This window comes from Sceloporus occidentalis, unplaced genomic scaffold (assembly GCF_023333645.1).
Source record: "Sceloporus occidentalis isolate IW3139 unplaced genomic scaffold, rSceOcc1.0.p SCAF_134, whole genome shotgun sequence".
In the NCBI taxonomy this organism is placed as follows: Eukaryota; Metazoa; Chordata; class Lepidosauria; order Squamata; family Phrynosomatidae; genus Sceloporus; species Sceloporus occidentalis.
Genome location: NW_028317114.1, coordinates 163,210 through 307,388, shown reverse-complemented (window position 1 = coordinate 307,388; position 144,179 = coordinate 163,210). Strand labels below are relative to the sequence as shown.

The window sequence follows — 144,179 nt, the reverse complement described above, 5'->3', positions numbered from 1 at the left end:
TTTTGGTTCATTTGTTTAGAGGGGAGGGGGTAGTGAGAAGAATTAATATAATGTGTCGTGCTGGTGATATGAAAAAAAGGACTACTACTACAAATAATTTTCCTCCTGGTCAGCAGATCTCGCTGTTTCTAATGAAGCTAAATTAAGACAGATTAAGTTAAAACTGTATCTGAATAGTAATAGATCCCTGAAGATGGTTAATTTGTTTGGGTATATAACAACCCTATTTGTACTCAACAGAGTTCTAGTTGGTTATTGACAAGCTTAGAGAATCTTTCATTAATATAAGAGTGTCCAACTCTGTTTCCAACACTTTTTTTGATATGTTTAATATACATGATATAAAGCAATTAAGAGCAGACATTGCTAAACATTACAGGTGTGCATTTGCACTCGTTTAGTATGCTAGTGTCTGGGGTTGCGTGACTGTATTGTGTGGTCTTCATGTCTATATGGTAGAGTGACTGTGTACTGTATACTGTATAGGGTAGTTTGAATACGTATACGATAGAGTTACTGTGTAAAATGTAGGGTCACCGTGTATGGGCTAGTAAGCATGTGTATAGGGTAGTGCCACTGCAATGTGTAGTGTGATCATGTACAGTCTCATATTACACCAAGTTGAATTTCACCCAAACGGAAAGGTCAGGTAACTAAATTTGTCTGAAAACAAATTAGGTAAAAGTTTGTCCAGATGTATTTTGATCGCCATGCAAAAGTCTACCAAACATGACATGTATTCTTAAAATGTATTGTGATTGTGGCTATTAAGAACAAGAATTGTACATCATCTAGATTGTGAGCAGGGCTTTACCTAATGTATCAGTTTGTCTTAGTCTGTCAGTTTTACTTTTGTCATGTCCTTTGTATGTACTGTAAGAAGCAATGCCTAAATTGTTGGCGCTATGGAAATATAATTATAATAGCTATACTGAAAGAAGGCAGCAGAGTATCGTTTGAAGAGCTATAACTTCTTATTTCTAGCTTTTTGATGCTTCTTTGATCACCTCCTAAACTTTTAAAACGGGCGGATGTTGACGCCCATGGGGAGGAGCCAGACATGGCCCATGATGAGGCATTACAGCAACACAGTTTAAGCGAAGGTAATCCTTCCATGCGAAGATCATAGATTGTTTAATAAAATAACATGTCAGGCATGTCATAGGTCGTTAAATGATCGTTTTTCGTTTTTCGTGACGTGCCTGATCCGTCAATGGACATTAAGGTGTTACATTATTGATAATAATGTCAACTGCATAATGAACTGTCATGTGGGAAGCCTAAGCCGCTTTCACCATGATAGTCTAATAACATATAGCATAAAATCATGATGGATACAGGCAAAATAACACTCTGAACCCTCCCACTAGGTGAAAATGAAGTGTAAGCACATAAGTACCTGCAATGGCTTTGCACACGCAAACAGCAGTACAACTGGATGCCTGCTGGGTGGCAAGGAACAGCATCTTTCCAACTAGACCAGCACCTTTTCTAAGTGAAATACTGATCATTTAAGAGAATGGGGAACAATACTAAAACCATGTTAAAGGAGCATAAATTAATACATAAGATTGCTACAAATTATGCATCTGGAGTCCACCAGCATCCAACTTAAGGTTTTGTATTTAAATTACCTTATTATATGGAATTCACTTTTGTGCATTTATTTCATCCTACAGTTGGAATTTGTTTCAGAAGATTTGCAGCTTCCTATCAACATATAGTTTGTCTTCACAAAACAAGTTATGGGGAACAGTAATAATTATCGGCTGTAAATGGCTTATAAGGCAAATACGTTTTTGTAGATGCTGTTGAACGGTCATTGACTTAATTAAGACATTTTGTAGATGTGGAAAATTACATTTATTTTACCATTTTTCAGTAACAGGATAAACACTTGTCATTCTGCATAATCAAGTGGACAAAATGATGCATATTTATCTACAAACATATAATTTTCAAAATAGATTAATTTCTGGTTTGTGTTTATTTAAACAAAATAAGCCCAAATGACACAAATAAATTTAAAACAATATTATTGTAAACATTTACAACATCATAAACTAAAGTACATTTGTATATGTTTACAATGCCCCTAAAATGTTCCGGTTGCAGTTAAAATCCACAAATTGTGTTTGAATCATTAGCTGTATTACTTACATTTTAATTGAATGCATTATGATTTATGGAAAATACAAACAAACAACTTTTTTATTCAACATTTGGCAACATAAGAATAAATACCTTTTTAAAGGGGCAGTAATGTACAGATTTTTTTTCAGGGACTAGATTTGCTTTAATAATACTTGCTAAGTGCTGCTGTTCTCTCCTGTGACCACCAGGTCTATTGCAAAGATATTGAAGTGGTGGGATCACACTCTCATAATGCATTTTCCTATAATGACAGGATTCAGGTTTGAACAAGCTAGTGTGCTTAGAAGGTAAATAGGTGATCACATTAAAGGGGCCTTAGCCCCACACAGAGCATACAATACTACCAACAGTAAATACCAATGTACTTCCCCTAATTGTTGGGAGTTCTAAAACCTCATGGAAGGATTACCTTCTATTTAGAAGAAAAACAAGTCAACATTTTTTACAGTCATAAAGCTATTTAGAAACATGGAATAAGAACCATTCACACACCTAGTCATCTAAAATTCCTGTTCAGACCTTATCTTGTCCGTGTGTTATACTTATGATAGCCTCATGCCTATCCCATGCATTACATTCAAAAGATAAAGCTATAAAGTTAATTTGTAACACAAAACAAAATACATAAAGGAATAATCATGAGCAAAGATTTAATGCGTAATAAACAAAGCAAATAAAAGTTTTATCATTTCAAAATAACTTTCTGTAACACAATGTACAATATTTATGAGCACCAGCAACATTTTTCTTTGTTTTTTTGCTAGAAAATATTATTTTTAAAACAATTTGGGATACTCTGCTCATACGACTCAGATTATTATATTATTATTATTATAAAAGCAGTTTGATTTGGATTTTTTTTTACAGTCGCCCTACTGCAGCAGTACAAATTAATGTTCTCAAAAATGTAATAGATAATTAATGAAAAATTCATATAACTTATAGACTGATATATAAGTCCCAAAACCCAAAGAAGTATAAAACCCATGATAGGGATTTAATAACTGTGTACATAAAAATCAGTTTCTACAGAATTCAGCACAAAATAAGCTTACAACATGAAATAAAAACAACATCAGAGCCTAGGAAATTGAGATGCTGGTCTGTTTCATCTGAGGACCCAATATAGTTTTTGTTATAATAATGCAGATAGACTGTATGTACATAAATAAAAATAAACTTGAACCTAGAGGTAGAGGTATGCTGGCAAGGTGTCGTGTAAGCTATGACTCCCTGGGCTCCTCTAAAGGATGTTTTAATTTCAGTACCACATAAACCCACTGTTTTGGGTAACTATGTTTGTATCTATGTTTATGACACTCATCCCTGGCTTTAGTTTGCCAGCCATGATTGAAAGTAGTTTTGCCAACAAGAGTTTATTATTTAGCATTTCACACACAAGGAAGGGCAGTATGGAGAACAGAAAACATAAAATCTTGTCTTGTAAGTATGGTGATGTCTAACACTATTTGCTTTTTGTGTTCTACCATGATCTTAAAGCTCTAAATATGTACAATATGTAAATCTAGATATGCACATTTTGCAAGGTTTCCTGAAGTTATTTATGCATGCATTTGTTTTCTTTTCATTCTTAATTTCCTCTCTTGCATTTCATATTTAAAAATAAATTATCCTAATCACAGATAAAGTGGAACACAAAGTTCAGATAATCAATACAATACTTGTCCTATATCAAAGTACCAAATGAAAGTGGAATACATGACAACAAGTTTAATACATTTATTCCAAAAACATTACAAGCCATTTACAGCATAGTCATTTTAATGACTTGACTAGCAATGATACTGACAATGTGTATCATTTTCGAGGTGGTTGTAAGTGAATTTGTGATGGAAGTGTATTGGACAACTGAATAATATAAAACACGAAACAGCACAAACGTAACAGAATTCCCTGTCTGTCAGATCTATACAGTGTCTAAAGCTGCATTCTGTTTTGAATATTTAGTGTCTGACCTCATGAAGAGTTATGTCGATTTCAATTGTTACATGTCACAACCCATGAAGCTTGACCAATACTTTATGTGATATGACAGCAACATGTTCATTGAAACCAAGGGGACAGATGGAGAGCTATAGTGTAGTGCCAAATTATTTCTAACAGATTATAGAATGAATAAGGTTAATTTATAAAACCATTCAATCTTATAGATAAAGTATGTTTTAATAAGTCTTAGGATACATGCTTAAATGGTGGCACCAAGTATCTTAACAACTGTGTAAAAATCAATCATGTCAATCTTCATACATCCCAGGTGTCCTCCTTTTGGAACCAGAATAGTTAGGGTCTGGTCTGACCTAGTCCAGCCCACTCTTAGAGACAGGAACTGGGCAGGGGTTACAGCATGATGTTAAAAGCATGGTTTAAAAAGAAAACTCCAAAAAGGTAGGGGACGAGAAAAGGGAATAGGTGAGCGAGAGAGCGTAAGGGAGTTACAAGTTACATAGTTACCAATAGGTCACAAAGTCCCATAAAATGTCTGTGTAAAATCTGGCATATGGTCACAAACATACTCTCTAAAACAAATGTTAAGTTTGTTGCTTGTTAAATAAATTCCCAAATTGACTTATTTACTTATTTCCCAAATTGACTTATTTTACTCATTCTTCTTACTATAGTATAAAAAGGTTACAATTTTCTGTGTTGCAGCTTCCTGCAATATGGAAACCTGGTTATTTTGTTATAACAATCATTTCCCACAAAAAAACATGAAAAACACAGTTATGGTCTCCCAGTCTCTATAAAGCATTATGAATCCCACAAAAACATTCCCCCCTTCTTGGACATTTTCAAGAAAATTGTACATTAAACCTCCCGATTAGCACTATGCATTTTCCAAACCCAGTGAGATTCTTCAGCAAGTTGGCCCTTTATAACACATTTGGGATTTCAAGGAGCTGAAATGTTCAGGACTCCTGCAAATTTATGGGTTAGTGAATACAACCTATGGTACTTCTCTATGGTATCCTCAATTAAGAAATAGCACAGCCATGTCCACCAACTCTCTATGGTGCATGAAACAAAATTATAGAAAGGGTTTGTCATAACATAAGAAAAATAAATAAACGCTACTTCAAGTTGTCTACTAAATGCCTCATCTTTAGGATAAAGGAACAAATAGGAATAATTAGTAAATGATCTACTCTATTGTTTTAAATGTATTTTTCAATGTATGCATTTATGTCCTGTTTGAGTGACATGTTATTAGTAACAGCTGTAAGACACATAATTAAACATTCAAGAAAATCTAAATTAGTTTCCATGTCTGTTATTAAAAATATACTTCCATAATCGGTTTTTATCTGCCAACACATTCTATGTTTCTATGCTGCATTATTTAAGTCATCAGGTAGACATATCAGGATAGGGTTATATGTTTATTAAAGAACTAAAAACATGTAAAAAAAAAATATCATAAATGTATCCTATATATATATATATATATAATAAAAGATTTACCAACCCCAGCAACTGCAATTAAGGTTTAGTAATGCTGACTAACTCAGACTTCAACTTAGACTTTAGCCCTATCTCCATTACATGTTTATTGGAAACATGGTGGTTAGTCCCAAGGGATGTTTTGCAGACCACAATCTTAAAGACAGTCCATGAAATTAGTGCTGAGAACGGCTTCTTACTTACAGTAAAGTTACTTGGAAAAAACCTTGTCATCGCCCAGACGACTCATAAAATGAGTAACATTATCCAGTATCCATATTTACAATGAGATCATAGTAAAGAGAACTGATGACTAATTGTAGCTTACAGTATACAAGGTATGTCACTGTTTTTTGCCAACTACATTATAACATTTTATAGCTCAGGGAAATGTATAAATCCGATAAATTCAGAAAAAATTAATGTTCTTGAATGCAATGTAGTTTACGCTAGTTTTGAACTGTTTTCTATACATAAACTGAAGTGAAGCAATTTTATTCATTTTAATTAAAGCACACTAACTTATCTTGATATAATGTTAACGCTGTACATGGCCTATTAACGTAATAAGTAAGTATATCTGCATAACCAAAAATTGATAGATTCGTTTTCCTTACAATATAAAACATTACTACTAGTTTAAGAAAATTCAGAGTGCATGTGAGGAAACAGCACCTTTATATAGGTCAGCTTCAGGGTTTCTAATGCCCTAAGCAAACTATGTCTCTAGCGCCTACTTTTTTGCATGTGTAGGAAAGATCCATGGCAGGACTCTCTACCAGCAAAATTCCCTAGGCACTCCATTCGTTTGCCTAGGTAGTCCTGCATACACAATATAAAGTACTGTTAAAGTAAAGTTCAACCATTATTTCTGCTTAGTTTTAAAGTCACAGTTCAATACTAAGATCCAAATCTAACTCGAAGCAAAACTGATATTATGCAAAACAGACACTTATGTAAACATTCAATTCTAGAAATAAGTTTGTTTTCTGGTGCTCGCTGAGAATTTTTTTTCTCCAGTGCATCAGAGAAAATAAATATTTGTTTGTGGTTTAATTTTTTTCCGTTACTGTTGATACCATTTTATAAGAAGATTAAGTTGTAAATACATTTACAAGAAAATTGTTGTTTTACATATTTACCTCACTTGTTTGTAGTCTCTCTGATTAGGCTGCAAAAGTTGTTACAATGATGTAATCAACACACTAATAGGACCATTCACTAAATTGGTTTACAGGAAAGCTGAACATTCAAACTCCCTGGTATCACAATGTTGTAAAGAAGATCTTTTGGACACTTAAATATGTTGGTACTTTTTGTTTATTTAAAAGAAAAAAAAAAGTTTAAATATAGTCCTTGCTCAACTAGCAATCCATCAATAAACCTACCAAGTTTGTGTGAATTACTCTTCCTATAGCACTACCTTGCAGCTTTCATATATATTTATTGATCATATATTTTAATGATCTGCATACTTTCTTCTTCTCAACTTTAGTATTTATTTAACAGGCGCTCTAAACACTGACAACTGGGGGTGAATAGTGAATATTAGATGTGACACGTTACTCTAACCCTTTTACACAACTAAATAGTGAGTATTCACTATTTAGTTGCGTAAAAGGGTTAGAGTAACGTGACACATCTAATATAAATAATACATATATAAATAATAATATAAATAATAGTTTTTCATTGTGGAATTATCTTATCTAAGATGAAGGTCCAATCAGACTGCAGTGAGGGGTGGACAGGTTTGGGCCGCCAAATAGAGTGTGCAGTAGGTCGGGAAGGTAGAATATGAGAAGAAAAGAGGGGAAGAAGGAGAAAGTGAAGCAACAGAGGTTGAGAAGATAGAAATGAGGAGGTGAGTGAGGAAGGGAGAAAAGGTGTCAGAGAAAAGGGCTGAGAGAAAAGAGTGGGGAGAGATATAAGAAAAAGAGAAAGAAGTAAAGGAATACATTGAGGGGGAAGGGACAAAAAAGAGATGAGGATGAGAAGAAAAGGGGAAATGAAAGAGTGAGGGGAGAGAGGTAAAAAAGACTAGACTTGGGTGCTGGTGGAAAATTTTTACTTGTTTTCTCATTCGGGGACAAAATTACTTCGTATTTGACTATCCCTGTCTTTGGTTCAGACAAAATTCATCAAACATTTTCGGTTTCAGAAATTCCATTCGTCCATTCGGTTGCCATAGAAACAAGTACTAAACACATAGAAGTTAAATTAAAATAGCCAGATTCTCCACCTCACAGTGTAGTTAAAATAGCGGCCTCTGCAACAAACTAATGGATGCACGAGTGTATTGCGCACATTTATTTTTCATTTTTTTTGTCCAATGTTGCATTTGTTCATTCGTTATTTGGACAAAACAGTAGAATTCGGCACAAAAAAGTATCTTTATGAGACCCTGGTCCCAGAGGTTATTACACCTTATTACCTCCAATTAACGTAGATATAAATATTTTTAAATTAGTATTATAAATGAAGCCTGAATTATACCTGTTGGTTAATTAATAATCGAAAAATGAATTGATACTCAAATCTATCCCAAAACATAGCATTAGGTATTTAATTCTAGGAATATGGCTGAGCTTAAGCAGCTCTGTAAGCAAGAATGGTCTAAAATTCCTCCTGAGCATTGCACTGGTCTGATCTGCAGCTACCAGAAGCACTTGTTTGAGATAATTGCTGCCCAAGGAGGATCGATCTTGTCACGGTAACCCTCTGAAGCTGAGGACACATGGGGTAGATTTGAGTTTGGGAGGGGGCATTATGGATTCTTGAGGAGACTCTACGCCTACCTGCCCAGCCCCTTCTTATGTCTAAGACACCCTGACTGGAAAACCCAGTCACAAATCCATGTAACTGTGCAGCAGCAAGGAACCGCAGCAATGCCTGCGGAACCTTGGAGCTTAGTTGCTACAGATTTCTGTTGCCCTACCTTGTTGGTCTTTTGGGCTTTTATTTCGCATCCTTAGAACCAAGGTTTATCCAGCCGTGGCTCTTGAACTCTTGCCCAGCTACTTTACGAACTATCCCCAGGGATGTTTCCAGTGCTGTCGCTCAGGGTCTCAATGGCAGACCAAGTTGCTTTTTGGAACATAACATTTTTGGGCCCTGGGCTCACCATTGGTACTCCGGGTTTCCTGCCACTCCACAGGCACCAGGCTGTCTAGTAGTTGATGTTATTATACTCCTTACCTGATTATGTTTGTGTATAAATATCTGTTGTTTCAATAAACCTAGTTCTTTTAGAACCCTATATTTTGTCTTGACTAGTGCTTGGATGATTACAAAGATTTAATCCTTTCAGCAATTGAATTTTCATCAACAAGGAAGATCTCTAAGGTGGAGCTACTCAGTCAGAGTAAGGGTCTCTGCCACAGTTATTACACTGGCGGAGGTACTGCTACCTCCGCCGGTAGCGGCCACACCGCAAACAGATGCAGACAGGGGGGAGAAACTACTTTTACCATGTGGGAAAATTTACTTTCCAAGCTAAGAGCTGGGTACCCCAACTTGGACGGATTGAATTTAAGGAAGGCAATCTGCTCCATCAGATGAGGTACCATGCGTGAGAGTATTTCCACTCATAGAAAACATGCTGCTGCACAACCCATGAGAGTGCAGGCCACACTCTCTTCTTTTCATCCCAGTAGCTAAGAGGGGTCAACATTCGGCGCAGAAAGAACTTCACAGAGGTAAATTTTGACCATTTCAGAAGCACTACTCTTTTTTCTGATGCTAGCTCAGTGGGTCCGACTATATTCCCAAGTGCCTCTTCCTAAAACATAGCTGTTCCACTGAGCTGTGTTGTGCTGCTTGCGGCACTGCTACTGATGCTGCTGCTAGGAGTAGCAGACATCAGCATTTCTTCCTCCTACACCTCTCACTCCTCGGACAGCATTCCCTTTTACGCTGCTAGTCACGCACCTTAATCCTTGGATCTCAAAGGCACGCTAGCATCATTTCAGGACTTTCTTCCATTCGTTTGTGAAGGCGTACTTTTAGCAGATCCTTCAGCTTCCTGACAATGGCTGCTATGTCAGGATGTAGAGTGCCACCTTGAACAGCCTCACGGTTGCCTCAGCCTCAAGGAACACATCAATCTTGCTGCCTAGGTGAGAGAACACTGGAATTACCTGGCCTAGACTGGAAGTTTTTAAGCTTAAAATTTCAGTGGCATCCCTGAGTAGTTTAAGGACTACCACTAGCTGAGCGATCATTGTCCAATCCTTCCTATTCAATGAAGATGTAATCCCAATATTGTGCTCTGATGCAAGATTATGGAGTGCTCTGCTGGTCCGCAATCCTCTCCAGAATATCTAAAGTGGAGTTCCATCGCGTACTCACATCTTGTCATAGACAGTGTACAGGAAAACCTGCCCTCTCTCTTGCTCTTCCCTCAAAAGTTGTCTAGCCTTAACACTGTGGTGAAAGTGCCCTGCGATCTTTCTGCAGCATTACAGAACTACTGCTGCCACATTACTTCCTACTGACATTGCTGGCTTGACTATAAGATATGGGCTGCACAGCGCACACCAACAATATGACCATCTCACAACACTTTCACCATGTTTGCACCGCTTCTGCTCCCACCCAAAGGCAAAACATTTTCCTTATTGCATGCAGAATATTTTCGGACATTCTGCATGGAGAAGGATTGATTGGTAGCCTGCTGCAGCAGCTTCCTTAGACACACCGGGCTGCCACCAGTGTGCTGTCAAGGAAAGAAAGGCATGATGCCCACTAGGTGCACTCCACAAATCTGTTATGAAATGTACACACTAACCAGCAGCCTTGGAAAGCTCCTCTTTCACTGCCGAAACACAGGACCGATACAGTGAGGGGACAATATTCCTACTAAAAGTAGAACGGGAGGGAACTGTGTATTGTGGAGCCACAGCCGCCATCAATTGTTTGAAAGGCTCCCCTTCAATCATGGAGAATGATGCCCTGGCAACAGAAAAGAACTGCCCAATAAGTTATTTTGTTGACCTGCTGCTTCGACATTGACCTCCTGGAGTGGAATGCCCCGGATTCTTCCAGGGTGGGCTGGACATATTGCAGTGCTCTAAACTGCCTTCGTCTTTGGCTGCCAGCACTAGCTGTAGCTGCTATTGGCTCAAAAGCAGCTGTTGGGGTTTTTCCACTCTCTCTGGATATGGTACTAGTTGTTGTAATAGTACCACGGCCACCAGCCATGCTGTCTGCCCTATGTTTTTCTGCATATTTTCCCAATAGCGTTGTGTTGAGTGCTGAGGTGATGCTTCATGGCAGCACTGGTGAAATGTCCGGACACTTTCCCTGTGCTTATTAGTTTACCACAATGTTTGCACTTTCCATAGCGCCCATCTTTTACACTTTTATAGTGCTCCCAAATTGGGGCATGGAGAGCCTTGGCCTGTGCACTTTTGGGTGCTGCCTCTACTGCTCTGGGTGGATGAGCAGCAGCAGGACTAGTTCTGCAAACATTGGGAGATGGCACATTAATCTCACTCTCAGTCTCTAGGCTCTCTACACAGCTACTAACAGTGGTTGTTCTTCTTGGCACAGTTACAGTACTGCTGGTGGCACTGGTAACTGCCAGTGCGAACAAGAGTACTGGCCATAGAAATGCTAGCGGGACTATTCTCTCCTTCACTTCCTCTGGCAGGAAGAACAGAGCCTAACTATGCACTTGGCCTCTCAGTCTCATGCTCCTCTGGTATCTCGCTAGATGGCGTTCCACTATGTGTAGCCCTCTCTCTAACTGTCTTTACAAGAATATTGTAAGGAATTGGTGGATTGCAAGAGGTGGTGCTAGGAGGAAATGATGTGGCGGTACCGGTGGGGACAGCAGGCGCAGCACTAGTGGTGTGCTAGTGGTGTGGTCTGTCAGAGATCAGAGTTCCCCACAGCGGTGCGGGATACTCTCTATGACAGTCGGGGAAGGTCTGCGCGATGGATGCAGACAACCCCCGCTGCTAACCGCACCTCCTCCCGGCTGCAGCAGAAGTTGTCTACGTGAATTGCGTAGAGCTCTACATGCTGCCCGGACTACGCACCGGGGACTCAGAAGCACCGGTAAGTTGGGGGGGGCATAACACAGGAGGATCCAGGTCCTTTGCATCGCTGCGGGGGATCTGGATCTTAGTCTCATAGTCAGACCTATTTGAGGTCTGATTATAAGACGAGGGGTATTTTTCAGAGCATTTGCTCTGGAAAAAACCTTGTCTTATAATCGAGCAAATACGGTACTAATACAAACAGTTCAGCTTAACTAACTAAATTATTGACTGACTGACTGTCCTGAAATTATAAAATCAAGTTGAAAAAATGATTTTAAAAACTAAGGGAAGACAGGGCAGTAGGCACTGCCAGGGCAAGGCCACCCCAGTGCCAGTGAGGCACTGTGTGCAGCAAACTGTCAGCTCAACAGCACTACACAGTTGAGAGTTTCACAGAATCCTACTTCAGTAAGAGTACACTGTGAGGCAGGCAGGCAGGCTGAGGATTACCAGTCTCACAGAAAAATCTCTCTCTGTAACGCTCAGATTCAGCACAGCAGTGTTGCAAAAGCAGTCATAGCAAAAATGAATGAATTCCATGGAAGCTCTGCTCTTATATAGACTGTTTCCTATTTAAAAAAAAAAAGCAGCACAGACATAGTACAAGCCACCCGCATGATGTTACGAGAGTGAGCTGATTGGACAAACAAAGATCAGCTCACTTAATCTGTGTCCTCCTCTTCTTTGAAAAATGTGCGGGCTCGCCACGAAAACGAACACGAAGAAACGTAGAGTCTTTGTTTTGTGCGCCTTTGTGTACGTTTTGTCGTTGCCATGTTCGTTTCCTCGTTATTCGGTTTGAGCAACGAAAACAACGGGTTGAGCACTCTCTTCTGGCACAATAGACAGAATCTATGCGCTGTGGGTTGGGAAGTCACATTTTGCATTTTAGTTTTTTAATATAGCTACATCTTGTCCTGTGCTTTTCAAATCAACACAAAGTCACAGGGGCAGGCTAGCCCAAGAAGCAAGGGGGCAATTGCTTTGAAACAAAACCGGTCCACACTGGGCCAGCCAGGTGGGGGGGTTGGCTGAACAAAACTGGGGAGTAGGCAAAGGGGTGCATGTATTTGTCAGGAGGAGACCAATAAAGTTATCATACTCATAAAAATTCTGGCGTGTTCTTTTAAACCAAAATGTTTATTGACACGGCTGAATAAAAGTTGTCCAAATTATACTCTGAAAGGACACAGACAGGCTGGTTTTCCAGGACTATACATTTAATACACTTTGGGACTATGTCTATTAATGAGTTATTGAGATCAAATAGAATGTATTGCAGTATCAGATATTGTTTGTACAGTTTGTTAGAAGGAAATAACAAATTCTCCTTAACATGCCCACGTTATACATTTTCAAATGTACGGATGTCATATAATTAGTTGTGGAAAATAACATAATTAGATAATGAGGCTCTTTTAGTTTCTAAGCTCATTATCCATTGCAAAAACACATGAGAACTTCATACTTACAGACTATGTGGATAAAAACTGATGTTCACTTTCAGAAGCCTAAAGGTCATGCAACCTACTGTTTAGTACATTGTCAAACATTTCCAAAAACAAATCACAAAAAGGACTAAACTGAAGGATTTCAACTAGCTAGACCTTATTGGCATATTCTGACATAAACAAATTTGGAATTCAGCACATACCTAGCAGATACTATTCAAAAAACAAGACATAAATATTGGAGATTACACCACCCTACATGGCCATATATTGCTTAGCCTGCCACTTTGTGACAGTACCCCAATTTTGGCGAGTCCTAACTAATTTTACAGGGCTATATTGGAGGAGCTGAATCAGTGGGATTGCACTGCATTTTAACCAAAATGAGACACTCAAGCTATTTTAAGGCCTTTACTGGATATCATTAATGAAATACCTCTGTGGCAGGTAGGGCTGCTCAACCCAAAGGTTTGGTCAGAATCTGAAATTATCCACAACAAAAAAAGTATACAGAAAGGAGAGTGCACAACCTAAAAAGTATAAAAGATATATTTAGATTCCCGGATTTGCTGTTAGAATAATTACCAATAAATACACAAAACAAAGCAATAATCTAAGAGATAAATAATGGGGATTTCATCCCACTATATGGCCATATATTGCTACGTCATATATATTTTTTGTGTGTGTGAGTATTTTCAGGTTCTGACCAAGCCTTAGGGTTAAGCAGCCCCACCTACCACACACTTGCTTAAATTACTTGAGAGTCTCATTTGGGTTAAAATAAGACATGGGCACCAGGGAGGTCTTCGTGAAAAAAAAAATCTTATTCCAGTAATATTCGCCCGTTCCTGTCTTCTCTTCGGGCGAATATTCGTGTTCGTTTTTTCTTCGTTTTTTTCCAGTTGTGTATGAGGGGTTAATACGGGGTTAACGCGGTACGGACTACACAGCAGCTCTGTCGACCAATAGAGTTGCTCATATGGACATTTAAACTCCTGGTGCCGTAACTTGACCGGCAGAGACCACTGGTTGATGCCAGAAGAGGTCCCTGCAGGCGACCAATAGGCTCACTCGCACTGCCCTTGAACCCCTGACGGAGAACCTATGGATTTCCACTTCCGTCAACTCCTGCGATGCTGCAAAGATAAGGTAGGCTAGATGGAGAAGGGACCAGGGAGATTAGTAGACAAAGACGATCACGAAGATTCTTCGTGTTTCGTGTCTTTGTCTACATTTTACTGCCGATATCTTCTCTTCTTCATGTCTTCGGAACAAACACAAAATGCACTCTTCATGTTCGCTTTCATGTTCGCCCGAAGACGAATGCACAAGTCTAGTTAAAAGTGAGTCCCACTGACTCAGCTCCTTTGTAAGCAAAATAGCTGTTTAAAGTTAGATAAGATTTGTAATATATGGCCATTTAGTTTGACAGAATCTCCAATATGTATGCCTCAGATAAGTGTTTTTTGAATGCAGTGGATTCTTGATTTGTTTTGTTTATTTATTGGTCATTATTATTCTAGCAGCAACCCGGGAAAGTAAATGTGTATGCCTTTTATGTTTTTTTCACGTTGTGCACTCCCCTTTCTGTATAATTTTTGATAGGCAAATTATGCCTAGTGCAGCAGGTCCAGTGGGCTCCCAGCAAATCAAAATAGGGGCTCCTACTGGCTGATCATGCTCCTTGGTACACCACTTCTTAATGGGTTGCTTACATGGGAGATATCTGATCTTCCTACCTACCCACTTAAACTAAGAAGGACTTTGCATTCTATATCCTGGTATATTTTCTTATTTATTTATTGGAAAGTTATCAGCTATAAAGAACCCCCGCCAGCTTATTGTTAGTGCTAAAACATTTGTCTAATCTCAAAACCTTTGTTTGTTAATTTAAATATATGATTTTGCTGGGTTCCACACTAAAGTCTCATGTTGTTGCTTTCGTTGTTGATACCTTTCCCTTCTGGTGGTATTTCTACTTCTCTCATAAAAAAGAAACCACATAGTATAGAAAAACCAGGATCCCCACAAAAAATAAAAACAGATACTCCCACGCCATAATGAGCAACATTAACAGCATCCTATTCAGGAACAAGATCCATTGTTATTTTTAAAAACAGAATAGCCTATGCGACGCTGTGCTGTGTCACCATGCTGCCCCATTAAAAAGTGCCATTATTATTAGAGTCAAATAAACATATTTTCCAAGCAAGCTATTTGTTTAATTCTTCTTTAAGGATAGAAAATACAATTTAGAACACATGACCATTCTACCAACAAGCTATATACAACTTTAGCATTCTAATGGTTATTAGCTACTGAAATGCAGGTATTTCCTGTCTTTATGAACTTGCTTACTAACTATTAACCGCTACATATATCTACAAGTAATAAATAACCTTATTATTCCCTTCCTTTTTAATTACTGTGCCATATTGATTAGTTCTCATTTGCAGTAAATCTGTATTGGCAACTTCCTCATTATATTCCGTGGAATGTCCTATTTTTGTTTTTGCCATTCCATGAACATTTCCGGCCTCTACTTGATGTAAAAGTCAATAGAACATGCATATTAGAGGTAAAATCACTCTTTATGCACAGTACTTTAAATAAGTTCCCTTTCAATACAACGTAATATGTCACCATTACCAAGGAGAAATGCCAGAGGCTTTATATAAAACTGCCAATATTAGGTCCTTGACTTGGTTCAAGAATATTCATTCTTGTCAATTTCAGCCAGTTTAACAAGTAGCAAAAAAGCTAATTCCATCCTCTTTTGCAAATAGCAGCCTTTGTGAAAAAAAAGATACAATTTGTGAATTTGAAATGTACAGCTCATCTTCTACAATATTTACAGCTGATCCATCGCTTTTCCGAAACTGTACATTTTATTACTCTATACACTTGACAAACTTGTGTAATCATATTTACAGATTCAACAAGAAACACACGCAATACTTTTCAAATGATAGAGCCAAAGGATAAACATATACAATACATGGTATAAACTGTATAACGGATAAAAGTTATTTTTGCATCTTTTGGGTCGAATAGGCAAGTCCTATTTAAGTGTTGAAGCAGTATTTTTATTCTTGTGATCTTTATTATTGATTACTTGTTATTTGTATTTGGTATTTCTATTTCCAGTTTAACTGATTTTTCTGCATGCATTATAGTCTACAACATAACACTCTATCTTTATTAAAGAAACTGTAAATTAGTGCATATTACCATAGTGCAGAGAATATAGTATGATCTATACATTGTACATAATTACAGATAAATTAGTACATCAACAGAAAATAGGTTTGTTATTTGCTTACAGTTGGATTATTTAGCATATACTGCCAAATGGTGATGATGAATGATGGTTATTTAAGTGTTAAGTAATATTTAGAATTCTGTTGCAATAATGTGTAGAATATTTTATATGCGTATGATATGAGAAGAATTACTGAGGGTAACTTGATTGACAAGATGACTTTCTTATGCAGTTGCAATGGAAATCATGCAAGCCGAGTTAATCTAGCTGCAGAGCCAATTTGACCAAGTCCATCTGATTACTCAGAAGTAAGAGTTGACTAATAGTAATATTCATGAACATCAAATTAACAATATCTGGATGTTAGCTTGGATGTTAGTGAATAAACTGCCTACTCAAGTGACAGAGTCTCTTTTATTTTGGGAAATATCAGTAGAACTAATGGGCAGGGGGGACATTTTAAACCCCCACCCTCTTTGTTGTTGCATAATGGGAACATGGTTCCAGATACTCCCAGTGCATTTTCAATGCATCCTAGTTCAATATAGAAATGTAATTCTATTAAAATAATTCAAAACACAGGTTGATGCTGTGGTGCCCAATGGAATTGAAAGGATGCACCCCATTTCCTATGTGAAAACTTGAAAACCCTAAAAAGCCACAGTGAAATAGGGACATGATGCTCTATGGTGCTTTTTTGCAATTTTGGAGTTGCCCAACTAGCAGCAAATGGAGGTTTGGCTTTATGAGATTCACTGGGATTATCCATTGCATTGGATCCAATGGGATTTCATGGAAGAAAGGCTGTGTTGGTCAATTACATTTGTTAGTGAATGCCCTGAGATGAAAACCTTGGAGTGACAACAGCAAGGCATCATGCGGTGTCAACTCAGCCTGCCTTGCATGAAAAACTTTATGGTGTTGTGACCCTTCATGACTCTTTGGTAATACAATCAAGACAGCAGCCAATAAGGAACCTAAAGTAAAGCATTGACTGTAAAATACTGGCCTAGCCTGGCAGGGATATCCTAAAAAGGTGAGGTAGCCTTGCATGAGAAATTCAATTAAACTTTTAATTTAATGGAAACATCTCAGAAACGTAGGATTCATCCATTTGTATTAGTGTGAGTTCAGGGCAATAGCACAAATTATCAGAAACACAAAAATTACAATACAAAAAAAATGTAAAAAGGGAAACAATTTGTTGGCAGTTGGAAATGTGTCCCTGATAGTCTAGGTTCAAATAAATGCTTTTTGTGCCATTGTGGTTTCTTAACTGATGGGATAAGTGCACTGATTGCTCCAATCAGCTGTACCAAGGCCATTTCCCTCTGACGCAAGTGTAATAATTGTATGTGTGTCTGCATAGCAAACTGTAAGTAGTAAGAATAGCAAAGAACACTGCCAGCCAAAAACACGTTTGCTGAAAGGGAAAAGTACTGCTTCAGAGAAAGAAAAAAGCCAAAACAATAATGACATGTTCTGGTCTGTGGGGAACATGGTTTAGTATGAATAATAAGTACACTATTATCCTTAATACACATTTCATCAAAGACAAATACTATTTAGCAATTGGATGATTAATAATTGTTGTGATTACTCAGAGATAATATGGTATTGAAGGGACCCTAATAGAATAACACACACTGATACACTTGAAAATACTGGAAATGTGGAATTCAACTGAATGCTTTGCATTGAGACAAAAAATACAGATATTTATAGCAATCAAACACAGCTGAATTGATAATTCAGAATATTGTTGCCTTGAAAAGTATGCCAGTGGCAAATGTTTACAGATAATAAATTATACAGTAAACAAACTTTATTTTATTAATCCTACTACATTAAACACATACGTAGGCATGAAACTGAAATGCAAATATATAAGTTGTACAATTCAGTATCGCAGAGTTTCTAGAAGATAACGTGTCCTGAAGGTGTATGCTAAAGGTGATGGTTTTCCTCCTGTGTGCCATGGTTACATCACTTTCAAGCTATGGTGCTATGCAGATTTAGGCATACAATACACACTTTGGACCTAAACAGCACCAGCACCAAGCTACCAAAATTCAATAACAATACTAGATGTACTCTACTGAGTTACAGAGTACAGTCCTTTCATGGGAGTAACTGTGTCTGCGCTTATACTGTATGTACTGTACAGAAGACCCGGCAGTGCTTTTTACCATCAGCCACATGTACGCTAAATGAGCAGTGTTTCTCCGTGAACCACTGTTGATGTTGCAGTGAGAGGGATCAGTAAGCAAACATGGTAGAAAAGAAATAGACATTACTGTCCGTGAACTAATTCTGCCACTTCCAATATGGTCTGACCAGCTTGCCTGTTTGACACAGTAATGGATATGCTATGTAAACTCTATGTACCCGCTAATGTTAAAAGGCATACTATAACTTATTAAAAAAAAATTATATTTTAGCTTAAACAAAATGATATATTTCATTATGCACTGTGCTTGGATTTTGGCTAGTAACATTAACTGGACACTCCTATTCGTGTAAAATGAAGGTATCATATACAAGTAAAGTGCAAAACTAAAATATTTTTTCTAAGAACTAAGAAAAAAAAAACCATCGTTTACTAAAAATAAACTCTCCTTTTTCAAATCAATACAGCAAAAGTGCACAGAAGAACACTTTTTCAAGGAAGATATGATCTTGTTGTTTTAAGCCTGGCTTGAGTGAGACACTTCAGCATGTCAAGTGTTAAGCTGCAATAATGATCCTCTCTTTGCCATTCCCTGGCTCCACTAAGGCGCTAAAAATCCTACTGATTTTTTTACCATTTTTAACAGAGTTAAGTGACACTTCAAGCTATTAGAATGCTTGTGTTAATGTGCCATTACCCTCCATTTAACCTGTAATTTAATCTTTGCTAATACCTGTGTTATGTACTTCTGAGGCAGACCTCCCAATACATAGAAAACTATTGTGGGGAGGAGGGGTGGAAGAAAGGATATCTTTGTTTAGAAGACAACTGTTCCTTAAGGGCTTCTTAAGTAGGTCAGCTAAGCTGCTTGGTATTTTAAGTACCAAGCTTTATTCCTTAAAATACACTGTTAAAAATATTCTTTAATCTATAAGTGAAAATGTCTCATCCCTGGTCCCAAACATGTCAATTCAGATCTTCTAAGTTCCCATGCAGCACAAAATGGATGCGACCTTTTCATTTTTACTCAATATATAATCTGTCTTGAAAACATCTGGGTATCATCAGGGGTCATCTTACTATTAAATGCAAAGCTTTTCTTTGATGCTCAATGATTTTGTTTGGGTTGTAAATCTAATGTCTGAAACCTCGTGATTAAAACTTTAGTCCACTGGGACAAATCCAACCTGTTACAACAACAAATTTCAAAATTAATTTCTTATTTTCTTCCAGTAACCATAATGGTAAAGACAGAAAGTATGCTTCCCCTTACATAAAATATTTATGAAAACACGATGCGCCAAAACTTTTAACCCTTTGACTGCCAGGGGTCTAGACACATTTCACCCTTGTGAGGACTGTTACAGGGTCACCGTACCCAAGGCTGGGTACCCCTGTTTGAGGGCTCAAGAATGACCAGTCAGTCCCCTCATACGGATAGCTCCTGCTATCCAAAGAAAAGTCAGACTACAATTTGTGCAGTAAAACAAGAACAACTTTTATTAAAAACACATAGAACTTAAATAGAGACGTAATTCTATTAACATTCCTTTAACAGACGCTCTCAATGTACACAGAACCCAACTCCAAATCCCTTTAGCTCGGGAAGCACACAGGCAATGGATCAGGTGAGGGGATTAAGTGATACAATGGGTTTTCACAGCCTGTATTCTCACACTGTAGTGATTCTGGTATCTGGGCAAAAAGGGCTGTGTTTGCCGATTAGGAGCTCCAGCCTAGTTACAAGAATGTCCCCTTGAGGGGCTGGAGTGTTATGCAGCCTCACTCAGTCTCTGGGGTCGGTTATAACTTAAAACACCTTATAAAATCTTATTGGGTCATGGTATCAGAAACACGACACAATAGTGCTCCATGACGCAGCTAAGCTGCACACAAATCTTAAATAAAGAGTTCCAAAATATTTTCACATAAGAAATTGCCCTCAAACAACCCGGCTTAGAGTTTCACGAAAATGTCTGCTACTGCCACATAGTTTAATCAGTAAGGTGACTTTCAGGAACCCTCACATATTTAACTATGCTCAGACTTTATTGTAGAAGAAGCTCAGTGTAGTTGGTCATAATGTATAATGATATGAAATAAAACTGCAATTAATTTGCAAAATTAATTGTTGGAAAAAAAAACATAAGGTAAAGGGATTTTGTGCAGCTAATAGTGTGGCGATCTCACTATATTTTGGGCATACATGTTTTTCTATTCATGCATTAAAAAACCATTAACCTCCACAAAACTTCAAACATCAGATTTGGACCTCTATTAAAAGCCATGCATGGAATATGATGTATTATTATTATTATTGTTTTTTACAGCACCATGATATACCATACTACAACGGGTATGCAGGACAGTACATAATATAACAATTTGACAGAAACAAGAGGTAAGCAAGACACTGCTCAAACGCGCTTACAATCTAGAATGGTACAATGCTAATATATTATTAGCAGTACTTTGTAATAATTGTGACATTTTTGCTGTAGTATTACTCTCACATCAAGTAATACTGTACATACGAGATGTTTGACTGAGTAAAAAGTGTAGCTTAATACTTTATATTTGTAGTAGACCTCATACATGGCTGTCTTTTGTGGTAATGCTTCTAAAAGGTTCGTAATGAGTTTCTAAGTCATACAACACATCTTATATAGCTGTTAGGCAGTTATGAGTGAAGACATTTTCGTCCATGTTTCCAAAAAAAAATGGCCATCACTGTCAGCCAGTACTTGAAGCTGCTCCCCTTTTCACTGTACAAATGAGTTACAGTGAGCATTAAAGGATTTTTTCTATCAAATATTCTCTTTTTTAATGGTACTACAGCTACGATATTAGAGTAGAAAGACATAAGCTGTATACATACATCCTCTGTGACCGCTTGGCCCCTGTGTGAACTTTTGCCCCCAAACTCTGAATGTTCAGGAACAGGAAGAAGGGGAGGGCACTGGGTGTCATCAACTAAATAAATTTGGGAACCTACTCACAGATGAGCTTGTAGGTTTTTTAAGTAGGCGAAATTCCCACCCTCCCTTCCCTCTTTTTTATTTATGGTCCATTGCTGTGTGTGGTGTTTATGTTATGATCATTGTTAAAATGTGGTTGGCTGGTTCGGTGCTTGAGACAACTATCTAAGGTATGGTTGTACTCGTGGTGCACATGCCTAAGAGCGGAAGAGCAGAACACTCCCTGGGCGCGTTGCTCAGGTGATACGTTGGTTGATGTGTGGTTGCTGGGCTTTGGACGCCGGCAGCCTCTACAGGTGACGTGGATTAGTTACGCCCTTACCAGCCTTATAGATCTACTGTTTTATCCGGTTGGCTTTTAGCCAAATTTGTGGTTTATTATGATTTATAACGTTTAAGAAATATGATAATGAGTGTCACGGTTGAGGATAAAACTGGATTTTTGACCGTGGCCAAATTTATCCAAAATCGAATAAATAAAGCAATTTTAATTACATACGTTGTCTATTTGTCTTATTGGGGAATGGGGCCGAAGTTGACGATACTAAGGTCATGATAAGATCATCTTCCTGATGTGACTAAAAAACACACATTGATGGCAAGTGAAGGAAAGAGGTAGTGGGATGAGGTCAGGGCAGAATCAAGAGCTTGCCCCAATACAGCAAAAACTGCATGGAAAAGGCAAACACAAAACAAAGCAGGGATGAAGTTAAGGTGCAAGTGGCAAATTAAACAATCACAAATGAAAGCACACATAGAGACACACATTAACAAGGTCAAGTTGCACATATAGGCTTTTATAGATAGATTATTTCAAATTTCTTTTTATGTAATAAATAAGTACCAATCTTTTATATTTAGAAGGTCTCCATGTCAACTAATGCACATTAATGATGTTACTCCGATGTTTTACTGTACTATAACAAATTATGGCCTGCATTATTTGTTTTCCCACTTAAGTCAAGCCTCTATCAAAGATGGGAAAAATTCTACATTTGGCAAAGTTTACAACCCTGTAATTATGTAGTTGTAAAATGTTATTTCGTCACAAATGGCAAAAGCTTCCACTACTGTACTGAATAATGAAAAACATATCCATTAATATCCAATAGACTTGTGCATTCATTTTTTTGCAGATGAAACTAATGAAAACAAAATGCAAAAGTGCTGAAAATTAGTTTGGCTTCGTTACATTCATTGCCAGTTGGCGCCGCCATTACAAGCCATCTTGATGGGAGGTACTGTGTGTAGGAGGGTAAATATCAATGACTGATGGGTAGAAGCAGCTAAAAAACAGGATGGTTATGGCTGTGATTGATGGATCCAACAACCTATTGCAGTTTTTCCTTACTTTTTTCACTCTGGCCAATTAGCATTTACGAGGGGAAGGGACAAGCATTAGATATATAAATTTCCATTTTAATTTGTCAGCAGTAGCAATTACAGACTGATGAGAGTTAAAGTTAGGATGACCACATTTCTTTTCTGCCATTCAGGGACACACTATGAAGCATATCAGATTATACACACAGGTGTATATATATATATATATATATATATATATATTTATTTATTTACTGATTCACATATGCACACCATCAAATACACATAATATATATATATATATGTGTATATATATATATACTGCATACACATATACAGTTATATATTATTATATATTGTGACAGAAAGCAGGGGATGATAATGGAGGGAGTGTATATATCCCCTTTTATTTTGCAGGGTGGTTACCCACAATAGTTTTACTAGCCCCAGGGAGATGCACTGTTAATATTGGAATTATTAACGTCTGTTGTTGTTATTTGTGTGTTTTGGGTCCCTGGGGTGGAGCATTTGGAGAGTAGGGCGGGCCAGTGCTCCACTCCACAGTTTATGAGCAGCCGAAGACCAGCAGGTGGGAATCCAGTCCGGAGATTATCGGATACTCTCCTAGTACTCACCTGGTTCCACTAATTAATGGGAGAGGCAGTTAAGTAGCCTCCTGGTCTCAGTGCAAGAGAGATCATTTGGCTCCCTGAGAGAGAGCTGCCAAAAACACTCACTGCTGCAATTATTGCATATATTGTGTTATTTTGTTTTGTTGGAACGGATAAGCCGTCCAACTGCAGTTAGGTTGGAGTAACTTGTATTAGTTAGTGCTCACAAGAGCGAGGCTTTTTGTTTTGATTTATTTATTTTCTGTTATGCCTGTGACGAAAAATAAAAACAGGCCCAGCCTTTTATTTTACCCTCCTCGTGTCTGAGCCGTCTCTGCAGCCTGGAAGACTGTGTGTAAGTAAAGATTCCCGGACAGAGTACCAAAGTGAAGGGGTATTCTGTCACAATATATATAATATATTTATTTATATATTAAATATTAAGAAGCCTTTAAAACCATGTTGATTTCAGATTTAATAATATACAGAGCCTGTCCTGGTGTGTTGTGCTTTTGGGTGTTGGAGTGGCAGAGTCTGTCTTGGTATGTGTGTGTTTGGGTCTCGGTGTGGCAGAGCCTTTCCTGGTGTGTGTGTTTTCGGATGTCGGTGTGGCAGAGCCTGTCCTGGTGTGTGTTTGGGTGTGGGTGTGGCAGAGCCCATCGTGATTTGTGAATTAGGTCATCTGTTTCCTGGTACTTTACTTACTGTAGGAATAAATTGAACTATGTAATTTTTATTTATCTAGAGACAAAATGCCCTCCTGATTTTGTAGTGAGAGGAAAAGTAAAGGTTTTGTGATATTTACTCTATTTCAATCTGCATATTTTATTAAAAAGGATTAATCACACTAAATTGTACTCCCAATCCCTTTCTTTTCTTTATCCAGTACACATGGATGCCGAGGAGTTAAGATTCTGTGTATTCTGTCTATTTTATTTATTTCCATAAAAAGGCTGACCAAAATCCTCAGCACCAGGCCCATGATGCTCTTAATCCAGCCCTGGTCCTAACTCTAAGTAAAAGTAAACCTTTTTTTAATTTCTATAATGGAAGGAGAATTCAGAATTTGTCAGGGACCTCCCCCTTTTGGGAATGCCCTTGAATGTCGTTCTAAATATAAGACCTCTGGATTTTATCTGAAATGAATTGCTGGAAATTAAATTCATTGCCCGAAAACTAAACAAAAATTTTGTCCATATCGATTTTGCTCGCCATGCACATGTCTAATATCCAGCATACACATTACCCATGTTTCACTCAAAAATAGTCAATACAGGAACCCTAATTTGGAGAGGATGACACAAAAAAATAGGATGATTACAATCTGCCAGTGCATACATTGTGGAGTTACATTTCTGTACCACTACATTATCTGCAGTAGATACATGGTGCATCACTATGCTACAAGGTACAGCCACAGTTAACAAATTATTTGATCCCCTGATGATTTTGTACGTTTTCCCACTGACAAAGACATCAATCTATAATTTTAATAGTAGGTTTATTTGAACAATGAGAGACAGAATAACAACAAAAAATCCAGAATAACGCATTTCAAATAAATTATAAATTGATTTGCATTTCACTCTGGCTCCAAGGTGTCTTTTATACAGGTAACGAGCTGAGAAGGGAGTGCTCCTAATCTCAGCTTGTTACTTGTAAAAAAAGACACCTTTCCACACAAGTAATCAATCTGATTCCAAACTCTCCACCTTGGCCAAGACCAAATAGCTGTCCAAGGATGTCAGGGACAAGATTGTAGACTTACACAAGGCTGGAATGGGCTACAAGACTGTCCACAAGCAGCTTGGTGATACGGTGACAGGAGTTGGTGCAATTATTCGCAAATGGAATAAACACAAAATAACTGTCAATCTCCCTTGGTTGGGGCTCCATGCATGATCTCACCTCCTGGAGTTTCAATGATCATGAGAACAGTGAGAAATCAGCTGAGAACTGCACGGGAGGATCTAGTCAAAGATCTCAAGGCAGCAGGGACCATAGTCACCAAGGACTGAAATCCTGCAGTGTCTACAAGGTCCTCCTGCTCAACAAAAGCACATGTACAGGCCCGTCTGAAGTTTGCCAATGAACATCTGAATAATTCATAAGAGAACTGGGTGAAATCAAGCTATTTGGCATCAACTCAACTTGCCGTGTTTGGAGGAGGAATGCTGCCTATGATCATGGAGGTGGAAACATTATGCATTGTGGGGACAGGACAACTTCACCGCATCAAAGGGACGATGGATGGGGCCATGTACCTTCAAATCTTGGGTGAGAACCTCCTTTCCTCATTCAGGGCATTGAAAATGGGTCATGGATGGGTATTCCAGCATGACAATGACCCAGAACACATGGCCAAGGCAACAGAGGAGTGGCTCAAGATGAAGCGCTTTAAGGTCCTGGAGTGGCCTAGCCAGTCTCCAGACCTTAATCTCATAGAAAATTTCTGGAGGGAGTTGAAGGTTCGAGTTGCCAAACACTGTCTTTGTCAGTGGGCAAATGTACAAAATCAGCAGGGGATCAAATCAGGGGTGTACCTAGAGTATTTGGCACCTGGGGCGGATCCTGTATGTGGCACCCCCCCCACATACACACTTTAAAACTGCATAGCTTCTACCGTTATATACCGGCGCAGACACTGAAGGTGGTACAGCATAACACTTATTGTTATCATTATATACTGAGGCAGACATTGACGGTGGTACAGCATAACACTTATCACTACATACTGAGGCAGAAATTGACGGTGGTACAGCATAACACCTATCACTATATACTGAGGCAGACATTGACGGTTGTACAGCATAACACCTACCACTATATACTGAACCAGACAATGACGGTGGTACAACATAACACCTATCACTATATACGGAGGCACACATTGACGGTGGTACAGCGTAATCCCTATCCCTATACATTGAGCCAGACATTGACAATAGTGCAGCATAACTCCTATCACTATATACTAAGCCAAACATTGATGTGGTGTAGGCCTACCACTTCATTAGTAGTAGGGATGCACCGAAACGAATTCTGGACGGAAACTGAAAATGCAGCATTTACCTGGCCGAAACCGAATATGACCCCCCCACACACCATAAAAAAAAATCTAACACTTGTATTTAAAGTAAGTAACACACCAAAATAGGACAAAACATTTAAATAACAATATATATATATATATATATATATATATATATGATTGTTAACAGCAATCACATTCCTATCATGCCCAGGCATACCCAGATTCCAGGATGTACTCGCAGACTTGGCATGATAGGAGTATGATTGCCCTATCTACCCCTTCTCACTCCCTTTTGTCCTACCTTCCCCTTCTCACTCCCTTCTCCCTATCTACCCCCTCCTAACTATCTACCCTCTCCCCCTTTGAAGTTCACTTACCTTTCAGGAGTCCTGCGGTGGGGGTGCAAGGCCTCTGTCTCCCATCTCTGCCACTGTATGGAACAGTATAGAGTGATGGGAGTTATGATGTACTAAAGCATAATTATATAATGAAAAATACATTGGAAATGGTACAGCATAACACCCATCACTCTCACACACTTACCAATCCAAACATATACTAATCCACACACATACCAATCCATACACATACCAATCCACACATACACCAATCCAGACATATACCAATCCAGACATATAAAAATCCAGACATATACCAATCCAGACATACTAATCCACACATATACCAATCCACACATATACCAATCCACACACATACCAATCCACTCATATACCAATCCACACATACCAATCCACATATATACCAATACACTCTCACTCACTGAATGCTTTCCTACCTTTCCTCTTTTCTCCTTACAGCTTCTTTTCCTCCTCTTCGCTCCTCTTCTTCAGTTCTTCTTCCGGTTCAGTGGGCGCGGCTTCAGTGTTGTGCGCCGGGATCTGACAACAAATCCCGGCGCACAGCAGCTCTTGCCGCGCGGATCGCAAGGGAGCGATATCGGAGGTCTTTAATAGACTTCCGGCTCCCTTGAGTGATTTTAAGCCGTGTTCAAGGTTAAAATCACTCAAGGGAGCCGGAGGTCTGTTAAAGACCTCCGATACCGCTCCCTTGCGAGCCTGCTCCTCCAGCGGCGGACATTACTGTCCGTCTCTGGAGGGGGGCCGGGTGCCGGCAAGTTGGCACCCCCCTGATGAGTGGCACCCGGTGCGGACCGCCCCCTCCCTGCCCCCCGCTAGGTACGCTACTGGATCAAATTATTTTTTCTTCACTCTTCACAGTATTTACATAACAAGTTAAAACATGACATTTTCCCATTTTGTCTTCTTGTGAATCAATACCAGAGTAGAACTTGATAGAAATGTGCCTTATACTTATCTAATACTTAGAATTAACAAACAGTATTTCTACCAAATGAGTCTGCAACACATCTTGATCATTAAAAACAAGTAGTTGAAATAGCTTCTATAAAAATTTCCGGATATAATCCCAGTGCTTTCGTCTATGGTGCGTCTTATAGAAGATGATATTAATTAAATATAATGTATGGCTTTTGACATTTTGTAAGTAGCACCTTGGTCATATCAGGTCATAGAGATGTAGCATTCTTGATTTTTACGAGAATAGGGTCCTCAAGGACGTTTGCTGAAGACTCTTGAAGCGTATCATAATTACATCAAACCTGATCACGGCAAATTAGCCACTGCTGATATAGAACTGTATGAGGTATAAACTTCTGTAGATAACTAGAAAAGGTGACCTACTGAGTGAATAACTTATGAGCTACCCTCATCTTCTACTGGTATAAAATAAAATTTTGCCCTTTTAGTGTAAAATTAAGCAAATTTAATGGAAGTTCTAGTGAATCTCATTAAATGTATTGAATGTTAGTTAATCATCTTTCTCTGGTAAAGTTTCACATGCTTGGGCACGTTTGGGTACTTGCCCATACACACAGTCCATTCACACACTTATGTGGTCGAATGGTTCTTATTAGACTTGTGTATTCGTTTTCGTGTTCGTTCCGAAGACACGCCGAAGAGAAGACGACGGCGGTAAAACGTAGGCGAAGACGAAGACACACACCACGAAGATCTTCGTGATTGTCTTCGTCTACCATTTCCCCCCCCTTCTTACTTACCTTGTCTTCGCAGCATCGCGGCAGTTCCCGGAAGTGGAAATCCGCAGGTTCGCCGTCACGGGTTACAGGGCAGTGCGAATGAGCCTATTGGTCGCCTACAGGGACCTCCTCTGGCATCAACCAATTGGTTGATGCCATAGGAAGACCCTGCAGGTGACCAATAGGATCACTCGCACGGTCTTTGTAAGTTAACCCCTGACAGTGAACCTATGGATTTCCAGTGGCATCTGCAGGGTAAGTTGCAGCATTAGGGTTTTAAAACCCCAATGCTGCAACTTACCCTGCAGATGCCACTGGTCTCCCTCCCTGTTCAATTAGTTAAATGTCCGTACGGGCGACTTTATTGGTCGCTCCTACGGACATTTAACCCGGCACAGACTAACTAATTGAACAGGGAGGGAGACCAGTGGGATGTGCCAGGTGAGTTGCAGCATTGGGGTTTTAAAACCCCAATGCTGCAATTTACCCTGCAGATGCCACTGGTCTCCCTTCCTGTTCAATTAGTTAAATGTCCGTACGAGCGACTTTATTGGTCGCTCGTACAGACATTTAACCCGGCACAGACTAACTAATTGAACAGGGAGGGAGACCAGTGGCATCTGCAGGGTAAGTTGCAGCATTGGGGTTTTAAATGCAACTTACCCTGCCGATGCCACTGGTCTCCCTCCCTGTTCAATTAGTTAAATGTCCGTACGAGCGACTTTATTGTTCGCTTGTACGGACATTTAATTAATTGAACAGGGAGGGAGACCAGTGGCATCGGCAGGGTAAGTTGCATTTAAAACCCCAATGCTGCAACTTACCCTGCAGATGCCACTGGTCTCCCTCCCTGTTCAATTAGTTAAATGTCCGTACGAGCGACTTTATTGTTCACTCGTACGGACATTTAATTAATTGAACAGGGAGGGAGACCAGTGGCATCGGCAGAGTAAGTTGCAGCATTGGGGTTTTAAAAGTCTGCAACCCCAATTCTGCAACTTACCCGGCACATCCCACTGGTCTCCCTGTTCTATCAGTTAAAGGTCCGTGCGAACGACTTTATTGGTCGCTCGTACGGACATTTAACTGATAGAACAGGGAGACCATTGGGATGTGCCGGGTAAGTTACAGCACCAGGAGCCTAAAAGTCTGTACGAGCGACCAACAGAGTCGCTTGTACAGACTTTTAAAATCCCAATGCTGCAACTTACCCGGCAGATCCCACTGGTCTCCCTGTTCTATCAGTTAATAAATGCTAGAACAGGGAGACCAGTGGGATCTGCCGGACAAGTTACGGCACCAGGAGTTTAGCAGTCTGTATGAGCGACCCTATTGGTCGCCAGCAGGGGGCTGGCCTGCTGACGACCAATAGAGTTGCTCATACGGACATTTAAACTCCTGGCGCCAGAGCAGCTTTAACCCCGTATTAACCCCTTAACCGGAGAAAACGAAGAAAAAACGAACACGAAGAATGTCCACAAATATTCGCCCGAAGAGAAGACAGGACCAGGCGAATATTCGCGGAATACAAAGTTTTTTTTTTCCCGAAGAAGAGCACAAAGACGAACACGAAGAGCCCCCTGGTGCCCAAGTCTAGTTCTTATCTGTCGTCACTTGCTATGTTTATGGACACTTTTATAATTTTTGCATTTGTCACTGTTAAAGCAGTTTAATGCGATGATGTTGCTCATGCATCTAACATTTTGCTCCTCTTGGACTACTTAGTCCGGACACTGCTGAGTAGAGATGATCTTTTGTTGTGCTTTTCACTATTGTTTAAGGCTTACCCAAAGTTTAAACCATTTAGGAAAGCCGCAGATGTCCTTGGAAAGCTCATCTTTCACTGCTGAAACACATGACAGATACAGATTCAGTATTCCTACTGAAAGTGGAAAGTGAGGGAACTGTGTATTGTGGAGCCACTGCCACCAATAATTGTTTGAAAAGCTCCCCTTGCAAAATTGAGAAAAACATGATTTAGAAAGAAGCAAAAAAGAAAGAAAAAGAAAAATGGAAACCCCAAAAATTTAGAGGCAGGTTCTCTTCAGTGCTACTGATGAAAAACTATGAACAACTGCACTGTGCCGTTGTGTGAAGTCTGCCAAAGTGCTTAAGTTATTTAATAATTGTTTAACTAAAGCCACTAAATGGTGTTATTGACTCAAGTTTAACTATTATAATACATTAATTACTAGTAAAACTACTATTTTATATTTTAAATTTACACAGGCCTAAGAGCAAGATTGATCTATCAGTCTTTTTCTTCTACTACTAGGCTAAAGGTTTTTTCAGGCTCTATTTGCTTCCTATTCTAAGTCTACCCCTAGGCAAGGACGGACGCTCTCAAGCCCACTAACCTAAAGTGAGGTTATCTATATATTATATTTAATTAATATTATTAATTTATATATTATAGCTTATAAGTTATAATGACTCTATGGGGTTAAACAACTTTAAATCAGATACAAAAGCAGACAGATCTTAGTCTTACTACTTCTGCTAAGTCTACAAAAATTAGCTTAATTATTTTTTTTACCTATAGTACTACAGCTACCTTAAAGCTTTGCTTAGTACAGGTGTGGTCACACAGTCATAAAATTTAACAGCAAAACAGTTACACTTCAGTAAGAGTACTGTGAGAAATGGTAGGCTGAGGCTATTACCAGTGTCACAGAGAACAATCTCTCCTCTCTCTGTAATGCTCTGATGCAGTGTTGCAAAAGCAGTCACAGCAAAAATGAATAATAGATCTCATGGAAGCTCTGCTCTTATATAGGCTGTTTCCTATTTCAAAAAAATGCAGCACAGATATTGGACGAGCCCTCAGCAGGATGTTACAAGAGTAAACTTATTGGACAAACGAAGATCAGCTCGCTCAATCAATGTCCCTCCTCTTCTTTGAAAAATTGGCGGGTGTGCTGCGAAAACAAAGACGAACACGAAGAAACAAAGAATCTTCGCTTTGTGCGTCTTTGTGTAATTTTTGCCACCACCATGTTCGTTTTCATGTTCGTCTGTATACAAATGCACAAGTCTATTAGAGTTATATATTAAATGTATAGTCAAAGACAGTGACAGTGTTGCATATGACATAGAATTTACCATACACTAGAGTAATGTGGAAATATGACAGAAGTTATTTCAAGGATTCTTGGTCTCAATCATGTCACCACTAAATCATGCTGGGTGAACTCCAAGTTTTCCCATATATGACAAGAAAGGAATCACACATAAATCATCTCTTTCATTGTTACTCAACAAAAAAAGTAATTGATGTGATTAATCATAGTATGCCATGGGGCAAACATTGTCAGATCTGCGGTGCTAATAATTAACATACCTTAATATAGTATGCTCATGTTTCATTCTAAACTGGTTCCACACAGCATAATATACCATTAATTGCTGGCCACGAAGCAACATTAAATGGGTTTAAAACTAATGGGCCATAAGCTTGACAAATGTAATTAAATCCATTAATATATTCAGTTATGTTCAGTTTGGAGAATGCCTCTTTGTGCAGTGCACACCAGTCGTTGGACTAACTGTAAAGATCAGGCTTGCTAGTTACCTAACATAGTAGAATCAATATAAGCAAGTACCCATGAGGGAAAAGAAGCCTTGCCCAACTATCATCTTCATACAGAAGACTACATTAATATCAAGGGTGGAGGTGGGGTTTAAATATATGTATTTGACATACATTTGTGAATAAGAAGGTACATCCTCTTTGACTTCTACAGTTTTATATATCATCTATTCCCTTAGCAAGTCTAAAAACTAGGCAAATACAACCCCATGGTATATTACACTGTGTCATGACTTATTCAACAACAAAAAATGGAGAAGCTATATGTGACAAAATAAGTACACCCTTACTGCTTCCGTAAGAATTAAGATGCTAAGTATAGACAGGTGCTGCTAATCAAAAGCCCTTGATTAAATGATCATCTGCTTGTGTGACCACCTCCTATAAAAACAGCAGTTTGCTGGTCTGGAGCATTCAGGTGTGTGTGTTACACAATGCCATAGAGGAAAGACATCAGCAATTGTTTTAGAGAAGCAATAGTTACTGCCCCTCAATCTGGGAAGGTTTAATTTAAATTCCATCATTTTACAATCAGAAAGATTAGTCAAAAGTGGAAAATATTCAATACAGTCGCAATCTCCCCAGGAGTGGACATCCAAGAAAATTCACCTCAAGGTGAATGTTTAGAGAAATTGCGAAAAAGTCTACAGGCCTCAGTTAGCATGTTAAATGTTAAAGTCCATGATAGTATAATTAGAAAAAGGCTAAACAAGTATGGTTTGTTTGGAAGGGTTGCAAGGAGAAAAAAATAAAAATAAAATAACATGGCAGCACCGCCTAGGTTTACTAAATTGCATCCGAACAAACCACAAGACTTCTGGAACAATGTCCTTTGGACAGAAGAGACCAAAGTGGAGAAGTTTGACCATAATGCACAGCACCGCATTGACCAAACACAGCATGCAAGCACCTTAAGCAACTGTCAAGCATGGTGGTGGAGGGGTGAGAATTTGGGCTTGTTTTGCAGGCACAGGACCTGAGAACCTTGCAGTCATTGTGTTGACCATGAACTCCTCTGTATACCAAAATATTCTAGAGTCAAATGTGAGGCCATCTGTCTGACAGCTAAACCTTGGAAGGAATTGGGTCAATGCGATTAAACAACCTCCCTTGTCGGCACCGGAAGTTGTCTACGTGTATCGCGCAGATATCCATCGCCGGCCCAGCTAGACACCAGGAGTCTGCATTGGTAAGTCTGGGGGGGGGGGCAGAGTGGCAGCATATCTGGGGGGCAGAGTGGGAGCATATCTGGGGGGCAGTCAGAGTAGCAGCATATCTGGGGGGGTAGAGTGGCAGCATATCTTGGGGGCAGTCAGAGTAGCAGCATATCTGTGGGGCAGAGTGGCAGCATAGCTGGGAGGGCCGAGTGGAAGTATATCTGAGGGCAGTCAAAGTGACAGCATATCTGTGGGGGAAGAGTGGCAGCATATCTGTGGGGCAGTCAGAGTGGCAAGATATCTGGGGGGGCAGAGTGGCAGAATATCTGGGGGGAGTCAGAGTAGCAGCATATCTGGGGGGCAGTCAGAGTGGCAAGATATCTGCGGGGGCAGAGTGGCAGCATATCTGGGGGGGCAGAGTGGCACATCTTGGGGCAGAGTGGCATATCTTGGGAGCAGAGTGGCATATCTTGGGAGCAGAGTGGCATATCTTGGGAGCAGAGTGGCATATCTGAGGGCAGAGGGGCATATTTATAAGTAAGGTGCATTAAAATGGCTATTGGTTTTCTTTTTGTATGTAATATATGTCGGCTAACTGCATAATAGATACCAAAAACGTTAAAATACAGTATGTTTGATAGAATACTGTTTTACTATTCCACTAAAATATAAATTTTTCTTTAGAAAAGCAAAAAAACTTTTAGGGTGCGGCCTATAATTGGGTGCGGCCTATAATCAAGCCAATACGGTAATTGGTTTTTTAAAATGCAAAGTATAAATATATTTTAATTAGTTTTAAACAAGCTTATTTAAATACCTGCAAAATGCAGTTCTGAACGGTATTGGTTATGTAAACCAGAACAACCAGGAATTAATAAATTGCATGTACCTCTTCATGGCAAAACTAGAGCTGTTCAGGCAGTGGAACTGATTAGCAATTTACAAACCTTTACATAAACCACTCTGTACAGACCACTGCACACTTGTAAATTACAACTGTCAGTTGCAAAACGAAAATTAAATGCATCAAATAACACCAGAAATTAGGATATCTAGCATCTTGACTAATGAACACCAAAATTAATTGCTTAAGTTATGGAAGACATTATTATGCTAGTTAAACATTCTGAAACATATACTGATGCAAACTCCTTTTAATTCTTGACACACGATGTATAGGCTTTTCATAATAACAATATGCAGATGATTGGGGCGCAAATACATACAGGGAAGAAAATAAGACAATAATAGTGCAATATGTACAAACGTGAATAGTGCTGTATGTGGTGTGGTATTCACCCACAAACAATCTAGATGCATCAGACCCATCGGCGAATGCAGTGTAAAATTTATTTTAATAACTTCATTAAGAATCTATAAAAAAGCAGACTACAATGGTGCAGTATCTTTGGGGAGACAAATGTAAGGAATCAAATTACACTTACAGTCCGTCTAGGTCCGTATATATTTGTAAAGTAACGGAAAGCTAAAAAAAATACCAATGAACCCTGACATTTTGTAAACTGTGCAATTGTTCAAAAATATTTTGATCCATAGAAAAAAACAGGAAACGTGTGCAGTAATATCATAAGCAGAAAAATAGAGGGACAAATGTACCCACTCCTCAAGTTAAACTGTTCTAGCTAAATTTATTTTACTTTATCTTAAATGATTTAGTTTGCCAAATTGTGTGATTTGTTTTGATTCATCATCTGAACCATAATATTAGTTTACTGACTTATATATGCCCTAATTTGGAACACTTCAGCCTTCATACGTACTATGGTTTTACCTGGGAACTTCTGGGCTCCGGCTACCCGGAGCCTTCCCTTGCGGGATGCGGCCAGGAGTGCACACTGACGTTAGCGGGCGGTCCCGCTGACGTTGGTGGGCGGTCCTGCTGATGTCGGTGGGCAGTCCCACTAACGTTAATGAGAGTTCCCGCTGACGTTGGCGGCGTTCCCACTGACTTCGGGGGAGTGAGAAACACCGCGACCCCGAGGATTCGGGTCTTGGCCCGGAGAACCAGAGGAGAAGCGCTCACCCGGCAATCTCCGGGTCAAACACGGAGAGTTCCCAGGTATGACTATGGTGTCCTATATGCATTTGAATGTTTCCCTGCCCCTTCTATGCAGATAATGTATTAGGTGAAACGTCATCTCTAGTGATGGCTGGGTGAGCGGTACGGGGTGGGGGGTTGAATGAAACCCCCCAGTGCTAATGAGCAAAAACTCCCATTGATCTCCTGCCACTTCAAAGCAGCAATTCAGTGGTACTGCAGTGTTTTTTTTACTTCAGTGAATGCATATTAAAATATAAAAGTTGTTGCGGATCCTGTCTCGAATACTGGAATATCCCTTTAAAAATAGCAAACTGCTTTCAAAATCATAGCTGCATTATTATGTAACATAGCATTTGTTAAAATGTGCATGTCAGGAATATCAATGGCAACTGAGGATTCTTAGAAAACCAGGCCTCTGAACATTTCACCTGTTATGCCAATGAACCCGAAAATAAGTTATTACTGTGCAAGAAATAAGATTGCCTTTATTGCTCTTATACTTTGTCAAACTTTTACTGACCCTCACTCTCCTTCCAGTAGATCATACAAGCTACATGTCAGATTATATTTATCGTTTTCCCTAAGTAAAGTCGTGGCTCTCTTTGACATTAAATGAGTGCCCAAGGACAACATTTTGATTGTGAATGTTGCATGTCAGCCATGTTCTGTTCTTATTTGCAATGGAGCACACTGCTTGTTGCTTTGATATGCTCAATTATAATTAAATTGTGTATACTTCATGACTACTACACATAAAGGATGCTGTGATCAGAATGCTTCTTCATGCATGAACTAAAATCCCATCTGCAGTTGGAGTTCAATATTATGCTTTAAACGGTTTTAATGAATCTAATCATATATCTAATATACCGTATTGGCTCGAATATAGGCCACACTTTCCCCCCCCACTTTAAGTCTTTAAAGTGGGGGTGCGGCCTATATTCAGGGTCTAGCGCCCGACGCCCGGGACATGCAGTCCCGGGCGCCGGGCAGGCAGCGGGGTTAGGATACAGATCCCCCGCAGCGGTGCAGGGGACCTGCATCCTACTCTCCGATACGCTCAGACAGCCTCCCCTGCCAGCACTTTCCACGGGGGGGGTGCCGGCACGGGAGGTTGTCTAAGCGCATCGTGCGGACGGTCACCGGCTGCGGAGGTTGTTTACCCGCATCGCCACAGCCGGTGACCGTCCGCACGATGCGTTTTACCTCTGCCCCCAAGACTTACCAGGTGTCTTGCTGGGCTGGCGGGGGACATCTACGCAATACGCGTATACAACTTCCGGTAGTTGTATACGCGTATTGCGTAGATGTCCCCCGCCGGCCCCGCAAGACACCCAGGAGTCTGCTCTGGTAATGGTAAGAGTGGCAGCCTATCTCGGGGGGGAAGGAGGAGGACAGTGGCAGCATATCTCGGGGGGGGGGGGGACAGTGGCAGCATATCTCGGGGAGGGGGGGGGAGGACAGTGGCAGCATATCTCGGGGAGGGGGGGAGGAGGAGGACAGTGGCAGCATATCTCGGGGGGGAGGGGGACAGTGGCAGCATATCTCGGGGGGGAGGAGGACAGTGGCAGCGTATCTCGGGGGGGGGAGACAGAGTGGCAGCATGTTTTTTTGGTGCTTTTTTAAAGAAAAAAACTTTCTTTAAAAAAGCAACAAACTTTTAGGGTGGGGCCTATATACGGAGGCGGCCTATATCCGAGCCAATACAGTATATATATATATTAAAATTCAAAACTGAGATTAAGGTTATGATAACAATTTATGGGTGAAATGCTAGTATTGCATAACACTGCATGTATTCTTTATTTATATATACAATATTTCTGCTTGGTTTGCATTAAATTGGGTATACTCACTAAGAAGTAAAGAGGCAAGTTGAGTTGAGTTAACTTTACGGACTAGACCTGACATAGGTCACATGCTTACACTTGCATATTTAATATACATGCAGGTTGTTTGTGAATAGACAACCCAAGTCCACTGGTTGGATGAAATGCGTTAGGCGACATACCAGCATGGAACGTATCATTATTTGCCTTCATCCCATTTAATATTTTTTCATCTTTTCACGTGTAATAATAAAGAAGATTTTCATATATTTGGGTCTGGCTTTTACTCATTTGTTTGGAAGATTTGCTTTGGGACAACTTTCCCCCTTTTTTGTATATTGGTTTGGTTGTGAAGAATAAAGTGGTGAGGTTTGCATTTACCACAGGAAGCACTTTTTTTTTTTTGCAGAGAGCGTTGTGGATACAGAGTGGATGTGGGCTTACGATCTGTTGTCCCATTTTTTATATCTCTTACTCTATCTCTATATCTATTGTGATTGTGTTTATATCGATTACTCTATATCTATTGTGAATAGAAACACAAAAGGTGAAGGCCGTTTTGACCTGTTTAGCCCACCTAGTCTACCCATTTTTTTCTGACATAGAGGCTGAGATCTTAATCAGCCCTTGATTTTGTTTTAGTAAAATAAAGCTTCATTACAGTACAATTACACCTCTGATTCTCTGGTGTTAGAGTATGATATTTTGTTCTAATATTTTTCATCTGAAATAAACTTCCTACTCTCCCTTCTTTCCTCCAAACACACTGAACCAAAGACAAAATGAAAGTCCAGACAGACATCCCATCATGAGCACTATGTCACAACTCCATAATAAAACTAATTTTCAACTTCTGTTGTGGTCTCTAGAACCAGGGATGGATAAAGTTGCAGAACCATCTTTCTGCTACTAATGCCTCTGGCTACACAACCCAACATCTTACTTGCTTTTCCCAACACTTTATGGCATTGCCTTTATGTCATCAGAAACAATTACTCCCAAGTCCCTCTCTTCTGCTGTCACTAATAGAACCGTGCCCCCAATGCTATATTCTGATTTAGGATTTCTAATTTGCCATTTGGCTTGTTTCACCAGGAACGCATACTCTGGAGACATTCGTATCATCTGCAGAACTACACACCTTGCTATTAAGACCTTAAAAATACTTCAGAATACTGATCTTTTAGGTACCCCAGTAGTAACAAAACCTTCTGCTGGATATTTACCATTAACAACAACCTTTCTGTCTCCTATCATTCAACCATTGCATTATCCATATCCACAGGGCCCCAACGAACTTGGGGAACCTTGAGTACCTTAGGACCCTGTATGACAGGTCATTCTGTCACACATGACAATTTATTTATAATTTATCTTCTTTGAGGGACAAAGTCAAACATTTTACTGAAATCCAGATAGGCTATAGGTACTGCTCCTACCTATTACTTTATCCTGTAAAAAAAATAAAAGAAGGTTTCCCTGCAGTAAATCTGTGCTTTTTCTGATCTTTCAAGCATGTTATACTGTAAAACAGAGGTTCCCATTATACTTCAATAAGCCCTTTGACTTAAATAGGGTTCATAGACTTAAATGCAAAGCAATCACTGGGGGCTGTTGGTGCATATATATGGACAAAAGTATCAAGACACAAGGGATGTTTATGGCATTTCTTTCTAAATACATGGATATTACTATGTAGACGACCATCCAATTTCAGCTTTAGCAGGTTCCGCTCATCTGGGAAGGCGTTCCATAATATTTTAGAGTGTTCTCTGTTTCTTTTTTTGCCCATTCATCCAGTAGTACATTTGTGAGGTCAGGTACTAATGTTGGATGAGAAGGCCTGGCTAGAAATCTCCAGGTGGATCAATTAATCAACAGAGTTTGATTAGCAGAACCTGACTGCTACTTAGCATCTTAATTCCTATGGAAGCAGTAAGAGCTTCCCCATTTTGGCTTTATTTTTGTTGAATAAATCATGACACAGTGTAATATGTCATGTGTTTTTCATCTAAGGTGGTATTTACCAAATTTTTAGACCTGCTTAGGAACAGATGATTGTTATTATGTCCTGATATACTGTAGATTTACCGTATTGGCTCGAATATAGGCCGCACCTGATTATAGGCCGCACTTGATTATAGGCCGGACCCTAAAAGTTTGGTGCTATTTTAAAGAAAAATGTATTTTTAAAGAAAAAAAATCACATTAGTGGAATGGTAAAACAGTATTTTACCTAATACACAGGAATACATGTATTTTAACATTTTTAGGTATCTATTATGCAGTTAGTCAGCATAGGTTATATATAAACAGAAATTTGGAAAACCAATAGCCATTTTAAGCCCCCCTTAATTCATAATGCACCTACCTTACTTATAATGCTCCCCTGATATGTCACGCTGCCCCCTAGATATGCCACTCTGCCCCCCCAGATATGCTTTATGCCCCCTAGAAATGCCAATCTGCCCCCCAGATATGCCACTCTATCCCCATATATGCTTTATGCCCCTCTGAAGCCAGGGCTTCTATGACGGAGAAGCACCGTCGGAAGTGCCAGCAGCGTAGGTTGTCTATGCCCATCGCCGCAGCTGGTGAACGCCTGTACAATGTGCTTAGACAACCTCCGCTGCCGACACTTCCACTGGGGCTTCTATGGTGGAGCACTGAAAGGTTATGTCACGCCAGCGCTCTGTCATAGAAGCCCCGGTGGAAGTGCCGGCAGCATGCAGACCTCCACCGGCTGCCGGAGAGTAGGATCCAGGTCCCCTGCAGCGCTAAATGAAAAAGAACTGCATGTCCCGGGCTTTGGGCGATACAAATTCTGCTCCCTACGCTAAACCCCGATTATAGGCCGCACCCCCACTTTAAAGACTTAAAGTGTGGGGGGGTGGCCTTTATTCGGGCAAATATGATATATGTTCCCACACAACCAGTGATCGTTTTTTGAACCAGGTCCTTATGCCCCTTTCCTGGGGTAGGGCTTTTTTATGTACTCATTGCCCCCACTCAAGGGCAGGAATAGAGGTAGGAGGACATGGGATAGGGTTCAGGGGACATAGGTGTACCCCGAGATCAATTATTTTAACGCAATCAACATATGGGGGATGGAATGGAGTGAGGCAAGGGATAGGATATACTTTGTTCCAACTTGCATTTGCAACTTGCAAGGAACTCACAGGTTAATAAAAGTTTGCTTTTGAGATTTTGCAAGTAGAACTTTGTATTTTAAGCCAACTTGCATGCACTTGCAGAGTAGTGAATAAACCCCATTGACTCAAATTTTTAAACATGCAATAACCTCTTGTACTAAAAGGTTGATAATGTAATAAGAGCCTGTAGTTATCGGGATGGCATTACAAATTACATAGAATGTACCTGAATTAAAGTTCATTTTGCATTTTAAGAAGCTTTCATTTAAGCAAGATATTTATAATTAGAGTATTTTAGAATTCTGCATTGTCCATGTGTTCTTGATAAAGGCTATACCTCTGGGTATTTGTTAATAAATTAATTTCTTCTGTATAGATAGATTATGTTGTATGTGTACCAAATAAATATTCACATACATGTATTTTCTGTAAAATACTCATTATTTCAACCTATATTTTGTTAACATCCTTGTGTTTTAGACTCCATCATTTCAAGCTGGTATCTGTCCAGAGCCAGACAGGAGCTTTTAGCTAAACTCCTTGTAGTGCAAATAAGACACAAAGCCAAGAGACAAAAAGAAGGCTCCCAAGAGTAATTCAGCTGTCATTTCATACAATAGCAACTTCTACTTCTCCTGTATTGCCAGAATAGCGATTCTTTTTTTCTCCTGGTTTCAAATCATTTTCATTTGTGATAACGAGATTGAGGAGAACAGAAACAATTAAAAGAGGGCCCATACACCATGCCCTGGATAGATCCAATGAATAATAATAGACATCAAGCTGCTAATGTCCTTAAAATCAGTTCTGTCTCAAGTGTCTAAGGAGCCTAAGGGGGTTCAGTGGAGACCTAATTTATTGCACATGTTAGAATTAATAGGGTGGCATGAAGCATGAAAGCAAAGAAGCAGATAAGTCAAAGGGGCTTTCTACTCAAATCCATATGCAGGACAAAAGAAGGAAATAAAACTAAAATCGGTAATACATTAAGGAAAAAATCCATGAAAAGATTGCTTAAACAATACTTTTGTTCCTTAAGAATTATTAACAGAAAGAGCAATGAAAATAATATGTATTATTATATATTAAAGTAGCTCAATAGGAATAATATTCACATGGGCTGTGAATTTTGAAACCATTATCAATTTAATACACATTTCTTATTAGAACATCCCTCATTCAGGTCCACCCACATTAAAATAGTACAGCTTGATTATTTAGAAAAACAAGAAAATATAGCCTGTTGGTCTAAGAATATTTAGTTGTAGTAATACATGTATACTACATAAATAGATGTAGAGTCAAATAAGCTGTTGGGTAAACAGAGATCTTTATGTAGAATGAGAGAGAGGGCTTATTTAACTTCTCGTCTATACAAAGTCCAGCAAATTTCCTTAGTCAATTAATATTAGTCATAGGAACCAAGACTTTGAACAAAATGGTATATTTTTGTTGTCCCATTAACTCTATTATGTGAGAACATAATTTTGCCTATTTATGAAAAGTAATTGTTAATCCAGGGTTAAAACAAAAGTTTATGAATTTTAATCTGCAGATCAGACTCCTTAAAGGTATCTTGCCTATTAGAACATTCATTAGGTTAGTAATGTTGCATGCTATTGGAGGAAAATCATGTAGACTTCTAATCATATTCATATTTAGTCAAGTCTTCTAATCACATACGCCATCTAGGTGAAAAAGATTGATTTTGAAGCTTCTTGTCTTTATATGGTGACTGATTTACATACTCTAGCCAATTCATGCATCATATGTCATGGATGAAGAAAAAAAATGCAGGGCGGAAGTTATTACAGTGAGCATGTTACTAATTATATTCCCATTAAAAAAAGTTGTTATATGAACATTTTTAGTATTTTTTAAAATAATTTTCTGGTTGGACAGCCGATCCATTGCTTTAATGTATGGCTGAGGGCAGGGATACATACAGCCACATGTACAGGAGTAGTATTTGCTTGATTATAATATTATAATTTAGAAAAAAAAATCTGAATATAAGACTACCCTATAGGAAAAAAGTTTTACCAGTAAATAGTAATTCACATGTAAACTATTTTTTCGTATTTAATAAAAACTATGATTGAGAAAAATGCATTTCCTGTTTTTATTTCCTTTTACTTGGCAACCTGCCCCCAGTGATGCACATCTGCCCCAGTTATGCACATCTGCCCTGGCTTGCCACTCTGCCCCCAAGATATGCCTTATACCCCCTATATGCCACTCTGCCTCCATGATGTGCCACTCTGCCCCCAGAAATGCCTTATACCCCCTATTTGCCACTCTGCCTCCCAGATATGCCTTATACCCCCTGATATGCCACTCTGCCCCCCAGACTTACCAATGCATCCCCAGACTTGTCCCCTGTGGTTCAAACTCCTAGTTGTCTAGTGGGGGCAGCCTGTGGACATCTGAGCGATGCGCATAGACCACCTCTGCTTCTAACAGGCACTTCCTCCGGGGCTTCTATGATTGAGCACTGGAAGGTCATGTCATGCCGGTGCTCCGTCATAGAACCCTCGGCAGAAGTGTCGGGCAGCAGCAGAGGTTGTCTGCACGCATTGTACAGACGTCCACTCGCTGCCAGAGAGGAGGATCCAGGTCTGCTGCAGTGCTGCGTGGGATATGGTTCCTAGTCTTATAGTCAGACTTCTATTTGAGGTCACATTATAAAACAACCTTGAATATAAGACAAGGAATATTTTTCAGAGCATTTCCTAACATTTCGCTAACCTCATCCCTAATACAGCCCTGTTGTTAACTGTCGGTACGTGTACTAGTTGTTGTCAACCCAGCTCACCAAACTTTATTTAATGACCTTGTTATAGCTATTGAGCTATAGTCTTTTTGTTGACAAAAACTTCACTTCTTCCTCGATCAGCCAAAGTGAAATTTGAATCTGCTTAAATGTGAAAAAGGATCACCAAAATATTCTAATTAAATAAAAATGCTTATGATAATCAGTTTGGGAGATATGTCTATACCCTTGTGTGTTCTGCTTGCTGTGAAAAAGCAAATGTAAACTGCTAAAAGAATTGCCCCACCAGAGCTAGAACTCACTTTTTCACAATTTCTATTTCTTATGACCTATCATTACAGAGCTATGGTTTCAATACATGTTTCTTAAATAATCTGTGGAATGGTTGAATTTGTATTATATATTTTTTCCAACTTAATTAACTATGTAACCATGTAACTTAGAAAGTATACTTATTCCGGTCCTACCTTTATGGTAATAGTGAATTGGGATAACTAGTAGCCTGAGGCATATATCTTTGGGGTTTATTTACCAAAGAGTTTTATAGAGAGCTGTAGTTTTGGCTCCCCTACTTCACTACACATTATGAAGGCCCAACGCTGGCTGAGGGGATGCTTTAATAAAATTATTAGAGCTGAATTTTAGAGCAAGGAGGCTTCATATTTGCATTACTTCCTTTACTGAAATCCTCCAGCAGCAAATAATTAACATGTTAGATTAAAAAACAACCAAACAAAACAAAACAGAGTGTATAAAGTCCTGTTCAGACCCTCCAACATCCAATTTCTTTGCTGCTAGCCTCCAGGCGAGCACCCTCTATACTAGAGTGCCTTTGGTTTTTCATTTTACCTGATATTTTTTATGTACATCTATATATATTATATTTATTGTCATTTGTTTGTCTTGCATTGGCTGTGTTTTTTTTCCAGTTTTCCTTTTAGTCATGCCCATCAATACTGGGCTTTGATTTGTTCTGTTGCTTTGTTTTATTTACCCTTCCTATTTGGGTTTTATTCTACCCCCCCTTTTTGTTTTTACTTTATTTTTCAACTACTTACCTTTTGGCAATGTGTTCTGCGTTTGGGTGGTTTAAATAAAGTTTGACAAAAAAAACCCCGGAAAGTCTCTAAAATAAAAGTAAACCTATATTTAATTATTGATTTAGGTTTAGGTTTACGTTTTTCAGTTTCCTTGGCCTAATCACTTAGGCTCTAGTAGTTGTTTTATATTGCGGAATTCCTGGCTGATGTAATGTAACTTTGGTTACTATTATTATACATGTGTGTTCACACTATTTATGGAGAGTGACCCTCTCTTATGTTTATAAGCTGGTCCTATATATTTCAGCCTAGGGGTGACCCCCTATTATTTTCAGTTTCTACTGTTTGGGTTGCTATCCGAAGTTTCACGAAAAACAAGTCTCATTGCGCTCTGGTTCTTCGGATGGACAATTTTTCTACGGTCCACTACATCAATCATCTAAACTTTTCGCGTTCAAGACTCCTTTCAGACTTGACCAAAGATGCTTGATATTTTTCAACAACTTCACACAAATTTTACCTTGACAGCAACAATAAACAACCAGATCTAAATCAATATTTGTGCAAAGGTGTCAGGAACTGGGTCCATACAGACGACTGTAATAACCCAGAGCACCCAAAGAATGTGTTCAGGAGTTGTTGCGCCGTAGTGGAGTTGGACAGGGCGCGGTGCAGGGCGACTGCACTCACCCGGGTGGGCATCTAGGGATGTGCGGCCACATACCAGCAACCTGAAAAAGCAGCTGTTGTAGTCCAGAACAAAGCAAAACTTGGAGGTATCCTGCAGGCACCCTGAAGCAGGCATGAGACATAGCACTAGAATCACGTGCAGGATGCTGCAGGCTGGGAGTAGGGAAGCTAAGCAGAGTATATAACGGAAACAAAGCAAGCAAGGAGGACAGAGCAAGGAAAAGGGAGACCGCGCAAGAAACATAACCAGACAGGACATACATGCTACAGGGCACAACAAAGGACAGGGAAGAAGGCAAGGAACACGGGATGGAGTGAGGGGCCAGAATCCTCAGACGCTTCTCCTTTAAGCAAGGATAGGACATCTTAACTAGGACATGGGGAGAGGAAGGAGGAACCAAAATCCTCAGATGTAGGAGGTAGGAGGGCAAAGGTACACAATATACAGACGCACATGGATACAGGACTAGCCTAGGACTATAAGATAACAATTGGAGATTCCGTCACATCATATGGCCATACTATGCTTAGCCCACCACTACGCCAAAGTACTCCAATGACAGTGGGTCCTAACGCTAAACCCTGTTTACAGAGGTACTAAAAAAACCAAACAAGAAATCTAAACACATAGCAGAAAGACATACCAGTAGACTGCTGACTGAAGCAAACGGGTAGGGCACACCTTATAAACGAAACAGAGCTGAAGCAAAGAGCAAGACTGGAATCAGAGGTTCAGGACAGAACATACAGAAATCCAGAAATGGACCATAGCAAGACAGGGAAACAAAAGACATGCAGCTCCGCAGCCTGGATTGGGCCTGACAAAAGGAGAAAACGTACATTTTTACATCTACAAATTAACCTTTTTACCTACATGTGATCTGGCTTCCAATGCCTTTTGCCTTTTTTTATGTACCACTGGTGCTTTTGGTTTTGTTAAAAAAGTAGAAATACAAAGAAGAAATAAATAAATCAAAATAGATATTTTCTTTTCTGTTTCTTATGTTAGGTATAAACGGCTTATTAATAAGCTTTATAACCTTTTACAAACCGAATAATGTCTGAAACCCTGGCTGTATAAAGTCTAAATGGATACTGTTTTATTAATGGAATACTGTATATGTGCATATAATAAGAAACATGTCAAACGCTGAAGGTTAAGAGATTTCTTCTCCGAGATAATTGGAGATGTTACCTAGACCATCAGGAAATTAAACCAGAGATCCATTTAAAATGTTGTTGTGCTTAGCAAACATATTCCTTGTGACATTGAAACAGACAGAGTAATGGTGTGAGGAGCCTTATTGGCTGGAGATGACGATGTAGATGGAAATAGGTAAACTGATACATAGTATGTAAATGCTTCCCATCACAATGTGTTCTAGATGCAAATGTTATACAAGGCACAAAGTAACATACATAATCTAAAGGTTTCTGCAAGGAAAAGTAGCCTAGCTGATGTCTGGATGGGGATGCCTGGAAGAGCTAAGGTCTTGGACCACCAGAGAAGTGAAAAACATAATGGGGACAGTTGGTGTTTTACAGTAAGGTTTGGAAACTGTGTTCTGTTTTACCTCAGCAGGACCATACTTTTCTATATAGAGGATAGAGGAGAAAGATTAAATGTTAGTAGGGGAAGACAAATGGTGGTAAAATGGAGGACATTTGGAAAAACCCTTGAGGGTTTTAAAGGCCCAAAAAGATAAATTTGCCCAGGGTCTTATTAATAATCAGGGCTGGACATAGAATAAAAACAAGTCCTGGAAATACCTGAATACCAGCCCTATATTTCCTGGTGCCATTATTGTGTGTATGGCATACTTGTGGGGGCCAGGCCCATTTTATTTTTTGTTCTGAATAGGGACAAACCCTGCATTTATATTGAAGAACAAATTAGTATTACTATAACTGTGGCCCATGGCATCATGCCGTGGGCTGGGACTATCTGGGAGAACACCGGTATTGTTGAAATAATGCTTAATAATATTTTAACTATGAATGACCCTTTTTTACGTTTACATAAATGATTTACAGAAAAAAGTTCACAATGGTGTGCAAATTATTAATTAGCGGTGAGGATGTGCTAAAACTAGCTAACCAATAATTAATTTTATATCAGTTCTAATAACCCTTTGATGCTTACCCCCTGTAAACAATTGACCTGCAAGGCATAGCATGGAAATACATTCCCTTAACATCGATTGACATGCCTGGTATGTCATGGATTTAAAAAAGAGTTCACTTAGCTGGTGTTGCTGCAATGCCTCAACATCGCAGCATCCAGTACACCCAAAAAAACGTGGGGGCCCCGTACGATTGCTCCCAGAAGTGGTCATATTCACCATATTAAAATATTAAAAAGGTACTCCTAAGCACAGGCAGTGTTGCTGAAGTGCCTTTATATAGAGACATTCAGCAACACACAAAAAAGAGTCCCAGAGGGTCTCTACAGGTGCTGCAGCCAACCGTGCTGGTCAACGGAACCCAGCTTATTAAAAAACTAAAAGTGTAAAAATAGTTTAAAAAAATAAATAAAAAAGTAATTACATTTAAAAATAAAAAAGAACCACAGTCAACATGACATCATAAGAGGAATCATCCAGTTCAAAGACATGTCTCAAACATTTAAAAAAATTATTTTCATGAGCAGTTCTAAAATTGGTGTGCTGTATCTTCCAATGCAAGCTGACCAGATTGTCCATTTCCCAAATGTGACCATTTAGACCCCAAACCAATGCATGGATGGTATCGCTGTGCTCGGGAGATGTTGATGAACACATAGTGGTGTGTTGTATGGCAGTATATAACATATACCAGGAACTATAAAATTCATACCTGAGGTACTATATTTGAGGGACCAAAAAATTACTACCACAAACTTTGACAAAGGATGGTGGTAAAATTACTTCATGGAGAGAGTTAAAATACTTGTATTTTAAATACCCTGCAGCCCCTGTCCATCATCACACATCATAATCCATCAAAGTCCAATTCCCCAAACACCATATTCATATATCACACCATCATCATCATCATCATCATCATATTCCACACCACCATGATTTCATCTCCTATCATTATCACCCCATATTGTACCCTCCTCTCTATACCCAGCATTAGTTCCCCTTCATATCCTACCCCAGCATGCCCTGATTCATATCCTTGTGTGTGTTAATCCACTTACCTCTCTGTACACTCTGTGTTGGGATGATGTTTTCATGTTGGTTTGTGGTGCCACTTTTACATCATACATATTGTTGCATGTTCTTCACAAGCTATTCAACCATAGTTTCTTCAATCCACAAAACATTTTCCCAGTAGTGCTCTTTGGCAAATTCCTGGTGAACAGCGATGTTAAATTGGATAGCATCGACTTCATCCGTTGTGTTCTGCTATGGACTGCATGCCTGTTCAATGTTTTCGGTGTGAACATAGATGTTAACAAGTTCTAATTTTCTTTATTTTTTTACCTCATTGAGCATTCTGCATTTTGCCCTTGGAGTCATCTTGGTTGGGTGCCCACTAGGTAGAGTAGCCACAGTACTAAATCGTCTCCATTTATAAACAACTTGTCTAACTGTGGACTGCTGAATATGTAAACTCTTTGATATTACTTTGTAACCTTGTCCAGCTTTATGCAAATCAACATTTCTTGATTGTAGATCAAGAACACAGATGTTAACATGTTCTAATGTTCTTTATTTTTTTACCTCATTGAGCATTCTGCATTGTGCCCTTGGAGTCATCTTGGGTGGCTGCCCACTAGGGAGAGTAGCCACAGTACTAAATCGTCTTAATTTATAAACAACTTGGACTGCTGAATATGTAAACTATGTAAACTAAACTACGCAGTAAATCATTCCTTAATCGTTCCTTAATGTGTGCGACATACACACCATAAGACAGCTGGTGAATTATCTTCTGCACTTATATAAATATAGCTGGAAAATAGTTTAGTGTTATTTTTTACCTTTCTGAAGCCAGATTTTAGACAATGTGTTACTGCTCACCTCTCCTCAGTTCTCCATGTCTTCCAGTATCTACAGTTGTACCCCCCCAAAAAAAACAGCTGCTTTATCTCCTAGACAATGACCCCCACTGAACCCCACCTCCTACTGGAAATTAAGGACATAAGGAGGTAAATCAGGAAATCAAGACATACCTGTTTATCCCTACCTTTGGAGCAGGCCTCTGCCTTTTTGGGGAGGGGGGGTGACACATTGCCTGCATCTGAGCGCCGGGAAATGACATCATATCCCAGCGTTCAGACCAGTAGTGTACCTAAAGGGGGGTGGTCTGCCCCGGGTACCACTCCTCAGGGCCGCCCTCTTCCTGCGCTACCTGCACAGGAAAAGAGTTTTGTCACACAGTGCACTGGCGCAGGCTTTTTCAGGGGCAGAGTTGGCACAAACAGGCTGCTTCAGGGTCAGAGGTGGCACAGACAGGCTGCTTCAGGGTCAGAGGTGGCACAGACAGGCTGCTTCAGGGTCAGAGGTGGCACAGGCAGACTATTTCAGGAGCAAAGGTAGCACAGGCAGGCTGCTAAAGGGGCAGCGGCATACCATGTCAATGTCTGGCTTTGTGTATAGTGATAGGGGTTATGCTGCACTCCTGTCAATGTCTGGGTCAGTGTATAGTGATGGGAGTCACTCTGTGCTACCATCAATGCCTGGCACAGTATATAGTGATAGGAGTTATGCTGTACCATATCTGTTCAGTAAGTGTTATTTTTTTTAATTTAATTTATAAGTTAAATTATTTTTTCAGATTTGTAGTTTTTTACAGTTGACAAACAGTGTACAATTTTGCCAACATCAATTTTTTTGTATGGGTGGGTGCCACATACAGGATTTGTCCCGGGTGCCAAACACTTTAGGTACGCCCCTGCCTCAGACACGGATACCCTTGGACTGCAGATGGAGAGAGATTTTCTGGTAACCTTGTTTACCTCTATTGATAACTCCTTTTGTGCACTTCTGACTGGTGGACTGATCCATGGATCCAGCCCAGCTTAGGGGGCAATTCCTAGTACATCCCTGTATCTGTACAAACCCTGATGATTTTGCAGCCAGTTTGGGATTGTTACAATATGTCTGTTTAATACAGTCTCTGAAAGAAAGCAGGTATTAATCCAGTGGGCAATACAATTCAGTCCTTGATGCTTTTGTACTTTTGTATATTGGTTATTTATACCCAATGATTTTGCCAATATGCCATGAAAATAGTGCAAATTAATAATTTGTTCCATAATCAATGTTTACATATTTGCTTGTTGGCTTTCAGGGCAGAGAAGCAACAGTTAATCTACATTAAATTTAAATTAGCCTAAAATAAAACAATGAAATGAACACAAGGAAGCAGAGCTACCCATAATGTTCTCATTAGCCAAGATGGTTTTTGATGGTTGCCCTATCAGGTGGTTCTAACTATCTCTCTGTCCTTCATTAACTCCAGTGTTAATTACAGTGGAAAGGTACAGGTGATTCTGCTGTTAATGGACTATGCTGCAGAGGGATGCTGCTTCTGCTGAAACTATAGACCTTTTGTTCAGATAGTTTTTCATTTACCCTAGAAATGTAACGCAATTTCCTGTAATAACTGTACAAATGTTAAGGCTAATTGGCATTAGCCTCTAGTTGTGGGAGGGGCTGTGGTCATTTAACCAATGCCTTTCCTCCCACAGTTACGTTGCAGCGTCTCGCGTTTGCTGATGCTGTACAGGAAGTGACGTTATGGAACTTCTGGTAGTGATGCTATATGGTGCAGGTGCAGTTAATCAAACATAAACCTTACCAAGCCTGTTTAACCCTTTTGATTCTGATACATGTTATGTACCACTAGTCCTGCACTACACATTATTAAGTACACTCACTTGATTTTATGCACTTATATTACAATATATCGTTGACAATACGTCTTCGGCAATACATCTTCATTATATAGGACTTCTATACTGTTGGGTTCATGTTACTATGTCTGCACTTTTATGGAGGTTCATTTGCCTATCCTAAGCGTGTTTACACTCCCTTGCCATGTCTTTCTTCATGTTACTCACTATACGTTATAGCTTGTCCGTGCAATTTTCATGTTTTCACTGTGCCGGTTCTGCTTTTATGTGTTGTTACTAGGGGCAGAGAGGGTTGTATTAGGTTTTGATGAGGCGGTTAACCCTTTGTTAGGTGTGCTTTATTTAGGTTAATTTCCCAGGTGATGTGGTTGTGTATGTGTTGCTTTAGGTCTCCCAGTACTACTTTGCGATAGGTCTTCTTTACCTAGGCACCTCTCAAACAGTCACTGGGGGGGGGGGGTGCCACCTTAGATACCAGTTTTTCCTCTTGTTGCTAATTGAGGTACTTAATGACAGGACCCGACCCGCCATTGAAGTCCAGACCCTCTTCCTAAACTTAAGGAACAGGTAATTCTGTAGGGTTTTTAAACCACATAGGTAGTCTGCCTCCTTGAACTAGTCAGTTGCTCACCCCCCAACCCCCAGGCAATCTTCCCTCCTCGTTTAGAGGTTACGTCACTCTAGCTTGTGCCTCGCTATTAGTTAGGCGTCTCCCTACGGTTTTCATCTCAGATCTCGTTTAGCTATAGAGTTAGTTTTAGATATAGGTCCTAGGACCCGTGGTATCTGACTAGGCTCTACCTAATTCTACAGGCCCTACCTAATTCTGGATTTACCCTTTAAGGGGCCCTGGGGTCAGGCACATTCACTAGCAGATCTCCTTCAATTTCTCTAGCCCATTTTATTCAGAGTAATCTTAGGAAAGATATCCTGAAGGGGAAAGACGTTAGTTTGGTCTCCCTCCTTATCAGTTTTCATGACTTGGCAGATAATAAAGCCTCTCCTGCAGTTACGTCTCAGTGGTCCTCAAATCTAAAGAGCCCAGACTTGCCAAAAGATTATCTGTCCCCGAGTTGGTCCTGGCCTTCAGCCTTTACAGGAACGTTATCTACTCAGCATTCCCTAATAGAAGGGAGGAATTATTTATTTAAAATTGTGGAACTGGGTTACAAATATGGGAGTTATGGATTTTATGATTACCATAGATCATTTTCCGCTAAGGTAGCTGCAGCTCTGACTCAGTTTAATTATATTACAGACTAGAGTCAGGTGGATACAGAGTTATTTTGTAGACATGTTGCAGAACTAAAAAATCCTGCTTGCCATATTTGCCAGTCCAATACCGGTTAAATCCTTCCTAAGAGGTCTACAAAAGACCAAGCCAGCAAAGTCCCCCAGTTGTTTGCCGATTGATAGTGGGATTTTCAGGGCTTTGGTTAACTGTTTAAATACACACCCCGTTAGTGCTGATACATTTATAGTACTCAAAGCCACTATGTTTTTAGCATTTTATGGATTTATGCGGCCTGTTGAGCTGGCCACTACACCTAATTTGACTTTGTTTTTTAAAATTTCCGACTTGTGTCACGTTTCTAATGGTTACGTGCTGTCCCTCGGTCATACGAAGATGAACCAATACGGTCCAAGTACACAAATTATGATTTTTCCTACTAATTCCCCCTGGTGCCCAGTAGCAGTTCTGGGAGCCATATTATTGTTTTTGGCTGGTAAACCAATACAGTCCTCTTTTGCTCTTTCCCAGGGAGCCATTATCGTCAGTTGTATTCATAAGATTTGTTAGGTTATTACTAACCAGGATCGACCTTAACCCGCTCGCATGCTCGGGTCACTCCTTCTGAATCGGGACAGCCTCGGCGGCTTCAAAGAATAAAGTTCCGGCCCAAATCATCAAGAAGCTAGGCAGATGGAAATCTTCCTTTTTTTCACTATATATTCCACAACCTACATATGAAATTCGCTATGCCTTTATGTCACTTGCGCTATAGTTGATTGTTACATATTGTCACGTTTATTTATTATTAAAGTTATGGTTCGACTAACTTTGTGCCTTCTTACTTTTGCCATCTTCTAGGCTTACCTGGTACGTCGGTTTTGGCATACCTCAGACCGAATGGCCCCTTTGGTCATTATGTCTCCATTCCACTAATCCTATTCATTTGCCCTGACCACAAGTTATCTTATGCAATAGACAAAAATGAATACTTATATCCAATGGTGGTGTAGATCTTGACAGAAGTGCAAGTATATGTAATAATACAAATACGTGTCTGCCCTTATAAACTCTAAAGTCTGCTTTGTCGGACAGCCCTTTGTGTGTACAAATGCAGGTGGTCTTGTACTGTGTTGACTTTAATACTCCTTCCATCATTCTAATACCATGTCCCTAAAAACATGGCTTTCTAAGCACATTTCTTGTCTGTCTATAGGGAAAAACAACCCTGATCATGGACAAATTGCATAGCCGAGGATGCTGCTAATACTGGTTATATGGCACTACTTTAGGATACACAATAGACCACTTAGCTGTAGCTGTCATACCTTGGAATTTACCAGGGCAGGCTACCCAGAGCTCTTCCTCTTCTGGGAAAACAGCTTTGTAACATGTATAGGTGGGGTTAGCCTCAGACAGTCCTAGGTAGAAAGAAGAAGTAGGTGGGAATTGAGTGTGTGTCACGTCCTTCCCAGGCTGCGGAGCTGCATATCTCGCTCTTGTTTCAATTTCCCTGTTTTGCTACAATCCATTCCTGGATTTCCTTTTGCTCTGTTCTGATCTTCCATTCCTTGCTTCTGCTTCAGCTCTGTTTCCTTTATAAGGTGTGCTCCACCCGTGTGTTCTGTTTGTCTCAGTCTGCAGTCTAAAGGTATGTCTCAGTGCTATGTGTTTGGTTTACATGTTTGGTTTACATGTTTGTTTGGTTTGTTTCGTACCACTGTCAGCAGGGATTAGCGTTAGGACCCACCATCATTGGAGTACTTTGGCGTAGTGGTGGGCTAAGTGTACTATGGCCATAAGATGTGACGGAATCTCCAATAGTTATCATACAGTCCTAGGCTAGTTTCTGTATTTATGTGTGTCAGTCTGTCCTGTATCCCCGGCAGCGGGGTGTCCTGTCCTGTATCCCCGGCAGCGGGGTGTCCTGTCTTGTTCCCTGTTGTGCCCTGTGTTATGTATATCTTGTCTGGTTATGTTTATTCCTTGTCTTGTTCACTGTTGTGCTCAGTAACATGTATATCTTGTCTGGTTATGTTTCGTGCTTGGTCTCCCTGTCCCTTGCTTGTTATGTGTCTGCTATATTTCTCTGCTTAGCTTCCATACTCCCAGCCTGCAGCATCCTGCATATGAGTCTTGTGAGATGTCTCATGCCTGTTCCAGGGTGCCTGCAGGATTTGACTTTGTTCTGGACTACATCCGCTGCTATATCAGGGCACTGGTGTTTGGCTGCACATCCCTAGATGCTCATCACCCGTGGGAGTGCAGTCGCCCCGCAACCAGGCCCTGTTCAACTCCACTACTGCACCGTAACTCCTGCACACAATCATTGGGCGCGCTGGGTCTTTTGGTCATCTGTTTGGACCCAGTCCGTGACAGTGTGCCTAAACCCAACTCCTTGGTATTTGTAAATAATGCCTACATATTCATTGTGACGGAAGCCTCCATCACTGGGGCCACTGGAGAAGCCTGACTGCCAGCCTCCTCCCTATTGACTATGGGCCCTGGGTTTGTAAAGACTTCTGTGGCTAGCAGTATCATCTCATCACTGGCTGAGGGGATTATCTCCAGCAGACAACCAGGATCTGCCACCAGGGAGTGACCACCATTCTTTGATGTTTAATGTTGTATAAATCAGTCTCCCCCCTATTGTATTGTTAATCCCGTTACTGCCCCTGTTGTCTCTGAGAGGCAGATTAAGGGGGCGGTTTGTGTCCTAATATCTTGTTTTATGTTAATGTGTGTTTTGCTGGATATATCCAGCTCTGTGTGTCTAAAATAAAGGAGTCTTCATTTGGTTTTACCCTACACTGAGTTTCGGCTAGTGACTGGGGAACCGGGGCAAGTGTGGTGTCCCAGGCTAAGGGAGCATAAGACAGCGGAGGTAGTCGGTCGGACTAGCCAGCTCCGTGACATTCATTAATTATTATTGCATGCTGGTCATACATTTTTGGACAATGGCACAACTGAGCCTTAACTTGGCGTCGGGGAAAGAACAACAATTATATTTGTATAGGTCCCATGAATTAAGCATCTTTAAAGGGATAAATTGGCCCAATTAAAAGTGACAATATTGTCAACCTTATGATTTTTCCCAGGATGGCAATGAAAACCTGAATTAAAGTTTTAATGCAAGTACACCTGGATGACTATTTAACAGGAGTTTAACAACAATTAAAACAAACATGGTATTTATTCTAGCGGTTTCAAACTTTATCATATGATTTCTTTGCATATACAGTGAGTATTTACAGTGTTTCATTGCTGTTCAATACAGATACTAAAGTAAATGGTACATAAAACTCTAAAGGCATAGAAAAAAAAGTTAGCTATTTGGGGCCAAATGGCATTCAGGTGCCCACAACCCTATTTGCCTACTGAAAATCAAGGGGAGTTATACATCTCCCCACAGGGATGTACTTGGTCAATGCATATACATTATTTATTACATATCACTGTATAAGCCATTTTTTCAGCATCATTTTGCTCAGTGGGCTTATACCAGTGGCTGCTCTGGGATTTGTTAATGAAACATGCCAGTTGTCTTAAGTTTAACATGTTTTTGTTTTTTTTGTTTCAAAATAATAAACACAATAGATATTATTTCTACAACATCACAATCTAAGAGCAGACATTACTTGCTCCTGATTGGAGAGGTTGTCCCCTTGGTGTGTGCTGAACCTCAGTCCTGATGTGGAAGTGCTCCAGGAGGCCAGGGTAATACAGCAGATCACCGTAAAAGAAAAAGCAAAGAAAAAAAAAAGAAGAAAAAGAATAAGCTGAGAGTAAGGAACACTGGGTGAATGAGTACACATTTCCTTTGTTTGTGGATGGATTGAATACTTGGTTAAGGTTCTTTTGATAAAACCAAATGAGACTGAAAGTTTTTACACAATGTTGATGTAAATACAGAAAATAATTTTTAGGAATATCCTTGGTGTGCTCTTCTTTTTTGGTTTATTTATATATATATATATATATATATATATATATATATATATATATATATATATATATATATATATATATACATATATATATATACATATATAATGTATTGCAGAATATGCGGTGATACCTTTTTTTATTGGACTAACATAATATTAAAAAGACAAGCTTTCGAGAGTTATCCTCCCTTCATCAGGTCCGAAGCAATACTAATCAACATGATAGAGGTTACAACTTTAAAACAAGTGATGGTATAAGAGAAGGGTGGGGGGGGGGGGTTGAGTGGGGTGTCGTAAATAATAGGTCTGAAGGTGAGAAATGCAGAGAGGTAGAGAGATAACCCAGGGACAGAACCAGGGACACATTGGATGTGTGTCTAATTTCATGGCTGACTTGGAACAGAGATTCCTAGCCACTCACCCCCACAAACCGCATAATTATTACCGTTACATCAACGACATCTTCATAATATGGACAGAAGGAGAAGAAAACCTTTTAAAATTCCACGAATCTTTCAATTCATTCCACCCATCTATAAAACTCAAAATGAATTTCTCAAAACACAGTGTGAGCTTCCTGGACTGCGCCATAACTGTCACCTCCGGCTTTCTTCACTCTTCCATGTATAGAAAACCCACAGACAGGTACAGCTACCTTCACAATTCAAGCTTTCATCCCAAACACACTAAACAAGGTGTCATTTACCGCCAAGCCATCAGATACCACCGTATTTGCTCTGACACTCAGGACCGAGACAAACACCTGGGCGCGCTGGCAGAGCCATTTCAGAAGAAGGGATACAAGGAAAAAACGATATCCAAAAAAATTAAATCTGCTGTAAGAACACCACGGGAAAGGCTTCTAGAATACAAAAAAAGGATAACACAAGCAGGATCCCTCTGGTAGTTACCTACAACCCAACTCTTGAAGAAATCCGCAAAATGATTAAAGACCTACAGCCGATACTCTCAGAAGACCCCATACTGAAAAAAATATTCCCTCAGCCCCCAATACTGGCATTCAAACAACCACCAAACCTGAAGAAAAGATTAGTGCGCAGCAAACTGGCCCCAGAACAGGAGCATACACAGAATGGCACTGTACCATGCAAGAAATCCCGCTGCAAACTTTGCCAACATATATGTGACAGCAACACAGCCAGTCACAACAACAAAACATACAGCATCAAAGATTCTTACTCATGTACATCGGCAAACGTGGTGTACATGATACAATGCTCTGCATGTGACAAAGGGTGCTACATTGGAGAAACGGGGCTTAAGCTGCACCTTAGAATGAACCTGCACCGAAGCTCCATCAAACACCATGAGGAAGAAAAATATTGCACCCCGGTAGGACATCATTTCACACAGAACAATCACTCCATCCAAAACCTAAAAATTAAAGTACTCAAAGGAAATTTCAGAGACTCTCAGGAAAGAAAAACATTTGAGATGAAAATGATTACACATTTTAACACCATAAAAGAGGGACTTAATGTGGATTCTGGCTTCCTTACACACTACCAGAACTTCATATGAACTTCATCTAAACATCCAATGTGTGTCTAATTGCTGTTATTATCTTGGATGTTTTACTGTGGTTATTGGTTTCTCTAAGTTTATTTGTTCTGTCCCTGGGTTATCTCTCTACCTCTCTGCATTTCTCACCTCCAGACCTATTATTTACGACACCCCACTCAACCCCCCCCCCCCACCCTTCTCTTATACCATCACATGTTTTAAAGTTGTAACCTCTATCATGTTGATTAGTATTGCTTCGGACCTGATGAAGGGAGGATAACTCTCGAAAGCTTGTCTTTTTAATATTATGTTAGTCCAAGAAAAAAGGTATCACCGCATACTCTGCAATGCTCTATTTTTTGACATCGTGTCTACTGGACTAATACGGCTTCACCCTTTTACATATATATATATATACTTATAAGGTAGCTTAAAAATTATTTGATTGTTATTTTAACAATTAATTAAATTCTTTGTTTTCCTTGTTTAATGGGTGTTTCATTTATGTTTTCTAATGAAAGTACTAATTTTATACAATTGTTCCAACAGGCAATGTTCACAAATATGGGAAGTAATCCAGAATATATTACTTTTATAATGAAATTACCTTGAAAATATGTCTGCGGTATACCAGGCCAGTTCAAGATGGGCTATTGACCATATAAGACACTTGGGAAATACATACTCTACTCTGTCATACCCGATGTGCACACATGGCAGTGTCAGACATTGTGACAATTGTTTTATTCCAAGAGCTGAAATGATGGATGACATTCCAGTCACCCCTGTGTGACTTTGCTGTTGTCTCTATAAAACCATCCCTTACCTATTTCTACATGCAGATACTATGATTCCATCTGTAGGCTGCACTGTTATACTTACGTAGTGTCAATATTTTCTTTGGATCAATGTTTTATTTGAAAATGTAGATGTAATATTTTAAAATAATATATGACAAGGGCCACCCTTACCATATGGGTAACTAGGGAGCTGCCTTAAAGTGCTTAAAATCTTAGGGTTTGTGAAGTAAACAGCAAAATAATCCCCACTACCAGCAAAAATGGTACGGCCTGTCCTTCTTGAATCGGGGTGATAGGGAGTTATGCTTAAGAAGGTTTCTGGGGAAACTGATCGAGGCAAAAAGTATTCAGAGGTTGATGGCTGTATCTCCAGGGAACATAGACACATAGAACATCTGGTTACAAAACAAGAGGATGATGGTAGGCGCAGCATATTATATCTTTAATAAATGTAGGATTTTTACAAATGAACAAACCTTCTAGTCTAACACACATAGTAAACATAGTCATCACCATATTGGCTAGGTGACCCATAGCTAGGGCTGCCATCAGAAATCATGCCCGCCCCACGTCCATCCCATTGTTTCAATTATTGCTCTACCCATCACCCCGCCTTAAGATCCTCCCATAAGCTCTCATATATAAGGTATACAGTGTATATATATATATATATATATATATATATATATATGTGTGTGTGTGTGTATAGTCAGTGTGTGTAATATATACAGTATATATATATATATATATATATATATATATACACACACACATCGACTCAGTTTGCTGTAAGGCACATAATGCACACCCACAGATGGGCCCTGTATGTCACCCTGAAAGGGGAACTGCTATGTCCCAGTATGTTTTAACATTGTAAATGTTGTAATTTTAAATTGTTTGGTAAATAAAAAAATGTAATGTGAGATTTGTGAATAAGTATGTTGCATTATTATTATTAATGTTGAGAGGAATGTTTTATGTGCTTTTCTGGTCTTTAATTTTGTGTATTTCTTTCTAAAGTTTTATATCAACTGTAAGAATTAAGGTTATGTTGACAACCCTAACAAATATAAATATAATTCCCTCTTTACAAAGCACTGGAATAATAATTGATAGATAAATCAACATTTTTTGTGTAGTGATATCTCTTTGTTTTATTTATCTTGTGCTGCATTTGACATATTGTTCCTTTATCTTTTTTTCAGTAACCTATACCAATATCAATGCGTAGGGCAGACACCATTAAGGACACAGTATTATATACCTTCTTGTTAATTGATTCATTTGCTTCTCTTCTTTATACGGTCATTGATTTTACAGTCTGTTTGGCCTTGGAAAAAACTGAAGGACTCCAAATGTTGCTGTTGGTATTGTATTTATTTTCGTATTGAGACAGGTATATAATCATAGTTCAGAAATCTTGAGTCATCATGAATTTTAAGATTTATACTCCAAGGGTTTTACCATGATTTTTACTCAGGGTAAAATGACATATCCTCAGAGTTGCATTTTAATTTAATGATATCTGAGCATCTTAGTTGGTGATTTACTAACATGGTATATTATATTCGAAGTCTCTGCTTGAATTCAAGTAACAGTTAAGAACCTTACGTTTCGCTCTTACAGCCTTGTAAGTGGCTACAATGTATTCTTTGTATATATGACTATTTTAATATTGAATATTTGTAAATTATTTAGAATGTAGGCATGTTTTGAACAGAAAGGCTAGTTTAGACATTCTAACATTAAAGTAAAAAGTTATATGTGCTTAACATAAATTGTCAGGAGACTGCCCTAAAAATGTAGAATAGCTGGTTTTGCTAATTTAATTTAGCTAAATAACTAAAATATTCACATTATATAGAATCTGACCATTGATAACATGGTATCTGTAATACTATAATAGTAAGTACTTAATACCTCCACAGTAAAGCTGTGCCCAGTGGGCTTTTCTATACTTTATAGTTGTGGCTATCTGACTACGATGTCTCCCTCAGGCATCACATCAATAACTTTGTTAATTTATTGAGCAGTATGTGTTCATTGATGTAATGGTTACAAAGTAATTACAACATAATTATTGTTTAATTAGATAATAGCTTATGGGATCTTGTATAGCGTGCCAAATTCTTATATCATATGCTAAATATTATATTTGCAAAATTATTGACTTCCATATAACATGTTTGAATGAAGAAAATAATAACCCGAAATATTACATTACCTTGTATATCATTAAACACTCACACCATATCCAAATTGTAAGTATTTATAAAAGAGATAATTGTACTTAGTTTCTTTCAGAAAATCAAATCATTTTTATTAAAAGAGTATGATGTGTGGTTACGCACTAGGACCTTGGTATTTTCAAATTCACAGGTTTTTCTAAATACAGCACCAGAAATGCTGCATAGACATAATATATAATTCACATAAGAAGGTTAAATTGAACATAAACAACTAGTGTAACACAAGCAGGTCTGGGGTTAGTACCAGCTGTCTTGGGCACTTGGGCCAAGGGGGCACAAGCAGTTGGCCTGGAGTAATAAACAAAATTCTCCACAATATATGGGAGATGTGCACAAATGGAGTATGCCTCTAGAGACATTCAAAAAGTATAAAACAAAGACATGGTGTGTCTGATGACAACGGGGCATTTTGCAAGGCGTGCTATCTGGCCAAAGACTAGCCTCAGCACAAGCAATTAAAAAGTACATTTTACTGATTTTACTTTTTGTACCCTTCGTGACAATGGCCGTTTTAACATTTCTGTGCTGCTCGTGTTTAGCTGTAATTTTCTTCTTTCCCGTTTACTGAACCCACACACATTAGATATTTTTTTCAGGACAAGAAGGGCTTTCTTTAGATGACATTGTTTTGATTGTATTATATTATTTACTATTAAAAAAAGTATAACATATGGTGAAACATTTAGAAAAAATGACTTTCTAACTTTTAGTTGAAAAATCTTTTACTCATCTATAAAAGGTAATAAAAAAACCTGCTAAATAGATTCTACTATTTGTCCTGAGTTTAGAAATACCCAATGTTTTTATGTTTTTTTGCTTTTTTCTGCACGTTATGGAGCAATAAGTACAGGTAGCGTTTTGCTATTTCAAAGCCATTTTTTCCAAATCTGGTAATTCTTCCCCCCATGTGCCATTTCGGGTATCTTTGAAGTCGGCCAATGCAATTTACCCCATCAAGTCATATATTTTTGAAAACTAGACAGCCCAGGGTATTCCAAATGCTAGTATTTTAACCCTTTCCAAGCACTTATTCTACCATCAGCCTTTGTCAAACTTTATGGTAGTAATTTTTTTGCATTTGTTTTTCCACACACATTTTACTTCAGGTATGAATAAACAGGTTCTGGTATATGTCACTATCATAAAACACCCCAATATGTGTTTAGCAACATCTCCTGAGTACAGTGATACCTCACATGAATGATTTTGCCTGGCTGTTTGGGGGCAAAAGGGCCACATTTGGGGCATGCACATTTTTCAATGTTGAACTTTGGCATTTGGGGATCCACTGCCCTTGCCCTATTTGGTACATCTTTGAGCCGGGCCATTTCAGTGTGCCCAATAAAGCCATATATTTTTGAAAACTAGACACCCCAGGGTATTTCAAATGCTAGTATTTTAACTCTTTCCATGCACCATATCTACCACCAGTCTTTGTCAAACTTTGTGGTAGTCATTTTTTTGCATTTGTTTTGTCACACACATTTTACTTCAGGTATGAATTAAAAAGTTCTTTTATATGTCACTATCACAAAACACCTCAATATGTGTTCAGCAACATCTCCTGAGTGCAGTGATACCCCACATGAATGATTTTGCCTGGCTGTTTGGGGGCAAAAGGGCCACATTTGGGGCATGCACAGTTTTCAATGTTGAACTTTGGCATTTGGGGATCCACTGCCCATGCCCTATTTGGTACATCTTTGAGCCGGGCCATTTGAGTGTGCCCAACAAAACCATATATTTTTGAAAACTAGACACCACAGGGTATTTTAAATGCTGGTATTTTTGCATGCACACATTTTACCACCAGCATTTTTTCAAAGTTTGCAGTAGTATTTTTGTGTGTGTATTTTTCCCCCACACACCTACTTTATGTATGAATTTACAGCTCCTGGTATATGCCGCTGTCACACGACACCCCAATATGTGTTCAGCAACATCTCCTGAGTACAGTGATACCCCACATGCATGGGTTTGTAATTTTTGGGGGGAACTAAAAGGCCACATTTGGTACGTGTGCATTTTTCTAATTGGAAATTAGATGTGTGGCCATCCTTCCCCCGTGTTAATTGGGACCTTGTTGAACCCGGCTCATTCAATTTACCCCATCAAATCATACATTTTTTAAAAGTAGACACCCCATGGGCATTTAATATGCCAGTATTTTAACTCTTTCCATGCGAGAATTGTTTTAAGCTAATATGCTAATTTTAGGACTTGCTCACAAAAATATATTTTTTATATATATATATTTTTTTTTTGCCTTTTTTTAAAACAAATTTTAACATTTTTTTTCAACTTGAAGGTTCCCCTGATAGTGACATCAGTGGGAAATTATTTTTACATTTTACTGTTTTTTTACTATTTTTTTCTAATAATTATAAATTTTATTTTATTTTTAATTTATTTTTACTAATCACACTGTGATTAGAAAGCTGAGCTCCATTGACTTGCATGTTTGAATGCAGTACCTGTATTCAACCTGCAAGTGGAGCCAGAGTTCTCTAGAGGGTCTGGAGACCTTCTAGCAAACTTTTTCGTCTTTATTGTTTTTTTTCCCGGGCCGCCGCCATCTTTCTGATGGCGAAGATCACCGGCAGCTGCGGCTGTGACCGCTCTCCGGAGCGGTCACAGTCCATCCCAAGGTAAGTGTTTGGTGTCACTGGATGCCTCCTGATCGAGGCATTCCAGCGACACTATTTAAGTTTAGGAGGCGATCGTTGATCGCCTCCTAAACACTTTTAAAACGGGCGTTAATCCTAGTCCAAACTAAACCAAACAGGACTTTTTAACAAAATGCATTGCTTTGAAACATTAGCTGTACTGATACAACAGGACAATACTCTTGTAGAGTATGTAAAAGGATGTAACTGTGGAGCTCTCTACCTACTAGGAGAAAGCTGACCCTTTTTTCCTGGATTTAAGGGAGGAGATGAATACTGAACCCATGATGCCAGAGTTGAAGGGTTCTATTCACTAAAGGCCTCTCTGGTATCCATGTGCATCATTGAGGCCAGTCCTCAACAAGCTTCTCATGCAAGAAGGTTGGCTTTATATAATGCATAGGAAAAATTAAAAATAAAAACTCTCCTAGTTGATTTAAACAGGTCCAGCTCATCTCTTCCTCCAGGAGACACTCACCCAGGTTAGCCTTTCATAATGTTTGAATGCAATAGTGGAAACATAGAATTTGAAACAGAATTTGATGGCAGATAACCATTCGGCCGATCTATTCTGGTCATTTCTCCTGATGTAAGGGGTTTAAAACCCTATCAGTCTTATCTACCCTTGTCCCCACTCTAATTCAGATCTTCAACCTCTCCCTCACTACTGGATCTGTCCCATCGTCCTTCAAGCATGCTACTATTACTCCTATCCTGAAAAAGTTCTCCCTCGACCCGACTGGTCTCTCCAACTACCGTCCCATCTCTCTGCTTCCTTTCACCTCCAAGCTTCTTGAAAGACTTGTTTATATACAACTAACTAAGTTTCTAGACTTCAACTTCCTGCTTGACCCTCTTCAATCTGGTTTTCGCCCTCGACACTCTACTGAGACCGCCCTTACTAAAGTTACTAATTACTTACTCACTGCTAAATCCAAGGGCCACTACTCCATGCTAATCCTACTGGACTTTTCTACTGCTTTTGACAAGGTGGACCACCCTCTTCTCCTTCAAAAGCGTTATGATCTTGGCCTCCGTGATACTGCTCTCTCATGGCTCACTTCCTACCTCTCTGATCGTACCTTCAGTGTCTCTGTCTCCAGTAACACTTCCCCTCCTTCTCTCAGTTGGGGTTCCCCAAGGCTCAGTTTTAGGACCCCTTCTGTTCTCTCTTTACACTTCCTCCCTTGGCAAACTGATCTCATCCTTCAGCTTTCAATACCACCTGTATGCCGATGACACCCAGATCTATCTATCCTCCCCTGATCTCTCTCCCTCTGTCTTAGATCGTGTAACTAACTGGCTTGCATCTGTCTCTACCTGGATGTCTGAACGTTTCTTGAAACTCAACCTCTCCAAAACTGAACTCCTCATCTTCCCTCCCTCCAATGCTAAGATTCCCCCATATATCTCCCTCAATGTTAATGGTGCTATCATCTCCCCGTCTACTCGTGCACGCTGTCTTGGTGTCACCCTTGACTCCAACCTTTCGTTCACACCCCATATTTAGCATCCGTTCCTTCCTAACACAGGATGCCACTAAGGCTCTTGTCCATGCCCTGATTATCTCCTGTCTTGACTACTGTAACTCTATCTTATCCAGTCTCCCTCTTAACCGTCTCACCCCTTTACAATCCACCATGAATGCTGCTGCCAGACTTATCTTCCTCTCACATTGCTTTACTAACGTTTCTCCCCTCTGTCAGTCTCTACACTGGCTGCCTGTGCACTTCAGGACTCATTTCAAAATCCTCACTCTTACTTTCAAAGCCCTTCACAGCGGTTCCCCTCCCTACATCTCCTCTCTCATCTCTAAATACACTCCTAACCAGTCTCTCCGCTCATCCAACGATCTCCTTCTGTCCTCTCCTCTGATTTCTAGCTCTCATGCCCACTTACAAGATTTCTGAAGGGCTGCCCCTATCCTCTGGAATGCCCTCCCCCAGTCTATCCGTCTCTCCTCCTGCCTTTATTCCTTCAAAAAATCCCTCAAGACCCACTTCTTTAAGGATGCTTACAACATAGCACATTAACCCCTTTCCTTCCATATTCCTTTAGCTTTCCCTTCCTACTCCCTCCCCTGCAATACTTTTACTAGCGTGGCTGGTCTATCCCCAACAGTGGCACTTTTACCTTTTACCTTTTGTGTAATACAACCCAACTCCCTCTAGACTGTAAGCTGATTTGAGCAGGGCCCTCCTCACCTGTTGTCTCTGTTAGTCAATTTATGTTACATACTACTTGTTATGTCCTGTCTACCCATTGTACAGCGCGATGGAATTTGATGGCGCTATATAAAACAATAAATAATAATAAATATAATAATAGTGAGGAAAGCTTAATGTCTATCCCGCGACCCGGAGGATTCAGGTCTTGAACTGGAGAAGCAGTGCTTCACCCGGCAATCTCTGGGTCAAACCCGGAGAGTTCCCACGTATGATTATGATGCCTAAACTATTACTTGACTCGGTTTAATTAGCCAATAAAGATGATCCATGAGACAAAGGTATTTTTGATATGCTTCTATGGGTAGACACGAATATTTCAAAGGAACTGCTAGCTGCTTATTATGCACAACTATATTAATGAGCTAATTCTTGTTTGGGTTCTATTCAGGTTCCACATTTCTATGTAGCACAACTTGACTAATCCCATTACAGTGGCAGAAATAGTTTTGACTATAAAATAGTTGAAGACCTGCCCTGATCAAGTACACCATACAAAAGCACACGCCATTACAGATAAAGCTAGTATATTCCAGCATCCACAGTGTTACCATGCTTCCTGTACAGACATTTCACACAATGATACAAGCGCCCTCTCAGCCACATCTAGCACAATTAGATCTGACTTGATACAAGCTAATTAGAGTTTTTCCTGCAGGCTGTCAGTACCTCTGTGACCACCTCTCACTACCACCCGAGCCCTGCAGAGATGCTTTAGCTCCCTGCTCAGAGTGATAAAGAATTAAACTGTCAAACAAACAGTGACTCGGGTTTCACAGGTCAGGCTTGCATATATCCTGTCCCTGACCATCAATCGTTTAAGGAATATAACATTAAAAATGGCTAAAGTCTGTTTGGCTCTCAGATCTGGCAGGCCTAGATAAGAGATTATTCTCCGGGCAGGCAAATAGCAACCAATAGTTAAGTAACTATATGAATATACAGAATAAAGCACTCATAACTAACCAGCCTCATAGCCAGGTTTTTACATGTTTTATTTACAATAATGAATTCGATATTAATACATTTAGTGTGCGTTGATTTGAAAAACTATGCACTAAATGCAGACTTAGCACATGGACATTAGGATGTAATAGTTTGTCCTTACATTGGTTCACAATGTTCTATATCTTAGTATTATTTTTATGTATAATAGAAAAATCTTTAATAATGGTAATGGTAATAAAGGTAATAATGTTTCCCTGGTGGTACACAGGAGATAAGGCAGGTAAAAGAATTTCAGGGGATCTATTCGAGTACTGTAATCAGCAATGCAAGACTCCAAAGCTTGCAAATTCAGATTTTTTTTATTTATTTATTCTGGTTTTTTTTTAAAAACTGTTTAAACTAAATGGCTGATTATACATCAAAATATATACAAAATGACAAGTAGCTTCAGAAACTGAGATGGGAAATTCCCCATTACAAAAGGGTAAAAAGGGACCATTGTCCCACCTCAGTAGGTTGTGGCCCACTGTGTAGTGACTGCACGTTTATGGGCAGCAATGTGGCCGGGCTGTTGTGCAGTCAAGCAGGCTCCAAGTAGGTCACAACTGTCCAGCAGTCTCCCTGTGCATGACTGTGCTGGGTCCCTTCGGGCAGTATGGCCCTTCTGGTCTAAGTGAGTAATCCAGTCACAAGCCCTGCTGCAAAGAAAGTGGCGGAGAGGTTACCCACTCTGTAGAGGCAATGTGCCTAATGATTTCTGTTGAAATGATGAAGTCACAGTCCAGTGCCTTGTTACTTTCTCTTTGTGCCTTTTACACTCTTTTATTGGCTTTCCATACAATGTGCTGTAGTTTTGAGGTAGTCTTATCCTCTGGTAATAAGCTTTATCCTTCATATGTTGGCAGCCTCAGAGAAGTCAGGTGAAAAGTGATTGTTGTGGTGAAAATTCGGTTATGAATTCCCTAATTGTTAGATAGATAGATCTGCAATCTATAAATGAAAAGCGGAATTCCCTGATGGCCTAGCTCCTCTCCCTTTCTACGACTCCTGATCCCTGTCCAATTTCTCCTATTACTCTCTAGGGATGGAGCGCTGATGGTGAACCGAGATTGTGTTGAGGCGTCTTCAGTGTTACAGTGTAACCTTTATTATTTCCTTGTTTAAGGAGCAATACTCTTTAGTGGAGCAAGTTTCTCTGCTTCAAGAGGGCTCAATATGCTGACTAGGTTTATGAGACATGCTGGGGCCAAGGGGCCTTCAAAACAGCTTTCAGGAGATGAATAAGAAACAAGAATGAGGACATATTCATTTTTCATGACAATGTCCAAGATCTTTCATTCAGTAGGATAGACTCCAAGACAGAAGCAAAGAGTGTGTAAGTGAACAGACTGAGCCCTTTATATGTGACCTCCCAACAGTATTTTCTATCAGTACAGTAATCAAATCCTTCCAGAAAAATGGAAATAGGAACATTAGAACCAATTTTCTGTCTGTATCCCCTGACTTCTACCTTCGTACACCCATTCTGGGTGATTTCAACATTCCATTTAACATATCTAACTCCATCAGCTCCAAACATCTCTCACCAACTCCCTCTTTAATTCTTCCTCAATGTACTAACTCTGCAACACACACTGAAGGACACTCACTCGATCTAGTTTTCCCCATATTACGCTCCCTCACCTGCTAACCTTTTCCATCTACGTTAACCCATGCCAACACAGCATTGCACATCCATAGTCAACTGCCAGATTATACCATGCCCCAACTCTCAGCCACACTGTAACACGCCTTTCCTTCTGTTAGAAATTACCGCTATTCAAATATGAAAGAACACAATAATTCCTATGTTATATTTAGTGTAAAAGCAGACATCACACTGGTTTCTTTCTACAATTAAATCACAAATTTATTGAATGAGCCTTTAAAACATTTCCAATAAATACACAATCTATTCATACATTAAACATGCATCATTCATTTACTAATACTGTTATATACTAATCTCCTCAAAATAGTTATATTAAATTACCATATATCCATTCATAATTACTACCCTTGCGTAATGTTATGTGATCAGGGTTAGCACACTCAGTAAGCAAAGTCAGGAGAGAGAGGTAGAGAGAGCTATCATTTCAGGGGGCTTCTTAAGTAGATCCACACTTATACCCTAAATACTCTAATGTAATGTCCAGTTCCAGGTGACCATCTGGCTGCGAGGGAAAGGAGATGAGACAGGTTAGTCACATGCTCCTTTTGTCTTGCTTAAACTGGTTTGTCCATCACGTGGTCTTCATCATATTATGATTGAGCACCCCCCTTAGCCTTGGGGCTGAATTAACCGGGGTAGGGAGGTTTGTAGAAGCTGTACAACCACCAAAAGTTTGTTTTATTGTCCTACTGGGACTGAAGCAGAAGGCTTTTTTTTTCATTTTGTTAATTTAATATTTGATTATTTTAGGGATATTTTTGACTTTAAAATTAGAAGTAATTTCTGGAAATATTGTTCCTAAGCTGTGTTCCAGTGTATTACTACTATCTGGTTTGGAATGTATGGGCTTTTAGCTTGTCTTCGGATTTGAGTTAGCCTTACCCTCTTATGCTTTGTCTTAGCCTTCAAGTCCTTACAGCTGCATAATACCCAGGGGCTCAACCTCTAGAGAAAAGGGTGGCTTATATGAAGAGTCAATTTCTTCTTTTTTTCAGTTGACTCATCTGCATTACATAACTGAGATTTTATATTTTAGAATTTTTGCTCATGATATTTCTGGTTATTTGCCAGTACTGTACACCCTCAAAGAGCTTGTCAAATATTCTTCTCTGTGTTTCAAAGTAGTGTTTAAACCCTTGAGAATGAATACATTTCTATACAGAAATAATCTATTTCATAACTGTTCTTTTACATCTTCATATGTAATTTTCATATTCTGTGACATCCCCAGTAGACAGAGGGAGAAATCAAAGGGAATTAGAGAATCGTTCTCTTGTATGTTTGTGTTGCTAATATCTACTCTTAGCTTCAAATTTCAAAAGAATCGAAGAAATACATACACTTAATAAAAATAGCAGAACCCTTGCACTTCCCTGACCCTTGCACTGCCCTGACCCTTGCACTGCCCATTCCGATACAGTGACACCCCACCTCAAAAAAAAACAAAACCTCCCACAAATAATGAAAGACCACAACACAACTTGAGGTAAGCTGGAAATGTATTAACTAAAATGTAGTGTCATTTCTTTACTGATAACATGTAAACATTGATATGTCTTTAATAACTCTAACCTGGCAAAATGTTAAGGCCCCATCTAAAACATCCTAAAATCATAATCGCATAACACGGTAAACATATCCCCTGCTGCATACCACCAGTAGTTCCACTAAACAGAGCAGGTCGGATTGACAGTGTTACATATCATAGCGTCATTTTGCATGACTCTAACGTCTATCATCTCACCATAATATGTCAATTAACCTTGTTTGGTTTGCCACACACCATCTTCTAACCGGGACCCTTTTGTCAACCACGGGTGGGTGGGAGGTCATCTTCTTACTTCAGGTAAGTAGTGAAAGGATGAGTTGCTTCACATACAACTGTTTATATATCCAAGATCCTGCTTATTTTCTGGCTGGAATTTCCCTGCCATTCACCCCCACGCCCCCTTTCTTCTTAGAGGATCAACCAGGGGTCACTATGGACAAAAGTATTGGGACAACTGACTGTTATACAAACAGGGATTTTTATGACATTGCATTCTAAATGCATAGACATTAATATGTAGTTGGTCCCCCCTTTGCGCTATAACAGCTTCCACTCTTCTGGGAATGCTTTCCATAAATGTTTCTGTCGGAATTTTTGCCCATTCATCCAGTAGAACATTGTGAGGTCAAACTCTGATGTTGGACGAGAAGACTTGGCTCGCAATCTCTGTTCCAGTTTGATGGGGTTGAGGTCAAGGACCTGTGCAGGCCAGTCAAGTTGTTCCTCACCAAACTCACCCAACCATGTATTTACGGAGCGTGCTTTGCCTGCTGCAATAACAAAAGGGCCTTCCCCAAACTGTACCCACAAAAATGGAACCAACGCTCCTTAAACTGACCTTGCAAATTGTCAGGGTCCACGTACCAGACATCGACGAAGTCACTCACCTGATACCCGAATGGAGACGGCAGGGAATGCACTCAGATGATGACACGCACGGAGGCAGGGAGTCCACCGAGCGGTAAGTTTAAAACCCAGCATTGCTCAGTGCTCAGTTATTGTGCCGAGTACTGCTGTTACGTTTGCTATTGCTATCTTACTGAATTCATCATGTACCAAACCTGGCGATTCCCTTGGACTCCGCTGACCTCCTGAAACCTGACCTTGACAACTAAGCAGCTCTCTCTGATCTTTGTGTACCGACCTTGGCTATTGATTCTGGACTCCGCTAACCTCCTTGAACCTGACCTTGACAACTAAGTAGCTCTCTCTGATTCCTGTGACTCTGGTGATCTCGTGTCCTGCATCCCAGACTCCACGGTAACTTGCCTACATCACCCCTGACACACATACAAACATGCTAACATAAATACACACACACACACAATTAACCCTCACCCTCTTACCTTTGTTGTCCACCGGCTGGCAGGTCTTCTGCTCCCTTGTGGTTCTCACATGCGGTGTGCACGGCCCGATTGTTACATAAAAATATGTTTTGATAAGTAGCAATTTCTATAGTGAAAGTTGAAGCAATTTCTTCATGTACTCAGTTAACTAATGATATCTATATCTCCCTACAGAAAATCACAGGGGACAGGCGATACTGTAGGGTGTAATAATTTGCCTTCCTAATCTCACAACAAAATGGACTGCTAAGGCAGCAAATGTGGAGAAAAGTTTCTTTGGTCTTGGTACCTACTGCACTGTCTGCGGCCTTTCACATTACAAACATTCTTCAAGCAGTGTTTCTTGTAATTTGTAAAATAAGCTACCCAACACTAAGATCTTCAAAGAATGACAATCTGTACCATTAAATGAGATACTGATACCTTTCAGCTTCCTTAAACTCATGAATGGGCAATTTTAGGTTTAACTCTAAAACATGTTTAGTAATTCACCAAGCAATAATTTACAGAACTACAATAGCAATTTGCCTGCTATTGCAACAAAAAAAGAACCTACATATTAGGTTGTTTTTTTTTCTAGTGCTTTGTGCTCTTAGCTGCTAATACACGATATATTGTATCCACATTGTCAGTAGTTAGCTGTGATAAGTTGTAGGTGCTTTGTGTATGCCAATGGTGCTTTCTGTGGGGCACAGGGAAATATTCCCCGCTCTGACTTCATCACTCAAGCACCTATGATTGCCATAATTACACTGGAGTAGACCTAGAAATTCATCCTGCAAGCATCATTGATTATGGTAATTATAACATTAAGAGGAAAGGATATTTTCAAAAAGTCACAGGAAAACAAGCATCCTGTAGTGTGTAATAACATTAGATGAGCATTCTGAAAAAGCATGTGGAACATTTTTATGAACTGGCTTAAACAAATCTCAGCTAAATTAACAATGAGGGAGTACTGCTGTTGTAATAAATGTCATATTTCCCATAGGGAAAAACAGAGCAATCCTAAATAATAACTACTGTGTCATATTGAGATTATTCAATGTTTGTCTGCAAGCACCAACAAGATCATTATCAATAGTACTACCAAGAACTAGTCATAATATAGAAGAGTCTGACCTAAGTGCACAATGAAAACATCAAGAGGTCTATTAAAGGTCAAAGATCAATTAGCCTTTTAGAGCAAAAGCTCAATGATAAGAAGCAGATGTATGGACTAATTATGGTTATGCAGTACACCATAATTACTCCTATTTACTTAAAACACACCAAATCCATTTCTGCAGAAGATATTTATCATGTGCTTATAGGAGGCAAAAGTATTATGCCTTTTCATCTAGTCACCTGGACCTGTTTTCACTTAGCCCCTGTAAATGCTCTGTCTTTAGTTTCATTGAAGGACTGGATCAGTTTATTCTCTTGTCTGCTGCCTCGTTCTAAGATATAACACTATTTACACCACTCTAAATATTTAATGTTATTGATCAATGGCAGTGTAAAGTGAAATTTAAGGAACAGAGTTTAAAGGCTAGGAAAGACATGAGTAACGTTGTTTGGCAGCTGCCGTTATACAATGTGTGATTTTTGGTTTTGTATCACATATCTCTCTCCATTTAATGTATCTGATAAACTACAGATTTCTCCTTGATTCAGAATGATGACTGGGAATGAATAGGGATTATGATTTATCTTAATGTGCAGGGCCGGATTAAGAGCATCATGAGTCTGGTGCTGAGGATTTTGGTGGGCCTTTTTAAGGAAATAAATAAAGTAGGCAGAAGAGACAGAATCTTTACTTCTTGGCTCCTCAAGGGGCAGCTGCCCCTTTTTCCCTGAGTTAAAGAGGGCCCTGGCAGCAAGGCTGGACTGGAAAGGAAAAGCAGCCCTGGAAATATTTGGACACCAGCCCCATGTATTGTATCATGTATATCCAAACACACACACCAGGACAGGCTCTGCCACAAACAGACACCCAAACACACACCAGGACAGGCTCTGCCACAACGACACCCAAACACCAGGACAGGCTCTGTCACAACGACACCCAAACACAAGGACAGGCTCTGCCTCTCCGACACCCAACCACACACCAGGACAGGCTCTGCCACACTGACACCCAAACATACACACACCAGGGCAGGCTCTACCACACCGACACCCAAACACACACACCAGGACAGGCTCTCCCACACCGACACCCAAACACACACACCAGGACAGGCTCTGCCACACAGACCCTCAAACACACACCAGGACAGACTCTGCCACACCGACACCCAAACACACACCAGGACAGGCTCTGCCACACAGACACCCAAACACACATACCAGGACAGGCTCTGCCACACAGACCCCCAGACACACACACACCAAGACAGGCTCTGCCACACAGACACCCATAAACACACATACCAGGACCGGCTATGCCAAATGAAGACAGGCTCTGCCACACCGACAACCAGGAACACACACCAGGATAGGCTCAACCATACAGATGCCCCAAACACACACACCAGGACAGGCTCTGCCACACCGGCAGCCAAACACACACACCAGGACAGGCTCTGCCACACCAACACCTAAACAATGAAGACAGGCTCTGCCACACTGACACACAAACATACACACCAGGACAGGCTCTGCCACACTGACACCCAAATACACACACCAGGACAGGCTCTGCCACACACACACACCCAAACACACATACCAGGACAGGCTCTGCCACACAGACACCCAAACACACATACCAGGACAGGCTCTGCCACACAGACCCCCAGACACACACACACACACCAAGACAGGCTCTGCCACACAGACACCCATAAACACACATACCAGGACCGGCTATGCCAAATGAAGACAGGCTCTGCCACACCGACAACCAGGAACACACACCAGGATAGGCTCAACCATACAGATGCCCCAAACACACACACCAGGACAGGCTCTGCCACACCGGCAGCCAAACACACACACCAGGACAGGCTCTGCCACACCAACACCTAAACACACACCAGGACAGGCTCTGCCACACCGACACCTAAACACACACCAGGACAGGCTCTGACACATCGACACCCAAACACACACTAGGAGAGGCTTGTGCACCATGAGCAAGGCCAGTTATATTGTTGCCCTAGGAAAGGACACAAATTTACATAAACACTCAATAGCCAAAATATGCAACCCTTTTCATATTGTTGACTCCCTCACACCACATATCCAACCCTACATCTGAAAGGTGGACCTCATCCTCATGAAACAACCCTGCAGTATCACCCTCCAGATCACCCTATAATGAACCACAGCAATCCCCTGAACGCAAACACTTCCGAAAAACAGCCATGAATTGGTATCTTGAACACGCCACCACGTTCCCATGAACCGGGAGTGATTGAGGACCAGGAGGGTGGTATTTTAAATAATCAACGTCACTAAACCTGGGGCAAACCTCACTGCCAGCAGTTCTCTCAACACAACCTGAAATCCTTTGTCTCCAAATCTGTCTTGGCTTGCACGCCCTTTCTGAAACTCACCTAAGACCACAACCAACCTAACAAGCAATGAAAAATACGCCAGTCAACACGTGACTGGGCCCCTCGTCTGTAGCCCCTTAGTGCTTGTCTCACCAGTGGTCCCTCATGACATCCCGCATATTCCTCAGCTTACACCACAGTGATAGAGCTGCTTAACCTCCGCCATCCCAACAGAATAGGCATAACCCACATACCACAACACAGCCTCTGCCCATTTGTCAATATACCCTGGCTTACCAGAAAATAAATCTACTCTTTCCACACCCATGTGCGGAGAGGCTGAGGCCTGTTGGGCTGTAGAAACTGGAGCCAAGTCTTCACAGCTGACACAATGTGTGGTAACTGCCTCGCCACGCTCTCCACTCGTCCAGCCATTCATATGGCACCTTTGGCCTGCACACCAACTCTTCTGACCAGACCGTTGGACCCGGGAGTTTTATGCAGACCCTAGAGGGGTCTCCCACATCTGACCCTTCATCCAGCCATTGACTTTGTCACCACCACCACCTTCATCTCCTCTAAAAGGTTCTACATCAAGTACAAATTTAGCTACTGCAATAGGTCTCCTTTTCCCACCACTTGCCAGGTCCAGCCCGCTCCAGACAAGCTGCCCCTTATCCCAATTAACCCCTTCTTACCAAACAGTCTGGCTTATCCTGCCCAGTCATGGCCTCCCTTCAGGGCTATTTTATTGGTATTTTTTGCTCCTTTTATATTTATTCCCCAATCGTACATGCTTATAAATATATTTTATTAATGTTAGTTTCAACATATTCCATTTATCTTTTCATTTTCTTATTTTTCTGTAAACAATGCTTCGCTGTCAATCAGCTCCAGGAATGAATTTAGCTTGGAGAAGTTGGAAAAATATGCTTTTGTGAATTAATCTCAAGTGTCAGCATGCTATGGTAACTCTTGCCCAAATGCACCTATACTTGAATACCTATTACCAAATCCAGACAGGTTGCTACGTGGTGTCTCTAAAACATATTACTGCAATTTAGCATGTTCAAAAACATACTTCCCTTTGCTGAACTACTTCTCTAAATACTCAAGTCAGTCCCTGAGTAATTCAAATCCCCTACTGTTAAAACATGAGTCAGATGTGAAGCTTTTCCAATTTGTAATATAAGATCATCTTCCTTATCGATACTAATACAAGACAGCAAAGTTTGCCCAGTTCCTATACCACCTTTGCTGTATTGTGTTGATCTTAAGTTTATGCTGCATCCCTGGTGTAGCACATGGTACCAGTAATATTTAATAATATCTAACTTCCCTATAACGGAATGCCCTGTTAGCATCATTACCTGTCTAGCATCTCTGGACTTTTTTACCCTCACCTGCACCTGTAGGAGAATCAGTCTGATTGTGCAGTACTAGATTTGCACTCCCGAGCACCTAATCACAAACTTGCAAAATGGTTACTTGAGCTAGCCTAGGCAAGCATCCCTAACCTCAATACACTACATAAAGTTCATCCCACCCACCTAAGGCATTGCCCTTCAATAACACCTCATTATTATGACGTCAATGGGAGTTCCCACTGTTAGTGGGAGGTCCCCCCGGCATTCCCCCTGACGTCGGTGATTTTCTGTTGACGTCATTGGGAGTTCCTGCTGATGGCAACAGGAAACACTCCCATTTAAAGTGAAAAGGGGCGGGGAGTGGGGCATGTCAAGACCCCGCTCCTGCGACCCGGAAGATTCGGGTCTTGACCCGGAGAACCGGTGCTTCACCTGGCAATCTCCGGGTCAAACCCGGAGAGTTCCCAGGTATGCATACCACCTTTGTGCACTGGGCCTTCTTGTTAAAATAAATATATTTAATTATAATTGGAGGGCAGAATAGGGAAGACTTTAGGTCATAAATTAACACCAGCCATATATGTGGTGAGTGAGAACAAAATTGAATTAGTGCTACAGTAAACCTTTATAACAAACATCTAACATAGAATGTGCTTTAAGTACTATGTGTTGCCGCTCAGGAAATAAGCAAATGTAATTTTATACACTCACATATCTATAAAACCAGAGAAAAATACCACTGAAATACAATGTTCTCAAAAGGTTGTTGAAACATTATCAGACCTTCATATGCGTATTTTAATGCATTTTCTCTCAAAGTCAATATGTCAGTTAACAACAATAGATGCCACCTGCGTTGCCAGTCTTAAAATGCCAGACCCTCTGGGCTTTTTTTTTGTTGCTTCATCAAAGATCTCTAAATAACCTCCCTCAGCCATCAAATGTGAACTTAACCTTTAAAAAAGAGGTGCAGACTGAATGCAAACTCACTTCTGAAAAGAGCCTTTTCCTTCCTTGAGAATTCTTTTCCCATTTGTAAAACTATAATTTATCTGTATCCCCCACAGGCCAGTGCTTGAAACCTGTAAAATATACCTCTGTGAGATGGAGTAATATATGAAAGTGTTCACTTTTCTGTCTTGACTGCTATAAAAACACCATAAAAAACAAAAAGCTTTGATAATAATCCTATGGCTCACAGTGCACTATGGCTTTAATGCTTTGTGTATACAAAGCTTTATTGAAAATATAGGTGATGCTGGTGTTCAGAGTGGTTAGAATTAACAAAAATAGAAAAGTAGCTGAAAGTATTGTGTAATAACTACATGGTTATTTGCATAGGCGTGTCATTCTGGTTTTGTAACATGTGCATTGAGAATTTTGCTTTTATCTTTTGATTTTTCCTATGGCCATGTTTTTTTTTATATAATAGTACAGATATTGGTTTCTAAAGATAAATCCTGTACATGAGGATTAACACATGAGTGGAATATGCAGATACAACAGTACTTCCCAAAAAGGCTGGCCAATAACTACCCCCTCAATGTATACTGAGTTGAACATTTAACCTGTAGCCTGCCCTTCTACCCCAACAGATAATACAACAGATCAATGCTAACAGCATACTGGATCAAGAACCACTTTAAACCTTGGCATTGAACCCAGAGTGTACCTTCTAGGCAGTTTTAACTAATCCCATGTCCCAAGGGGTTAAGCCCTGGCACACCTTAAGCGACACTTGAGCTGCTTCTCACAACTACTACTGTAACAGGTTCACCAAGAGAGCTGTAGTCACTCCTAGAGCTCACCCAGATGTATCCTCCTGTTGTCCCCGAAATCACTTCCAGGACCAGTCAGCATGCACACCTTGGAACCCTGCTATGTGTACCCAATAAGTAGGCACAAATACCTTGAATCGAGTACAGTAAGAATGAACATTTTATTTTTGTAAAACAGAACTGCATTAACATAGATAAACAGATACATGTATACAACCCAACCTTTGATTCTCCTGGTAGCAATCCTATCAATGGAGTTCCTGCCTGTGCTATCTTTGTGTGACAGCCAGGCTGGAGCCATCTCTGAGTATCTTGGGGGCCCCGTGTGACAGGTAATTCACAACTACTTAACCAAGGAATCTTATTTGCGTTAACTGAGCAAGCAGCGGAAAGGGATAATTAATATAATATTTTACTATGAAAATGTACCACAAACCAATACTAAAAAATGTTAATGTAAGTGTCTTGAATTTGAAAAATAACCCAACATGCATGTTCTGTTTTGGAAAGACCAAAGTCTTTTATTTTCTTTTGAAGTTGCAACATGCTTGTTCTGTTTTGCAAACCAAATCAGATTTTATTTCCTGAAGCCTATGTCTCATTTGGGACTGTTTAGCAGCCCACCATCTCAAAATACAAAATACATATTTTTGGAGAGAAGACAACCCAAGTATTTCACTAGGAGCATTTGAAAACTTCTCATACAACCATTGGTCACCAATCCCTGACAAAGGGAGGCATAATGTTAATTTTCACCAAAATGTCCATGTTTATTTGGATTTTTTGCACAGGTTACATGTAACTGTCGATAAAATGCACCAAAATGTATTCATTGGTATGTAGATTACAGAAATACCCCACATGCGTAGGTTTTTTTGGAAGTTACAGGGAACAAAATGGAACATATTTCAAACTTGAATTTTTCAAATGTTATTTTCTAAAGGCCTATGTCTTATTTAGGACAGTTTAGCATCCCACCATCACAAAATACCCTCAAAAAAGTATATATAACCTTCCTGTGTTTGCTCTGCTACTTCTGTCCCCCACATATTCTTCTCTATGCCTATCACTGTCAACCACTAAACTCAACCAACATGTACAATCTAAACAGTCTTATCCCTATCATCTCCATCCATAAACTCCCCCCGTCTTTAACTGTGCCCTATGGAATGCCCGCTCAGTATGCAACAGACTTGTTTGTATACATGACCTTTCTCTCTCCCATACTTTTAACCTCCTAGCACTTACTGAAACCTGGATCCCCTCCCATGATACTACCGCTTCTGCTGCATTTTCCTTTGGAGGATTACACTTCAGTCACACTCCTAGGCCTGATGGAAAAAATGGTGGGGTGTAGGCATCATTCTCTCACCTCACTGCACCTACCAAGCCCTCCCTCCATCTCATTCTGTTCATTTGAGGCTCACACAATCCACCTTTTCTCTCCACTCTCTCTTCAAATTGCAGTAATATATCACCCTCCAGTTCTTTGACCACTTTTCTGCCTGGATCCCTTTCTTCCTCTCACCTAATATACCCTGTCTTAATATGGGTGACTTTAACATTCCTTTAGATATATCTAACAACTAGCTCCAAACTCCTCTCCCTGAAATCCTCTTCTGGTCGCTCTCAATGTACTAATTCCTTCCACACACTGAGGGACACTCACTTTCTCCAGATCATGCTCCCTTTCAGATTTCTCCATCTCCCCCTTCCTTCTGTCTGACCACCACCTTCTATCCTAACCCTTAACAAAACAAACTTGCAGCACTCACCTCATACTTTTAGGCCATTACCATTACCCAACTCGAACCTCACTAGAAGAGCTCAACATTGAAACTATACTTTGGTATAGGCATTTTTAGCAGGATGCACAACTCAACCCAACATTTGTTTCAGTCTTCATAGGCCTTTTCAGTGGTTAACATCCCTCTGAACATGGAGATCATTTGGACTACGCATAATAGTGATTTTACATTTTTATAAATTACAGATATCTCAGTTACACCCTTACACAGAGGACTGTAGATAAACAGGGGTCCTAAGAAGCTGCTTTAACTTTTTATATGGTGCAGAAAACTATGCCTCTGGTGTTCAAGCACATGACTTATATGGCATTTCAAGTTGGGCTTAGTCATTGTGTAGGTAATGCACCTTTCAGTCCCGCAATTAGTGGACCATACTTACTCAGTGTAGACATACTGCAGGCTCTAAACCATGTGGTCCAGTATATACAGTATCGGGAACACTTGTAAAGATTTTGTTATTAGAAATAGTAAGAGAAACACTTCAGACAGATGTACTAAGGGAAGATAAGATATGGTGAGAATCTAAAATAACATTCAGAACCTAATAACTAAACTAATTTATAGCCCTGGTCGTTGGTGGCTTCCCTGGGGGTGCCTGATCTGCACTGCTGTGCTGGGGAACGCCGCATGTTTTATCAATTATGACAAGCTGACAAGTAAGTGTAGGGCAGGCACCCCTTTCCTCCTCTTAGGTTTGTTGTGAGTTAAGCTTTTCAATCATGGCTTGGTGGGTCAGTGCTGATGTCCTAAACAATTATTGTTGTTTATTGTTAAAGGTTGTTATTTGGCACAATCTGTTGGGATGGTTGTCAGGGTGAAATAAACACTTTGGCTGTTTTAAAACCCAACACTGTCCTCTGTCTATATAAAGGCATGGAGAGCTCGGCAATTCCCTAATCATAAATGTGGATACAAATTGAAAGTTCTAACAAAATAATAAAGCACAAATATGTGGCTGTATGATAATCAGCATTTTATATTACATGGAGCATGTTAAAATTAAGAAAGCTGAGAATTTATTAATTCAGTTCATATAGAGGACAATGACAAAGAACTCTGTAGGCCCCTCAATCCCCACACTCTTATGAGTTGCCAACACCTTCTAAAAGCTTAATACATCACAATGCATGTAATCCTGTAAGCACCCTGTACCACAGGGCATAAAAGAGATATGAATGGGGGATTGAAGTAGGCTCAAGGCAAAGTCTGTCCATTGATATAATTGAGCAGTCTCCTAATTAAAATTCCTGCTGTCTGAGGAAGCTGCTAATTGGTCAATGGCTCTTGTGGTTGGATGTGAGCTTGACAGCTTTGTCCACCATATCCAAAAAACTGGAGGGGAAAAGCGGCGAGTTGTTGAGTTGAAGAGAGAATAAGTATTCAAAAGAAAATTGGGGCCCCACACTGGATAGAGGCTGTGAGCTCTGTGATGTTTGCGAATAACAAGATCTTAAATCAGTTGTGACAAGGTAAAGGGATTGGAAATAATGTGGCCTTTTGAAAAGAACTGTGCGCAAATGAGGAAAAAACATGAGATAATGAGGCAGGGGGAAAACGGGTATGCCCTATGTCAAAATTTATCTGTTCCTTCTTACATAAACACTTTTTTTTACTGCTGCAAATCTCCATTTTAACAGTTACTTAATAATTCATAATTGGATTCATCCAAATTAAAGAAGGTAGATACAAAGGGAAAATAAATGGTAGTATAACTGCAACAAACTAATTAATTTGTTTAGGTGTTTATTACTGAACTATACTGTAATTTACAGAAATCTGCTATTTCCGGTTAATTGTGTGTGAAAGAACATATAGACGTGACATGTAAATCATTTAAAAGACATATTATTTATATAATGTGTATATATGTGTATGTATAATTATATATATATATACACGTATATATACACATATATCCATGAAAGTCATTATTCTATCTTTGACTAGCTGTGGGGCATTTGGTGTCCATGGGATTAAACAGCATGTTGGAAAAGGGTTTTTAGAAAGTTAGTAGGATATGGTGATTTCGCAGAGAACAAGTATGCTTTACTTTACCACCAAAGGCAGAAAGAGGATAATACCTTGAATATCAGTGCAATGGTATATTAAGGCCTAAGCATAGATCTCTATGGTACTCATCCTTGTCTGATGTATTCAGCAAAAAACTGAGATGTGTCATAGGCCACCACTCAATACAATATGAAAGAGGGTGTACAACGGAGTACAGAGAGTACAGATGTTTTTTATTGTAGAGCTTGATCAAAGGGGGTTGGTACAAGGGGCTATTGTCCAATGAGCTGCTGTACATTAAAAATTTTAAGACGGCATACCTCCAACATTTCTGGTGTCCAAACCAGGATATCATTGTAGGGAGAAGTGACTCAAGGTCAGGAGGAATAGTTTTTGAGCTGGCATCGTAGGTGAGATGGGCTGGACGCAGGGCTGTGTGAGACTGCCTATCTATCTAAACGAAAAGCTACTTTGTGAAGCTCAGGTTCAGAGCATCGTCAGTGCCTATGTGGGAGCTGACTTGGAGGTTAGTGCTGCAACAGCACAGACCCTCATTGATTTTACAGCCGATGATCACCACTCAATGTGGAAGAGGGACAGTGTGGCAGCTTGGTGGAACATTGGTACAGTGGAAGTAAATCACCAATGTCCTATGGAAAACAGGCATGTGGGAGGTATGATTTAGTGATGTATAGTGATGGATTTGCAGCAGCCCTGTCAAGAACAAAAAATTAATTTTCTGTTATTTTCCCACATATTGACAACACCACATCACATGTCCAACACTCGACACTGCCCTGCTTGCGGTGCACATGAATGCCTGCATGTTGCACAATGAATATGAATACACCATTGGACTAGTGTATTTTAAAGATGGACAACCACATGGTTTATGTTCATTCCATGGATTCTATTCCACTGTTGTTTCATTTATTTTGTTGTTTGAAAAATACACAATTCCATCCCGCAACATGCAAAGGGAAGCTGTAAAGAATCATTAGTTTTGTATAACAGTGAGAATATGTTGGTATCAGTTGTCATTTATTTTAGCAAAGATATTTTTCACAACAAAAACATGCTGTACCCTTTTCTTCTCAAGTTATAACAAGGTGTAGTATTTGTGCCACCTTAGAAGGCTGGGCAGAATCAAAGTAATGGGTGTAATTTGGACCTATGTTCTCTCAAATTATACATTTGTATTAGAGATCAGACTATAACCTACATAACTGCAAGCCTACCACATTAATAATCAACCCCCCAAAACAATATACACTCAAATTTTCTGAAACCAACCTCTGCCTAATGAACACACTGTATATTCCTCAGAGATTTCTATAGGGGAGCTCGGGGAGGGGGGATTGGTAGAGCCAAGCTAAGGAATGTGTAGCTAGGCTTGACATGGTGCTGGCTCTGAGAGAGTCAGGAGCAGGAAGGAGCAGGAAGTTGGCAGAATCATTGAGTGGTTAGAGTTTAAACCTCACTTCCCTAACCTAGCTCCAAGGCATTGTCTCTAGACCTGCCTACTTCATCATAGATGACTTACTATGGTATACTGTTTGGGGCCCTTCTGGTAAATAGCTATAACCATACTGGGCTTAAAGAGCTGGCTCTGAGACTATTTAAATACTTACCCTGTTACGGTTTACTGATAAAAACTATTGCAACAACACACTTATTGTGGCGCCTTAAGGCTAGTGACCGTTAAATCACATCTCACCTAGATACTCTTTTGTAGGTGTTTATCATGCATGCAAAAGCATCAAATCAATCACATGACAAAAAAAGTAGGTAGGATGGTCCTATCCCATATTGGTCCATAGGGCATTTTCTTGGTGTGTCCGATGGCCAACAGACCTAAAAGGTTCCCATGTATGACTCTGACTCAGAAGTGCTCAATGCATTCTCTAACACGATAGTCCTTCTACTGCACAGTTACATTTTTTATGTTTCTTCATTAGTTTATCTATAAAACAAAGTGTTTGAGCATTTTTATCTGTCCCTGTGAAGAAACAAGTAATGAGTCGCAGTGACCAGGTAAGTCACGTTATTAAGTGATAGCTCAGTGGTCAATATCTCTCTCTATTAGGTAAGATTTACTAAAGATTTTCCAATTTTAGGTTTCCCATCAACTGGAAACAAAAATTTAAAAGATTAAAATTCTTTTAAGCCCCAATGTATTTTTAATACAAATAAATACTCTTAAAACTGCCTATTCTGCTAAGACGGCATGACCACTGCCATGTGATGCTACAATTTCACCCACCAAAGTCAGTGGCAATGACCATGTGTTCAGTGGGGTAATTAAATTATTTTGGGGGAGGGACTATAGCACCCAGGCATTCCACCCACACCCTTCATCCTCAGCTATACATATACATAAATCTTCAAAACTATTCAGAAACTCTGCTTGTTGTATAGTTTTTTTTATTACCCACTGTATTATCCTACCGCTAAATAAATATAATTAACCAGACTCCAAAGATTGTATAAATCTGAGTTACAAAGATAAAAAATAACTTACAATAGAAGTTATCGGAAATAAATCTACTTTGGAAATACTGCAAAAGAAAGATGTTTTGCTACCCACAAAGGCTACAGAACTCTCTACAGGTGAAGGAGTTACATAATTTCAAAAAAAGAATAACCATAATAATCATTTTCTTTTCCATGATCAAGGTTTAATATAGCATAAGATCAGAGGTGTCATTGCAGAGAAGTTTCAGAAATTGCGTGGTTTTGAGGCATTGAAGGCTAGCTGCATTTTTCTTTAACAGCTTAAGGTCACTCTTGATCTGAGCCTAGGTCAGCGTTTTCACAGACTAACACGTTACAGTCAAAGAAGATCACCTTCTGACTTTTGGACCACAATCATAGGCATGGTTTTGTACAAGCACATGGAATATGTGACATATGCTGAAACTTTAAGATACAGGAATAAAAAAGAAAATTCCAGTAAAATGTAAATGAAAGTGCTAAAATATGTTAAAAAACTAAATTTAAACAACTATCATGTACATTAAAATAAGTTGCGCACAATTGTTCCCTTAAGAATTTAAGAAAAAAGCCAATTTGCTTACCTGCCATTGCAGGCTTCCACCCACTGCCTTCTGTCTGCAGGACAGTGCAAGGACCATCTGGATCTGTAAAGTGCAATTGAGTGCTCACTGTTAAGGCATGTGGATGTGAGCATCAGCAAGTAAAATAAATTGCATTTTTTCTCTTAAATCTTTTACAGGCGAATTTTAGAGACATGCCAACAGGGGTGGATTAACACAGAGACAGATGAGGTCAACTAATGCAATGTTACGTGGCCATGTGGTAATAGTGTGGCTGTTTACGCATGTGTTATGATGGTGTGATATCTGTGATATAACGAGTCTTATTATTATTATTGATTGTTTTATATAGCGCCATCAAATTCTGTAGTGCTGTACAATGAGTAGACAGGACATAACAAGTAGTATGTAACATAACAAATTGACTTACAGAGACAACAGGTGAAGAGGGCCCTGCTCAAATGAGCTTACTTAGTGTTTGCATCATTGTGTATGTGGTAGTGTGCATATGTTTGTGTGAGTGTGTGTTCCTGTACTTGCTTTTCTAGGTGAGTAAAAGATTTTTAAAATAAAAGTCATAAAAGGTGTTTTTTTTTTAATTTTCACCATGTTTTATTTTTTTTTATAGTAAATAAGATAATATGATCAAAATAATGGCATCTGAGGAAAGCCCATCTTGTCCTGAAAAAAAACAATATATAACTTGTGTGGGTACACTAAATGGGTGAGAGGAAAATTACAGCTGAACACAAGCACCGCAAAAGTGTTAAAACAGCCTCGATCCCAAAGGGTACAAAAAGAAAAAAGTTGCCTGGTCCTTAAGGGGTTAAACTCTTAAGTGTGGAAACCTTTGTGTTTTGTGTCCAGTGATGGAGTGCAAAATGTCCATGTGTGTAATTAAATTTTTAAGTCAAACATTCATATGTCTGTAGGTAAACCCTTTAATTCTGACATGTAAAACTTTTATGTGTGTGTTTAGTTAAACCATTTAAAGGCTAAAACATCCATGTGTGTATTTAACATTTGATACTGGAGTTAAGACTTCTGTGAGTGTGATGGCATATTGAAAACTATGTGTCACATTAATGGTTGGGCTCAAGACATCATGGCTGATATGGAAAGCTGGGGTGCTTGTACTACTATTCTGTGTTAGAATCAGGTCATTTCATATTGAAAACAAGTGGTGGTAACTAAAATTCTTAATTTCTAACAATCTCAATGTTAAAAGTTTACTGAAAAAAGACAAGAGCTGGTAGCAGAATAGATATTCCTTATGTGGCTCACAATTGACATTCCTGTGTATTAAGTCAATATTCACACCTACATACTTAAAATAAGCAAATAGCTTAGAAAACCTAGAGCATGGTCAGCTCCCCATTTCAAACTTTTTATGCAGCTGACCTAAGAATTTAATAAAGGACCTTAAAATTGAAAGGTACAATAGTAGTACTTAATTCTCAACAACTCAAGTGCAGTACTGGCAAGATTCTCTTGGTGAAGGTCATCAGTACCGTTATTCTTAGAATGAAAGACATGCCACAAGATGGATGGAGTTGATTCAATCACATTTGTTCATGGAGCTATGATTCATATACTCGAACAACTTACATGACCACTTTTTCATGTATTTATTTATCCTTTCTTTTCACTAAAAGCTCTCAATATTTTTCAACTGGCTCTACACCTCAAGGTTTAAACAGGGACATGTAACTTATTCCAAACAGCTGCAAACCATAAAACACATGAATTCCTTGCCTTCATGCTAGTGACGATTATGAGAACTGTATTCACTATTATGAGAATTTTTTGTCTACGTCATCTGAAGTAACATGGGGTGTTGTGAAGTCCTGACCCACTTAAGTGATGCCTGCACATTATTTAGATCCTCAGTGACCCAGTTTGGTATGACATAGATATTTAAAGTTGGATGAAGTCCTAGAAGTATCCTGACCAAATACAATCATTTGGTAACAATGTACCATATACTCTACACACTACTGGTATGGTGGTGGATAGGAGTTTAGTTTTGGCTAATTCTGTTTGTCCTTGCCAAACAAGTTAAAACCTCAAGGAAAGTTAGGCAAGTGTTGGGCACTTCAATAAAGATAGAATGGTAACACAATACTTCCCCTTATTGTGGTGATAATTCCAGTTCTTCAATTATGATAAATTCCAGAACACAATAACACAGCAGAAAGGAAAAACAGGAAACATATTAGCAGAAAAATACTACCACAACAAGAGGACACAACCATAAACTAGAGGGGCAATGGTTTAATGGTAACATCAGAAAATATTACTTTACGGAAAGGGTAGTGGACGCATGGAATAGCCTTCCAGCAGAAGTGGTAGATGTTAATACAGTAAGGTCATTTAAGCAAGCATGGGATAGGCATAAGGTCAAGCTAGATATAGGATAAGGGCAAGTACTAAAGGAAAGTACTCAGAGGTTGGGGAGACTGGATGGGCCTACTGGTTCTTATCTGCCGTTTCTATGTTTCTATATTAAAGTATAGTAATGAATCCAATTAATGGGGAAAAGGCGTAAACAAATGGAGCACTTTACGGAGCATACAATGGTCAATGCGGTCATATAATCATCAAAGGGAGGAAAATAAGGGTGGGGGGTGTTATACGAAAATATACCTTTAATAAAAAAGTAAAATACCCACGCTTACATTAAAAACCTGATCCAAAAAAGTTTTTTAGGGATTGAAATCAATTTGATGGCTGGGGAATGCCGCCTGCCAATCGAAAAACTGAGGGATTTAAAAACTGATGTATCGGCAGTCAGGGGCCTTAAGAAAATTCAGTTGCAGCATTTACAATCCCTACTTGGGAAACAAAATTTTGCTGCCACGTTGGACGCTTTTAGAGGATCTGGCAATTTGGGATCAATTTCAAGTGAGCTATAATGGGAGATCGTTCTGGCAGGCACAGGAGTTGTACAATGAAGAGCTTCATTTGTTAACTGACGCGGCTGGTTCAGTGGGGCAATATTGAGAACACATTGGTGCGCGGACACATGAGTGGTACCTGGCATGTGTCAGGTTTAACAAAAAATCTTACATTTTAGAATTGTTTCCTATTGTGGTAGCCATAGCAGTTTGGGGGGATGCCCTCAGGGATCGGAGAGTAATCTTTCACTGTGATAATCCGGGGGTGGTTATGGCTATTAATAGTATATCTGCCTCATCCTCACCTGTCATTAGGCTACTCCGGCACTTAGTGTTGAAATGCTTAGTGTACAATATCACCTGTGGAGCGGTGCATATCCCGGGGGTCCATAACATATTTGCGGATGCCCTTTCTCGTTCACAGTGGCAAGTTTTTCGGGATGCCGCGCCAGGGGCAGATGCAGTCAGGTGCCAGTGTCCGGGGGCCTATGGTGCCTCGGCCAGAGCGATTGATGGAGTGGATTCAGGCATTGATTTCTTTGTTTACTTGGGTCAGATACACTAAGGCATAGGAAGAATGGCTTTCTTTCGAGAAAGCACAAGGTGGGTTTCAGTCCAAAGATGAGCGGTTATACGATTTGTTAGGCCTTCTCTTGGTCTGGGAATCCTCTGGTTGATCTCCAGCAACTGTTTCTGCAAAATTGTCGTGTTTGAGTTTTTGGTTAAAGTTGTTTAATTGGCATGATGTTACTAAAGAATTTACACTGAAACAGGTAATTTAAGGTTGGCACAGAGTCCCTAAATTGTGCGATTCCCACAGGCCGGTTTCAGGTGCGTTGCTCCTGGCTATATTTCAGGTATTACCTCATATCTGCTTGTCTGAGTTTGAGGTGGCACTATTTCACCTGGCCTTTTCCTTTGCCTTTTTTGGGGCATTGAGAGATGGGGAATTTGTTAGTCCTACTAAAAAGGCGGCAGGGGGTACTTTATATCAGAACGTTTTTGTAGATGCTGAGGGTGTTCGGTTCTTCATTCGCCAGTCAAAGATGGATTTATTTATTGCTTTTTTTTTCGTTTTTTTTTTTTATTAACAAAGTATAAACATACAGACATATAAATAAAAATATCTTAAGTTATGCAGGAGTTGGTGAGCCCATCTCAAGGAGTTTAAAACTATTTAAATGGTTTATCTGAATCCGAAGAGAGATGGGAGCATCCCTCCACTCAATATTCCAAAATTTGCATCTTTATACAATACAATTACATGACTTACAGTACACTAAAATAGAATGCTGGACTGATGGAAATCAAATATAATTTCCATTTTTACCTTGCTTGGTGGTTGCCAACCAAAGACTAAAGTCCCGTCCAGGGCCCCCTAAACTTGCTATAACATAGCCACACAGTCCTCCCAGACTTTGAGTTTTTCTGGAGATATCGTATTTATTCTACTGACCCCCAGTTCCATTTGAAGTTGGTATCTTAATTGGTTTTCAAATTTATACCACTCAAAATCCTTATTTTGCTTCCACTCTCTGGCTATAATTTTTTAAGTCGCTAAGCAGCTGTGAATTGCAAACACCATCTGAGACTGAAACATAAGAGACCAATTTATATGCAAGAGAGTTGAAGCTGGGGATCTAGGGATGGTAATATTGCCAGCCCTCTTTAGGAAATCTAATTCCCTATTCCACAATATGGCGACTTTTCTACATTTCCGCCAAATGTGGAGATATGTCCCATCCGTTTCCTCACATCGCCAACAGGTCTTACTGCTTTGTGGGAACATCTGAGTCAGTCTAGTAGGTATGTAATACCATCTGTTTAAAACTCTATATTATGTTTCTAACAAGGATAGGTCATCTACCCATTTTATGACTCTGGCAAAGAGGGAGCATTCCATTCTTCTCGTGATATCTGAACATTTAATTCTCTCTCCAATTTCGGGATGCATGCGGTTATTGCTGATGGGTGGTCTTTTAAAGCTACACATATAACACATTTAGTTAATATTTTTTTATCGTTATGCTTTTGAAATAGTCTAGAGAGCTCTTCAATCACTTGTCCCCCAAAAGAATCCAAACAATTTTTTAGCTTGAAATATTTTAAAATTTTGGAATTGGAGAGATTATATTGTTGATTTAACATCGCAAATGATTTAATCCTGCCATTTATTAATAAATTCTCAAGTACATTAATCCCTGTTTGCTTCCAATCTGTAAGTAAAAGATCGTTAATTATACACTCTAGCATTTGTAGCTTCAAAGACTTGATTAATTTATCTTTAAGGCCTAATTTATTTTTAAATGCATACCATACAGGGATGGTTTCCCCAGGATCATATTATTTTCTCTAACTACTTTTATTGTTTTCGAGGATTTAATTGACCATATAATGGATTTTAAATCCTTCACCCCACAAGCCTCAGCTTCAATTTTGTACCATCTTTCTTCTCCGTAGGCCTCTGATTGGGTCTTGACTATATGAGACAGTATACTAGCCTCATAGTGTTGTTTTACCAATGGGAAGCCTGTCCCTCCTTTGGCAACTCTAGAATGTAAGGTATATTTACTAATCCTCGGTCTACTACCCTTCCATACAAAATTATGAAAGCTTGTTTGTACAAGTTCAAGCCAGCTAGGGGGAATAAGTTGGACAGTGGGACCATATGAAAAAGGGTCCGCCTGGGTATAAAATCGATAGTTTATTAGTTACTTTTAATAACTAAGCACTGGGGGCAGAATACAAGGACATTATTGCACCATATATCCATTCTGTTATTCAAATGCCTTCAGCGCCTTGGTCATGTACCCCCATCCTACCCTGTTGAATGCTTTTTCTGCGTCCAAAGACGCAGGTCAGGAGGTCAGGAGGGGGACGTTGTTCCTTCCTGCATAATCTAGAGCGTCCAATCGTTTTATATTATTTCCGGAATCCCTTCCCGGGACAAAACCAATTTGATCTTTATGAATTATGAAGTGTAAGACCAATTTCAGTCTCTCCACCAATATGGATGAGTAGAGTTTTACATCCACATTGATCAGAGAGATTTGTCTGTAATCCGTTACTTCCTCCGGGAATAATATTAACCTGGATCTCCCTAGGGCATTGACCTGTTTGAGCTATCTCTCTAAAGGTTTCTAAGAGGTAGTCTATTATGCCCTGCTTAAATATTTTGAAGAAATAGTTACTTAACCCGTCAGGGCCCGAAGTTTTATACTTTACGAGTTTATCTATAGCATTGCTTAATTATATTTTCTCAAGTGGTCCCTTCAAAATCTGCTTCTGCTCTTCAGATATACTTGGGATAACAATTCTGTTATTTTTTCCTCTGAAGGAACCTTTGGCAAAGTGTATAGTTTTTTGTAATAATCTCAAAATACTCCTGCCATCTCATCCGGTGACCTATATACTTTATCCCCATTACCAACTTGTCTATTCTACTACTGGCTTGCTTTTTTTAGTTGGTTTGTCATTAATTTATCGGGTCTATTACATTTATGGTAGAACCAAATTCTATTTTTTTCCATATTTTTTAATATGTGTTCTATTTCTATTTGATCTATTTCCTTCATGTCTTTGGCAGATGGATTTAATTTATTTGTAGAAGATAAGTTATAGAGTGAAATGTATAGATCTGACCTTAATTTACTTGCCTTTACGATATTTATCTTTTTAATCTTAATAAGGTGACCTCTTATGACTGCTTTTGTCAGGGTTTATTATATGGAGCCCAGTATGCAAGGCTGGAGACGTGGGAGAGTCAGAAGCGAGGTACCAGTAGGGATGAGGCATAGGTGAAATCAAGACTAGCAGAGATCGGTTCAGGCAGCGTAGGTTCATAAACCATAAGACAAGCAAAGAGTCAAACTACAAGAAGACAAAAGCAGATAATCACCGAAGTGTATACATGGAAAGCACATGACATCCGAGCACTGTGTATACAAAAGGACACAGGCTTATAGGAAGGAGGGAGAGGGATCCCCTCTGACGTCATGATTGAGCCTAATTCTAATCATCTGGGATTGCCGCCTACTGTCCCTTTAAGAAGTCATCTGGTGAGCGTGCACGCCACTAGAGGGCGCGCGAGAGACGGAACGTGTCCTCCGTCTCTGTTGGAACGGCCCTCCCCTCGTGTAAGGACCGCGGTGCAAGGAAGGAGATAGCGGCACTGCCCCGGGAGCAAGCGGGTCCACTACGTCAGACCCCTCTTCGTTTATCGGCATCGCGGGTTGCAAGGCGGACGCCGCGCGGGAATGAGGTGAGTACCGCGGCGGGGACCTGACAGCTTTATGCGCAGTCCACCTATTAGAAAGAGTTGTATCTTCTGGTTTATTTTCTAAGAAGAAAAATTTAGTAATTTCTGAAATAAGGTCTTTGTTACTTTTTAGGTAAAAAAGAGAATCATCTAAATGCCAAGTCATTTTATAGGGCCTATCCACTTTGTCCTTTAACTCAAAGATCACCAAGCTGTGATCTGACCATAGATTATCTTTGAGAGTGAGTTGTTTGGTTAGTTTTATCAAAGTTTGTTCTCCAAAGATCATATCAATTCTAGAGTAGGTTTGATGTACTCTTGAAAAGTGAGAATAGTCCTTCTCCTTAGGGTGTAAGACTCTCCAAATATCGTATAAGTTAGCTATTTGAGTTATAACTTTTTTTTATTAGATTCTTTGGGACATCTTTATGGGGGCCCATCTTCTTGTCTTGCTTTATATCCTGTATACAATTAAAATCTCCTGCAATCAGCAGGATATCTTCTTTGGTCTTCTCCACTTTGTCCATCTTTCTCCAATGAGTCTCCTGAATTGGCTTTGGCTCCCCCCTGGACCGACAGAAAGAGGGAAAACAATAAAAAAAAATATATATATATATATATATATTTATACAGTGTAATGGATCACGTTAGCACATGTGATAATAATACAGCTTAAACCAACATTCCGCCTTCATATGTGGAAAAAATTTATACAGTGTAGTGCATGAATATTCAACATTAGTTCAATAAGGATACTATCTCAATTATTTAGTCAAATGTAAAAATAAAGCAGCCTAACCAACTTAACCAACTTAGCAAATGTGCAATGCAGTGAGATATATTGTCGTTATTCTATGTTGCCGGCAGTACTGTGCAATTTGTCCTAGAAGGCAAGGGACATTGTTAATTTATGGGAATGGGGAATTTCTCTCCCATTTCCAGTTTGTCAAAATTTTTCGCTTATCATTGGCCAGACTATGGATGGACAGTAAGGATTTTGGGGGTCATTCCTTTCGCATCTGTGCGGCAACTCAGGCTTCTCGCCTTGATTTTACAGGCCATTCGCTGAATCGGGAGGTGGGAATCTCGGAGGTTCAAGTCAAAAGTTCGCCCCTCTGGCCTGATTGTTGTTCCATCTGTTTTGTCTTCTTAGGAACACGTATCTGGAGAGTGTGACTGATACATCCCTCACATTTTTGTAAATATTTTACTATATCTTTTCATGTGATAAGACTAAAGAAATGACACTCTGCTACAATGTAAAGTAGTGAGTGTACAGCCTGTATAACAGTGTACATTTGCTGTCCCCTCAAAATAACTCAACACACAGCCATTAATGTCTAACACCTTGGCAACAAAAGTGAGTACACACCTTAGTGGAAATGCTTTTCCCTGGTGTTGCTGAGCTCCGGTGTTTCGGGACAAGGGGTATGCGCTGGATACAACTTTTACCAGAGTTGGTCCAATTGTCTCCTTTGTTAGGGGCCCCAGATATTTTGTGGATACATCTAGGAGGGAATGACCTGGGGACAATATCTATATGGGGCATGGGGGATTTAATTAAGCAGGCTGCTGGAACTGTTTCCCGATATTTTTCTGGTCTGGTCGTAATTATTAGAGATGTGCACATGACCACCGAGCCCTGGAGCGTTCGAGGGTTAAATTAAATAGGTGAGTTTCAACATTTGTTTTAGGGGTTGGGGGGGTTTTAGTGAGACATAGGATTTTCCAGAGGAATTCAGTGGTTTACTTTCAAAGTGATGGGGTCCATCTTACAGATGTGGACATTGATTTATTTAATCTTACATTACAGGATGTGTTGGAGCAGACCATGGCATTTGTGATGTGGTGTGCCCGCTGATTTTAGGAGTAAAACAGCAGGCCAGTGGTGGTGTTGTCCTTGCCAGTAGAGGCTGGGAAAATGGCAAGAACAGATGTTTAAGACAAGGATAGTCCTCTAACCTCTGGTAATGGGGTTGGTATGGTCTTGCCCACCGAGCTAAAGGCCGGTTGGTGGCTGGCACTATTTGGTTGTAAGACCAGGAGCTTGGCAAGGACAAGTTTGTTGTGGTTATATTGTTGTTATATTATTGTTAACTTATTAAATTATTTACTTTAATTTGAAAAATAAATGCTGTGGCCTGTGTTTATCCAAAAAAAGTGGTGGTAGGGAATACATGAGACCCACTACCTTTACACCCTAAATACCTGGACATAACCACTTGACACCCAAATACATTGTTTCTGATGGCACGTTGCTCCTCCAACGGTGGAGGAGCTCAATTGGTGGGGAAAGAGGCAAAACATGGGGAAATTCTGCAGAATCTTTCCATGCATTTGCAAAGGGACCACACAAAAATTAAATGGACCACTCAGCTATCATATGCATTAAAGTGTTTGTGAGGATTGGAGTGTCCTTTTAAATGGATCATCTAGTTTCTTCCTTCATATTAGTAGAAGCAAGCAGGGGAGCAGAGAAAATAGCAGGAGTCCTCACAGAATGGACTCCAACGTGTATAATAAAATGCGGAGTTTAAATTTTATACAAAAGCAAACCTAATACAGCACTGTATTATACTCAGAACATTGGCCTTCTTGATGAACAAAAATACATCTCATAATAGGAGTACATATATATGAAATAATCACTCCAAATTACCGTATTGCTCTGAAAAATACCCCCGTCTTATAATCAGGGTCGTCTTATAAGCAAGCAGATACGGTATATGGGCATCCTTGATTTGCATATATTAAGCAGCCTTCCTGAAAGTTGATAATGTACCCTTATTAGTCATTAAGGTTAATCAATGTAATTCTTGGTTCTAAATTCATCAGATCATTCTCTGTCTAGAAGGAGAAATAACTTATTTGCATCGTCTTAACACGTCCTAACCCTGTCAAAAATGCTTGACACGAACACTGAGCAGATGAAGCACGCCATAGAAGACAATGCTCTTCATATTTGTATACATTTGTTTAATTTATTAGATAATTTGTCTCTCAATCACCAACTAATTAATGAAAGTGGTGGTGGTTAGTGGAAATGAAACATTGACAATTATAAAACACCATTTGTTTGTAGCTTGTTTTCTCTTTTCACTCTCAGTCCCTAACACAATGTTCTTCGATTTTTGTGATTGTTTGATTAATTTTTAATTATTTGCTTTATAGCCAAATACATATTAATTGAGGATACTGCATAATTTTCCAGTGGAGGTTAAACAATTAGTTACTTTAATAGAATCTAGTTATTCTTACAAAATGTATTGATTCAGTGGCATCTATAAAAAGAGAATCTAGTCTCAATTGGCATTAATGCATTGCTTTGGCACACTAATGGTTAATCTTAGAATCTTAATTAAAGTAATCCTAATAGTTTTCTAGAATCATAGTTGTATAGGGAGTCTAGATTGCATTGTGTTTCTTACATCCATTTATGGAATTTATTGAATAATAGTATTGTATATTGAAAGTTACAGTTAAATTAGGATTTATGGATTTGTATAGTTCCATTTTATTCTGCAGTGCTGTATAATGGGTAAACAGGACATAACAAGTAGTGTATCAAATAACAATTTGGAGAAAATCAAAAGTGAGCTCAAACGATATTATGTTATAAATGGACTGAAATTCTCCCCATCGCGCAGACATCCACCAGCTGCAAGAGAGGAAGATCCAAGTCCCCTGCAGCGCTGTATGGGATCTAGATCTTAGTCTTATAGTCAGACCTCCGTTTGTTTTCGGATTATAAGACCATATCGAATATATAACGAGGGGTATTTTTCTGAAAAAAACCTCGACTTATACTCGTGCCAATACGGTACTGAAAGATGTGTTGCCTGACCCCTCTATTTCTGGTTCATAATCTAAATCCAGGTAATCTTCATCGACAGTATCTATGACAATATTCTTTTGCACATGTGCACAAGGCAGAGTAAGGCTTGCTTCTGTTGCAATGGTTGACCTTATCTTCTTTTAAATTCCTCTGGCCCAAACATAAATCTGCTGCTAATATCTGACAGTGCTCATCTTTACTCTTGGGATGACAGTGCTTGCGGTAGTGGTGGCACAGGTGGCATTTGTGGTAGAACCGCTAGTTGTTTTATTCTATGGTTACCCATATAATAGCTTACTAGCATTTTTTGCCTTTGATCCCACCAAGTCACCAAAACATGACCCTTCTGTGAGTCCTTTGAAGTGATAAAATTTTACCACTGCTACAACCAGGATGTTTGCTACTGCTGCTGCTGGTGCATGATTCTGGTTGTATGCCAGGGGTCATCTGACTACCTTTCATACACGCTTGCTACCGCATCTGCCCAACCCCTGAAAACTGGAGTCATTCTGTACCACAGAGATTTCCAAAAAAGTTGTAATCACAAATACAAACTTTGAAAAGACCCCTGTTCTTCCTAATTTGACACCAATATATTCTGATTTATTATTTGTCTTGTCCAAAATTAAGATGTTTTGCTTGTAGTGTAAATATGCAACTTAAACCCAATTCAGCAACAATATTTTAAAAATACGGTGCAAGCATTGCATACTCTTCTGCCCTGCCTAATTTGTTACCAATATTAATGATTTGTTTTTACATACCTGTATAGGTAAACTGCAGGCCGAAGTCACAGACAGGTGACATAGGGTGCCGGGGGTTAATACTGATTGTATGGTCAGACACAATCTCCACATAAAACAGGCAGTCAGGCAAGCCAGGTACGTTACATAGGTAGGGCAATACAGGAACATAATCATTAGTCAGAAGAGTAGTCCGGCAAGCCAAGTGTCAATAACAGCGAAACACGATTTCCATCTCGGCAAATGCAATAGCAGGGTATTTGTGCTGAGCTGTTTGGATTTTTAAATCTGGTGGCCAGTTTGCCCCGCCTTCAGCACCACTTTGCGCGTGCACCTCCTGCTGTGTGTCAACAGCTCACCTCCAGTGTTACCTTGCCGGCAGAGACGTGTGGATGCCTGGGATCACGCAGCCAGACGGACCTAGGTAAGCACAAGTTACCAGCGGAACCTGGTGACTTGACACATATACACACATACACACAGAGCATGGGCACTATATATACACAAACTGAGCATGGGCATCCACAGAGATTTTTCAAGGTCAGGGCAAAATACTAGCACTGCCCATTGGAGGCAGGATAAGGTGGAGCATGAGTGGGGCTAATATGTCCCACCTATTCCAATGAGGAATGGCATAATCGAAATCATATGGAACGTTGGCGTTGACATTGTCATGGATCATCACAATCGATGCTGTAGTTGACTCACCAATCCAGTTCATAGACAGGCACACTTGTCTATTATAGGGGGTGTAGCTCCCTGATGTTAGCCCTAGATGGATGTCCCTTAATCTATGCAGCCTTTATACTGATGAGGTTACCAGTGTCAGGCTCCTCAATTCAGAGGGAAATTAAACCTAATATTAAATTAACTTGCTAGAGCTCTCTTTGGCAATAGAACTAACCAGAGATTTATTTGGAAAAGGGAGGAGACCGTTGAGAGATTATCCTATAATATTTATAAAGTACTTTTTCTCACCTATGCTTTGTCAGAGCTGACAATAATCACTAATGGGAGCAGAGAATGAGCATGTCTAAGTGCTGCTCCTCAGCCATGAGAAAATAAATTTACCTAGACACCTCAGGAAGCAGGGCTTTACCAGGAGTCTCCAGGTCAAATTCAGAGGGTTTCTAGGTATTAATAAACATAGGTACACAGTTTCGTTTTGGATGAAAATTCAATTACAATTTAGGAACAAAACATTTCTTGCCTAGTGCCCACATTCACTCTCTCACATTCTCTCATTCTTGGCCCACCTCAGCACAGTAGGGGTTGCCATTGTAGTCTGTGGGGAAGATGGTAAACACGGGTGGCTCCCTGACTTCTTGCTGAAACCAGCTGGATATCAGATGGTGGTGCAAATACTGGCCGATGGAGAGTAACACACCACACATAAAACCCCCTCCCAAAATGCAGGTACCCAAAAATTTATGTCATAGCTTCACAGTCTTTAGAGTCTCTGGTAATTGGGGAAATGTGGCACTCTGTACCAGAGGGAAGAAGTAGTCCCAATGGATCTCTTGTACCCACCTTCCTAAAAACAGAACCCCTTCCAAGGCCGTGGCCCATAGCCTGTAGGAAGGAGGCTGGGTCCCAGGCCCCTCCAGGAGCCCACAGCACAGAGGCATTGCTGTGGAGGAATTTTGTCCAGCTCTTCTTTAGAACGTTGCTTCAGTTCACCGAGGTTTGCAGGCATTTGTTTGTGCACAGCTCACTTAAAGCCCCACCACAGCATTTCAATTTGGTTGAGGTCAAGACTTTGACAGGGCCATTGCACCTTGATTCTTGTTTTTGTCAGCCATAATTATCCTTTTGGTTGACCCGATATCGGCCAAGCTTTATCTGTCAGACAGATGGCCTCACACGATCCATCATATTTGGTAGGTAGGAACAGGCAGGCAAATATATACAGTATATAAGTGCAATAAAAAGCCCAAATCACCCCATCTCCACTACCGTGCTTGACAGTTGGTATGAGCTGCTTGTGCTGATATGCTGTGTGCTGTTTGTTTTTCACCAAACATGATGCTGTGCCTTATGGCCGAACATCTCCATTTTGGTCTCATCTGTCCAAAAGGCATTATACCAGAAGTCTTGAGGCTTTCTCCTGGCAACCCTTCCAAAAACCATACTTGTCCAGTCTAATTTTTCTAATTGTACTGTCATGAAGTTTAACATTTAACATGCTAACTGGAGCCTGTAGAGTCTGAGATGTACAACTTTTTTTTTAGTTCTCTGAGTGTTGTCTGACCTTGGATTTGCTGTTACGTCCACTCCTGGGAAGATGGACAACTGTCTTGAATGTTTTCCACTTTTGACTAATTTTCCTTACAGTAAAATGATTGTCAGGGTTCCACCCTGCCAGCCTGGATTATGCGATAATTATACATTGTTGTGTCTACCTGCAGCCACTAGTGGCCTCCATTCCCTCAGGACCTGTTTACTTGGGACAGCTGAGCCACATTATCTGAATGTAGCCCTGCCCTTATATACTGTATATATTTGCCTGCCTGTTCCTACTTACCAATCATGATAAATTGTGGAGTACAGACAGAGCCCTTGGTATGCCCTGTAACTGGGCTCCTACCTGACTTTAAATTGTTCGGAAATGGCCTTATAACCCTTCCCAGATTGAGGGGCAGCAATAAATAGTTCTCTAAGGTCGTTGCTGATGTCTTTCCTCCTTGGCATTGTGTTAACACAAACACCTTAATGCTTAAGACCAGCAAATTGCTAAAACTCTGGCTTTTATAGAGATGTTCAGACTTGCTGATGATGAATTAATTAAGGGCATTTGATTAGCAACACCTGTTTGCTACTTAGCATCTTAATTCCTATGAAAGTATGATGGGTGTACTCATTTTTTGACTTTATTTTAGTAATATGTCATGTGTTGTTGTTCATCTCAGGTTGTATTTACCTTATTTGAAGACCTGCTAAGGAACAGATGATTGTTATTATCTCCTGATATGTAAAACCATAGAATTCAAAGAGGATGTACATTCTTTTTCACGTGACTGTATGAATCAAAATCACAAAGTTTTGGACTTACAACTTTATACTAATTTTTCAATGTCAGAAAAATTAAGGCTACTAATTGACTGTTACAATTTTCCTGCAGATAATGCCTGCGATGGTTACTCATTAATACATTAGACATAATGACTTAAACTGCGGGATTAATAACGTGTAAAATATGAATGTGGACACTGGAGAATGTGCCCCAGGGAACAATAAATTGTTTGCTAACACAATTAAAAACTGATACATGTATTCTATAACAGAAAAAGATAGCAGTTTACTGTAATATCTTATTATTCAGATACTAGATGTATTTATACGTGTATAGAGTTATACCTATTAAACGTAGTGCCAACCAAATTTTGTTTTTACTATTTTTTTTTGTTCATGATAATTTAAGTACACTTTAATTAACAGCGTTAATAGAGAGTAAATGTTGCCTACACATGGTGTGAACAATGGTGTATTCTGGTCTAGGGCACCAGGTCCAGTGGGACAGCAGCATCTTGTCACAAAACAGGGAGCCTATTGTCCTCTTGGATTATTAGGCTTCCTGCAGCACCACTGTTCAGCAAGCCAGTTAAAAAGAAGATTGTTGATCTTGACTCGCCAAATAGCACGATCCTTCATAGTTGATTACTTTTTTGTGCTCCAGTGGGGATGATACTTTTCCGTCTCACATCAGTGCATCTCTCCTTGCTGCTGGGATGAGGCTCTTGCACCTCATATTCCTGGATCTCTCCCTGCTGCTGGGGATTGGGCTCTTGTACCATATATAGGGCTCTTCCACCCCACACCCCTGTCTGTACCTGTGCTTGCTGCTGAGGTATCTGTGTGCCACCAAGGATTGGGTGGTTTTGCCCATCCACTCAGCATCCTTGTACCTTTTCTTGCCACTTGAAATGGTACTATTCTGTTCCAAATCCCTATGCTTCTGCCTGCTGCTGTTGGAGCTCTTTTGCACCATATGCTTGGACTTATGGATGCCACTAAGGATGAAGATCTTCTGCCTCACACTCTTTCCTTTTCTAATAGTTGATCCATTCAGTTGTTGGGAGGTACAGGTTGGCTAGTAGGGCTACCTCTGGTGCCCCTTCCATCAGGCCAAAAGCCATGATCCTGTTAACAACTTCAGGTGGAGGATTTGGCCCCAAAAGGGCTAGACAATCCACCATCCAGGCAACCACACTAGTCAGCTGGGGATAAATGTTAGCCATCCTCAAGGGGCCGTTGATGGTTGTTGGTTAAAGGTTTTAGTATTGCTATAGAAGCTATTTGAGTATGAAGTTTTAATGAAGGTAGACACCAGAATAAATAGTTAAGGCATTTTCTATGCTAACCTATGTAGTCACAGATTAGAAACTAGCCATGGAGAAGGAATTTTCAATGTGAGATCTCTCCAAAAAACCACACATATAGTAAATGCAAAATTATTAATCAAAGTGCATCACAAGAAATCCAAAAGTCAGCAAGATCCAAAATCCAAGGGTTCCAAAGGTCAGCTAGGTCAAAGTCAAAAGCCTAAACCCCAATTTGCTCAGTTACTTGGTTAGGCTAGCTGCGACCACTTTACTTGCTCTGGCCATGTACCTGCTACCGGTTCTTGCCAACCTTCCTAATCCTTTTATGTCTTATGGCACTTTTATTGTCATTGTTATTAGACATGGGCTACACTTCTGACCCAGCTTCCTGTGTTGTCCTCTGGTACTTCTGCATGGTGGAGTGTTATTCTTGTTCCCGACCTAGGTTACTTCTTATACCATCCAGTTTTGCTCTCTGTAAATTCAGATTGATGTACTGCTATTCTTGCCATATACAGTAAATAACTGATGGGCAACAAATGTTTCTGCATTTAATATTTTTACAAAAAGGTGTACAAGGTGTTTGAGGACATGTGCAAATGGGCATATTTTTCGGTTCATTTTTGACCCATATGTTTTCGGACATTGAATTTTGTTTCTGCCAATTTGTTTCGGATGGTAAGTAGGTTGTTGCAGTAGTCTAGTCGAGAGACTACGAGGGAGTGGATTAGTTGTTTTGTGGTGCTGGCAGTCAGGAAAGGACAAATTTTGGAAATGTTACGCAGTTGGAAATGGCAAGATTTAGAGAGTGATTTGATGTGAGGGATAAAAGATTGGTTAGGGTTACTCCGAGGCAGTGGACATGTGGTGATGGAGAGATAGTGGAAGGGCTACGAGGTGGTGGATAGGTCATGGGAACTGAATACCCGCGGGTCGGTCCTCCGCCGCGTTCATGCTGCAACTAGCAGGCGCGCGCGATACCGCCCTTCTTTTTCTCTGCTGTCGGGAGGGGGCAGCTGTGCACGCTCCCGATGACGTCATCAGCCCGGGAACCATTAAAACCCAGTAGCTCCTGCTGCTGGGAACTTGGTATATGTCCTCCTGAGCGTTCCTGTATTTGAAGTTCTGATATTTGTTGTGACCCTGGTTTGCTTAACGAACTTTGATACGGTTCTGGATACCCTGACCCTGGCTTGCATACCGGACTCCACTGATATATATATATGTGTGTTAGACATGCATTTTTAACTAAATTATATGTACTTATCTCTTTGAAGTAAAGACTGTGATTGAAATATGATTTAAAAATAACATGAACTGGCAGTCATTTTTTATTCTTTAATATTAGATCCTGCTTTCGATATATACATAAATATTAGCCCCTGCTGCCAATATATACTAATATTATACCCTGCTGCCGATATATATAAATATGAGACCCTGCTGCCGATATATATTAATATTAGACCCTGTTGCCAATATATATCAATATTATACCCTGCTGCCGATATATGTATAAAAATTAGCCCCTGCAGCCAATATATATGAATATTAGCCACTGCTGCCGATATAAATTAATATTAGACCTTGCTGCCGATATATATTAATATTAGCCACTGCTGCCAATATATATTAATATTAGACCTTGCTGTCAATATATATTATTAGACCCTGCAGCCAATATATATTAATATTAAGACATAAAAACCCTGTATTTGCAGGTATACATAAATAATGTATGGAAACATAGCATAGCAGGTATTGATCAACAGAACACACAAACGCAGCATTGCAGGTATAGATCACCTGGAAATCACATGTAAACTCAGCACTCCAGGTATTGATCAACTAAATAAGACATACAAATCCTGTATTTTCAGGTAAACATAAATAATGTATAGGAACATAGCATTGCAGTTATAGATCAATTGGAATTCACATAGAAACTCAGCATTAAAGCTATAGATAAAACTCCCTAAATTCCAGGCATAGATCACAGGTTGCACATCCCAAAGCCAGCCCTGACATCCACACTGCCCACATAGAACCTGACCAGCACCCAGATAACGCACATAGGACGTGCCATCTTTGTCCCCAAACAGCCCAGCATGAGTCAACATTGTCCCCAAACAGCCAAGCGTACACCATCTTTGTCCCATAAATACGCTACCTGTGCCATCTAGGTCCCCAATGCTTAAACACCCTGCTTATACCATATTTGCCTTTATGACAAATCAATTATACACACCTTCTTACTCCCTTCTCCCTATCTACCCCTTCTCACTCTCTTTTCCCTATCTACGCCTTCTCACTCCCTTCTCCCTATCAACTCCCTTCTCCCTATCTACTCCCTATCTGCCCCCTCTCCTCCGTCTCACTCACTTACCCTATCTACCCCTTCGCACTCCCTTTTCCCTATCTACGCCTTCTCACTCCCTTCTCCCTATCAACTCCCTTTTCCCTATCTACTCCTTATCTACCCCCTCCTAACTATCTACCCTCTCTGACTGCCCTCTCCCCCCTTTGAAGTTCACTTACTTTTTAGAAGTCCTGCAGTGGGAGCGCGAGGTCTCTGTCTCCCTGCTCTCCACTGCGACCAGGACAGAGGCCTCGCAGAGGAGAGTGAGAGGCACTGAACGGTTGCTGAAAATGTGTTCCTGAGTGACTGCTCAGCACCTCTCTCCTCCGCGTCTATCACGGCTGCACCCCCCCCAAAAAAACAGAGTTTCAATTGGGGTGGCACACGGGGGGGCACAGCATGATGTAGGGGGGGCATTGTCCCCTCTGGCCCCCATGCCGACGCCACTGAAAGCAGGAGATATGGGGTTCAGTTGTGGATCAGTTTCAATAATCATGTCATGCCAGGTGAAGTTAAAACATGAAATGTGGTTTCAGAGGAGGATCCGTTTTATGGATAATGTCAATTATTTAATGTCAGGTATGACATTTATTGGATAATGTCATACCTGTAAGAGACGGAGAAATGGAGGAGGGCCAAGCCAGAGATGAATGTCTGTGTATGTTCTCTATATTACAAATGTCTAGGAAACAAGTTATATAAAGAGAAAAACAATATAACACTAAGTAATACTGATTATAACTGATGTAATTTCTTAATGGCTTTAAACATTGTCATTTACCTTTTTAGGATTAAAGGACACAGCTCACAGTCTATTCTTATGAAAACAACCATTTTTTTTTACTATTCTTGCACTCCAAGTTCACCTGAGAAATCCAGGAGTACATAATGATAGCTGCCAAGATAAGCAATATAGGCTGATGAAAATTAAACCAAACGTGACAGGAGACAAACGAGCACAAGCTTCAGTGGAATTTGGATTAAACCAAGTGCCCATTTTTCCAGTTTGTATGTTTGTCTCCAGAGAATTGTTTCTGTAGGTCCCTAGGGAGGTTTAATGGAGACTCTTTAGCTGAATCAGCGAACAGGAACCTTCCTCACCTTAAACTAAAGTGTCTCTGTCCTGAGGGTCAGAAGGGTCCATCTGCTTGGAACTAAATGCTGGAGTAATGACATCTTCAGGCAATGTTAATGATGTCTTCCAATTGTAGAGAAGCCAGTTATAAGAAACTTGATATGTTGGATATAACCTCTTTTGAGTAAGGAATTATTTCCTTCTCAAACTTCACTCGTTTAAGGATAAACATTTTTTTTTTTTTAATATAGTTTTACATTTGAAAATATAAATATCAGAAATATAGAATTGTATGTTATAAACAAGATAGCCTATAAAGATAATGTAATAAAAAATAACTATAACATAGAGTGCCAAAGCCAAGCACAATATTTTAGATTTTTTTGTAAAGGAAGTGGTAATTTATAACTGTAAGTACAATACATAAACCAACAGCATGGAGATCATGGGAAAAGGAATTTGATAATTCCTATGAAGAGGAAAAATGGATCAATTCCTTGAAAGAAGTGAGGAAATATAGTCCTTGTTTTAATATAGTAGAGATGCATATAAAATTAATATATAGGTGGTACTTGGTCCCCAAAACCTTGAACAAATTTAATACTAAGAACACAAATCTTCCCTTGTAACAGGGAAGAAGGAAATGCTCTTCATATATGGTGGGGATACGCTAAGATCAGACATTTAAGAAAATACCCCTACTTGGAATACTATAATGAAACAAATGCAATTCCTATATAAAATGGAGCAAAGTATAACACTTCAGAATAATAGACATGACATCTCTGAACATTCATTGGCTAAATGGCTAAAAGTATGTGGGGAATGAAGAATGAAAAAAGACTGGGTATTCCAAGTTAATGGTTGCTATATCAAAACCCAGCCTTTGCCACACTATCTTGCCTGAGCTTTAGAGACTAGGGGAGTTATATATGAACTGACATACTAGATGTATATATTTTCCTAAAAAGATAGCCTTATAGATGTTTATGTTCTAAAGGATGTTTGTGACTGTTTTGTCTTATAATGTGTTGTACGCATCACAAAAGATTGTCGGATATTTATATTTAAAATGTAATAAAGTGTATTTTTCCTGTGTACTCACTCAAATTAGTTTCTTACAAAGGAATAACTCAGAGAGCACCTATCTGCATCTAGTCACCATCAAGGGTTGGCTCATGTGTTTCTAGTTGCGGCCATTTAGGGTAAGACTTTTGGTGTTCTACGCAGGTAGGGCATTTTTCTACCATATCCTCAATTTGTTTGTTCATTCCTGGCCAAAATAAGATAGCCCTTTGCTTACTGCTCTCAACTCCCATATAACCAGTGTGTATACGCTCTAGCATGTTTTGCCTTAGCACACGTGGGACAATAATTTTCTCGTCTTTGAATAGAATCCCTTCAATCTGTGAAATTTCATCTCTGTGACTCCAGTATTCAACAAGGCTGGGAGGGCATTGTTTCCTTACATCAGGCCAACCAGATTTGATGACATTTTTCAACATAATGAATTGCGGATCTTGTTCGAATGTCAGTCAGTTTCCTGTTGCTAATAGGGAGATTGGCTATGACTGTGGAAATCTGTGCATCCATTCCTTCATTCAGTGATTTAATTCTGTATAGAACTGATTTCCTAGATAGGGTGTCAGGTATTGGAATGTACTTTCCTGGACGATGTATAATTTCAGAATTGTACCTCTGTAGCTGCAGGATCATTCTCTGAAGGTGTGGAGGTGCAGCTGCGAGGGGTTTCTTCAGGATGGGTATTAGAGCTCTTTGTTATGTTTTTTGTTGAGTCTCGTCCCATACAAATTCATTTGTGTTTTTTCAGAAACTGTTTCAATGGTGCATGGATAGATAAGTGACCATACTGAGGATGGTCTCCAGCTCTGACCTGTTCTTGGGAGGATGTATATCTTTTAGGGCATTTATCTTCTCTGGATTAGGTTTGATGCCTTCACATGTTAGCTTGTGCCCAAAACAACTGGCCATATATCACGCTTTTCTCTTGGTTAAGGCGTACTCCTTTTTCATGGGTTCTCTTCAGCACTCTTCATGTTCCTCTTTTGTTTTCCTAAAAATGAGTATTTCGTTAACAATTGCTGTCTCCCCATCAAGCCCTTCATAAGCCTCATCAATCTTTCTCTGAAGTTCACCTTGAGCTGAAATCAGTCCAAGGGGTAAACGGAGATATCTGTATCTCCCTGCCACTGTCTTAAATGTGGTTAGCTTGGATGACTCTTCTGAGAGTGTGATCACCTAGTATCCAGATTTTGCATCCAGTACACTGAAGAATTGTGCTCCAGTAAGTTTTGGAGGGATGTCATCCAAAGTTAGAAGAGGGTAATGTGGCCTCTTGATTGCTTTGTTAAAGTCTCTAGGATCTAGACAAACCCTGAGTTTTCCAATGCGAGGTTTTTCCACAACAACTAGGGCATTGACCCAGTCAGTGGGTTCAAGCACTTTAGCAATATTTCCTGATTTTTCCATACTGTCTAGCTCCTCCTTGATGAGACCATGCAGCATAAATGGAATTCTCCTAGGCACAGCTGTACGGTGTAGATGTATAGTGCATTCACCTGGAAACTGTCCAATGCCTTGAAAAACATCAGAAAACTCCTGTAGCATAGCGCAGGGTTTATCCATGTCTGCGCACATTGAAAAGACAAGCTTAATTAGCCCCATGTCTAAACATGCTCTCAAACCAAGTACTGGGGGTGCATGTGTTTTCACAATGTAGAATTGAAGCACAATTACTGTGTCTTTGTATTTGCATTTAAACTGACCTGTCCCTTTAACATCAAGACAGCGTGTTGTGGGCTTCAGTCCTACAGTACTGAGGAGAGTTTTATATTTGTTGGTAGGAATAATTTATATTAGTCTCTAATTTAAAATTGACTTTATCTGCTTGTACCCCTAACTGAACTTCTTCAAAAGCCTGTTCATATTTGTAGACAAAACTCGGGAAAAGGTGCAATAGCCAGATCACCACTCAGCTGTCCATGAGTGGTGATCTGGCTATTGCACCTCTTCTCGAGTTTTGTCTAAAGGCTGTTTTGTACAGCGGGCAATTACTTTCAAGGGATCCATGTATAAAGTGGATATAGAGGCAAAGGTGATAATCGTTAACCTTATTTGCATGCGCCTACCCAGAATCTCTTGTGTTTGTGGCAGCACCATGAGATTTCTGAGGGAAAAACAAGCCTTCTGGCTTGTCTGGTGTCTGTATATAGATATATATATATATATATATATATATATATACACACACACACACACATACACTGTATGTATATACTGTATGTGTGTGTATACACACATACAAATAATATATACAAAAATCAATATTATTCTAGCTTGAAATATGATACATTTATACAACCTTAGAGAAAGAAAATGGGTAATTGCCATTGGAATTTATTCATATCTTCTCAGATCAAAAACATAAGCACAAATCTCATAGGATTGGATTAAATGAATTCCTACATTTATTATTACTATTATTTTTTTTTATTTTTTTTTAAGTGGTTTCTCAACTCCCATGACAACAATAGGACACCAAAGGAAACATCTTGAAGATCCAACAAAATATTCAAAAAAACAGTAATCAGATAAAACTATGTAAATTATCTCCTACAATATTAGAAGATATCCTATATTTATAAATATCTAAATCAGTAAAGAACACAATAATGAAAGATGTGTTCAAAATGTTTCAGTGTATAGGAGAAAGTGGCATCAACAATTAAAAAAGTAAATTTAGGCATGATTATGGCTTTTGACACATATGAGAGATTTGTCTTTAAGAACATTCTGCTAACATCCTAACTAAATCTGTAAATATTAATTGTTACCGCACCTGATGCAGTTTCAAATTAAAAATGTGTTACTGGGAGCTCTAAATATCCTAATGTCAAAAAGAAGTGGCTTTATGTAATTGCACCTTATTCTAAAATGAGATAAAAGTGAATTGCCTGTACACAACCCCCAACAATTTCAGAGGCTAAAGAGGGAGAGACAAACTTGAGTTCTGAGGAGGGACTAACCTAACCAACAATGTGAGACATTGACATTAACCCCTTCAATCCCAGGGGTTTTTGGTACCTCAAAGCCCAGAGCAATTTTGCCATTTTTGGGGTATGTTGGTTTAGCGATGATTCTCTTTTCCTGTGAATAGTGTACCCATATAAACTATATATCGTTTTTTCAAGGAGAGATAGAGCTTTCGTTTGATACCATAGTTGGATGATTAGCTGGAAATTTAGAATGAGAAATTTAGTAAAAACTAGCGAAGATTAGAAAATTAAACTAATTTTTTTTTACATTTTCTCTCTGAATCCTCACAAAATTAGGTAAAGTGATGGAAAATCCCCTCCAAGTTTATCAATTCAGGTGTCCTGATTTCAGAAATACCTAATTTATATAGATTTTCCAGACTTTCCCAGCACCAGGGAGCGTTCTATTAGGTGTATAATTTTTATGCCTATGGCTTAACGGGTTTGGGGGTTGTGAACGGGGGCAGGAGGGTTATACTGGCTAGATGTTATGCTAGGGCAATGGGAAGTAAGGTTTTTTAATAATTTTTTTTTTATCTTTTTATATATATTTTTTTTAAAAAAATTTTTTATTTTAATTTTTTTACATTTTTTTTTATTTTTTATATATTATTTTTACACAGTAATGGTTAGAGGTCCTCCTAGAGACCTCCTGAACATGCCAGTGATGTCACAATTACATCACAGCCCACATTATAATTTTTTTTTTGTATTATTTATATTAATATTTTAATGATTTATTTAATATTATTTTTAAATCACTAACCGTTTGTTTTTTTCCAGCTTTTCTGTTTCAGACCGGGAGGGGGAGTGAGAGAGATGGTTTCTCACTCCCCTCCCCGCGATCCCCCTGCACCGATCACACTGTGATCTCTATGCAGGTCCTCACAGACCTGCATAGAGATCGCAGCGTCTCTGTGCCTCATCGGAGGGCAGGATATCCTCGCAGGGGATATCCTGTCCTCCGATGACCTTCCGGGTTACGTCAGCAGTGACGTAACCCGGAAGGGAATGCCCGATCGCGCGTTTGCAGCTGCGCGGTCGCGCGATCGGGCAGTTTACCGGTAACAGCTTACCGGCTTTCATGCCGGAAGCTGTTACGGGCGATCGGACAGCAGAAAGCCGGCAAAGCCGGCTTCTGCTGCCAGTGGGGAGTCCAGGCTGTCAAACGACAGCCTGGTCTCCCGTGCAGCGGCAGGGATGTGTCCCTGACGCTGCACGAAGGGCTGGACGTACCGGGAAGTCCATAGGGGTTTCTTTGTGGGCGTTTTTTTGGACGTCCCGGTACGTCTATAGGGGAACTAAGGGGTTAATGCACATTGCTCGTATACAACACTGCAAGTTAATTAATAATTTGTTTTAGTGCAGAAAATATACTGTTGTAGTGTATTACAGGGACTGCAGCAGGCATTTTTTCCTGTTCCTGAGTAGCGCTTAGTTAACACATTTGCCTATTTATACTACCAGCCAAACCATTAATTTGTGAACAAGCTATTTTGTTTAATTATCATATCATCTATTATTCTTCATTGATAAAACCAGACACTATAATGTATAATATTGGTGAAATTTAGTCCTGCTCCATGTGCCTATCATCTGCCAGTGTCTGCCTGCCCAGGTCCAGTGCCTTACTAGTGCTGCATCTCTTTGAACGTCCTTACTCCGGGGAAACCTTTTTTTTTTTTTTTTTTTTTTTTTTAAACTATAATATTGGTGAAATCCAGTCCTGCTCCACGGGGGTTCCATGCACCTATCATCTGCCAGTGTCTGCCTGCCCATGGTTCTACTGCTGCTGCACCTCTTTTGACTGCCCTAACTCTGGAGGAACCTTTTTTAAAAAAAAATATGTAATGAAAGGTGAGTCCAGAAGTTTTCAAGGACCCTCCTTCTTTTGGGAACATCCCCATGATGTCGTTCCAAATCAAAATACCTCTGAATTGTGTCCAAACCGAACATCTGGGAAACAAAATTTGTTGCCTGAAAAATGAACACAGAAGATACAAAGCGAAAATGTTGTCCGAAGCGATTTTGCTTGCTATGCACATTTTTACTGTGGAAGCCTCAACTGTTTAGGTTGTTGCATATTGCATAATATGCTACCTGTAGAAAGTATTGCATTTAAACATATTAACACCTGTAAAGGTTTCAAGAGAGCTGTAGTCACTCCCAGAGATCACCCAGATGTGTATCCTCCTGTTGTCTCCAAAATCACTTCCAGCACCAGTCAGCATGCACACCTTGGAACCCTGCCATGTGTACCCAATAAGTAGACATGACTACCTTCAGTTGAATAAACATTTTATTGAACAGAATATAGCATACTTATACACAGAAACATCAAGACAACAGCCAGGTTTTAAATACAGAACAAAAGGGCTTAATCACATCTGTACATAATTGAATTACATCACAAGATTAACAAGATTTAAGTAGAACTATTTAAAAACAAACTAACTTAAGGTGCAGAGAAACAATGACTATGAAAGGGGCCTCCCATGGTGTGAGCAGACAGTCTTTGTACATTTTAACCTGCATTTCTCCTCACAGGGGGAACCATGGCCCAGATGCACATGCTGAATGTGCGCAAGTGCCCACAAGACTGCAAATCTCAAGGGGGCTGTGTCTAGTCCAGCAATGTAGTTCCTTCACAACACCTTTATAGATTCAATAATATTTTCTTGACTTCATCTCCAGTAATTTTTTTAAAAAAATTATTATTAGATATTAGATGGTCAAAATATGTCTTATTGGATATTTTTTTTTTTTTAAATATTGAAAAATAAAATCTCAGCCTGCTACAAATTCTGAACAAGTTACCATAATTCATACATCTAAAATCCAAAATGGAGATCAACTTGAAATCAAAGTTCACTGAAAGTTTTTTTCTCTCTTAAGCATATTTTATGCTTTCGGAATTTAGAACAAACGTAGCCAATGATATCCCCCATAATTATCCTTTATTTTCACTGAAGTACATCATTTGGATTTAGATTTTCAATGCTATGGGAGATTTTAAAGCTGAATTGATAGAATGCTGTTCTAATATTTCTTATATACTTCAGGATATCCCTATAGTTAATTGCTTGTGAGTAGAACACCAATGAGGTATGAGGTTTTAAAACGGGACCCTGGTTTTCACTCTGTGAGCTTCAATTGCTTGGGGTGTTGCATATTGCATAATATGCCACCAGTAGAAAGTATTGCATTCACACATATTAACATGTTTGTTATACTTGTCCACGTCATTTGTTGGACATTGTTAATAGATCCAACAATATTTTCTAAATCTAACCTCTGCTGATTTTTTTGTTCTAATTTTATATGATATTAAGTGGTCAAAATGGTCTTATTGCATATTTTTTTAAATAAAACATATTAAAAAATAAAATCTCAGCCTACTCCAAATTCTTAAGTTACCATAATGCGTACATTTAAAATCCAAAATGAAAATCAACTTGAAATCACAAAGTTTTTTCTCTCTTAAGCATATTTTATGCCTTTGGTTAAATTTAGAACAAATGTAGCTAATGATATCCCCAATAAGTATAATTATCCCCCATTTTCATTGAAGTACATCATGTGGATTTAGATATTCAGAGCTGTGGGAGATTTTAAAGTTGGATTGATAGAATGCTGTTCTAATATTCCTTAATTACTTCAAGATATCCCCATAGTTAATTGAACTTAGTAGGAGATAGGAGAGGATCAACTATTGTGCAGATTTGAGTACACTCTGTGGTGCTAGTTATTCAGTGTATATGCACCACATACATGGAATATCCTGAACTATACCTTCATGAAACATGCTAGCTTATTTGCTCTTTGACACTTGCTTTACATTAAAGCAAACATGACTGGTTACTGGCAGTGGCCAGGTGTGATGACATTTTGTGACGTACTCTATAAGTTATATTGTAGGTATCTCCTGAACCACACACTTTATTTTTATATTGAATAGGAAATGCACTCTAGTTATTATTATTATTGTTAGATATGGTAGTTTTTATTAGTAGTGAAATTAATTTTGAAATATGTAAATATTTAGGTCCAATCCTTTTTATTGTATTGGGTAAATAATCTTCTATGTTTAGTGAAAAATCTCTATAGTTTATGTAACTAACTGAATTTACAGAACGATGGCTTGTCATGAACGGGTAACATATTAAATTAACTTTGTTTTTGTTTGTTTTGTTGGAGCCCCTTCTCGTTTTCCGACCTTTGTACAAATTAATACAAATGGCAAATTTTGCTAAAATTAAAACTTGTATGTAATCCAAATGCACAACAAAAATCACGCAGGGGCTGTCATCATTTAGGACTTGGGAAGAATAAACCATTGTCCAGCACCCCCTCCCCCTGATTGAGGCATCCCAGATTTGCCCTGCTAAACAATCCAACTATATATTACATAAAAACTTGAACTTTATTTAATTAACAAGTGTTTTTGTAATGTTTTTGGAAAATGCTTACCTCTTAATAAGCGCTAAGCATACCATTGAAATTATCACAGCACCTTACAGGGTTTTTTATAAGTCATTTTTTTGTTGGACACAGTCTTCACACATTGTAGAAGCAAATATCATCATATAAGTAGTAATATAATATATACTTAAGAAATGTGAACAAATTATGAAAAAATAAAGAAAATAGATGGGGGAAACTAAATAAAGTAAGATGTGCACTCATGAGGAAAGCATAACAAAACAAGACTTAAAAAGTACACAGTTGATGCTTAAGCTGATAAATAGGGCCTATTATCCTTCAGTAGAATTCTCAGATGCCAAGCAAAATTTGTGGTTCCTTAATTTATAACAAGCGGTTCAGGTCCTGGTGTAGCAAAACATTACAAATGTAAAACAGCACTTGACCCCATTCAGGGATTTCATTGGGTTGCTTTACTTGAGAAGAGGGGGCATTTTTCCACACCTGAACAGTACTTAGCAAACCAAACAAATGAAACACCAAAAGTTGAACAATATATGAACTATATCTCTGCTCTGATATCCAAATACTCTTATAACTCCCCTCTTTGTTCTTGCCATGATATGCACCCCTCTTCTATCACTATCATATCTTCCCTTTCACATATCCAGGATTTTATCTGTGTTTATTCTCCTGGATTCCCTGTCCTGTTCTGTCAGACTGTATCCTAATTTCTCTCATTTTAAACTCCTACTAAAGACGCCACCATTTTGGCAGAAGTTCACCTTAGGAAAAAACCTTTCAGTGACATCCTCTCCCCTATTTGGCAGAGCAGGGAAGACAACATGACTGGAAGCACCAGAAATTTTGGGAAGTTCCCCCAAGGTTATGTTCACGGCAATGTGGACAAAGATAGAAGATGAAATATAAAGGAGAGAAGATGTAAGACAGAAGGGGGAAGAGAGAATATGAAGATCAAGAAGAAGCGGAAGTGGTCGACAGAGAAGGTAGGGAAACATATAGAGAGTGTGTGAGAGAGTGAATATGGGTACCGGGCAACCAATTTCATTTTCCAATTAAAAATGATTTTCGTCCAAACCTTATGGGAAGAGAACGAAATTCAACGAACTAACAAATTTGGCCGAAATTTGGCCTAATCATGTCTAGCCATTACCAAACAAATTAGCTATAAAATAAAAGTAAATCACTAAAAGTAAATGTAAAAATCCATTAAAAAGAATCCTCTACCAAAACCATAAGAAATTCAGCCTTGTTAAGGGTTAATGTATTTGAACTATTATAGTAAAATATATTTTATTACATTATTGTGTTTTATTGATATGACGCAGGTAATTAGTTTGCTGTGAACATGGTCACCATGGAGCACATGTCTAAAGACTTGGAGTACTTTTTATATTCTAGCAAATATCTGCTCATTAATGCACAGGCACAAAATCATTACTTATATTTTTCTTCTCAACTTGGTTTAAAAGCACAGCGAAAAAACTACATAAGGCAGACCTGCACCTACTATGCCTACAAGTTGGTGCATTATAATAATATTTTTGAATAAAATGTGAAGGTGAAAAACAGAGAAACAATGCTTAAGTATGTGTTACTTACAGAGGCGTATCTACTGAAAATAGCGCCTATGGTAAGCACTGAAATTGCGCCCCCGTCCAAATATCTAAAACCCATCTTTTAGATAATTTTCACCAAAAATAAATAAAAATCAGCCTAGAAATACAAGTTGTGACGCTTGTATTACATTTTATATATGTGTATATTGTTTGTATTATGCATATGTACATGCCTATTAATGCATGTGTATTATACTCATGTTTGTGCATCTATTATAAACAGTGATGGGGGGCACATAAGATACCACAGTCAAAACTGGGGGCATTAATCATTTCCACCATTAAATCATATTACTGAAAAAACATATATATATATATATATATATATATATATATATATATATATATATATATATACAGACATAATACTTGGTCATTCAACATGAGAAACCCGAAGCCACAATTTAGTGCGACTAATCCTCGAAATAAATATTATAGAGTAAATAACAAAATACCTTATCTTTTCCACTAAATGATTTCAGGGCCTTGAATGTTTTGTTCCCTACAAATTCAGGAGGGTGTTTTATCTCTGGATAAGTAAAAATGAAATAGTTCCTACTATAAATTAAGTGTCAGGAAACAGATAACCAAACACACACCAGGACAGGCTCGGCCACACCGACACCCAAACACACACATCAGGACAGGCTCTGCCACACCGACACCCAAACACACACACACCAGGACAGGCTCTGCCACACCGACATCCAAACACACACCCCAGGACAGGCTCTGCCACACCGACACCCAAACACACACACCAGGACAGGCTCTGCCACACCGACACTCAAACACACACACTAGGACAGGCTCTGTCACACTGACACCCAGACACAGGACAGGCTCATCCACACATTAATTCATACTCACTCATTTACACTCTTTACTTATTTTAATATTCTTACTATCCTCTTACCACTATCTACCCCTCTCCCTCCCTTACACATTGTCTACCCTCTGTCCCCCTTTCTATCTACCCCCTCTCCCTCCTTTATCACTTTCTTCCCCCTCTCCCTCCCTTATCACTTTCTTCCCCCTCTCCCTGCCTTATTACTTTCTACCCACTCTACTTCTCCTTATCACTTTCTATCCTCTCCCCTCCCCACTATTTACCCTCTCCCACTATCTACCCTCTCCCCCTCCCCTACCCACTATCTAACCTCTCCCCCTTCCCTACTCACTATCTACCTTCCCTTATCCACTATCTACCCTCTCCCCCTCCCCTAGCCACTATCTACACTCTCCCCCTCCCCTACCCACCTCTCCTACCCACTATCTACCCTACCCACTATCTACCCTCTCCCCCCCTTTGTAGTTCACTTACCTTGAAGTCCTGCGGTGGGAGTGCGAGGCCTCTGTCACCCTGCTCTGCAGCAGTGCGCGCTGCTTCACTGCTGAGCGCCGGCATATTACTTCATATTCCAATGCGCAGTATGAAATGCCGGCACAGCGACGGAGGTAGAGGCCTCGCGGAGGACACTGAGTGGCGCCGAGCATTTGCTAGGGCAAGGAATAACATTGGGGGGCAATTGCCCCCCTGTAGCAACACAACTAGCTATGCTTACATATATACAGCCGTGGCACGAGCTAGTTAGTTGAGGATGGGGGGGCGCAGAGGGGAACAAACCATTGTGGCGTCGGGGTGGGCGCTGCAGTGCAGAGGCAGACCATTGTGGGAAAGCAGGAACTCCTTACTGTGTCCCCGGCTTGGAAAAATCTGTCACTGTCAGGAACGACATTATTTACCCTCTCCCACTATCTACCCTCTCCCCCTCCCCTACCCACTATCTAACCTCTCTCCCTTCCCTACCCACTATCTACCCTCCCTTACCCACTATCTACCCTCTCCCCCTCCCCTAGCCACTATCTACCCTCTCCCCCTCCCCTACTCACCTCTCCTACCCACTATCTACCCTACCCACTATCTACCCTCTCCCCCCCTTTGTAGTTCACTTAGCTAGTTAGTTGAGGATGGGGGGCGCAGAGGGGAACAAACCATTGTGGCATCGGGGTAGGCGCTGCAGTGCAGAGGCAGACCATTGTGGAAAAGCAGGAACTCCTTACTGTGTCCCCGGCTGGGCAAAATCTGTCACTGTCAGGAACGACATTATTTACCCTCTCCCACTATCTACCCTCTCCACCTCCCCTACCCACTATCTTACCTCTCCCCCTTCCCTACCCACTATCTACCCTCCCTTACCCACTATCTACCCTCTCCCCCTCCCCTAGCCACTATCTACCCTCTCCCCCTCCCCTATCCACCTCTCCTACCCACTATCTACCCTACCCACTATCTACCCTCTCCCCCCCTTTGTAGTTCACTTAGCTAGTTAGTTGAGGATGGAGGGGCGCAGAGGGGAACAAACCATTGTGGCATCGGGGTGGGTGTGGAAAAGCAGGAACTCCTTACTGTGTCCCCGGCTGGGCAAAATCTGTCACTGTCAGGAACGAACATCTCGTATGATTCGGTACAGCCACAACATAAGAATCAGATGAGCTTACTGGTGCCCCACTTTCAAATGGCGCAGGTGCCATACCTTACATACGCCTCTGGTTACTTATGTTACTAGACATGTGCAAATGGGCAAAAAACATGCTTCACGCATTCAGTGATGACCTTGGGTGAGAGGTGGTATTTTGGCAGAAGTTTGTGCCAGGTTATGTCCGCTGAGATGCAATTCAGACTGTTTCCTGAATAGCCAACCTTTTCTGTGTTTCTCTGGGTATGTATGTTTGAATGCATGTGAGCATTAATGTGTATGTAATCATAGATGTCTGTGTATGTGAGCATGAATGTCTTTGTATCAGTGTGTGAGCATGAATGTCTATGTATAAGTATGTGTGAGCATGAATGTCTATGCATAATTGCAGGTGAACATAAATGTATTTGTACAGTATATGTGCATGTGAGCATAAATGTCTATGTATAACTGCGTGTGAGCATGATTGTCCATGTATAAGCATGTGTGAGCATGGATGTCTATGTATAAGTATCTGTGAGCATGGATGTCTATGCATAAGTATATTTGTGCATGACCGTCTATATATAAGTGTATTTGCGCATGAATGGCTAGATATCTAATGGATTAGATATCATATGCCAATACCCATTACTGAAGCCATGGCCACTTCCAGAGCAGAATGCAGTTTCTTAAAGAAGATAAAAAGTAAGGAAAAGAAGAGGCAAAACAGACAAAAACAGATGAAGAAAAGGTGGAAGAAGAGAAAGAAGAGCTGAAGGACAGGAGAGAGAGACACAGAAATGGTAAGAAAACATTGTGAGAGTGTTAGAAAGCATGAAGCACGTGTGCGTTGGCCCTCTGATGGTGGAACACTGATGGGAGTTATTGTATATCACCATCAGTGCCTGTCTCAGCATAAAGTGATGGGAATTAAGGTGAGCCAGGCACTAATTGTGGTACCACTGTCAGTGTCTGGCTAAATAAATAGTGATGTCAGTTATGCTGTACCACATTAATGTCTGGCACATTATATAATAATGGCAGTTATGCTGTACCAGCTTAGTATATGGAACACTATATAGTGATGACAGTTATGCTGTACCACCATCAATGTCTGGCTCAGCAAATAATGATGTCAGTTATCCTGTACCACCATCAATATCTGGCTCAGTATAAAGTGATGGCAGTTATGCTGTACCACCATCAATGTCTGGCACAGTATACAGTGATAGGCTGTAACACCCGTCATTCTGTGGCTCAGTACACTTATGCTGTACCAATGTCAATTTTGACTCGGTATATAGTAATGGCAGTTATATCATAGTAAATATATTTATATATATACTTTTATATTTTTCAGATTGTTTTCTGTGTTATATATATTTATGATTAGAATTACTATTATATTATTTAATACATATTTAATAATAATTATATTTATGTGTGAAAACCACAAATTAAAATTTGGTTACACTGTTTAAAAGTTATCTTTTTTAATTACTACAAATACTGAAAAATAGATATAGAAAATAGAACTACAAAGGAGGGGCTTAACCACTAAGAGGTGTGGTAATGATAGGGTGTGGCTAAAGGGAGGGGCATCACCACAGGGGTCCCATGCCTTTCTGTTACCCTGGCCCTGGATGATCTCAGTCCATCCCTGGGCACCAGGCAAACCAAACCGTAACTCATCGCCCAAATATCACCTTTCAGCAAGAAAGACCAAAAGGATTAAAAGCCTTCCATTGACTTTAACCTATTACCTGATGCCTGTGTTGTTGATCCTTATGGTGTGGATAATTGGTTATAGCTATTATGATATAATAATAAAATAAGATGTTAATCAGGACAACTATGGATCAAAACTAATAAATTAATGACTGATTATTTTTGGCTTTTTGATAATTCATGAGAAATTTTAATAACAATCCATGTGTTTTTAACTTTGATTGTGATATATAAATTATTTAGTAGTACTTGAGAAATAAGGATACTAATGAGATCTGATTATGTGAACATTTCTGAGGCAGAATAATGAGTATTAACAATTCTTCAACTTGCAATTGTATGGAAAAAATTACTGTATTTGCTCGATTATAAGACGAGGTTTTATAAGACGAGCAAATGCTCTGAAAAATAACCACGTCTTATATTTGACGTTGTCTTCTTATCAGACCTCAAATAGAGGTCTGACTACAAGACTGAGATCCAGATCCCCTGCAGCGCTGCAGGGGACCCGGATCCTCCTCTCTGGCAGCCGGTGGATGTCTGTGTGGCAGCAGAGGTTGTCTGTGCTGCCCCACTAGATACCAAGGAATCTGAAGCAAGGGGGACAAGTCTAGGAAAACACTGGTAAGTCAGGGGAGGGTAAGAGTGGCGTATGGGGGGTATAAAGGCTTTCTGGAGGCAGGAGGGGCATATAGGGGGTTAAAAGGAATATCAGGGAGGCAGAGTGGCATATAGGGAGTTAAAAGGAATATCAGGGAGGCAGAAGGCATATAGGGGGTTGAAAGGAATATCAGGGAGGCAGAGTGGCATATAGGGGGTTAAAATGAATATCAGGGAGGCAGAGTGGCATATATGGGGTATAAGGCATATCTGGGGGCACAGTGGTAAATAGGGGGTCAAGAGGCATATCTAGGAGGCAGAGTGGCAAATAGGGGTATAAGGCATATCTGGCAGCAGAGTGGCATATAGGGGGTATAAGGCATATCTGGGGGCACAGTGGTAAATAGGGGGTCAAGAGGCATATCTGGGAGGCAGAGTGGCATATAGGGGTATAAGGCATTTCTGGGTGCATAGTGGCATGTATGGGGTATAAGGCATATCTTAGGGGCAGATGTGCATAACTGGAGACAGGTTGGCAAATAAAAGGAAATAAAAACAAAAAATGCATTTTCTCAATCATAGTTTTTATTAAATATGAAAAAATAGTTTACATGTGAATTAATATTTACTAGTAAAACTTTTTTCTTATAGGGTAGCCTTATATTCAGGCTTTTTCTTTTTTTTCGTAAATTAATATTCAAATTTTGGTGGGTTGTCTTATAATCAGGGTTGTTATGATCATCAAATATAGTATTGTTGATTCTTTTCAAAATTTGTGTAAATTAACTAGAAACATAATTATTTACTTAGAAGATGAGAAAAATGCTTTCAGAGACCGCAGTCAGCTATAATCAGTGCTGGTTTAAGCTTAGATGGTGCCTTGGAAGAAGGGAGGATATGAGGCTCCTCAGTTTTAGCACCATAAGCTTACACTTGCATATACACTTTCCCTTGCACCACCATCCTTGGCTTATGACACTCTAAAATCATACACTGAAATGCATATTCTTGCTAACACATGCTAACAGCATTCTTTTACACATGCTAATGGTATATACTAACACACACACTAGTTAGATTGCACTACCATTCACTATATATCTATATTTAACTCCTTTAGTCCGAGGGGTTTTTGGTACCCGGAGTAATTTTGCAATTTTGGTGGTATGTCAGTTCAACGATTATTCCCTTTTACTGTGAATAGTGTACCCATGTAAACTATATATTGTTTTTTCAGGGATAGAGAGGGCTTTCTTTTGGTACCATTTAGGATGAGAAATTTTGTAAAAACTAGCGAAACCCTAATTTTTTTTTTTATATATTTTCCCCTCTGAATCCTCACAAAATTAGGTAAAGTGATGGAAAGTCCACTCCAAACGTATGAATTCAGGTGTTCTGATTTCAGAAATACCTAATTTAAATAGAATTTCCATACTTTCCCAACACTTATAGGGAACATACTATAAGGTGTACATTATTCTTTACAAAGTCTTAGAATTTGTTTCCACAAAAGTATATATTTCTGTAAAGCAGACAACCCAGACTATCCTTTCAGTAGTGTTTGGGTACTCGTCATGCAACTATTTGGCTACCAATTACTGTAAAAGGTGGCCGCAGAAATAATTTTCGGCGCTTTTCTTTTCAACAACACATTTGTTTGGATAGGGTACAAAAACCCAGCCAAAATTGTTTAGCTGCATCTCCTGATTATGGAAATACCCCACATCCTTAGTTTTTTTGTTTTTTGTTTTTTTTAAGAGGGGGCCATATCCATCCCTCACACGTAGTACTCTATAGGGTATTATTTTTCATACGTACGGCTTAACAGGATTGGGGTTGTAAACGGGGACAGGGGGGTATACCTTTTAGATGTTGTGCTAGGGCAATGGGATGTAAGGGTTGTTTCTAATTTATTTTATGGTTAGAGGTCCTCTTAATGCCAGTTATGTCTCAATGACAGACCGTTCCGGGGATATCCTGTCCTCCGAGTACCTTCCAGGTGATGTCAGGATCTGGAAGGGAATGCCTGATCACGCGATCGGGCATTTTAAATTGTAATGGCTTTCCAGCTAGGGTGACCACATGTCCCCGATTGCCCCAATGCATTGTCCCAGAATTGACACGCTGTCTTTTTTTTCTGATGCGGAGGAGAGGGCCACCGAGCGGTAGCTCATGAAGTTTTCCGCAACCGCTCGGTGCCCCTCAGTCTCCTCAGCGAGGCTTCTAGCTCGGGCGCAGGGCATGCATTTCATGCTGAGTGCTGGAATATGACGTCATATACCGACGCTCAGCAGTGAAGCAGCGCACACCGCAATAGAGCAGTGAGACAAAGGCCTCGCGCTCCCACCGCAAGACCTCTACAAGGTAAGTGAACTTCATAGGGGAAGAGGTGTAGAAAGTGTGAGGGGTAGATAGTGAGAAGGGAGGGAAAGGGGTAGATAGTGAGAATTGGGGAGAGGGGATAGATAGTGAGAAGTGGGAGAGAGGGGGAGATAGTGAGAAGTGGGAGAAAGAGGGGAGATAGTGAGAAGTGAGAGAAAGGGGGTAGATAGTGAGAAGGGAGGGAGCGTGGTAGATAGTGGGGTAGATAGTGAGAAGTAGGAGAGAGGGGATAGATAGTGAGAAGTGGGGGAGACGGGTAGATAGTGAGAAAGGAGGGAGAGTGGTAGATAGTGGGGTAGATAGTGAGAGAGCGGGGAGATAGTGAGAAGGGGGGAAAAATAGTAAGATAGAAAAATAGGGTTGAAGAGAAAATAGAGAAAAACTCCCCCCATAAACCTTGGTCTGGTAGTGTAAACAACCCTGGTCCAAATTAAAAAAATACCACATTCCATGTACAATATTTTATGCTATATTTTGAACGTTATCACTTGACAGGCCCACTTTAAGACAATAGTCCAATACTTTGTGTTTTTCTTTACAAACTACTTTTAAATTAGTATTACATAAATAACGTATATTATTATTTTAATACTTTCACACTGGCGCTGCTTTTCTGCACACATGTAATGAATTACACAAATCAATGATATCATGTTGTGTTATGAAATCTATTTTCTTGATTTAAACCGTGAGACATACAAACTTACATCTCGTACATATTTGCAGCTATGGCTCTTGAGCACGTTTGTGATGTGTAATTTACTGACAGATGGATTTGACATGCCTTGGTCTGAGAAAACTTATACAACAAACAATGGTTTGCCATTAATTAACATTAATTGATAGAGAACACCACATTCACAATGAAGCAGGCTTTCATGGTTCACTTTTAACAGGCTAATCAACGCCGCATCTTCCTTTGCATAATATGCTTTTGTTTGGTGCCTTGAGACATTAGCAGGCCAGTCTTTGGCACACGATTAGCATTTTAACTGAGGACATGAGAATCATTATTGATCGTTAGTATGCATCGTTGGTATTAATCACAAATTAACTCTTTAAGAGCACTGTCTCTAACCTCATAGGGCTAAAATGGTTACTTGCTTTCTGCTATACCGTTTGTTAGAACCTATATTTTAGGTGTATTCCAGTTTTGGATGTGATCATGTTCCATTACAAATATTGATTAATATATTATTTGTACATGGTTTTATTTTGGTTAGATAACGGAAGACTTGGGCATTTTTCTACTATAATAAAGCCCATAGCCAGCTAGGCAGAGCTCATGTTTGTGAGTAGGTTTGCTACCAATGAAAAGATGCACTGGAATGTGACATCATGTCAGGCATCACCTAGAGTCCCACAGACCGCAAGGCGTAGCCGCCCCTTTAAGAGGCCCGGCTGGACTTAAACTCACTATGGACTTAAACTGCCCTTTGTACTGGAACTGTGAATTCTACACTGACTGCCTTTGTCCTTGGCACTGTTTAATTAACTACACTGCCGTGTTTCTTTAGTTGGGACTGTATGTTTATTATTGGTTGCTCATTAAAACACCTTGCTTATCAAACCTGCGCTACACTCCATCCCTGTTTCTGACATAACAACCAGATCATATCATGGAGCCCGCGGAGATGGTAGGAGTTTTGTCTATCCTCACCCAACAAGTAACCTTCTTGTACCAGATGGTGCAGCATCTGCAGCATGGCTATGCTGAATTAAAGGAGAAATTACATCAAGCCCCTGAACCTGTATATCCGGAACCTAAAGTCCTGTTACCTGACTTTCTCAAGAGATCGCCTCCAGTTCCGGAGTTTTATTAACTCATGCCGTCTGCTTTTTTTTCTCTGAAGCCCAGGACCTATGCTACAGAGTATGTAAAGGTCCGCACTGTGATTGCTCTGCTCAGAGGGGAACCTATGTCTTGGGCCCACAATCTGTTAGAGACCAACAATCCTGCACTTACTGACCTGTCCTCTTTTCTGGCTGCTTTTGCAACACTTTATGAGGACCCCCAACGAGCTTCCACAACTGTATCAGCACTCTGGGCAATAAAGCAGCACAAACGTGACGTGGAGGAATACACTGCAGAGTTTCGTTGCTGGGCAGGAGCGACTGGCTGGAATGAACCTGCACTGAAATTCCATTACCGCCAAGACAGGCGTTTGCGTGAATGCCGCAAGGAGGCTATAAATCCCTGTGCTCTGGACTTCACCTCGCCTGTCACTCTCCCGCCTGCCTGTCCCCTCGTTTTGACCCGAACCCATGGAAATTGGAGGAAAAGACCAAGAGGAGGATACATAACCTGTGCTTTTATTGTGGCAATAGTGGGCATTATATCACGCTCTGCCCAATACGCCCTCCTCAGCCTAAATTCAGTTTCATGGGGACTATGTTTAGCCACTTAGCTGGGTCCACCGGTCAGTCCACGAAGCATCACTGTTGTTGTAGCAGCCATCAGCATCCAGCTGTAACTAAGAGACCCATGACTCGGTTTATAGGCATCCTCACTGACCTGGCTCGCCATGACCTTGCTACAGATACTACCAGCGACAGGTCTTTGCATCCATTTTGCCAACCGGTTACACCAGATGAGACATGCCGTGATCAACAGGTGTCATCTACCCTGCTGGTCACTAATTCTTCTGTTTACTGCTCGGATGCCACAAGCCTGTGTCCTGACTGCATACGTGCATATGATGGAACCATAGTGTGGAGGGAAGATGTTGAGGCCTTTGAACAAGCACAGAAAGACAGAAGTGCTCCCCCACCAGCCACAGCAAAATCCCTGAATGCTAAAGATATCACAGGGGTTGCAGTCCTCACTTCTACCACTCTTTGCAATGGGCAAACCACTCCTTTGCTTCTAGAATCTGGGAACTTTGACTCTTACACTGATCTGGATTCTCTGTCTGATGATGACATGCCGATTGTTCGCGCCCGGAGTTCGCTGCTTGTGGGGGGGCTCTGTCAGGGATCGCCTAGAGTCCCACAGACAGCAAGGTGTGGCTGCCCCTTTAAGAGGCCCAGCTGGACTTAAACTCACTATGTCATCACCTGTTTAATTAACTACTCTGCCGTGTTTCTTTCGTTGGGACTGTATGTTTATTATTGGTTGATCATTAAAACACCTTGCTTATCAAACCTGCGCTACGCTCCATCCCTGTTTCTGACGCATCATCTGAAAATGGTCCCTGTTAGTCTTTTTCAGAGGATGTACAAGAAAAACTCAAAAAACTAAAATACAATTCTCTATTAACTAATGGAGTAGTGACAACTGCCCCTCTTTTCTCACTCCATGTGTAGTGTGGGTCATAATAAAATAAACTCAGGTGGTTATAGGCTGAAAACTACACCTCTAAACTACACTAACAATAAAACACCTATGTCCCGTGGGATGGTGGGGGAAAAATGCAATCTATGCCTCTTCCTCACTCTTCACCACGATCTGCCACAAAGTTTAGAGGATAGGCCCTATAAACTTGACTCACAGACTTGAATGGGTCATTTCAAGTCAATGGAGGATGCAATGCATAAACTAATCACCAAGGGTTGCTAGTGCATGGGAATAAATATAGAGGCTCCCATGCAAGTAACAGCAACTTGTCAATCTGTTGCCAGATGCAGACAGATTAATTTGATTTAAGTTTGGCATAATTTCTGATTATTTTTATAGTTTAAATAACCATACTCCGTACTGGCAGTCATTTTTAATATATATTTAGCATTTGTATTCGGAGTATCCCTGTCCATTTACATACATCTAGCAGTGGAAACAGTTTACAATACTATCTAGATGGCAGCAGGGAACACGGTGGAATGTCTCTCCAAAATTGAATCGCTTTACTGGTAAGGCCTTATTGTGGACATTTCAATATAATACTTTTCTTTTTCTGAAAACATTCCATGCTAAAATTAAGGAGAGGGGAGGCAAATAAAAGTGTTTCTAAAAAAAATATGGCAAAATTAATAGACCAAAATTGTTAAATCCATGTATGTATTAAGGTACACAGATACATATAAATGGTTAGAAAATTGATTCAAGAAATAAAAAATGCCACTTGTGGCTGAGGTGGATCAAGCAGAATAATATGCCTTGCTCTATCCAAAAAACAGGCACTGGATACTGAAGATACAGGAATGCCCCATGTCAGCCATTAACCATAAGCTTCAATGAGTGGTGAAAGATAACAGCACAGCAAAGCATTGTAGGGTGTTAAACCATCCCTATATTGGATATACTTCACTGTAAAATGAAAAGTTATTTTGTCTGTAATTAGCAAAAAAAGAGAGATGCTAAGCCATTATCAGGGCTTCCAGAAGCATAATAAAATTGTTGGTAGATTTGAAAAATTTAATTGCTTGTTTTAAGTTCTAGGTTTGCTCATAACATAAACCATTTGAAAATTCAAGTGAGCCAATTATCAGGAACAAGCTCACGTTTGGAAGAAACATAATACTTCTTTTGTTGTGAGGATTTCTGAAATACCAGTTTGAGAACTGATACAACTGACTCCTCTTCAAGGATTATGATTTGTTTATCTGCTCCTATAAATTAGGTTTCAAAGGAAAATGGCTCATTATTTTCTAATAGAATTTATGCCGATGTACTAGTCACTGGGTACTTAAGTGGTCCCATGTTCCTCTAGTTTCACTGTACACCCAGTATATACTGTGTAGTTTTCTCAATCTTGGCTGAATTATAATGAGATTTTTTAATTTTAATGTCTGTTGCCTCACAGGAAACTGGAAGCATGCATAATATACACAGGTGTACCCTTCCTGTAAAGCCTTTATCAGGATGCCAAAGGTTGCAAACAAATATCAATGACATCCCCTTGAAAACAGCACATTACTATAGAGATCTATGCAAACCTCTGAGGAATCTTGTACATGCAACCTAATGTAGAACACTGAAATGTGACAGCTTGCAAAAGATGCACTGGCTCCTACGCTTCAAAGGTTTGTGGTGGCTGAGGCAATGCCCAGGGTCAGATCTACATCAGTGGCCCCAATAAAAATAATCACTGAGTTATAGTATTTTTCATTTAAAAAAAAAGATAAACTGAGTATAACTTCCACTGCTACATTTCATTCTAGTTAAATATAAAGGTGTATGTGAGGACTCCAAAATGCATATTACTAATTGGCAGTTCTTGTCGGGATATAAAATGTACGTTTGCTTTGGTTTCCACTCTTTATGCCACTTTATTTTGCACACCATTTTTCTTCCTTATGGTTGCATATGATTAATTATATTTTTAACTCTTGACATCATTAACTTCAGTTGTCACCAAGAATAAAAATTCCATGGGCCTCAAGAGAGACCGCTTAATTAACACCTATTTTAATTAAATAAATTAATTTATGCTGGGAGGTGTCACTTTCACAGTTTGATAAAAGTTCAATAGGTTCAGAATGTTACAGATAAATCATTTTGCTAGCCAAACAGATCTGTTTTTGTTTCAGAACATTGTAATCCCATCAAGTAACGATATATATATATATATATATATATATATATATTTTTTTTTTTACATCAATTACTGCTATAGGTAATGTAAAAATCAACCGAATACAGGATTTTACTAACCAATAACATCAACGTCAAAGTTTTCTCTTGGATAGACTTTTCTCTTAGGTTTTCTTCCACCAACAGCAGATGCACATAATATACAAAAAGGGAAGAAAATCTGTCCCCAACACCCCAAGAAATGCCCCCTCCTTTTTTCACTCAGCTGTATCTAGATTTTGTGTAAGGAAAAAGAGTATGGTTAGGTATATTTGCACCTATGGATAAAAATTATTCATTGTATTTACAGCACAATACATGTTGGTTTTCTGAGCATAACTTGCATCAGTGTTTATACCTCAGCCTTTTCCCAGACAATAGGCACCCATTCCACTAAAGCTGTGTAAGAAAAATATGTTAAAATATCAGTTCACAGTAATCATCAGTTGCTTTCAAATGATACTAACATGTGTGGTTATTTCTAATTAGTATCCTTCCCTGTGCATCTTTCACATATCATTGATAAGCAAATAACAGCTTGCACCAATCAAGTGAAATAATGATGTTGTAAAAATTAAAAGAAGGGATGGGGGGGTATTTTGATGCAACTCCACACATACCTTACCAGCAAGAGATGTGAACATCATATTATAAACTATGCAATTAACACTGAATAAGTCAGCCCCTCTCCTGAGAATGGCAGGTGCCTTTAAGCCATCTGTCCTGCCAAAAACGGTATGTGCTGTTATGGCATGGCAGAAGTTGACTATTTTCTTAATGTGCCTCCAATGTAAAACAAACATAAATGCTCCCATGTAATATAAATCAAAACAGCCTAACACAGTTGGAATATTTCATTTCTACTAATACTACTACAATTACTGATGATAATAACAATATTTCTCATGCTTTGCCATTTTTTTCATTCTGTGCCTGCAATTTTTTAATTAGCTTATCAGTATTCTTTGCACCTGGGAATACCAGGGATGTGAATAAGACCACGCACAAAACAGACTGTTCAATTTTGGAGGCCATAAACAAAGGGATAAATTAATTTCTTCCAGAAATGGTAACTATTCATTATGGTAGAACAAACTTCATTGTATTCTGCAACAAGTCTTGTAGAAATAATAAATAATAATTACTCTAATATGGTGATGCCATTTTAAACAGACAAGCTTTCAAGAGTATTAACTTTCCTTTAGCATGTCTAATGCAACATTTGAGTATAGATCGAAGGCTATCGTGAACAAGATACTGGGCCAATTACGGTGTGAGGTTTTAGAGCAAGTAGAAACTGAATAAAAGAAACAAAAAATAACCAGTGATTACTACAAAACATTTAATGCTACAAAAAACTTGCACTAGAACCATATCATTGGAAGACTATCTTCTTCTCCTCTTGGAGTGTTTAAAATTTTAATGTTCAAACCTTCTGATTTGAAATGGTTTTATATTTGTAAATTCTTATATATATTAGATTTGTATCATTCAGTTTTTGTTATTATGCAATTATAAATCAAGATTCTGGACACTCCAACAACTAACCCTCTATCCTGAATAGATGGAAGGAACATTACGACTGCATTGTGTTACGGTCAGGTAGACGAGGGATCCAACAATGCAGGTAAGCACAGCTAAAGAAAGTCCAGAACACAGTCCGAGGTCGAGGGCAACAGCAGGCAGCAAGGTCAAAAAACAATCCGAGGTCAGGGCAGGTAGATCAGGTGAAAAAACGGTAAACAGGTCCGGGTTCGTAGGCAGGCAGAGAAGAATCGTGGTCACTTAAACAGGCAAGAGGTCGGTACACAAGGCAGAGATCAAGTAGAACAAGAAAATAGCACACCCAACGCTAGATAACGCTTAGAACGGGCAAAGACAAGGCAAACAAATGAGGTTTATATAGAAAAAGGAAACACTCACGTCATCTTTCGCGCCCTAAATTGATATCGTGTGCGTTTGCTGGCCACGCGCCTGGAGCGTGAGCGGGTGCGCGCGCCCGAAGAAGCAGGACTGCAAGCCTTCCGAGTGACCGCGGCAGGACCGGAGGAGGAGACGCCGACGTCGGGGGATCCAGCGTGTGCGGCCGAGGTAAGTGCCGCAGCGGCACGCGTAACCCGTCGGTAACTCGCGTGTGGGACGGAGGTGGGGTTGCGGGCGCCCGGCGAGCCGGCGTGAGCAGCCGGAGAGCGAGCCGTGGCGGCGGCACGCGTGACACATTGTCATTTTTCTAAGATTAGAATTACTGCTAATCATACCTTGATATAACCACTATTCTGAAATGAATAGAATTATTACATGCTCTGTTCAGAATATTGTGAGAAGAAAATGTTTCCTAAATTATTACCTTATAACAGTAGTTATCATGTGACAATAACACTAAACATGTATCATACAATAGAAATTTAACCAGAAGTAATTTATAGCCAGTAAATACACAATGCTTTAAAACAGCTACAATGGATGGATACTGCCAGCATTAAATTACCTAAATTATAAAAACAAATCCATTACAAAGTTACCTTGGCTAGCACGCACATGGAGTCCAGTCATGGCAAGATGTTTAGAGGAAGCCAAAGGAACATGCATTTGGCACAGTCATTCACATAATACAATCAAGTGTGTGTCCTAGTAATGTCAGCTACTCTGAATCTTTTACAATATAATCAAGATAGCAAATTTGTCACACTGTCAAAACAACCATGTAAAAGTTATCCCAAAGCCTGCACTTACACCTGTGTTCCCCAGTGTTTTAGCTCGAAGATCCACTATATTTTTTGTGTTTTGACAGCTTCAGCTTTCATCTTTCATTTTTGTACCAAGAAGGTGCTAGATAAGTGGAACAGTCTACTATCAGAATTAGTAGAGGATAATACAGTGAGGCAATTTAAACATGCATGAAATAGGCATGAAGCTATCCTGAATCTGAGACCAGACTGATTCAGGGTCTCAAGAAAAATGGGCCCAGATGGTTCTTATCTGCTGTCAAATTCTATGTTTCTATTTGAAACAGATGTGGACCAATAATGCCATAGAGTATACTTGTAACATAACTGGTAGGTAGGTGGAACCTCTGGTGCTGAGACAAGTAGACAATGCTGACCGAAACATGGAGTATAGCAGCAAAGGAGCAGTCAAATGTAAAGTAGCCTGGGGAGGAACAAGTCACCAAATCCAAATCACAATCCAGAAGGGGATGTCAAGAGGCAAACTAGGTTAAAACCAAATCCAATATTGTCACGCCAAATCAGAGAAGCAGGAGTCAAGGTCAAAGAATAGGCTGGTCAAGAAACAATATCAAAAGATCACTGGAACAATGAAGAAACAATTACATGAATTTACGTTGCTGGGTAGGCCCTGATGTGGCCTACCTTGTAGCTGGAGATGCAGAACAGTTAGCAGGTACACTATTTCATGAGACAATTACTTCCTTTTCATTGTGTCTAGGAATTCCCTACAGAGGCAGAAGGACACAAGATTTAATATAGCAGCAGTAATATAATGTGTTATTACTAATTCCTAAATATAGTTAACAATTTACTAACAGGACAATGATTTGTTGATCTTTATTATAGGCAAAAACCTTTATGGGACTTTTAAACTCATAAAATTATGTAATGCATTATTCTGTGGGCGTGTGTCACCCATAGAGCAAACTGTATATAATATCTAATGGAAGAAAATACATGTGTAGGTACATAAAATATAACATTCTGCTACATTTTGTTTCATTTTAACTGGTTAACTAGTTTATGTTAAAATGTTAATGATTAAATCACACATTGACTAGAGTAAAATTGTACTTTGTATCAATATAGGCATAAAATCAGATTCATACCCAATAATATTTACATGAACAAGAAAGTAATGTAGTCTGGCCATTTGTAAGTAAAGTATAAGTAAAAGTATCAATGGTTAAAACACATTTGTAGAAAAGTGATTGTTTCGTTATTTTTTCTATTGTTTAGTAATAAATTGGGTATTTATTTGGGAGTAATTTATGGGGGATGCAAATATTGCAAGTTGACAAAAAACATACAGGCATAAAAACACTATACCAAAGTCTGCATCAAATATTAAACAACTATAAAAATCTTTATATACAAAAGAAACTAATACTTGTCAACCTAGTCTACACAATCTTAATTAAAACCAATATAGACACTGCATTAGCTGTCTCGGCACTGTATTGGTGTGAAATGCAATACATTACATTATATTTCAACAGATTTTTTTGTATCTGAAAAGATGTTTCATATTCAATCTACAACTAACTCCCAGTGCCTATTAATGTTTTTCAACAAAAGGGAACATGAGAAGACTTGTCTTTTGAATGAACAAGGCATAATTACATATATACAATATACAGCAACTCACTGACATTTTTAAGATAATGTCATATTTTTAAGTAGTTGAAGCAAACCGCTAAATTCAGTCCTTTGGGTCACAGTAGGTTTTTCTTGTTAATGTGTAATTAACCAATTCATTTTGGTTATCCCTGATTAAATTGTTACTCTAAAAACCTGGCTTTTATGGCAAATCAGAATCTAGCAATGGTGTCCTTATTACATTTGTGCCAAATATTTACAAATATCATGATGTCTTGCAAGCTTAAGTATTTTGATGCCCTGATTGGCCCTCCTCTACAGCCACATCTAGGGGGGGATTCAAATTTCTGCGTTAAAATATTAAACAGACACCTACATAGGTTTTGTAAGGACAAGGTGAGGACTTCTAATAGTAAAAAGTTTACACCATTTACCCTGGATTTCCTTTTTTCAGGTTAAATAATCTCTCACTTTAAAAAGACATATCTTCAAAATAAAACATAACAAAAAAAATTATGGATAGCTAGTATGAATTTAGTTATGCTAAAAACTGAGGAAATTCTCCTTCAGTGCTAAGGAATAATCATACAAATCATTTGGACAAGACATTAAGGACACTGATCCCATGGTTTACATACAATAGGCCTGATGTAATGACTCATTTAGTTTCTACAGACTACTGCAGTATACCAGAACAAAAAAAATAATCAGCAATTCAACTCTCAGGGAACATAGTCAAGAAAGATTTATTTAACTTTTTCTCTTCACAACGCACATATTTTCAATTAAAAATCATTGCTTACTAAATGAGATAAGCAGATGCACCGGGCAGCAAATTAAGTACATTGGATAAATAGATTAAACTAGCTCAAATAAATACATATACATTTAAATAATATAATATTTACAAATTACAACTATTTGCATACATACTGCAAGATATAAAATAGATATCTGAGTAGAAAGAAAGGAGAGAGATAAAGAGAAAGGAGAAGAAAGAAAGAGAAAAAGGGGGAGCGATAAAGAAAAAAGAAGAGGAGAGATAAACAGAAAAGAAAGCAGAGATAAATAGAAATGGGAGAGGAGGGGAGACAAACAGACACGGGAGGGATAGAGGAAATGGTTAGATAAAGAAAGGGGAGAGATAAAGAGAAAGGGGGGATAGAAAGGAGACACACAAAGAAAGAGGAGGAGAGATAATAAAAGAAAGGGAAAGAGAAAGGTAAGAAAATGAGAAAAGATTAGAGATAGGAAAAGGGATAGATAAATAGAAATGGGGTATCGAGAGATGGGCAGAACGTGGATAAATAGTGAAACAACATGTTATGAGAAGAGAGAGAGTGTGTGTTTGTGTTTTGAAAGTCTTTGTATGTTAGGGGAAGTATATCTAATGGCTAACAAGTATGTGGGTGCAAGGCAAGTGTGAGCCAGGATGTTTATGTGCAAGTCCTGTGGATGCAATCTGGGTGCTGGGCAAGTCCTATGGATGCAATCTCGGTGCCAGGGCTGGCCTCTGCAGTGTATGACATGTGATCAATGCCTACAGTTTAGGGTTTTCATGTGGTGTTTATTTGATCTATACTTGAGCTACACATGGAGAGAGGTGTAGCACAATGAAGGAAAGGACAAAAAATGGGACAAAGCTTTAGGGTAACTTAATATACAGTGACTTTGTCCTTTTTTGGCTCCTCCTCTCATGATCTGTGACTATGGCCAGTAATATGGCTAAAGTTATTTATTTTAACAAATACATTAAAACAAAATAAATAAATACCAAATGCTGCCTAATTGGTCTCGATTTGAGGAAGCCCATCCAGGGCGAAACGCGTCATCAGGGACTTTGGCAGCATTTGGTATTTGTTTTTAATGTATTTGTTAACCCCTTCAGGTCTGGGTTTTTGTTACTATGTTTGCGCTAAAAGACCAGAGCAGTTTTTGTGTTTTTGCTATGTCTTTCTTCAACTGTAAATTCTCTCTTGCACCCACACAAATCATATATTGGTTTTTTTTCAGCACAAGTAGGGCTTTCTTTTGAAATAATAAACCATCATTTAGTATGAAACCATCATTTAGCATGAAAAATATCTAAAAATGTGGGGGAAAAAGCAAATATTTTCACAGTTTCTCCTATAAAAATGATATATAAACAGTGCAAATGGGAAAATAAGTGTATTTAGGTATTTGTCCTGTTTTTGGAAACACCTCATATGCCTGGTATTTTCATTTATTTTGGCACTTACAGGGTTAAATATGAATGACTCGCATCGCTCTTTCTAAACAAGATTTTTTTTAAATGTGGTATGCTGGGAGTTACGTCCCAATAGCGTCCAGAAAAAGAAAAACTGCTCAACAAGTATTCTACTTGGGGCATTTTAACACTTTTTATTTAACCATTTTAGTGCCAGTCTGTCCTAAACATTGCAGTAAAATTTCATTTTTTTAAATTTTTAACAAACCCATTCTATCCGAACACAGTATTTCAATATTCTTTTTTCCTAGGTACATTAAATTACCGAAACAACTTGTGATTTGTATTTAGAAACATCCCCCCGAGTACACGAATACCCTATATATGTGGGTAGGGAATGTCTCTTTGGCACTGCAGGTTCAAAATCGGAACATGCACATTTCAGTTTTCAAACATGGAATTTTGGCGGATCAGTTTGTTGGGTCCAGGTCTCATCTGAGGCACGGTAGACGTCCCATATTTCATTTTAACCCCCTAAAACTATATATTTCCTAAAACTAGATAGCTCAGGAAATCTAGTTAGGGACATATTGGCCTGTCCCATGCAGCTGATTCCACACCGGTGCCTTCCAAACTTAGTCTAACAAAAAAAGAAAACATTTTTCACATCCACTTTGTGGTTTCACCATGTTTATTTTTCTGAGCGGATGTGTGAAAAAACAAAATAGGTCTTGATTTGTGTTCAGTAACAACCCCGAGTACATCGATACCCCATATGCATAGATAAGTCATGTTTCTCAGACATTGTGGAGTCAAAACTGGAATGTGGGCATTTCAATTTTTTTACTTTTTATCAGATTACTTGTAAGTGACAGGTTTAGGCCACTGACATTGATCAGGGAGACGAATCAATAATCAGTGACTTAAAATGTCACTGACAAGTGATCAGTTAATAATTATGTTTTTCTAATTAATCATTTTTATTTTTTTCATAATTACCCTACATGACCCCTCTCTCTTTGTAGGGCAGGGTCATCCAGGGGCTGCCATAATGATCATATCACTCCTATTGGCCAGGAGTGATCTGATCATCATCAGCCCACTTTTGAAGCACCCTGGAATTTCAGGTCAGTGTTGTTGTTTTTTTTTCATTTTAAATTATTTTTTTAAATTACTGTTTTTAACTCTTTCAATGCTGATGCTCCTTTGAAGCACAGCATTGACTAATATTTAGTCCCCACAAGTTTAACCGCGATTGCGTTTTGAGCCAACAAAATTGCACCGTGGGAGTGATCAAAGGCTTGGGGGCGGGCTCGGGGTGGCTGTGCTGTGTCTGGGCAGACAGCAGCAGTGGCGCCCCACGCGATCACCACGGTTGTGGCGACGTGAGGGCATTTTTTGGGGATGATGTACCTGGTACATCCCGGTCTGCAGCTACCATGTAACCATGGCATACCAAGTACGTCCCGGTCTTGAAGGGGTTAAAATAACTACCTTTACCCATATTTGCAAAGACCTTTTTATCTGGTTGTATCTGGCCACCTAAGGGTTAAAGTCAGCACCAGTGCATATACACTTGAGCCATTGTTTCACTAACAGGCTCTTTCCAAGATTGCCGTTTGATGAGGAGGACTGCTTCCAGACCAGAAGGTGTGGGGTTAACTATATAACCCACAGGCACATACTATAGAGCCATGTTTGGGATCTACTGCTGCGAGTGTATATATCACCAATATTTATTCACATATTATTTGTAAAACATATTGCACTATTGTGTTGTGTTATATTTTTATTTTTAGAGAATTACCCGTATGAGAGCGTGATTACCATAAGGGAAAGGTATATACTCTTATTTCTTTATTTGCTCCACCTATTTGTGTTTGTTTATGGGCCACATTTATTTGTTTTTTATTTGCAAGCACATATTGTTTTTGTATCCTTACTTATTAATTAACCTGAAGCTTAAGGTACAACAAAAGTATTGGGTTAAACAAACAGTACAAAAAATAGTATAAATTCCTTTGTGATAGTAAACATTGTCCATTTATAGTTTTCCTAGGAATTCAACAAAGTATGCAAAATAAACTATTCTATATTATAGCTTCCCTGAAAGTTCAGTAACGTGAGTTATGTTAGGTCATAAGAGCATTTTATGTTTAAACTATATTGCTATTTTGTTTTGCATCTCTTTCAATTTAACTGGAAATGAATAATCAATAGGGGTCAGTGTGTGCTAAGGGAATCAAAGGGTGCAACACTTTGCTCCCTTGCTTGAGCAAACTACATTTCTCATTTTGATAGTGAGTAAGTGGGCACTAGGTTTAATTTGACAGCATGTCTCTTCAGAGCCTTCTCTCGCCTGCCAAGGTTTCAGTTGTCTGGCATTCTCTCAGTAGACGTCTTCCCTGCACATATTTCATTTTGGCACATCGTTTTTCCTAGTAGAGATCGCTTTTTTGTTTGCCTTTTTTCTGAATAGCTAGGTGGAAGGTGAACTGATCATAAGTGTAGCATACTGTTAAGTTAAATGTAGGTATTACAGAAGGATAAATTACCATTCACCACATGGTTAAAAAACCAGCATAATAATATACGTATTTTCAATAGCAATGTCCAACAAATTTAGTCTTTAGGCAGTCCTTTGTGGCCTTGAACAATCATTGTGTCCCTTTAAAAGCAAGTAATCAGCATCAACCTTAAAAAATCCTCATCATTGTCTCAGTTGTTGTAAATACTCTTTAGAATCCTATGTTATTTTATTGGGATGTGAGATTAAAAAGTGAATTAATAACTTAACCCTTTTTTACTTGTAGTACACTTTGGGACAAAGGCCGTTTTAGCATTTTTCCGGTGTTATTGTTTAGCTGTAATTTTCTTCTTTCCCATTTAGTGCACCCACACACATTATATATATTTTTTCAGGACAAGCAGGGGTTTCTTTAGATACCATTATTTTTATCATATAACCATATATTTTTGAAAACTAGACACCCCAGGGTATTTAAAATGCTAGTACTTTTTCCATTGCACACATTTTACCACCAGACTTTGTTACAGTTTGCAATAGTATTTCCTTGTGTGTTTTTTTTTTCCCACACACCTTTTATTTCAGGTATGAATTTACCACTCCTGGTATATGTCCCTGTCAAACAACACCTTAATATGAATTAAGATCTCCTGAGTACTGTGATACCCCCATGCAGGGGTTTGTTGGGTTATTTGTGAGGTAAAAGGCCACCTTTGTAAAGTGTGCATTTTTTGTAATTTGGACATCTGGTCAACCTGTATCCATGTCCTATTTGGGACATCTTTGAAGGGACCCCATGAAATCATACATTTTTAAAACTAGGCACCCCATGGGCATTTAAAATGCCAATATTGTAAATCTCACCATTCGATAATTTTTGTGAGAATTTTTGTTTATATGTTACCCATTTTTTTAAAAAAATTTTAATGACCGAGCAGGTGCTGAACATGGCGAGTCAGCCTGGAGCAGCTCTCCGTCTCTTTCTCCTGATCAGCGGGCTCAGAATCGGACTACTGCAGCCAGGAGAGCACCAGAACCTAATAACAGAGAATGTGACCGTCATGGAAGGTGAGGTTGCGACCATCAGCTGCCGGGTGAAGAATAATGACGATTCAGTCATTCAGCTACTTAATCCCAACCAGCAAACCATCTATTTCCGAGATTTCAGACCTCTGAAGGATGCGCGGTTCCAGCTGGTGAACTTTTCCAGTAATGAGCTGAGAGTCTCTCTCTCTAATGTTTCCATTGATGATGAGGGGAGGTATTTCTGTCAACTCTACACGGACCCACCACAGGAGGCATACACTATTATCACGGTGCTTGTTCCCCCACACAACCTGGTCATTGATGTGCAGAAGGATACGTATATAGAGGGAGAAGAGGTGGAAATGAACTGTACAGTGATGGCGAGTAAACCAGCAGCTAAAATACGTTGGTTGAAGGGAAACCAGGAGCTAAAAGGTACTAACACAGAAGTTGAACCCATAGAAGATAAGATGTTCCGTGCACACAGCCAGATTACTCTCACCGCCCTCAGAGAAGATGACGGCGTCCCTATCGTGTGTGTTGTTGACCATCCAGCTGTGAAGGATCTCCAGACCCAACAGTACCTCGAGGTGAACTATAAACCAGTGGTGATGGTCCAAGTGAAGTACCCACAGGGTTTGACCAGAGAGGGGGAACTGTTGGAGTTAAACTGTATAGCAGATGGTAAACCCAGGCCAGACAGGGTTATGTGGCAGCGTTTAGATGATGATCTCCCTGAACACGCCATCATTTCAGGAGAAACCCTGCTTATCAACACACTTAACAAAACAGACAATGGCACATACCGTTGTTTAGCCTTCAATGCCGTGGGCAAGGCATCGGGAGATTACACGCTATTTGTGCACGATCCCCCTACCACCCTCCCACCACCCACAACAACCACCACCACCACTACCACAACCACCACACCCCTCATTCCAGATACCCGAGCGGGAGAGGAGACCCCATTAGTGGTGGACCATGCAGTCATTGGCGGAGTCGTGGCTGTGGTAGTCTTTGCTATGCTTTGCCTTCTCATCATCCTTGGTCGCTATTTCGCTCGACATAAAGGAACGTATTTCACCCACGAAGCCAAAGGAGCGGACGATGCAGCAGATGCGGACACAGCGATCATCAATGCAGAGGGTGGGCAGAACAGCTGTGAAGAGAAAAAGGAATATTTTATCTAGCCTGGCCTTGTAATTGGGTGTGAGCTCTGCTCAGACTCGCCGCCCGAGGGGAGAAGGACCTTCCAGCGTCTCGCGTATTTTTTATCATTTGGTTTAGGAGCGGATGGAGGAGCAGGGAACCCATCTGGTTATAAAGTGGTCGCCCCAGAACACTCTCTGCTTTTATTGTTTGCCACTTTCCTTTCATGGGAATAACAGGAGCTTGAAACATTTTGTCTTTTTTTTTTTGTTAATGGGGGGTAGGGGGGTTGCAAGTGAAATATGGATTCCAGGCTCCTCAGTGCAGGGGGACAGTGTGTGTAGAACATTTTGTATGTATTGAAATGTACTACAGGCTTCTCCACCTCCACTGATGATGTAAATATTTATCATCTGCAGACAATTTGGTGCCTTGCTTGTTTTTATTTTTAATTTCACTTTCCCGAGAAGTTCTTGTTTTCCTGGCTGGTTTTCGTGTCATTTCCTGCTGGGGCCGCTTTTTTTTTTGTGTCTACCATCGTGTCACATTCCCTCTGGGGATATTCTTCTTCGTCCATCTTATTGATGTGACTGAATTTCTCTTTGTTCATTCCTTTGTTAATTCTTTCTGTGTTAAGGTCCTATCACTTCCTGCTGTAAACAACCAAGTCGGTTTTAGGTGACTTCCTGTGGATGATTAAGACCATTCCTACTGGGGGTTATTCTTCTGTTTTTGTAAACGTATCATATATATACCATCTAAATATACCCAACAACAAAACGTATTTAAAAAAAGTAAAAGAACATTATAACAGGTTGTGATAAGTTAATGTGAAATATCTATCGAGCATAATCCAAAAAAAAACAACAAATGTATAAATGGAGAATTTGAACATCATACAATGTTCCTGTCTACAAATTGTTCAAGAGCAACAAATCTCAGACATAAAATAAAATTCCAAGTGTATTAAAAATATATAGAGTACAGTAAAAGATCTACAAATTTATATATTTATATATCAGTTTATTGCATAAAAGTGCCTTGGCCCCTTAACAAGAAGCCAGCCGTTCCGGGCCTTAAAAATGTCAAAATCCAGAAGTCCGCTACTGTCACGCGGTGTAAGTTTCCTTTTTTGGAAATTAAGAAAATTGGGGTAATTCACTACGCCCTAAAAACAAGGTGCATTCCAGATACTACCGGGTGTCTGAGACATTAGTAATGGCGGCAGAGCAGCACTCGGCACTGGACCTTGTTACACGATGGGACATTGATTCATAGAATTCTCTCCCACCTTTGTGACAGGAGATGTTTCAACGGTTGCCTCTATACAAATACTGCATTGCTGTTCTTTATACGTACCCCAGAAAATGAAAAGAATTTTAACAAGATTCTACCAGAAAAAAAACCTAACTATTCACCATATTGCCCAAAGTATCAAATGAACATGCTTATGTGCAAAAACTTGCAACTTTGGGGTAAAGAGCCATAGATACATAAATGCAAAATATGTGAACAGCATATTGTGTTGAATTTCTAAGGCCTAGAACCACTGGTTTCTGATCAGAATCCAAAGCATGTAATACATCATGGAAGATAACCCAAGCGATGTCAGTATCAGACACCTTTCTATTAGACTGTCTCTGGTGTGTAAATGGTATTCCTTATGTTAAGAGACTGGCATTGCCTTAAAAAAAAGATTGAGGATTTCAATAGTTTTAATATTGTATTAAGAATGTGTACTTGTGGCGCCTGATCCCTGTTAACCTTGGTTTGCTATTAGGCTCTACGTTCATGACCGCTCATAACTCGTCATTGTATTTATTGCTGCTTGGCTTCCTATTAGAACTTGCTGCCATTTTTTTCATCTTGTTCCTTCTCTTTTACCTTCTCTTGTATAACTATTTGCTGTACATGTCTAAGTTGCTGTCCTCGTTCAGGCTGTATGACTTGTTGGAAATGCCTTTGTGCGACCAATTCTTATTGCAGGTTAGCTATATCCGTTATATGATCCGGTTACTATTTTGCTTTGTGGGTACCCGTCTGGATGACAGGCCTGTGTAACAGAGGATTTTTGCTTTGTTCTTCTCTGGAAAGTGAATAATATGTCAGTTATGTTGCAATGGGTAACGGTATTTGGGGACTGGCTGCGTGGTAGACTTGAGGAAGCTTCAACATCTGGCCAACACCACCATCACTTTGGACAGTTAGTTGGTGGGAATACAAGTGGACGTGCCTTCTTATGCTCAAGTCAGCAAGCTGAAAGAAGAAATGAGAAATGTACCTTCTACTTGGTTAAGCGCATTCTTGGATTTCTCTAACGCTTGCTATTTTCTGCTGCCATTTATCCCTCTTAACCCCTCTTTTGTTTCCCAGCTTTACCACACCATTATATCACCTCTTGCCTCTCGTCCATTCTCTCTGCCTCTGCGTGTCAGCACTGTGTGTTGACTATGTATCTGCCCCAAAAAGAAAAGGTGTTAACCCAACACCAGTGGATAATCTGTTCCCCTTTGCCATGTTTCATCATTATGGCATTTGAGGTGCAGTTCCACTTAATGCATTCATTCCTGAGGGCCCTGACTAAATAAACACAAGTCCGTATTATATATATTCTGTAATATTATTGTGTTGTCTTAGAGGGTTCAGTCTAAATTTGTTAAACTGTAAAACAATGAGATGTCATTGCTGCTATAGAAGGTGTTAGCAGGGTAAGTGTGTTGCTTTGTCACTCCCAATGTATATTTCGCTAAGTAGAACTGCACCTGTACCGTCTAACAGATTTTAAATGTATGGGCAATTTACCGATGGCCGCCAAGCTGATTGATTGATTTCTGTTCTGCGCATGTAAATGAAGACAGTAGGAGTTATGGCTTGCTGCCCCCATTCCTAGGTAGCATTATGCAGGCAGAGATCTCTAGTATCCTCTGTTGCCTGCTTTGTGTGTGTGTGTGTATATTTAAGTTTGTCCACTCAATTAAGTTATCATTCGGACTTATTCGCCACCAGTCTCTCATTTTAGATAATGCATGGAGGGACTACTAGAAAGGGTAATCAGTGTAGGTAATTTATCCACTTCATCCAGGGTACTTGCAAAATGGCTTTCGCAACGGAATACTTAAGGCCACTGTGGGAATGTAAAATTAAATTCCATGTGTGGCACTCACACTTATAAAAACATTTCACGCTAATAAATAAATTACAGAGCATATATATTTATATAGAAAATTGACCACACAACAATCACTACCTTTATCTATTAGCTTCACGAGACCCGCACATTTTTGGTTAAACCCAGCCTGGATATCACAGCTATTTTGGGAATTCATACGGTGAGGTTTTTTCTTTTTTTTTTTTTTTACACATAATCACCGTTAATGCAGTTTATAAGTCCCATTCAGTGGATTTTGCTGCTCCTTTTAACTTAGAAGACTTTTCTCTCTATACATTTAAAAGTATGTTTAGAAGTCTGCACAATAGATGCACAAAACTTTAAAAATCCCAAAGCTCTCCAATCCTTATGAATTATTTTATATTGGAGTGTAGTATAAACACTTGAAGGATATATCTTCGATAAAGCAGTGTGTGCTCACAAACAACTCACCTTAATTTTCCTATATTTATAAATGTTTTGGGGGAAATATTGATGGAATTTTCTGACATTTTCACATACATTAAACCATTGTCACCATCAAATTTAATAAATGAAAGGCGTTTGGGGCAATATTGGATTCCTTTTTTTGTTTAGAGTATTTTTGCCACGATATTTTTTTCGCCATTGTATTCTGTTTTAGTTCCTTACAAGTGATATGCATATAATTTTACTATTCTTGTTGTTCTATGTGGAGTGTACTGTTTCAATATATTTGGACTCCTCCTCTATGATGTATGTGTTGTGCCAACGCTTGAGAGCTTAATCCCTTTCCTTTCTCCGCTCCCAATTAGGATATTGCAGAAGGGGTTTTGATTGGTTGAATTTATTTGACTGAATCTTGCTGAAATATTAACGTTAAACAAAATCATTTTATCATTGCGATAATTTTTGAGTCTTCTCTGCTCTTCATCAGTTGCTCCAAGATCTTTCTACTAGGGTGTGATATTTTAGATGGGAGCGAGGGGAAGGTGAAAGACTGACCATTGCTCATACAAACCAGTTCTAGGGTGGATTGTAAGTCTATTTGGCAGTAGATAATTTTTCTTGTGTACACTCTTGTGTTTATTCTTCACCTTTTGGCGGCTCCTGGAGATTTTGTTAGTTGTGAACGCCCGCTCTTGCTTCTGCTTGTCTCAGGTCCCTGTGTTCCCACCTGTGTCTGTTCTGTCTCAGGTAGGCTGCTAAATTTTAGCCCCCACATTGGAAACTGAAACAAAACCAACCACATTATGGATAGATAAATATTCATTCTTCCTCTTTTTTTAATTATTTTATTGTTTTAATTTTTTGCTTTTTTAGTTGTATTATTTCTGTAATTTTTTAATATACGGTACACTGTTTGAAATGTATTGTTGAGTATTACTTTGTAAGAAAATGATAATAAAATGTAAAAAAATTAAAAAAAAATTTAATGACCTTTTTGTGGTTAGTGAGCTGGGCTCCATTGACTTGCATGGTTGAATGCAGTACCCGTATTCAACCTGCAGGGCGAGAGTTCTCAGGAGGGTAGGTGTTGGGATCCAAAAAGCGACAGTCCACGTGATAGCCGGGCCAGAGTTCCATAGCCGCTGCTGGGTAAACCCCCAGTCCTAAAGGTTGGTAATAAAACCAGAGTTCCCAAATTAGCTCCCTCTCTGTAACCATCACCGACTGCTGCCCACGTGCTTAATGTACCCTTAAAAGAGCAAAGGGCGTCCGTAACACCACTGTTCCAAATGACGACGGGCATAGCCTGGGTTCCTAGCCGCCGGACAGTTCCATGAATTTGCGACTAGGTCCCGGTCAGGCGCATCAAGCGTTTCCTGGCTTGTAGAGCCCCCATAGTCGACTAGTCCATGGGAGTCTGGTCCTGGCAGGTTTCTGGGTCACCCTGTGCCCCCAATGAGCATTGGGTTACTTAGACATAGGAAGAGGCTGGGAAGGCAGGTAAGGACAAATCTGTCTCATGGATATCCCTCCAAAAAACCCTAAGCAAACGTCTCTCCCTTTAATTTTAAATTACATTTTAAAAAAAATTTTCTAAGCTCCCTGGTAGCAAATTATGTCTTAGAAGATCTGTGTTAGTGCTAAAAACCACATTTGCTTTTTTTGCCAAAAAATGCATATTGGTTTCATTTTTCAAATTTTTATTCATTAACTAAAACTAGTGGGATATTTACACATGCTAATTTACAGCTGGCAAAAGAAATGTAAAAAATAATATTTCTTGTGGGTTTAAAAAAAAATAATAATTGATTTTGGCAGCTATTTGTTACATACCTGCCAACAATCCCTAATATGTCAAAACAAGATAAAGGTTATGCCCCAGCTGCCCTTATAGGTGTCCTGCTTACTGGGCCTTTCAACAGGACTGGCATCCAGTGTCCCAATTGTTCACCCCGACGGAGTGACTCACCCGAATACCCGCCAACTGCAGGTATCAGCTCCCACGCCGCTGCTGTCACTGCCATCTGCGCTTTTGCTCCGTCAGCTGCACACCGGGTTTCTCATTGTGTATGTGAGCAAGAATGCGTAATTGTGTGTGTATGAGCATGGATGTGTAATTGTGTGTGTGTGAGCATGGATGTGTAAGTGGGGTTAGATGGAGTGTGTGATAGAATGAATGTGTACAGTGTTTATATACGTATGCCAGAGTGTATATTGGAAAGGGGCAAGGGACAAAGAAGGCACAGACAAGTTATTTGGGAGCAATGATGGCACAGACCAGCTATTGAAGTTGGGGGCCCAGTGCAATTTTAGCACCAGGGGCCTGTGGTTTCTATTTATGCTCCTGGTTCCAATTGTTCGTAGATGCAAATAAATGTGTTGCATTGCATTCTCAAGACACAGAAATGTATATGTAGTTCATCCCCCCACTGTTCCCACAAAGTTGAAAGCATAACAATCTCCGAAATGTCTTGGTATGCTGCGGCATAAGACTTCCCTTCACTGGACGTAAAGGGCCAAGCCTAACCCCTGAAAAAGCCCCATACCGTAATCCCTCCTTCACATTCTCCTGGCATCCGCCAAACCCAGACACGCCCATCAGATTGTCAAACAGAGAAGCATGATTTGTCACTCCACTGAACATGTTTCCACTGCTCCAGAGTCCAGTGGTGGTGTGATTTACAACAC

General features: G+C 39.6%; 1 pseudogene; it reads left to right on the top strand.

Annotated features, from left to right (window-relative positions):
* The first annotated feature begins 136,686 nt into the window (after window positions 1-136,686).
* LOC149281341 (cell adhesion molecule 1 pseudogene) lies at window positions 136,687-137,955 on the top strand (annotated as a pseudogene).
* Window positions 137,956-144,179: the final 6,224 nt, after the last annotated feature.